Source organism: Bicyclus anynana, chromosome 19, assembly GCF_947172395.1.
Source record: "Bicyclus anynana chromosome 19, ilBicAnyn1.1, whole genome shotgun sequence".
NCBI lineage: Eukaryota > Metazoa > Arthropoda > Insecta > Lepidoptera > Nymphalidae > Bicyclus > Bicyclus anynana.
The window spans coordinates 9,803,093-9,947,271 of record NC_069101.1 but is presented as its reverse complement, the minus strand read 5'-3'; the positions used below and the strand labels follow the sequence as shown (position 1 = coordinate 9,947,271).

General features: G+C 36.5%; 10 protein-coding genes across 14 annotated transcripts in view; 2 read left to right on the top strand and 8 right to left on the bottom strand.

The window, feature by feature from the left end:
• The window catches only part of LOC112046521 (probable G-protein coupled receptor CG31760), a 112,080-nt gene extending 72,571 nt beyond the window's left edge, over positions 1 to 39,509 (bottom strand). The window contains exons 1-2 of the mRNA XM_024083176.2: positions 39,267 to 39,509; positions 8,592 to 8,617 (exon numbers count right to left, since the gene is read on the bottom strand). The gene's annotated coding sequence lies outside the window, so the exon portion shown is untranslated. The remainder of the gene's footprint in view (positions 1 to 8,591; positions 8,618 to 39,266) is intronic.
• LOC112046523 (3-oxoacyl-[acyl-carrier-protein] reductase FabG-like) lies at positions 15,971 to 17,154 on the bottom strand. The gene has a single exon (XM_024083181.2). It carries the CDS (start codon positions 16,877 to 16,879, stop codon positions 16,112 to 16,114), a length of 768 nt encoding a protein of 255 aa, XP_023938949.2. The 5' UTR covers positions 16,880 to 17,154; the 3' UTR covers positions 15,971 to 16,111.
• Positions 18,044 to 18,815, bottom strand: LOC112046524 (3-oxoacyl-[acyl-carrier-protein] reductase FabG-like). The gene has a single exon (XM_052887329.1). It carries the CDS (start codon positions 18,810 to 18,812, stop codon positions 18,081 to 18,083), a length of 732 nt encoding a protein of 243 aa, XP_052743289.1. The 5' UTR covers positions 18,813 to 18,815; the 3' UTR covers positions 18,044 to 18,080.
• Positions 39,510 to 44,758: 5,249 nt separating the features above from the next.
• Positions 44,759 to 49,069, bottom strand: LOC112046531 (uncharacterized). The gene is made up of 3 exons (XM_024083196.2): positions 48,840 to 49,069; positions 48,552 to 48,731; positions 44,759 to 46,824 (listed from the first exon to the last, which is right to left on the bottom strand). The coding sequence occupies exons 1-3, from the start codon at positions 48,886 to 48,888 to the stop codon at positions 46,610 to 46,612; spliced, it is 444 nt and encodes a 147-aa protein (XP_023938964.1). The 5' UTR covers positions 48,889 to 49,069; the 3' UTR covers positions 44,759 to 46,609.
• A 381-nt stretch (positions 49,070 to 49,450) lies between these two features.
• On the top strand, positions 49,451 to 68,667 carry LOC112045019 (probable RNA-directed DNA polymerase from transposon BS). 5 transcript variants are annotated; one of them, XM_052887510.1, is made up of 5 exons: positions 49,451 to 50,361; positions 54,109 to 54,198; positions 55,747 to 55,863; positions 56,260 to 57,549; positions 61,989 to 68,667. In XM_052887510.1, the coding sequence occupies exons 1-5, from the start codon at positions 50,070 to 50,072 to the stop codon at positions 62,015 to 62,017; spliced, it is 1,818 nt and encodes a 605-aa protein (XP_052743470.1). In that variant the 5' UTR covers positions 49,451 to 50,069; the 3' UTR covers positions 62,018 to 68,667. The 5 variants fall into 5 exon arrangements, with proteins under 5 accessions (XP_052743470.1, XP_052743471.1, XP_052743472.1 ...); XM_052887511.1 differs by lacking the exon at positions 54,109 to 54,198 and having other exon boundaries at positions 49,454 to 50,361; XM_052887512.1 differs by lacking the exons at positions 54,109 to 54,198; positions 55,747 to 55,863 and having other exon boundaries at positions 49,459 to 50,361.
• Positions 68,668 to 73,093: 4,426 nt separating this feature from the next.
• On the top strand, positions 73,094 to 75,258 carry LOC112045002 (uncharacterized). Its single transcript, XM_024081027.2, has 3 exons — positions 73,094 to 73,282; positions 73,392 to 73,553; positions 74,362 to 75,258. Exons 1-3 carry the CDS (start codon positions 73,222 to 73,224, stop codon positions 74,580 to 74,582), a joined length of 444 nt encoding a protein of 147 aa, XP_023936795.2. The 5' UTR covers positions 73,094 to 73,221; the 3' UTR covers positions 74,583 to 75,258.
• A 1,820-nt stretch (positions 75,259 to 77,078) lies between these two features.
• On the bottom strand, positions 77,079 to 107,991 carry LOC112044998 (uncharacterized). Its single transcript, XM_024081023.2, has 3 exons — positions 107,778 to 107,991; positions 85,995 to 86,177; positions 77,079 to 80,373 (listed from the first exon to the last, which is right to left on the bottom strand). Exons 1-3 carry the CDS (start codon positions 107,833 to 107,835, stop codon positions 80,168 to 80,170), a joined length of 447 nt encoding a protein of 148 aa, XP_023936791.1. The 5' UTR covers positions 107,836 to 107,991; the 3' UTR covers positions 77,079 to 80,167.
• Positions 107,992 to 111,983: 3,992 nt separating this feature from the next.
• LOC112045009 (uncharacterized) lies at positions 111,984 to 117,059 on the bottom strand. Its single transcript, XM_052887356.1, has 3 exons — positions 116,919 to 117,059; positions 115,202 to 115,498; positions 111,984 to 113,800 (listed from the first exon to the last, which is right to left on the bottom strand). Exons 1-3 carry the CDS (start codon positions 116,986 to 116,988, stop codon positions 113,571 to 113,573), a joined length of 597 nt encoding a protein of 198 aa, XP_052743316.1. The 5' UTR covers positions 116,989 to 117,059; the 3' UTR covers positions 111,984 to 113,570.
• An 874-nt stretch (positions 117,060 to 117,933) lies between these two features.
• LOC112045006 (integumentary mucin C.1-like) lies at positions 117,934 to 130,087 on the bottom strand. Its single transcript, XM_024081039.2, has 4 exons — positions 129,967 to 130,087; positions 122,479 to 122,882; positions 121,460 to 121,532; positions 117,934 to 120,205 (listed from the first exon to the last, which is right to left on the bottom strand). The coding sequence occupies exons 1-4, from the start codon at positions 130,064 to 130,066 to the stop codon at positions 120,000 to 120,002; spliced, it is 783 nt and encodes a 260-aa protein (XP_023936807.2). The 5' UTR covers positions 130,067 to 130,087; the 3' UTR covers positions 117,934 to 119,999.
• A 12,296-nt stretch (positions 130,088 to 142,383) lies between these two features.
• LOC112045011 (uncharacterized) overlaps positions 142,384 to 144,179 on the bottom strand; it is an 11,616-nt gene continuing 9,820 nt past the window's right edge. The window contains exon 3 of the mRNA XM_052887435.1: positions 142,384 to 144,179. This exon is cut by the window's right edge and continues 1,609 nt beyond it. Coding sequence (XP_052743395.1) covers positions 142,678 to 144,179 — 1,502 coding nt within the window. The 3' untranslated portion in view covers positions 142,384 to 142,677.

Here is a 144,179-nt window from a genome sequence, read left to right as displayed (position 1 = left end):
AACAGACTTCCAAAGTAGACAAACAGTACATGTCAAGCTTGCCCTGCGCACGTCAACTTGCAGCATACAAAGTCTCATGTGTCACTGATTACAGTCAGTAAGTTAGTGCCGGATTAAGGATTGAATGACAGATCTTGATCACGTGACCAATCGATAGCAAATGTCATTCCAAAGTAGACAAACAGTACATGTCAAGCTTGCCCTGCGCACGTCAACTTGTGGCATACAAAGTCTCATGTGTCACTGATTACAGTCAGTAAGTTAGTGCCGGATTAAGGATTGAATGACAGATCTTGATCACGTGACCAATCGATAGCAAATGTCATTCCAAAGTAGACAAACAGTACATGTCAAGCTTGCCCTGCGCACGTCAACTTGTGGCATACAAAGTCTCGTGTGTCACTGATTACAGTCAGTAAGTTAGTGCCGGATTAAGGATTGAATGACAGATCTTGATCTCGTGACCAATCGATAGCAAATGTCATTCCCATACATTGTTATAGTTTTCGAAGCGTTTGCGATAGTAGAAAGAGAGTCGACATGCCTCTTGGCTACAGGGGCAGTGATTTCTGAGATTAGTGCGTTCAACCAATTATGGGTATAAACTTTTCCACTTAATTGGTGAATTTTAAAGACATACCAAATACAAGACCTGAAAATAAAAAAAAAACTAATTTGATTATGTATTTGATTTGTAGGGCTGTTCTATTACGATATTTTTATAACTCGCTCTCTCTCTCTCTCTGTCTAACGCGATACTATAGAATGAGTAAGATAGAGGTGAATTCGAAACTCGCATTTGTGAGTTATACCAAACATCGTGACAGAATAGTACTAATAACTTTAAATGAAATAGAGGATATTATAATGCTATGCATACCTATTGCATATTCAATATTCAAACTATCTACACTTTATCTCTACATTGTTATTATAGTAGATATATGTAGTATAGTACAGTTACATACTATTTACTTATACTATTAACTATGTTTACAGGTTTACGGCTTGCGGGTATGGTAATTAATGTTGACAGTGAGTTTATGCAGCGTAAAATTCACATTTTCAGTGTAACAAGCTTTAAAACAAGTACTGGTTTTACGGGGACTTTTTATTTGGGAGTAATTTACTATCACAATTTTTGTTTTTAACTACTGTTATTTTGAAGGATCAGTAAACTACTTTCTCTTGAAAATTATGGGAATGTGAATACGATCGACAACTTGATCACGTGATCTGTCGATAGTGAATGTTATTCCCATAGATTTTTAAATTTTCAAATCGTTAGCGTTTGTAGAAAAAGAATCGACGTGCCATATGGCTACAGGCCGAGGACTGCAGGGCCCACAGGGGAATATTGCATAGGACATCAAATTACCTTAATCCGGCACTAACTTACTGACTGTAATCAGTGACACATGGGACTTTGTATGCTGAAACTTGACGTGCGCAGGGCAAGCTTGACATGTACTGTTCGTCTACTTTGGAATGACATTTGCTATCGATTGGTCACGTGATCAAGATCTGTCATTCAATCCTTAATTCGGCACTAACTTACTGACTGTAATCAGTGACACATGAGACTTTGTATGCTGCAAGTTGACGTGCGCAGGGCAAGCTTGACATGTACTGTTCGTCTACTTTGGAATGACATTTGCTATCGATTGATCACGTGATCAAGATCTGTCATTCAATCCTTAATTCGGCACTAACTTACTGACTGTAATCAGTGACACACGAGACTTTGTATGCCACAAGTTGACGTGCGCAGGGCAAGATTGACATGTACTGTTTGTCTACTTTGGAATGACATTTGCTATCGCTTGGTCACGTGATAAAGATCTGTCATTCCCATACATTTTTCTAGTTTTCGAAGCGTTTGCGATTGTAGAAAGAGAATCGTCGTGCCACTTGGCTACAGTTGCTCAAAAACCTCCTCGAACTTCAAGTGATAGTTTCATTTTAATCGGTTCGGCCGTTCTAAAAATTAATTTAGACAAAAATTATAAAAATCTCGTTTGTGTTTTGGTATAGTGTAACTTGAGAAAACATTGTTGTCACAAAAATACACTTTTTTTTTTATTTTATTTTTAATTTTATTCCTTTTAGTACGATAAATGCGATAGTACAATACGAGTATGTTATTAAAATAAGTACTTCCAATGTTCCATTCCCCAACCACTTAATTACAGTGGCTTCACGTAAAATCGCTAAGAGCAAGCTCTCGAGTCGCGATGTGAGATGAACTGTTGTTGAAGCGAAATGGGTCTATTATACTGAAATTTACCTTCATTTTTGAGATGAAGGGCCTTCAATGTAAAGGCCGAGTAAATGTCGCGAGCATTATTATTAACAAGTGCCTACTGGGTCAAGTTATTTTTGAAAGTGATGACGAATTACCTCTCAAAAGATTTTGTTTAAATACATTTTTCAAATAACAGTCGAAAACCTTTATCAAAATTTGCTACAGAGAAACAAGTCTTTGTAAGGGGAAATCGGGTTATATGATAGTTATCTACAAAAACTGTCTAGCTAGCCGCCATTCTCAGAGCATATCGAGAAGATATTCCAAGACCGCTTCTTTGCCTTCATCGCCCTACCCTACGTCTCCTGGGCATATCCATGACAAATAACCATTAATTTACCTTTAGTATGCGAAGCCATGAAGGCTCAAGGTAACTTCTGTGGCCATGGCACTCCATGTTTTAACATCTTCTGTATCTGTATATAACATTCATTGTTCATAACAAAATTTAAATAGAATTAGGCAAAGCGGAATATAGTATCATAAAATATGACTGTTATCATCTTCATACTTCTACGAAGGTCTTGGGTGTAGTTCCGTAAGCGAAAGCGTAACAAATAAATAGCTTCAACTTTAATTTTTTAATATATGTTAGTAGTTTTAATATGAAATTACAAATATCAAAGTATATTATGGGATCCAAAGAGTAAATGTAGGTCAATGATTCGCATTTAACGAAATGCCATTAAAACCTTTTTGCTGAGTGTTAAATTTTAAATAAGAGTTATACATTTTCAAGTTTTAACGAAAACGAATAATAAGTTGCATCTAGTATAAGCTTAAAGTTAAAACAATATGAAACACTATCACTATAGTCTATATCTATTTCAAAAGTGCTTGTAAACTAAGCATGTAACTAAGTATTTAAATTAGTTAAATAAAAGAATTGTGACTTTCACTTTAACACTTAACACATAGGCTACTTTTCATCCCGGAAAAATCCATGGTTTATTTTTATTTTTATTCTTTACAAGTTAGCCCTTGACTCTCTCACCTGATGATGATGATGATGATGATGATGCAATCTAAGATGGAATCGAGCTAACTTGTTAGGAGGATGATATCTACACCCCTTTCGGTTCCTACACGACGTCGTACCGGAACGCTAAATCGCTTAGCGGTACGTCTTTGTCGGTAGGGTGGTAACTAGCCCTGGTTCCCGAGGGATTTGTGAAAAACTAAATTCCACGCGGACGAAGTCGCAGGCGTCCGCTAGTTAGTAATAAAATAAGAAGTAGCAAGCCCTAGACGTTATAAATATACCCGTAGATACAATTTTCACAGGGAAGCTGTAGAGCTGGAGATAACCTCATTTCCTTCCGGAGCGCCGTCAAGCCTATTTCATCTTGAATAAAAGCCCGTACATAAATGAATTTCTTTCCAATTCGATAAATAAATCCTGTTTATCACCTTATTTACATGCACAGTACAGTATTTTATGAGGGCTTCTTACAGTTTTGCTCTAGTTATATCTTAAACCAGCGAATGCCCGCGACTTTGTCTGCGTAAAACAAAGTTTTTTACAAATATCGCGCGCGCGTACCATGTGTTATTGCGGGATAAAAAATATCCTTTAATATTGTGCTCGATATTAGCGTTTAGTCCGGACAAACAGACAAAATTGCCCGTACTGTGGCGCTTTCGATCACTAGCGAAAGAGCCACAGTACGTACCATTTCGTTATATATTCATTTTAACACAAAATTGCTGAACCGATTTTCATGAAAGTTAAATGCTGGGTTAAACACACTAAAAACAGAAAAGTAAAAATCTTTTTAACAAAAAAATTTAACCGACTTTAAAATCACAAAAATAAACTAAAAAGCGTAAAATAACATCGTATGTGCTACATTCTGATCACTTTGAAGGTGGTTCCAACACAGTGATGCATTAAAGCCGATTAAATCATAAACTTTTAGGATTTATAGACAGTTCTTTCACGTGGTATTTTTAGAAACGGCTTTAATTAATACGTCACTGTGTTGGCACCTTTTTAAAAAAAAAAACAATTGCATTAAAGCCGATTAAATTATAAACTTATAGGATTTGTAGACAGTTCTTTCGCGTGTTTTTTTCAGAAACGGCTTTAATTAATGCGTCACTGTAATGGCACCTTTTTTTTAAAAAAAAAAAAACAATTGTTTTTATAAACGTATTCATAACATTTATAAAAACAATTGGATTATTATGGGGTTCCGTCAAGTATTTCGCCTTCTAAAAGAGTTCCGTCACCAACGAAGTTTTAGAAACGGTGATCTACGCGAATGAAACTGCAGGGCACAACTAGTGAAAACTAAAATGTAAAGCAATTTTAAAACACCCATATACGTCGAGATACAATTTATAAATGTATTCATAACATTTATAAAAACAATTGTTTTATTATGGGGTTCCGTCAAGTATTTCGCCTTCTAAAAGGGTTCCGTCACCAAAGAAGTTTTAGAAACGGTGATCTACGCGAATGAAACTGCAGGGCACAGCTAGTGAAAACTAAAATGCAAAGCAATTTTAAAACACCCATATACGTCGAGATACGATTTATAAATGTATTCATAACATTTATAAAAACAATTGTTTTATTATGGGGTTCCGTCAAGTATTTCGCCTTCTAAAAGGGTTCCGTCACCAAAGAAGTTTTAGAAACGGTGATCTACGCGAATGAAACTGCAGGGCAGTGAAAACTAAAATGCAAAGTCATTTTAAAGCACCCATATACGTCGAGATACGATTTAATTTATAATATCAAGTCGAAGTTTAGTTCCCTCAACTAAAAGAGAAACACAAACATGTAAAGAAGTTGCAAAACTCCCCTACTTCGGGAAATAAATTAAAAATATATATGAAAACTTTGCCACTATGCTCTTAGGAGTCAACTCGAGTTGTAATTGCAGTTCGGAACTGAAAAGTCGATTACCCCTAGTGGCAAACAGTAACGTGTTTCCAACAACTGTTATTTAATTTAATAGTGAACTCCGGGGAAGTTGCTTTACTTGGCAATGGAGGAATTACTTGGGTTTTAAGGCGCAAATGATATATTAGTTTATTACACGAGTAATTCCCCAAATAGTCGTTTTTATAAAACGCTTGTAATAACTTGGTGTGAAAATCGTTTTACGATCATCATTTTTTTTTATTCTTTACAAGTTTAGCCCTTAACTAGAATCTCACCTGATGGTAAGTGATGATGTAGTCTTAGATGGAAGCGGGCTAATTTGTAAGAAGCAGGATGAAAATCCACACCCCTTTCGGTTTCTACACGGCATCGTACGGGAAAGTTAAATCGCTTGACGGTACGTCTTTGCCGATAGGGTGGTAACTAGCCACGGCCGAAGCCTCCCACCAGCCAGACCTGGACCAATTAAGAAAATCTCAATTTTGTAAATCCACCGCGCACACCACTGCGCCATGGAGGCCGTCATTATGAGGAGGGAAATTGCATTTTCGAGAATCTTCAAAGGGGATCCTACTATGAGTTTTCTAGTTTGATCCTAGAAGGTAAGATACCCACAAAAAGAAAGACAGCGGAGAATGATGATGTCAAGGAGTGGACTAAACTGGCTTAAAAATGTTTCAAAAGACTGGAAGAGTTTAGTACACCTGACACCTGACCGACAAATTTCAGTTGAAGAAGTTTGTCGGTCAGGTGTACTAAAGTCTTTCAGCCTTTTGAAACATTTTTAATACAGTTTAATTATGATGATGGTCATTAAAACTCATTATCAGCCTTTTTATTGAGGATATGGAGCTTAGACCCACCACGTTGCTCCACTTTGGGTTGGCACTCTTAGGGTGACATGTTCTGACTCTTTTATTTTAGGTACACTTTTCTTTCCAACTCCGGGCTACTACTAAGATAAGGAGGAAGAATCCTACTATCCTACTAAAACGCGAAAGTTTGTATAGATGTTTGTTGGGATGTTTATAACTCTTTAACGCCGCCACTACTAAACAGATTTGGCTTAAATTTGGAATGAAAATAGATTTTACTCTGGATTAACACATAGGCTACTTTTCATCCCGGAAAAATTCATATTTACCGAGGGATTTGTAAAAAACTAAATTTCACGCGAACGAAGTCACGGCCGTCCGCTAATACATAGGTACATCCTAGATAAATCACGACCGTTTCATTCATAAAGCTAGGCTTTTCTTTTCACTAATGATAATCGCTTTAAAAACTTTCATTCTACAGTTAGAATTCATGCAAAATTTAAAAGCGTTTAAACAAAAGATTATAAAAGCTTTGAGCTGGGTATTAAATCCCGCGCCGTGCCTTCCATTTCGCTACCGTTTTACGATGGGAAATTGTACCAAACTCTACTATCCTTTTGTTTTAATTTTTCATACCTTCTTTAACTATACCCACGTAGTTCTCATTTGTGAGGGAATACGGTAATAAATATAGCCTGTGTTACTCGCTAGTATTGTAGCTTTCCATCGGTCGAAGAATTCTTCTGAATCGGTCCGGTAGTTTCAGAGCCTATTTGTAACAAACAAACAAACAAAAAAATAAACTTACCTTCAACTTCATAATATTTTGTTTTTTCTATCATTTATTCTATTTTCATGTCCTTTTTTTGTAATTTTTAACAATGTAATACAAAACACTATTAATAATGTATAAAAAACATCAACCTCCCCGCTGCGGGAGATTTGAGTGCCCAAGCAACCGGCGGTCAGGGATCCAGATTGAGGAACCTCCTTACAATACGCGCCGTCTCAATTCAAAAATCATTTATTTCAAGTAGGCTCAGTTTACAAGCACTTTTGACACGTCAGTTGACTATTTGTAAAGATTCTACCACCGGTTCGGAAGGCAAGTTCTGCTGAGAAGAAACCGGCAAGAATCTCATCAGTTGTTCTTTTTGAAACCGTCTTCTGTATCCGACTCTTGATCCATCAGTTAAGCGAAAGCTTCTTAAGATGTTGGTCCAGGCTTTTCGCTAAAGGACCATTGACTGAAACATCTATCGGAACATAGTTGACTCAACATTCCACATGGCGGTAATCTCATGAGCAAGGTCAATTATATCAAGGCTATCTCGACTAATATAATAATTATCAATTATTATTAGCCGTGATAGTTCTGTGGATATGACCTGTGCCTTCGATTCGGAGGGCGTAGGTTTGAATCCGATCCGGGGCATGCACCTCCAACTTCAGTTATGTGCATTTTTAGAAAATAAATACCCGTGTCTCAAACGGTGAAGGAACCTGCATACCTGACAATTTTCTGTGTGAAGTCTTCTAATCCGCATTGTGCCAGCGTGCTAGACTATTGGCCTAACCAATCTCAATCTGAGATGAGCCGAAAATGGGTTGCTAATGATTATTGCAGTAGATCGAGAGCCTGTTATATCCAGACCTTCGTAAATTAAAAAAAAACAGACACCGTCATAAGAAAATATTGATTGTATCGTTGCATTTTACAAAAAAAAATTTGTTTTTCTAAAATACTGTTTAACAATCTTTAGGGACCAGAAGTGTCATCTACATACTATAAAATATACACCGTAAGTACCGTGTGACATTTGTAATTTGTATCATATTATGTGGATGACATTTTGTCAATTAATTTGTTTTTTTTTTATTTTTATGGGTTGTTAATGAAAACCAAAATAGGAAATAGGCCAGCAGAATATACTTTATTTCTTGCAAAAAAGGAAGCAACTCTAGAGCGAGGTAACGATGCATGACGTCATCTTTTTTTGAGTTTACATCTGGCTTCATCGAATTATAAGACGTTGTCACGTCAAAAGCGAAAAGTTTGTCAGCTATTGCTCCTACTGTACAGGGTGCTCGGAAGTATTTCGAATAACTTCAAGACGTTGACGAACTGCATAACTAATATTTTTTAACTAAGAACTCAAAACTTTTTATGTTTTCATACTAAGTAATTCAAATAATTCCGACTTTCATGTAACACACGCCTATATTATCTATCCTTGCATAATATATAAAATTTTTCAAATTTTAAATTCCGTCAAACTTGGCTACGTCATAATTATAAATCACGATACACTCTCTAAAACGTCGAAGTTTTACTTATTATATTAGTCTTATCTGATCTCTGCCGTCTGCTAACCCAACATATCTAGCGGTGCGTTTGACATCTGGTGAATACGATACTAATTTGGTTCAATGGCTGCCCATTAAGGGAAAAATTGCGACAGTGTTTTGGGCATCTTGTATATGGGCATGATCATTTAGATGCCATGTATTTCCGGTAAATACCTTAGTTTAATGATCTTAAAATTAAGCTAAATAATAGAGAAATTAAGCTTACCTTAAATATTCAAATCATTCTTGGACCTGGAAATAAAGAAAGAAACAATTAAAATGGTACAAAGAACATATAATAATGACAAGTGTAATCCATCCAGACAGCCTCCGTGGCGCAGTGGTATGCGCAGCGGACTTACAAGACGGAGGCCCTGGGTTCGATCCCCGGCTGGACCGATTGAGGTTTTCCTAATTGGTCCAAGTCTGGCTGGTGGGAGGCTTTGGCCGGGGATAGTTACCACCCTACCGACAAAGACGTACCGCCAAGCGATTTAGCGTTTCGGTACGACGTCGTGTAGAAACCGAAAGGGGTGTGGATTTCATCCTTCTCCTAACAAGATAGTCTGATTCCATCTTAGATTGCATCATCACTTACCATCAGGTGAGATTGTAGTCAAGGGCTAACTTGTCTATACTAATATTATATAGAAGAAAACTTTGTTTGTATGTTTGTTTGTTTGTTTGTTTGATTGTAATGAATAGGCTCAAAAACTACTGGACCGATTTTAAAAATTCTTTCACCATTCGAAAGCTACATTATCCACAAGTAACATAGGCTAAATTTTATTTTTAAATAAAATAGGGTTCCGTAAGATATTTAGGTTTTTCGGACACAAGGTGTAAAAAATCAACCAGAAAAGTAGGGTAGGGGTAGGGGTAGGCTAGGGGTAGGGTAGGGATAGGGGTAGGATAGGGGTAGTTGAAAGTTTACATCGAGTTTCACGCGGACGAAATCGCGGGCAGTAAATAATAAAAAAAAGAAACCAGTTTCAAACATAAGTAGGAATTCAGAATAAAAACGAGAAAACCTTTAACTCGGAAATAGGGAATTTATCAATATTTGCGGAATATTCGAAACAAAACGGTCACTTTTGGTCATTCTAAAATGCAAAGCGCGCATATTATTGCAATTGCGGGCACCTGTCGATTCTCTTCTGGGAATTTAATTCAATTCGCAGATGCAGTACATAGATAGCGATAAGCCAAATAGTTGGCTTTTCGCTATAACTGTAATTTTATAACATAACAGTACACTATTATACTAAGCCGTGATAGCCCAGTGGATATGACCTCTGCCTCCGATTACGGAGTGTGGAATTCGGTTCGAATCCGGTCCGTGGCATGCGCCTCCAACTTTTCAGTTGTGTGCATTTTAAGAAATTAAATATCACGTGTCTCAAATGGTGAAGGAAAAACATTGTGAGGAAACCTGCATACCAGACAATTTTCTTAACTCTTTACGTGTGTAAAGTCTGCTAATCCGCATTTTGCCAGCGTGGTGAACTCTATAGAGTCTCTATCTCTATACATTCTACACCAATGTACTCTTATATACCAATACCTAGCTGGTTCCAGTTCCTCTAAGAATATGGAAATAATATATAGCATATAGCCTTCCTCAATAAATGAGCTATCTAACAGTGAAAAAATTTTTCAAATCGGACCAGTAGTTCCTGAGATTAGCGCCTTCAAACAAACAAAGTCTTCAACTTTATAATATTAGTATAGAATACAGAATAAACGGAGTAGAAGTTTGTCGTGTTGTAGTGGGTAATCCCCGGATCTACTGAACCGAAAATTCTTTTACCACTGAAAATCCACGTTATTTGTGAGAGTCATAATAGGCTATATTTATTCTCCGTATTCTCACGGAATCGAGAACTACGTGGGTGAAACCGCGGGGCGTCGGCATCTAGTATATATTACCAGATAAAGTCGATAATAATTTGCATCACTAGTTTATTATCTAATATCTATGGTTGGTACAAGCGTAGGCGTTTATTATCCTACTAATATTATAAACGCGAAAGTTTGTATGGATGTTTGGATGTTTGATACTCTTTACCGCCGCTACTACTGAAGCGATTTGGCTGAAATTTGGAATGGAAATAGATTTTACTCTGGATTAAACACATAGGCTACTTCTTATCCCGAAAAAATCCATGGTTTCCCGAGACTTGCGAAAACTGATGATTTTGATGATATGAATGTTTGTTACTCTTTCACGCCTCAACTACTGAACCGAATTAGCTGAAATTTGGTATTGAGATATATTATGCCTGGATTAACGCATAGGCTACTTTTTATCCCGAAAAAATCCATGGTTCCCGAGGGATTTGTGAACAGGCGACCTCTAGTAATTTATCGTTTTATGATACCCGCTGTGTTTCCCAGTATTATGCAAATGAAGTACCTAACTCTACTGTCATCGATAGCTTTGGAGTTCACCGACGAAATATTCCATACTAGTGGACCCGGTCAAGCTTCGCTTTCACTTATGTGCACTTCTTCCCTACCTTACCTGTACCTTACACTATGCGTACTCTACCCGTACCCTACCGGCCTACACTAAAATCAGCACAAAAGACCAATTTTTAGCTTTATCCAACACGAACATCCACCCCCATTTTAGGGAGGTGATGATGATGATGATGATATCTCCATCCTTTCAACTATCCCTACTTAAAAAATCACGTCGATTCGTCGCTCAGTTGTGCCGTGAAAGACGGATAAACTAACAGACAGACATACACATTCACATTTATAATATTAGTATATGGATTTATTCATCAAAGGACATAATCAAAAATTTAATGGATTTCTGCACCAGAATGTCCAGAAATGATCTCTTTGTCTTTTAGTATTTTAATTAAATTGTTAAATAGGCTTGGAAAGCCTGGGGCAAATTTTAATAATGTCCTTTAACTACATATAGAAAATCGTTGAGCTGTTTCAGATTTTCATTGTTGAGAGCAGTTTTGATTTACGTTTAAAGTTATCTATATCTCTATGACTTTTGATTCCCTTGAGAGTGTCGTAATATGCGTATTTTGGTGAATAAAAGGTCGTATCTTTTTCTACTTAGACTTTACACAACACAACTTTATGGACCGGATTCCAATATTTTATCCTCGGATTAGGTACATCCTTACCTTACTTTATCAGTCGATAGACGTCCACTGCTGGACATAGGCCTCTTGCATGGTCCTCCAAGCACAACGATATCGCGCCGCCAGCTTGATATCCTCGGTCCACCTAGTGAGGGGTCGACCAACACTCCGCTTTCCGGTGCGGGGTCGCCATTCCCGTCATTGGGGCCCCAACGTCCATCGGCTCTTCGAACTATATGGCTTGCCACTTCAGCTTCGCGACTCGCTGAGCTATGTGACTTTGGTTCGTCTGCGGATCTCCTCATTCCTGATTCGATCACGCAGAGAAACTCCAAGGATAGCTCGCTCCATCGCCCCTCTGATTACATCGACAACAAGTTTTATTAGAATTTGAACTTGATTTCTATTAAATGCCAAAAATAAAATGTCACTAACAATGTAGTTGCCATGAAAATGAGCGATGTCACATCGCTGTAACTTTACAGAATGCAAGGACTGAGTGCAGGATTTGAATATCAACTCATTACTCGTACATCTACGCATTCCTGAAATATAGGAACTTTACAGACAGACAGAGTTTGAAGTTCTGCGTATTCCTTTTGAGGTACGGAACCCTAAGGTCGGTCTACTTTAAAAACTAGAAGAAGAAGAATAATTTACGGTTACCGACGTGAAGAGTTGCGCGCCGTATTTTCTTTCACATAAACAAAGTTCGCCACATCTGGATACAAGAAATAATGCGAAACAAGGACACAACTAGGTAGATATTACTTCGGAAAGCACTTTAAAAGTTTATAATGTAGCACGTCTATTGAATACTTATAGATTTTTAAATCCGCAGTAGGCAGCGTAAAACTCTGGTGAGTTTGAGGAAAGAAAACAAGTGAGAAGTTGTCAACAAAAACTAAGGCAACCCACACACCGTAGAACGAAGCCTGTCATTGTCAGACCTTCTCTTATTTTACAAAACTTAAAAGTTTGTCACCCGATCTTGGAATTCAGTTTTTCTAAATTCCGGCGGAAAGCATAGATTTTCCGGGATGAAAGTAGCCTATGTGTTAATCCAGAGTAAAATCTATTTCCATTCCAAATTTCAGCCCAATTGGTTCAGTAGCCGCAGCGTAAATGACAAATACACACTTACACATACACTTTCACACACCAGTTAGGTACTCAATTTAGCAGTAACCCTTTGAAAATCACTATAAAAGGCTTAAGAGCGCGCAGCGCGTCGGTACGATATGGATAAAATTCGAAGCGCAAACGAGACGCCGAATTATGACTTTCACGTGAGTGAAAAGCACGAAGCGATTGACGCGCGACGCAAATTTTATGACGTAGGCACCAAAACCATTTTTACCTAATTGCAAGTAAATTAAACAACATAACGAAAAACAAAATGGCCATGTTCAAGATATATACCTAATCTTCAATACAAAACAAAAATTTAAGAAAATAAGTTTGCTTTTCCTGAGATTGAAAGCAAAATGTGAGCATAACATGTATTTTTCAAAATAATAAACTATCGAGAAAAGTTTTACAAATTGTGTATTTTGTATAGTTATAACGAAGCTAACACTTTGAAATATCATTTACCCAAATATCAGGCTCGTAACTTTTCCAGAATGTGAGATCCAGAACCATTTGTAACCACCAAATTACATATTGCACACTCTTAAATATGGTAATGAAGGTAAAGGGGAATGCCCAATGCCCATCCCCGGCCCAGGCTTACCCTAACCACCCGGCAGTTTACTTATATCTAAAAAAATCTTGAGAATTCTACTTAAATAATTAAATCATTACTTTATCAAAAAAGTTTGCTACAACGTTTTACAACATTTTTAATTCGTTTATAATTTGTCTACAACGGGGACAAGCTAAGATCGTTGACCATACAGCCTGTGTTTTACGATATTTTTCAATACTTATGATTGGTTTGTTTGGTCGTTTTCTTGTTTGTTAAGCTTGTTGGTAACAGAATAAAATAATACAGCTTCACATGTTACTTCGCCACTTTGGTACACAGGCGAACATTTTGCCCTAGAACAGTGATAAAAAATGTATTTTTATTCAAGAAACATACTTTTATTATTCTAGTTATTTAACCAGATCCTTATTTATACGTCATATTATCATCTCCATATACTTGTATACCGAGGTATCCCTGGGTTCCGTGGGCCAACGTTGTATGGGCTTTCCCCTTAAATAGGGCAATATAGGCTTGCGCTTGATTACAATTAAGCATGATGGAAAACACTAATGCGGTCTACGTTGGAGCGCGCTTACCTAGAAGATGCCTATTCAGACAGATACATTAATTTTATTTATATGTATTGATGAAGGTCTAACTACAACAGGCTAGTTCACCGAGTTGGGTCCGTGATTGCGTTTTTATTACGTCAGGCGTTCTATCAAATACGCGTATGACGCGTTTGTAATGGAATCTTTTCTGGACGTCGAATTAAGGTCGGTTTATATCTACAGACATTTAGCGTGCCAGACACGTGCCGTGGCAGACAAAATAATATTCTTCTACACAGTGTTTATTATCGTATTTATATCTATCGTAACGCGGCCGCGCAGACGTTGACAGACACGGGCCGCGCCCGTCCAGTATTTGCGGAAAGAATATTTTGTCTGTGCGGTTCATGTCTGTAGAGTCCTTTACATGAAACCTGAACTAAAATTGACAGCGCCTTACTCAAATGATAATAAGACCGCCATTACCAAATGGCAATGAGCACCATTACGATATTAGCGCCGTGTCGGGGAGACTTCTGTCATGAAAAGGACTTTAAGTTTCTCTAGCTACCTGCTGGGCAGTGGGAATAGACGGTGTCTGTGGGTGTCTGCCACGCTACTTGTGTGTGACGCACTGTGTCTGAAGATATAAACGGACCTAACTTGTAAAGCTTATACTTTATAAGCGTCAGCATTATGTGGCCTTAAGATAAGATAAGATATTGTAATAATTATAACGTACTGGTCTATGCCCTGCGGTTTCAACCGTGTAGTCCCCGTTCCCGTGAGAATAAGGGGATAAAGTATACCATCACACTCACAAATAACGTGGTTTTGTAGTAGTAAAAGGATTTTCAAAATCAATTCAGTAGATCCAGAGATTACCCTCTGCAACACCATTCTTTATATTATTAGTATAGATTAGCTTCTAGCTCTGCAATTAAGTTCCAGTAAAATTCTTTTCGTCGTTATCAACCCATATACGGCTCACTGCTGAGCTCGAGTCTCCTCTCAGAATGAGAGAGGTTAGGCCAATAGTCCACCACGCTGGCCCAATGCGGATTGGCAGACTTCACACACGCAGAGAATTAAGAAATTCTCTAGTATGCAGGTTTCCTCACGATGTTTTCCTTCACCGATTGAGACTCGTGTTTATTGATATTGAAATTTAAATAATTCTCTATCTTAAGTGCCCTTTTTCAATTACGCTAACTTGCCACGGAGTAAATAAAAGCCAACGATGTAAAGTACGAGTAGATGGCATTATGAAGATGAGATTGCTCTTTCAGTGAGTACAGGTGGATTTACATAATAATGGAAATTCAATAATTCATTGAATAGTTAAAAGTTACCACTTGTTTGCGTAGGTACTTACTAATGTCTTTTCCGCCTTTTCCGTCTTCATGTCTTTTCCGACTCGGAGGAGAATGGTATACGCCGTACCGCACTTTATATAACTTACATACTTACTCAAAATTTTATTTTATGTATTTATCTTAACGAAAACGAAACGTAATATAACATGTGCACTTAATGCGCGCGAGTTATATTATTAACTGATTAGCGCGTTTAATCAAACAAACAAACAAACAAACTCTCCAGCTTTATAATATTAGTATAGATAGCCGTTTCGTATAGTTTCGTGTCTACGACTATCTGCAACAGCAGCAAATCTACGTCCAATAACACAGTAAAGTTTGTAAAGTCCTTTTTTCAAAGTATCGGCAAGGAAGTGTTTTTGTAAAATTAACCCCATTTTTTTTGTTACGTTAAATCATCTACCTTAATAAACATTTATTTATCACGAATTCCTCACTCAAACCTACAATTTACAGTCCTAAAATTACACAACAATGCCCCTCAAGCCGTGATTGACGATGAAAAAGGCAGCAAATTGCATTTCCTCCAACCACGTTCGTCCAAGGCCCCAACTAACCCCATTTTATTTTGCGGCGTTTATTTACCTCGAAGTTGGGTGCAAATGTACAAGTAGTTTTCTATACAATAGAGGTTATATATGATTTTCTCCAGGTTTACCACGTTCGTAGTAGGTACCATACATTTTTAGCGTGATGTTGTACTATAATTATTACTACTATAATGTGGTGTAACTCAAAGAAGCATGGTTATGTTTAGTAAAAAATGAGGGTACACTGTCTTTTGTTAAGTACCTATCATAGAATTTAAAGAGGTTCGCATTATTAATGAATTGCTTAATCAATAAATTATATTTTTTATTTAAACGAAATTGTCACACATAAGAATATATATTTAACATAAGTTTCATAACATAAAACATAATAATAGATAGCCCGGTAGTAATCTATTAAAACATAATATACAATTTAAAATACGACTTTATATGACTTTATATGTACACATAAACATATCAACCTTTTAGTAAAAGTCCATTATCAATGACAAATGAAGAGCCTGTAATACTTTTGGCTCTATCACTCGCGAGGTATAAAACGAAATCCGCTATTTCATCTGCTTCCGATATTCTTCCAAGAGCCGTTCGTTGTTTGATCGTCTCCCATGATTTCTCACGTTCCTTCGCATCAGAAATTAAGCCATCCATAAAATTTGTTTTTACAGGACCAGGGTTTATCGTATTTATTCGTACACCATTAGACGCTAACTCCAAAGCAACACTACGTGTGAAATGATCCAATGCTGCTTTTGACGCACAATACGCGAAGTTCTTTGGACTTAAAACACCCATGGACGCTATACTTGATATATTAATAATAGTACCGTGACTTTCAATAAGATGTGGTGCAGCAAGATGAGTTAGATGCACAGCACCTCTTAGATTAACAGCCATCACTTGATCAAATGCTTTCATAGCGTTTTGTGACAAAATACTTTCGAATCTTCCCATGCCAGCATTATTCACTAGAACATCTATTCTTCTGAAGTTATTGATAACGATATGGACGATTTTTACAACGCCCGCCTCTGTGGCTACGTCGGCCATGATCGCTTGAGCTTTACCACCGTTTTCTTCGCACTTTTTTACAACTTCAGTTAATTTTCGTTGATTCCTGCCAACTACAGCAACCGTAGCTCCTTCTTTAGCGAATTTTACAGCAACTGCGGCTCCTATTCCAGAACTGGCTCCAGTCACAATTACAACTTTGTCCATGAAATTCATGTTGGTATCAAGAAATGTAATGTGAGTGAATAACAATATTGTTGCAATTAAACTAACGCAATTGTAGATTAACAATACAATAACTGACTGTTATCGTTTCAAGTTTTATTGATATCTTATAGTTACAATCGAGATAACAGTTGTAGCAATGGAAATACTTACTTATTGGTTAACATATGTGTTGCTTCGGATTATAAAGTTCTGGGTTGTAGTTCTAGTAGATATTGAGATTCGTTTTATTGCAAGAAATTCTCAGCCCATCTTTAGGATGTTAGGATGTACACTTGTGCATTGGAGAGGATGTTCAGCTATCGATCCCGGTCCTTATCATTAACATCTGATAGTGATCGTTGCAAAGTCTAACGTTATCACCTAAGGCAGACAACCCCCATTGGAGCAGCGTGGTGGGCCTAAGCTCCATATCCTCTCTACTGTATCTGCTTTCTAAACATTTAATCTTTCGAAAAATCCTGTAACATAATAATTATAAAACTAAAAATAACATCTATAAAATAGTAGCAGTAGGTATTTATGAACGTGAAAATAATCAAGTAACTTATTATCATCAATACAACCTGTTATCGACATGCTAACTGCAAATACTCTGTAGCATCTAATTGTGTTTGCTATCCTTGATAATTCAATTAATTATCTGCTCGTAATAACTGTTGTATCGACCTAAATAAATGTTTTAATGATAATTTAATATTAAAATGTGAAAATTTTAAATGGTCTTATTTATTAATGTTCTTTATTGTGTGAATATTTAATATATGAATTGACACTCTGATAAATGGTACTTAATAGACACTTTGAAAAGATAACAAGTAGGTAAGGCTAATAAATTGTTATGCAGATAATTAATAATGAATCATTCATCACATAACTATCTATTAGTTTCACATTGAAATTACAATATTCATACATATTTTATACAGCGGACGCCCCGACTTTGTCTGCGTGAAATTTAGTTTTTCACAAATCCCTCGGGACCGTGGATTTTCCGGAATAAAAAATAGCCCATGTGTTAATCCAGATTAAAATCTATTTCCATTCCAAATTTCAGCCAAATCGGTTCAGTAGTTGCGGCGTTAAAGAGTAACAAACATCCAAACAATCATCTAAACAAACTTTCGCATTTTAGTTTATAATAGTTTTGCTAGCATTAATAGTGAAAAAACATCTTAATTACTATTTATTTTTAGCCTTTAAGCAGCATTCCACCATCTACAAGAAATGAAGATCCAGTGATACTCTTTGCTTTGTCACTCGCTATGTAAAGTATCATATTTGCTATTTCTTCAGGTTCTATAACTTTTCCAAGAGCCATCCGTTTAGCCATTGCTTCCCAAAAATCATCGTTCATTGCTTTTGTTTTCACCGGGCCTGGACTAATTGAATTCGCTCGTACACCATGTGGTGCTAAATCCAATGAAACGGCTTTTGTGAAATGATCTAAAGCTGCTTTAGAAGCACAGTAAGCAAAGTTTCCCGGGAAAAGAACAGCTCGAGCTCCAATACTAGATATATTAACAATATTTCCACGGCTTTTTATGAGATGTGGTACACTGAGGCTGGTTAAGAACACAGCAGCTCTTAAATTAATGTCAAATATTTCGTCAAACTTTTCCATAACGTCTTCCGATGCTATGTCTACAAATTCGGATTTACCAGCATTGTTCACCAGTATATTCAACTTTCCGAAATGGGATATAGTAGTGTCGATGATTTGTTTTATATTATCATCTTTGGTCAAATCCGCTACAATTATTAGAGGCTTGTTGCCAACTTCTGCACATTTTTCTGCAATTGTAGTTAAATTTTTCGCTACAATAACGACATTTGCACCTTCTTTTGCAAACTGTATAGCAGTTGCAGCACCGATACCGGAACTGGCACCCGTCACAATTACCACGTTGTCTTCGAAAGACATTGTATTCATTACTAAATGATGTAAATAGATATTAATCCCAGTTAACGTTATCGTAAGGGTATGCTCTGTTAAAGTTATCGTGTTTTGTCAATATAAGACCTAGTAATTCTAAATATTTACTCGCATATCGGTAGGGTAAAGAATTAAAAACCACAATCTTATTGGAAAGACAGTGATTAGGTAATATTAACTTTAACAATCACATTGGCCGCCTTGTTTTTAAATAAGGATTTATAGATATTCAAAGTAAACTTTAAACAGTAGTGATTAGGTCCACTTTACTTTGGAGAAAACTGAAGTTTAAAATTCAATCCATGTTGATGATTATGGGGGTTGGTGTGTTGCAATGGTATGCTAAAAAATCTAGAATAAGAGCCTGCTATACTCAGACATACCTCATGTTAGAAAGCTAAAAGTTTGTCAGCCTGTGGACCTACTATAGGTAAGTACGGTAGCCAATTACGGAGTTTGGACCATGGTTGCTTTGGAAGATAGCAGGTTTCAAGGGTCCAGACTGTCCTTAACTGTCCAAGTATAAAGCGTCATTTTTTTATAACTTAGCATAGTGTTAGAAATCATGTCCTCATGTCCTCTGATTACCAGTCACTTAACTTCGCGGCAACCTTTCGAAAAACATTATTTTTCTAAAAAATCTTATATGGGACAGTTACCCCGAAGCTAACAGTCTGACGTTTTGAGATATAATTTTTTATGACATACTGTAGAAATTAAATGAAAAAAGAAAGAAAGAAGAAAGAACATTATTTTTATTTGGTTAGTAAAACTTAAAACTAAGCTAAGTTACAAAAAAGCTAAACTGAAAAAACTTACAGACAATAAAAAAAGGTACTGACCAAATACAAGTACTTATATATTTATGTAAATATTTATAAAAAAATTACAGCTTATAAAAAATAAATACTTACGTAAATACTTATAAAAATTTATGTTTTCATAACTTATTGAGGAGCTAGAGCCTTGAAAAAATAACTTAAAACCATCACAAATTCTGATTCGAAACCTTACTTGGATATTGTACCTTCTTACCTATCTATGGTAGGACCATAGGCTGACAAAAATTCAGCCTTTCTAAAATCAGATATTAGTAGGTCTGGCTAATGCAGGCTCTTGGTCAACTTTTTAGCAAATTACTTTATATTCATAAACATGGATTGAGATTTAAACTTAAATCTTCAAAGTAAAGTTGACCTAATCACTAATATTTAAAGTTCCCTTCACTTATAAGAAATTTGAGGTTTAACCCTGATCCATGTTTATAAATAAGGCGAATAATGTTAAAGTTAGTATTAATCTTGAATTTTATAATACGTTGTACGAATATGTTTTAAATTAAAAACGTAATGGAATTTACCCGAGTAGGTACACAAGTGAACGAGACTGCTAATGAAAACCAATTGCCATCGGTAGTGGTGGAAGACGTAATGTCTACCTATATTTTTAATTACATGTCCGATGCAATTAACACGATGAAGTCATTGAAAATTCAGACTAATAAAAACATTATACAAGTTCTTATTGTACTTACGTAAACAAGAAACAAACAAATAGTTGGATATAATTACAATGCTTTTTTGATAATATTTCAAACCACATTGTTCTAACGAAGTTAGTGCGACATTCACATTAAATAAATCTATACTAATGAGAGTTTGTTCGTTTGAACGCGCTAATCTCAGGAACTACTGGTTCGATTTTAACATTATTTTATCATTTATCGTGAAAGGCTATGGTTATATATTATCCTCGTTTCCTACGGGAACGGGAACCACGCGGGTGAAACCGCGCGGCATCAGCAAGTGAATAAATAAATGGCGAGTTGGATAAATTATGAACTTGTTAAACATTTTGGTGGAGTGTTGTTTTTTCCAGACTTCGATGCGTCCCATTATAAAAATGTCTCTTAATTATACAAAAGGTTAATTATATATGTATATATGTCTTTTCCGAACGTTTTTGAAACATCAAATCCGAGGTTGTAATTTTCAATGCAAATTAATGTAATTTTTTCAATACATACTCGCATATAAATAAAATTGAAATGTCTGTCTGTGATTTAAAAATAGTACTTTCACAAAACACAAAAGCTTTTTAAAAATATGTCTTTCTGTTTTTTTTTTAAAGAATATTTACCATATGTTTTATAATATGAGCAATATTCTCATTCCCATGCAACTAGTCGGGAGAGACTGTGCTAGGAGTGGGTACGACAATAGACCACCGGGGTGAGGATTGAACCACCACCCCTCGATGATGAATCCAACCGCTCTTACCGTTGAGCTATTGAGGTTTGTCCTGGATAATCTTTGGATGTTGGCGGCGCGATACCGTTGTGTTTGGAAGTCCACAAAAGAGGCAGTAATGGCATCCATTGGCTGTTAAAGATGATGATGACGATGAATCTTTGGAACGGCTTTTGGAAGTAGAGGAGATTATTGAGCAACATATAAACTACTTTTTATCCTGGAAAAATCATTGTTATCGCGGAATTTGTGAAAAACTGAATTTCATGCGTCCGCTAGTAATCTATACTTATAATAAACCTGTAGAGAGGTCAATTCTGTACATTAAATATATTTCTAAAATAACTATCAGGCGGTGATTAGTGATCGATACTGATGCCAAAAATGCAATCGATAAAATTTTTGTCTATCTGTATTTTCGTCATAGAAACAAAAACTAATCGACGGATTTTAATGAAACTTGGTGCAATTATTCTTCATACTCCGGGGCAGGTTATAGTATACTTTTCATCACGCTACGATCAATAAGAGCAGAGCAGTTAAGGGAAATGTTGGGGAAACGGGAGAAGTTACTCCATTTTTACAGCGTTACTACTGGCTGGATTAAAGAGGTCTAAGGGCAAACGAAGGCGCGGGTGTCCGCTAGTTTAGAATATAAACCAACAACTAACCATATTTCGTTAGTATTTATCTGCCTAGCCAGGACTATCGTCACATACATCATGAATAAATATTTCCATGGGCTCAAGGATTACATACTCATATAAGAGTCTTATAACAAACAGTGCGATTGTAGGGGATTTCGTAATAAAACCTGGATTCAAATAGAATAGGGCACAAAAGATACAAGAGGGTTAAAGTGCATCCGCAATATACAGTTGTGGGCTCCAACGGCCAGATGAGATAGGATCTTACAAAGAAAACTCCCAGTTTCAACATTTGTGAGTAAACAGAAGTGTTTGATCGGAGTTGCAAATAAACGTACACTTTATTCCGTTACAAAGGTTAAACGTATATTTTATTAACCTCATAACCTTTACAAAGGTTATGGTATAATTATAATATACTTGGGCAAATAAAGTCGGCTCACAGTCTTCTCGCCCCACTGTAAGTCTACAGTAATTAATTTAGATATACTTAATAAAATGTACGCGAGTGAGATTATAAGGGTTCCGTTTTTGTACTACGTACGTTCGGAACCCTAAAAATCTTTTAGTAAACTAGAAGTTTTTCACCCCTTTTTTAATGACATTTAACTACACAAACTGGCATTTTTATTGATCTCTTTACACAACGAAAACGATTAAAACAATGAAACATCTGATTCTATAGACAGTTCAGTTTTTATATACGCGTTAGATCGTTGATTCTTGCTTTTTAACTGAGGGTTAAGTTCTAGCGAGGCGGGTCCCTATGTAATTGATCTTAGGTATTAATTATATACGTTCCGTTTCACACTAGCACACTATTTATACAAAAGTAATCTATGCTAGCACACATATGCCTCGCCACTCAAACAATCAATCAATCGAAAAGAAATTAAATATTTTTCAGTCATTTATATATAAAAACTAAGTAAGCTAACTAACTAACTAAGCTGAGCCAGTTTTGCTAATTTTTATTTCCGGAGAACGGAGAACGATCTTTTGAATGAAAAAAAAAATAAGAAAGTTGCGCAGAAAATTATAAAATTTTATTACAAAATGAAGGGTTGTGACTATTTTAAAATTAACTTTTATCAATATGAATGATAATTAGTAGCAGACACTAAAGTTTGACATGCGTTATTCGATAGTATAGTAGTGGTATAGTGGGGGTTGGGTAGAAGTATCGTATGGGTAGAATAGGGGTTGAAAATGGGTAGGGTAGTGGTATGGCAGGGCAGGTGTACGGTTTTCGATATATTTTCAAAATAATAAAAAAGTAAGTTCAAAAGTAACATTTTAGTTTTAGTTTACTACATTTATTAAACACAACGAACATTAATATTTAATACTAGCTGACGCCGCGTGGTTTTACCCGCGTGGTTCCCGTTTCCGTAGTAATACAGGGATAAAATATAGCCTATAGGCTTTCTCGATATATGGGCTATCTAACACTGAAAGAATCCAGAAGTTCCTGAGATTAGCGCGTTCAATCAACCAACCAAACAAACAAACAAACTCTTCAGCTTTTTAATATTAGTATAGACCTTTAGATTAGGATACAGTCCTTGAGAACTGATAACTATAGAAATATACCTACCTATATGTATGAAGTCACATTTCACCTGTGCCAAACCAGGTTTTCATCTAGTCAGAAAATAATCTAATGAAACATAAAACTCAAATGATTTTTCTCAGAAAACTTCATCCGCATTACGAGTTTAATATTAGTTAGGATTAAAATACTGTTGACGGTATTTTACAGATAAGATTAATATGTTTGCCTCTAATTGAATCTAGCTCAAAGTGCTTGAAATGCTCAAACCAATCATCTCCCGGAAAGTGATATTCACTGGCAATGTTCAGATACGATCGTAAATCGAGCAAGTTGTATCATTTGATGTCAGCATCTTGATACTATAAAGAGAATTGCTGCGTCTATCTACAGGGTGTCCTTTGTGGATGAAATGGAAAATTAATATTGATTTATTTGGATTGTGTTTCCTTTAGTAATAATACTGGTGAAGCTTTCGTATGATATCTATATTTAAGATATTTTTGGCATTATTGGCGATCCTTTCGATCTTATGTCTGAATTCGTAGTTAAAAAAAAGTTTAAGAACTCGTTTTTTTTTAAATATTTTAAATGTTTGCTATAATTGACCGAATAATTTCTTTTAAGCCTTACCTAAGTACATGATATTGCGAATTGAATGATTTATTCATGTAAAAATTTTAAACAGAGTCCAAAAAAAATTCGAGTATCGAACTAGTCCTACTAATGACTACCAGAAAGACTTTCTATCATGACAAAAAAACGCCAATATCTTCTATCTTCAAAATTAAGAATAATCTCAATTACATAACCAATGAAACAAAAAAAACCCTCACCAAAATTCCTTTAGCAGCTACGATGTGAGGCAGACAAACACGGGCATACGAATACACACTCAAACTTATAAAAACCCTGTTTTTTGCGTCTAGGCTGTAAAATAGGCTATTTTGTAAGCTTCCCCTCACTTCCTCCTTTTGTACCGCGTTACTTTACGTCACGATGCTCCACATCACTTTGAGGGCGGAGACGGGCGACAGGTGCCGTCAACCCTGACGGAGGGCGAATATAAATAAACGGAAGCCTTCCATAGTTTTGACCTCGTTTAATTTTAAATATTCAAAACGGGTGTGAACGTCTGTAAAAAAGATGTGTAAAATTTAAAAGCAAATCTTCGCCAGGAAAACATCAAACCGAAGTGAAAATTTTTAAACACTTTCAAAATTACAAATCGTCAGTTTCAATCAGACCTATTTTATAAGTATTCTTGAATCATCACCAATCAATTTTTCACCGATTTGAAAGGCAGAAACAACTAAGATAATTAAGAGAGAGAGAGAATAAAATAAAAATACAATTAAAGCCTGTTATAACCGTATGAAAAGGAATGAGAAATACACGCTCAAGAACATGCGGCCATGTTTTTTTGTAAATAAAATTCAAATATTTCATCAACAAGCTGTATGCGTGAATGGATGTGGATTTCATTCTACTACTAACAAGTTAGCCCGCTTCCATCTTAGATTGCTTCATTACTCACCATCAGGTGAGATTGTAACAAGGGTTAACTTGTAAAGAATAAAAAAAAAGTCACTGCTGGACACAGGCCTTTTCAAGAGCGCGCCACCACACACGATCCTCTGCCTTGCTCATAATAGGGATGATGACAGTTTTTTTTAATTGTATATAAATTAAGAGTATGCTAATAGTAAAGCAATTTTGTCAAAGTAACAGGGTATCTGCGATCATTACTTTCGGAGCTACAGGGATTTAAAGGGTTAGATTTGTGGTGCTGCCGCGGATCCCTGAAAAACGCTCCATGCAAAATGGCACGAGTTAGTGACGTCGTTGGCTCGCTGATCGTTAGATTTGTGTGGGCGTTCAAACAAAATTACTAATATCTTTGTTATTTGTGCGTTTATGTTAATAGTTCATTTATTGAAAAATGTCACATTTAATGTAAGGAAGCTAAAACTGTATGTTTTTTTATCTAATTACGATAAAAGATTTTTATTAGATTTTGAAATTTTATAATCTTATTTATTTTGCAAATATACAGTCAATCTTTGCCATTTTTGTATAAATTAGTTAAAATTATTTATTTATTTATTTATTTATTAAGAATAAATTACAAAAAATAAAAAGGTAAATAAAACGGAGAACCACAAAAATCACAAAGATTTGACCTTGGTGTCCATCTGCAACTAAGCTTAAAAATAACTTTAAGTATAATAATATTTTCTTAAAAATTGACCTTATTAATCCGAATTTATCATAAAAACCAATATATTCCAACCTAGTCATCATCCCCACTCAAATATTTCATTAAGTAAAATTAAATTAGGTAATTAAATGCATTTTTTTTCTATTCAACACCAATGTGTCTCTAATAGACGTTGGTTCATTTCACAGATTAATTTTGTCCATGGGCTTGCTTGTAGTCTATGATGTTATCTATTTTACCACAAAACTTGCTAGATGTCCGCCGAAGCATCCATTATCTAACCAAGTAAAATTAAATTAGGTAATTAAATGCATTTCTTTTTCTATTCAACACCAATGTATCTCTAATATACATTGTATAATAGGACTAAAAAGGTGATTACAAATATAAGAAAACTAATGTCGAACAAAGGTTATGATTCACAACACTTGTCAGGACAACTTAATTAACAAATCAAACTGTAACCAAAATAAGACCCTAGAATGGCAGAGAATGACCTTGAGTGGAGTCACGCACTTGTGAACGATGTATGTAGGATTAAAGGATCCTTTGACTGATATCAAACACTCCCCTTTTCCACTCAAGTCACTCTCCCCGCCTATCCCAAGTAACCCATAAATAATTACACAACAAGAGATGTGGACGGCTCGAACGCCACGAGCACACTGAAGCCAACACGAGATCGAGCGACGTCATATCCGTCACAGACTACTATTTCCAACACTAAACGGCGATAACAATTGGTTCATTTCACAGGTTAATTTTGTCCATGGGCTTGCTTGTAGTCTATAATGTTATCTATGTTGAAACAAAACTTGCTAGATGTCCGCCGAAGCATCCATTATCTAATTATAGGGTCGGTTAGATCTTCTGACCGCTGGTTTATCGCACGGTAGGAAAATAATATCGATAGAATATAACAGAGATGCTAGCAATAAATACATTCCGATTCCTTACGTGCCATTTACCGTCGTTTTGTCTATTAAGATTGTTGAAATTATAAATTGGAATGTGGGTATAGCTTGGCAACTTCGTTCCTAGCACTAGTTCCGATGAATGAAAAACCCACGACTAATGCACCTCAGTTCCCTGCACGCACGATTTCACACCCGCGTAATCTTTCGCCCCGTCGCCCGCATATCATCAATTAATTTGCCAGACTGTAGTTATTGACCGAGAACTGTGACAGTCAAACATACCTGTCACTTAGCTTCGCGGCAACCCTTCAAAAACACGGTTAAAGATCATTTTAACAGTACTTTTAAATTTTTCTAGCGAAGTGTTACGAAGCTAACGGTCTAGTAACCGAAGATATGATACTTCCTGAATTTTCGCAGATAATCTTAGATATGCCACCGTGTTTATAATGATGAAATAATATTTATTTTAACTTAATGTTCGCGCGCTTAATTCATATACGTGAACTGGTGTACGGAGAGGACACAAGAGGGCGCTGTAACTCCCAACACGTCAAATAGAATACACGTCGACTTTCAACGCGAACAAAGAAAACGGACAGTCTTTACAACGTGTACAAAATATACACCTTAAAACATATGAAGAATTAGTAAAAGTATATAGAATATTTATTATCACTTCAAAGTGTTACGAATTTAAGAAAACTAAATAAACCAGTTAAATAAAAAAGTATAGTATTTTCTTATGTGCGAACGTACACTTAACTTTAATACAATAACTAGACCAATGCTTGCTAGTATTGATTTACCTGCAAACTCAAGAGTTGTGAAAGGAAGGATGAAAGGGGGGAAGGGAAAATAATGAAATTATTTTTTTTATCAATGTCAAGTTAGCCCTTGACTGCGATCTCACCGAGCTGGGAATCGGACTTAGGACCTCTCTGTTAAGAGCCAGAGCACTATCAACTGTTGTTAATGTTACATTTGAAATACAAACTAAGAAAAAAGTTTCTATTAGCGGATGTAAAGGAGACGCGTGACGTTTGTATTTTTTTGTGTGTTTCACTGGCTGGCACCATGCTGCTTAAAAAGACTCATTCTGGATCATCTTTATTCTGTGATTGAACGTTAATATTTCAACATCGTAATTGACAACAACGTCATTCGCTGATTAAAACCTCAACGCAATATGTTTGCGGTGAATCCAATGGAATCAATCATGTGATTGTGGATAAAAATAGATTTGACCTAGGCAAGTAATTGCAATACCAACAATGCACTCCCTGTTCGACGCATTGCCTCGACTGATAACATAATAGTACCCATCTAGTATTTTCATCATTATCAACCCATGTTCGGCTCACTGCTGAGCTCGAGTCTCCTCTCAGAATGAGAGGGGATAGGCCAATAGTTCACCACACTGGCCCAATGTGGATTGGCAACTTTCACACACGCAGAGAATTAAGAAAATTCTCTGGTATGCAGGTTTCCTCAAAATGTTTCACAGTTTGAGACACGTGATAATTAATTTTTTAATATGCACACAAGACCGGATTCGAACCCACGCCCTCCGGGATCGCAGGTAGAGGTCATATCCACTGTGCTATCATGGCCCTCTAGTATCTACAGTGTAGTATTTTGCTAGTTAGTAAATCAGGAACAAATCTGCTTCTCTGTCTGTCAGTGGGATTTCTTCAGTTGTTTGTCAGTTGACCCGACCTTGTAAAGTAAGTCTAAAAATTAATGATTTTTTTTTATTTAGTTTAAACAGACGAAACCCCAGTCAACACTGCCCAGAGTTGACAAAAACCTCTCAACGTATGTTTTACTCTGAAAACTGAATGTCCTCTAGAGATTGTAGGACTCTACAGCCTACAATGTGCAATTGCTAAGTAGGTAGGGTCAATTAAATACTAATATTATAAAGATGAAGAGTTTTTTTTTGTTTGGTTGAACGCGCTAATCTCAGGAACTACTAGTCCGATTTGAAAAATTATTTCATTTATAGATAGCCCATTATATTATCCCTGTATTCTTACGGGAACGGGGAGCACGCAGGGTCATTTAGTTAAAATATATATAAGCTTATAAATATTCCAGGCAGACAGTATTTGAAAATAACACTGCAAGTTTCGGTCATGACGTCTATCTACTAAATAAATAAATAGATAATGGTAAAACATAAAACGTCCACTGTCAACTTAAAAAAAAGAGAAACATTCTAAAGATGTAATGAAATAATAAATATATATTTCCAAAAAAAAATACAATGTCAACTTTAGAATAAAAAAGCATTCTAAAGATCATGCGCTGTAGTAAGGTGCGGATGACAGTTGCCTGTATGACGTTCATAATATGTACTATTATCGTGAATTGCGGAAACTTTCAAGAGTGAAATGAACTGTCACCCGCACCATGTTACAGTACACGAACTGTAGATGCCGCGGAGACTTCAAGCATAGCAAAACGCTTTGGTGATTACATTTTCACTATTTACAAATCCACTCGTGCTTCATTCAACGCTATGAACAACTACTCTGCCAACAATGAATGGTTCCTCAGTGATTTTCATTGAATTAATGGAGATGAACATCTTTCTTTATTACTGAAAGGGATTAATTGCAGCGCTTTTATATAAGACATAGTACTTTTGTGCTCTATTGAATTGATAAATGGTGTTTTATGATTTAAAATTAAAAATAGTTTAGCTGAAATATCTATCTACCCACCCACGACAAGGCACGCTATCCTCCTTATAGGAGAGGGAGGGAGATTTGGAGCTTACACCCATCACGGTTTAACCGGCTTATGGCTAAATACAAGCTAAACTAAAATATACCAGCGTTTGTGTATTCAAAGCAGGTGGTTCAGGATCGTGATGTTTGGAAGTCCTTACTAAAGGCATATAAGGTCCTGCAGTGAACGTCCATCGGCTGATATGATGATGATGATGATTCAAAGCAGTGTGGTGGGTCTAAGCTCCATCGCCTCTCCTATAAGGCAGGAGGCCTGGTCCTTTAGTAGGCCATTTAAGTACCTAGCTAGCTGATGAATGACGTAGTAGGAAATTATAAAAAAATATATACATCGCGATGGTATCAAGGGCCTCTTTTTCGACGCTATCGATCAAGATAAATCTAAGTCACGAACTAAGGGTATAATCGATCGTGACGATGTATTGTGACTCCAAAGTTTACGTAGAAAATACTCTAGTCATCAATTAGGTACCTATTATTTTTTATTCTTTACTAGTTAGTCCTAGACTACAATCTCACCTGATTAGTAGTAAGTAAGTGATGGTGCAATCTAAGATGGAAGCGGGCGAACTTGTTAGGAGGAGGATGAAAATCCACATCCCTTTTCGGTTTCTACACGACATCGTACCGGAACGCTAATTCGCTTGGCGGTACGTTTTTGCCGGTAGAGTGGTAACTAGCCACGGCCGAACCCTCTCACCAGCCAGACCTGGACCGATTAAGAAAACCTCATTCTGCCGGGATCGAACACAGGACCTCCGTTTTGTAAATCCACCGCGCATACCACTGCGCCACGAAGGCCGTCAAAAATTATATTTTATTATAAAGATTATATTTTATCACTGTATTCCCATAAAAACGGTAACTATGCAGGTAAAACCGCAGCGCGTCTATAAACTAGTATATAATAAAAATCAATCAATCAATCGATTTATTTATTTGCAGATACATGCATTATATATACAGGTGGTCGGTAGATGTAGATGGTAAATGTATCTTGCCAATTAGGCATGCAAATTATTTATTAAGTATTTAATGATTCAAACGACAATTTCACCATTTAAAATTTACATCATTACAATAATTTTATAAGTAAACATTTTATAATTATATTACTAAAAATACTTAGTGTGTACATTTTAAATATGTTTATAAAAAAGTTTATATATATGTTTAAATTTGAATTATATTATAAATATATATCGAAGGATGAAAAAGGATATTTGATTAATCCGAATATAGCTGCTCTCGCGTTTGAACGATGTTCCGACTCATTGAATCAAGTTGAGGTACGTACTTCAGAAGATGGCAAAAGTAGGACAGATCCGGGACGAGAGGACATCCGGGCGGATGGCGGCCCTAATTTAGTTATAAGTCTGTTTATAACATGCTCAGACCAATTATTGTATAAGACCTGCCTCGCTAGGCGTTACTTTTCTGTCAAAGTATATGATCGACGATCTAATGCGATTATAAAAACTGTCTCTATAGAATCAATGTTAAATAGTTGTAATGTTCGTGTTCGTCGGTTAAAGAGCTCCGTAAAAATACCTTTTCGTGTAATTGAATTGTTTAAAAAACGGGCAAAAACTTCTAGTTTAGTATAAAATATATACCAAATCTAAGCTCGTTTTCTTCAGAAAATGACAGACAATTTTGTTCGTGACTATGAGTGCGATACAGGTCCTTCTATAATTGGTCTGAGATAACATGGCTCTTTAGACCCTTGTAATCCGATATAATAGGATATGTCGAAACAACCAGAAACATGTTGCTTGCATGTCGGGCTGAGGAGACAAGCATGTTACACAGGAATAAAGGCTAATTAGAGACTCATTGGTCTAGACCAGTGATTCCCAAAGTGATCTATATCGACCCCTAGGGTCTATGACAACCTGCAAGGGGTCTACGTCAGCGAAAAAAAAATTGGGGTCTGTGAAATGAAAATGGGGTTCCACAATAGTGGATCTTAACACATAAACTGATAGTACCTATTTACTTACATAATACTATTTTATATCTTTATTATTAAAGCATCAGGTTCATCCTTCCCACTAAAAATATTGACTTATTGCTTATGTTCTTTTATTTATAGTTTATTTAATGTTACATAACAGATACAAAATTTGATTTTGAGTAGTTTTAATTTAAATTCAATTAATAAATGTATAAATTTAGTTATAAGACTGTTTATAACATGGCTCTTTAGACCCTTGTAATCCAATATAATAGGATATGTCGAAACAACCAGCAACATGTTGCTTGCATGTCGGGCTGAGGAGATATGTTACAGAGGAATAAAGGTTAATTAGAGACTCATTGGTCTAGACCAGTGATTCCCAAAGTGGCCTATATCGACCCCTAGGGGTCTATGACAAACTGCAAGAGGCCTATGTCAGCGAAAAAAAATTTGGGGGTCCATGAAATGGAAATAGGGGTCCACGATAGTGGATCTTAACACATACACATACATATCTTTATTATTAAAGCATCAGGTACATCCTTCTCACTAAGAATATTGACTTATTGCTTATGTTATTTTATTTTATGTCTATTTAATGTTACGTATATTTTACATAACAGATAAAAAATTTGATTTTGAGTAGTTTTAATTTAAATTAAATTAATAAATGTATAAATTAACATGTGTTTTTATTTTAAGTTTTTAACACTAAATTTCACTACAGTTAGAAATTTACAGGAAATCAATATCAGGTAAGTAGGGGGTCTACACAACACGGAAAAACATGGCAAGGGGTCTACGACACAAAAAAGTTTGGGGAACTCTTGTCTAGAGCATCGTTTCCGGATCTCCAGGGGTCCGCGGTGTCATCTCTGGACCTCATGTTAATGCTAATATCTCGTAATCGAGCACATAGATGAGAGCACAGATATTAGAAATGATGCAAACTTGCTTGCATATGTTTTTCATTTTATTTACCTCTGCCTTCGCACACTACAGGTGAAGCAATATTTGAAGTATTGAACAACTTTATTTCACTCGTGAAATTACTTGTGACAATTTTGTAGCAGTTAGTACCGATTGTGCTCGGGCTATGACCGGGACACTGTTTATTTTATTAAGGGAGTCCGTGAAAACTGTGCTTGATTGTCTGGGGTCCCTGGCTGAGAACTGGCTGAAAAGGTTGGGAAACTCTGGTCTAGAGCTTAGATGTGCCTTCTATTTACGAGAACCTGCATCAGGCTATGAAATACTGACCACGGAATGCATGAATCGTTTCTGAAGGATCTGAAGTTTTTGGGTGGTGGGCAAACAGCGTTATTTTGGGTGGATGCAGCACTAATAGAGTGACCTTGCAGCTGAATAATAATTAATTGCTTTTTGTGCAAAGGGTAGGGACGAGCCATACTTTTTTTTTCATCCAAAGTATTCTTAGTATACCTTCATTCTCAAACCGGAGTGGGGAAGGTGGTTGTGTACCCCGTGCCTCGGAGAGCACGTTAAATTGTTGGGTCTGTACACAACTGACAAGTATCAGATTTTTGTAAAAATAAAAAAATAGCAACGGTTGAAGTTTTCCCTGGAACTTCCTAATACGCTATCGCGAAAAAACGCATATTTTGAAAAAAAAAAAATAAACATTCCATGTGGATGTTCTAAAACTAATCAGGGAGAAGAAAACAATCGGAATGAAAACAAGTTTTTTGTCCGGGGCATGCACCTCCAACTTTTCAGTTGTGTGCATTTTAATATCACGTCTCAAACGGTGAAGGAAAACATCGTGAGGAAACTTGCATACCAGAGAATTTTCTTAATTCTGTGCGTGTGTGAAGTCTGCCAATCCGCATCGGGCCAGCGTAATGGACTATTGGCCTAATCCCTCTCATTTTGAGAGGAGACTCGAGCTTAGCAGTGAGTCGAATATGGGTTGATAACGACGAAACTAATATTATAAAGAGGAAATCTTTGATTTTTCGTTTGTTTGCATAAATATGCTCTGAAACCAATTTGAATAATTGTTTCACTGTTAGGAATCTACACTATCCTAGAGTGCTATAGGTTATATTTTATCACTATATTCCTCCGGGAACGGGAACCACGCGAGTGAAACCGCGCGACATCTGCTAGTCATGCCGATAAAGTCATGAGCAATCTTTATACTACTAACAAAATATATAAACGCCTAAATTCCCCTCAAAGTTTAATAAGATGTAGTAATGTTCGACATAAATAATTTCCTTTTCCTGTTTGTGTCTCAGAAACGGTTATTTACATTGAGCTTAGGTATTCGTATCTACAAATTGTACTTTGTTTTATGAATAATCAAGTTACGCCTGGGTCGCGGTAAATAATGGTTTTGTTATTTTTCTTTATATTAAGTACCTACCTATCTAGTTAGTAAAAACTATATAGTTTGACTCGAGATAGAGAAATACTGAATTCAAATTCAAATTCAAAATTCATTTATTTCAAGTAGGCTCAGTTTACAATCACTTTTGATACGTGAGTTGACTATTTGTAAAGATTCTACCACCGGTCCGGAAGGCAGGTTCTGCTGAGAAGAAACGGGCAAGAAACTCAACAGTTGCTATTTAAAGAAAACATCCAGTATTATAATTACATTGTTGACAACATTACAATTTCTTATAGTTTTACTTCCTGTGTGAAGGTGGAAGCTGATCCAATGGCCTCCAAGCACCTTTATTATGAAGGAACTCATCAAATGTAGACTAAGTAAATGTTTTTTAACACATCGCTTAAAGCTATGCATTGGCAGTTCCTTCACACACTGTTATCATGGAAAGGTCCAGCGAGTAAGCATTACAGTGGTAGATCGTACTAAATATGACGATGTCGGATGTACGAAAGTAATAGGTAAAAGCCAGTTCTCTCACCCCTACACCTCCAGCTCGCGGCAGCAGATTTTTTAGCTAAGTTAGGTAATGTTTTGAAAATCGATAGATCAAAAGTGACTTACTTAACTAAGTCAGGTAATCATATTTTTTAAATAATAGCTAAGTAATGAAAATTTAGGTTTCCAAGCGTTAAAAAAAGAATTCAATACCTTAACTTTAAAAAAATTGATTGTCTGTCTGTTTGTCCAGTCTAATCTTTGGAATGGCTGGACTGATTTTAACGGGACATTCACTGGAGATACAGCAAATATAGCAACCTAAACTATACCGGAAAAAATCATTAGCAGGCACAGATTATGTATTACAGTAAATTATAATGAATGGTACTGAATTGTAAGACTAAAATAGGACAATGAATACCATTTTCCTGTTTTTGTCTCAAGAATGGCTAATTGAATAAAGCTGGATTTTATACTTTGTTATAACGAAGTTACCTAGCAACCGACGGACGGGCAAAATATTGAAGCGATTACGAAATTTAATTACAAAGGATTTGATTAGATATAAAGCTTCTCTTTAGCTATTCCTGCTGTTAAAATAAACGTCATCTGGACCTTAATTAAAAATAATAATCTTCGGTTATAATGGATTTTTATATAATTAATTTAAAGTAGCTAATTAGCTATCTATTTTAATTTCCTTCCTATAGGTAAATAATACTGTATAAGAATTGCATAAATTTGTAAATACCTTTGTAAATATGATATAACTATGTAATTTTTTTTTGGTTTTTTAATTCTAACGTTGTTATTTTTTAGTATGGTAGGTATTTTGTTTTTCCTAATATTATAAAGGCGAAAGTTACGCTTCGGCTACTGAAGCGATTTGCGAAATAGATTTCACTCTGGATTAACACATAGGCTACTTTTAATTCCGGAAAAATCCATGGTTCCCGTGGGATTTCTGAAAAAGTATTTTATAAAATCTAACTAAGAAGTATGGATTCGTTGCTTAAAACCAAACTGAACGACTTGTTTTCGTTGCTCACTTAGTTATAGAAAATTTGAATTAAGAACGAATTTACTTTTTTCAACTATTAATTTTTAACAAACATTAATTATTTTGTACAACAACAGAAAACATGGCGGACATGTTTTATTGAGGTATATTTTTTGTAGTAAATTGCTTGCAAACAGCATCCGACACATTCAAGTTACTTGAACAATATAAACGCGGCTTCAAAAAGAACTCAGTAAATGACTACCGACTGGTGATGACGTCACAGTCGATTAATGGAACAATCAGCATTTTATTTGCGAGTTCTCTTTGACATGGATATTGGATAATCAAAGAAGAAAACTATTTTTTCCTTTATCTCATAATATGCTGGAATAAAGTACCCGACTTCTGGATTATACTCGTATTATTATTATAATGTTATTGTCGTCATCAACCCATATTCGGCTCACTGCTGAGCTCGAGTCTCCTCTCAGAATGAGAGGGGTTAGGCCAATAGTCCACCACGCTGGCCCAATGCGGATTGGCAGACTTCACACACGCAGAGAATGAAGATAATTCTCTGATATGCAGGTTTCCTCACGATGTTTTCCTTCACCGATTGAGACACGTGATATTTAATTTCTTAAAATGCACACAACTGAAAAGTTGGAGGTGCATGCCCGGGACCGGATTCGAACCCACACCCTCCGGAATCGGAGGCAGAGGTCATATCCACTAGGCTATCACTGCTCATAAATATTATAATATTATTTTATGTTAAGGTGACTGATGTTCTTATAATTACTGCCACTAGTGGACGCCTGCAACTCCGTTCGCTTAAAATCCTCTACCTTAGCTTGTTCTAAAAAACTTAATAAAGTTTTCTATTTATCATATTATGAAAACTCATTCTTAAATCAAACTCTGGTTTAATAAGTTTTGCCCTTAAGTTTCACACAACTTTTCTAGTTAAGTCGATATACATATCGTCGAAATGTGTTAACTTTATGCACGGCTTGGGTGTTAGGTTTATTATCGTTACGGAATTTCTTGATTCGGTCGCCGCGCTCAAAGCCCGCGCTAAAAGCTATGCAATAGCTTAAATATAAATATCGAATATAAATACCACCCGTTCTCGAGGAACTTAACTTTTTGACGACCTCCGTGGCGCAGTGGTATGCGCGGTGGATTTTCAAAACGGAGGTCCTGGGTTCGATCCCCGGCTGGGCAGATTGAGATTTTCTTAATTTGTCCAGGTCTGGCTGGTGGGAGGCTTCGGCCGTGGCTAGTTACCACCCTACCGGCAAAGACGTACCGCCAAGCGATTTAGCGTTCCGGTACGATGCCGTGTAGAAACCGAAAGGGGTGTGGATTTTCATCCTCCTCCTAACAAGTTAGCCCGCTTCCATCTTAGACTGCATCATCACTTACCATCAGGTGAGATTGTAGTCAAGGGCTAACTTGTAAAGAATAAAAAAAAAAAAAAAAAAACTTATAACATCAGTCTATTAATAAGAGGTACGTCTAGATATCACAGACTCTATGATGCTTGGCTCTAGAAATAAGCGTAGCGATAAAACTTTCTCAAAAGAGCTCTCTCATAAAGAGCTTAACTAGTTCTATGTGAGCCTTTTAAAAGTTAGATCATTGAACTTGAAATACTGATAAGTGAATCGTCTCCCCCTCACTCATTTAAAATTTGTCACTTCAGCTGAAAAACGAGACGATGTAGCGAAAAATACGCTCAGATGTTATCAATAAATAATTTGATGGTGCTTACCTGGACTTATCTTAATAACCTTCTCCTTTATAATATGCTTACGATGTAAAGTAAAGTCCGTTTTCTAGACTGTAATAAAAGTAGTAGAGTAGGGTTCCGCAGCTGTATATAGACTGAGAATGGTGGTTTTTTATTGGTCTACTAGATAATACCCTTTAAATTTTAATCTTTATTTAGCTGTGATAGTTTTCCATTTAACCTATCTATCTATACTTATAATAAATCTGTAGAGAGGTCAATTCTGTACATGAAATATATTTCCAAAATAACTATCAGGGGGTGATTAGTGGTCGATACTGATGCCAGAAATACAATCAGTAAAATTTTTGTCTGTCTGTCTGTCTGTATGTTCTTTATAGAAACAAAAAGTACTCGACGGATTTTAACTAAACTTGGTACAATTATTCTTCATACTCCTGGGCAGGTTATAGTATACTTTTCATCACGCTATGATCAATAGGAGCAGAGCAGTGAAGGGAAATGTTGGGAAAACGGGAGAATTTACTCAATTTTTTAAGCTTCCGTCGCCATCGCATGGTAAGGTAGGGGTAGGGTAAAGGTAAGGTAAGGGTAGGGTAGGGTAGGGGCAAGGAGGGGGTAGGGTAGAGGTAGGGTAGGGGTAGGGTGGGGTAGGGTAGGGGTAGGGTAAGGGTACGGTAGGGTAAGGGTAGGGTATGGATAAAGAAGAAGTGCACATAAGTCAAAGCGAGGCTTGACCGGGTCCACTAGTTTTAATATAAATATAAGATAAATACATAATATATTATTGAGTACTTTTATTTTTATGAAGTTTCACATACATATACAAATATAACTGTTTAGCTAGCAGAGAGCGAGGATTTCACATGATTCCAAAAATTAGCACCTTAGATAATATTAAACATCCATAAATCGAAGAAGGGTTATTTTAACACAAAATCTACACTTTGTTTTAAAGACCTATTCCATGAGGCCCTACACTAAAAGATTAACGAGTAAAAAACTCAATTCCCACTTTACATATAAAGAGGAGGAGTACTCATAGACTCTGAGCTAAATCGCGGACAGACGGACATGAGATACTATAAGGGGTTAACAACGGAACCCTTATAAAAGCGAAACGGGAACAACTAAAAAAATATCACAGTCGTAAAATCTACGTACGTACTGTATAAGGCAGATGTTCTGTTTTAATGGAAAACGTTTTAAGTAAAAATTTCCACCGAGTAATAATACAACGTTACATAATATCAACTCTTATACATACGAGTATATACCAAATAGATGTATGTAGTATTGTAGATATATACTAGCTACTCGCTCCGACTTTGCTCACATAATACACAGTACTTACAGTGTATACTGTATGTACTGTGTATTATGTACTGTCTACATTTTTATTCTGTCTTTCTAGATGAAATCTTGAAAACTTATCATAATCATCGATCAATTTGTGACAGATGTCAAAGTTGGCACTTAGCTCCGTATTTATCAGTGATTAAAATTAGAAAATCAAGATTTTTCCACAATATAAAGTGATAATTCCGTTTGCGTAAAATTCTGTTAGAAATCCAGGTACCATTTTTCCGGGTTAACTATATATGTTCTGCTCCGAAGTCCAATCTAATTATAAACCAAATTTCATCTAAATCAGTTCAGTGGTGTAGCTGTGAAAAAGTAACATACAGACTTATTTTCGCATTTATAATATTAGTATGGATTTTTTTTTTATTCTTTACAAGTTTGCCCTTGACTACAATCTCACGTGATGGTAAGTGATGATGCAGTCTAAGATGGAAGCGGGCTAACTTGTTAGGAGAAGGATGAAAATCCACACCCCTTCCGGTTTCTACACGGCATCGTACCGGAACGCTAAATCGCTTGGCAGTACGTCTTTGCCGATTTCAACATTCTTCTCTAAATGCTTTTCCCGCTTTTTCCGCGTAATACCTATATCCAGTAGGTAAGTAGGTACAGTTTTCTGCCTCTCCGGAACGCGTATACGTCATGAAGTAAATATTTCTCGTGCTTTGCATACTCCCGGAAAATGTCAAAGAAGAATAAAGAAAAAATAAATAATTATTAAATTTTAATGACAAAATTTTATATACATACCTACTGTTACTTGTTACAAATTAATAATGTTTTGTGCATATTTTTTTCAATTTCAATAATTATGATAAAAAAACATTGATATTTATAGGTATTTCTTTAAATTTTTTGACCGTATTAAATTATTATCGATTTTAGGTGAACAAATCCTTACTAAGTTAAAAGTTGAATACTGGAAAATTATGTGCTTTCTGTTTACATCGAATTGAAACAAACATGTTTAGCATGAACACCTATTTATAATACACATAAATGAGACGCAATTTATTCCAGAGGCAGTTACCAGTTAGATAACGTCTCACAGGCTCCCTCTCTAAGGGTCGTAACCTTTAACCCTCCGCTATAGGTACCAAACCAAACAGCGCGTTAAATCTAATCTAACACCAATCAATAATATAATAAAAATACTTACCGCAAAAAAACACACAGCTTTCCGTTTTTGTGCAGCTTCTGAATCTTGATTTCACAGCTCGACGTTTCGAAAATGTTCGTAAACAAACACTTTTTTTTTTAAAACAATAAGAATTCACTGAGTTCTTATCTCACTATCTTAAATTTCCATCCCAACTCACACATATATAATATTAAACGCGTAAAGTGGTTACTTAATCATTCAATATCAAACGCTTAGGGGTAAAGACGCGAGTATCGTCCCCCGAAGCTTTCAGTCAACTGAAGGCTGAAGCCTACGGGAAAATATCAAGCTATCCGGGAATCGCTGTGGAAACTGCGTGTGAAGCAACTCACTCGCTCTAAACGATGCGTAATAGAGTGAGTCAGAAAAGGTCAACAGTTCATACTCGGTACAGTAGGTAATTGTTTGAGCCATGACGAGTTTTCACGATAACTAACGATGACCATATAACGTCGGAGCTTACGTACCTAACAGTTAACGATAATTTTCTACTTATTTACGCTAAGAAAAGTACTTACCTATTTTCAATGTTTGGTTTATATTGCCTTCGTTAATTCAGTTGTATTGATTTTAATTTGTTATCAACTAATTTTGCTTTAATGAGTTTATATCACCACGTAATTAAGTAGATTAATCAGTTGGGACATTAATTAGAGCCACGAGGATTTTAATTAATTTGGTAGCTGCATGGTTCTGTTAGATATTAGGCGTTGAAATGAAAACATTTTTTAGAAGACTGGACATTGGGCAATGCAATGTTTGTGTCCCACCACGCGACTAATAAAATTGGATTGGTTTGGAAAAGGTTTTGGCAATCAGGTATGTATCGATGTAAATTGGGATTTTTGACAACCACAAAAAATTTCATTATAAAGAGGTAAGTTTTGATTTTTGGTCCGTTTGTTATGAAAAAGCTCCGATCACAACAGAAAACGCTAAAATGAACGCCTTACTCCGAAACTACTGGACCAATAATTAAAAAATAATATTTAACTAATCATCATCCTCATTATCAACCCATATTCGAGGTCGGTCGAGGAGCTCGAGTCTCCTTTCAGAATGAAAGGGGTTAGGCCAATAGTCCACCACGCCAGCCCAATGCGGATTAGCAGACTTCACACACGCAGAGAATTAAAAAAGGGTTTCCTCACGATGTTTTCCTTCGGCGTTTAACTAATGCAAAATATTATTAGCAAGAAACGTGGGCTTTATCCCCATAATCTCACTGGAATAGAAACTACTGGATCGCGTAGAGACTAATGTTGTTGCAAATATCAGCATCAGCTGGTCATCAGCTTTATTTTAAACATCAGCATATTTTGTTGTAATAAGTACAGAAGCTAAAAAAATGTAAAATTTATATCATCATCATCATCATCATATCAGCCGATGGACGTCCACTGCAGGACATAGGCCTTTTGTAAGGACTTCCAAACATCACGATACTGAGCCACCTGCATCCAGCGAATCCCTGCGACTCGCTTGATGTCGTCAGTCCACCTGGTATGGGGTCGGCCAACACTGCGCTTACTAGTGCGGGGTCGCCATTCTAGCACTTTGGGGCCCCAACGTCCATCAGCTCTTCGAACTATGTGCCCCGCCCATTGCCACTTCAGCTTCACAACTCGTTGAGCTATGTCGGTGACTTTGGTTCTTCTGCGTATCTCCTCATTTCTGATTCGATCACGCAGAGATACTCCTAACATAGCTCGTTCCATCGCCCGCTGTGTGACTCTGAGCCTTCTTTTTTTTTTTTTTTTCTTTCTTATCTCCTCCTTTCCTTCCTGGTACCGCAGTTTACGTGCAGTTTCTGAGCCTTCTTATGAGGCCCATAGTTAGCGACCAAGTCTCGGAACCATAGGTCATCACTGGCAACACGCACTGTTCGAAGACTTTTGAAGACAAAAGACAAAAAACAAAATTTATATATAACATCGTAAAAATAAGCACATTGTAGGAAAATAACATAAAATCTGCATCAGCGTCAGCATCCGCTGGTGTGACAAAATTATGCATCAGCAACACCTGGTAGAGACTAGCTAGGCTAGGCTAGTCCCCACGATTTATGAAAAATCTCCTTGCGTAATTGTACCCAAGGAGTTATTTCTTTCTTAAATTGTTTGACTTTACTGAATCGAGTGAACTCAATTGAATGGACCCTTAAACCGCTGCTAAAATAAAGTACCTACACGTGGTTTGTGCAAAATATTATAAGGTTAGGTATGGTATAGCTTAGGTAGGAACCTACATAATAATATTTAGAAGCGCCGTGATAGCCCAGTGGATATGACCTCAGCCTTCGATTCGGAGGGCGTAGGTTCGAATACCGGTGCGGGTCTGCACTTCCAAACTTCTCAGTTACTTATGTGCATTCTAAGAAATCAAATATCACATGTATCAAATGGTAAAAAAAAAATTATCGTGACCCTATATACTCGAAAATTATCTTAATTATTATCTGTGTGTGAAGTCTGCCAATCCGCATTGGGCATAATTATATCCTCGTGGAGGAGACTCGTGCAATCAACTAAAAGGCGACAATGGAAGTAGATAGATACTTACGGCTCATCCTCAATTCCTCAATTAAATAAAATAGATATGACATGAGTCATCACTAAATGGTTGGGAGCAGATTGACACCAAATATTGTGTGCCCCAATTTATGGATGACCTTAAATTCGAATTCAACCATTTACGCGTACCTACTTGGAAATGACGCAGTATACATTCGTAGTATAAGTAGGTCGTCGTTATCAACCCATATACGGCTCACTGCTGAGCTCGAGTCTCCCAGAATGAGAGGGGTTAGGCCAATAGTCCACCACGCTGGCCCAATGCGGATTGGCAGACTTCACACAAGCAGAGAATTAAGAAATTCTCTGGTATGCAGGTTTCCTCACGATGTTTTCCTTCACCGTTTGAGACACGTTATTTAATTTTTTAAAATGCACACAACTGAAAAGTTGGAGGTGCATGCCCCAGACAGGATTCGAACCCACACCCTCCGGAATCGGAGACAGATGTCATATCCACTGGGCTATCACGACTCCGACACGACACGAGTTTAAGTAGGTATAGTAAGTATATAGTATGTACTAAGAGGTAGTACGAGTATATACATATAGTAAGCAATACTGCCTCTATGGACCAATGGTTAGGTTGATACTACGGGTCATGAAGTACTGGATTCAAATGGGACGGAACAGGGAATGTAAGAATTTTTCCAACAAAATTTATTTATTTACTTGAGAAATTAATGACAAAGATTTTTCGTCTTTGTACTCATAAGCGATTGTCGGTTTTTGTCAACACTGCACATTCCTCACAAGAACTACTAGCGGACGCCAGTGATTTTGACAGCCTCCGTGGCGCAGTGGTATGCGCGGTCAATTTACAAGACGGAGGTCCTGGGTTCGATCCCCAGCTGGGCCGATTGAAGTTTTCTTAATTAGGTCGAGGCTAGTTATCACCCTACCGACAAAAAGGTACCGCCAAGCGTTTTAGCGTTCCGGTGCGATGTCGTGTAGAAACCGAAAGGGGTGTGGATTTTCATCCTTCTCCTAACAAGTTAGCCCACTTCTATCTTAGATTGCATCATCACTTACCATCTAGTGAGATTGTACGAGTAGTCAAGGGCTAACTTGTAAAGAATAAAAAAAAAGGTTACGTCCCTTAAGTGATCCGGGTGATAGATACAAGGAATCTGCCGCTCACAGGAGATAAGTCCTTAAGTTGTTGGCGCTTTCAGTGTTCCCGATGCGCTTTTAACAATAACAGAGGAGAGCCTAGTGTCCGGGTGCTGGTTGGGTTGCGGTGGCTTACGAAAAGTTCCTACAGCCCAGTTATCACGCGACGAGTCGGAATAAAGAAGCGTTTTAGTCGGTTGAAGCTCGACATAACCTTCTTTTTACTCGACTGCAAGAAGGGTTATGTTTTTCGCGCGTATCTTGTATGTATGTATGTATGTATGTATGTAATATTCTTTATTACCTCATATCTTCCAAACCACTGAACGGATTTACGTAATTAGGATATCGTTAAATTTGTCTCAATAACCCAAGTGTTCTTAGATAGGTGAAACTAAAAAAAAAAATAACAAGACGACTGTGAGACGCTATAGACTCGAGGTGAAAAAATTTTTTTTTTCTAATATTGCAATATGGGTACCAAATTCAAAAGCTTTTTGTGAGGATTCTAAAATGGTATATCATGTCCATGATTGAAAAAAACTACAATTAGAAAAACATTATTTATTAGTTGTCTATACAAAATACGCGAGGCGGATGACTATAGGTGCGAGCAGGTTTGTGAAGTGAAGTTATAAAATAGACTAAATTAAATATATTGATTATAAAAATCGGCTAAGTGCGAGTCGGATTTGCCCACCGAGCGTTCCGTAGATTTATGAACATTTGCTTAACCTCGGTTGGACGTATAAATTATCGTAGGTACTTTGTCATAAACGTAATAAATAAATCCGAAATTAACCATCTATCGTAAACTAAAAAGTGTGAATCGGGATTCGGGTTTTATTTGTTTAATTAATTTATTTTAAAAGAGCAACTGTCGAGTTTCTTGCTGGTTTCTTCTCAGCAGAACCAGCCTTCCGAACCGGTGGTAGAATCTTTACAAATAGTCTACTGACTTATCAAAAGTACTTGTAAACTGAGCTTACTTGAAATAAATGAATAATTTACTGCAATTACTCGTCCCGGTATGATGCTGGTGGAAGTCGTCAGAGGTATCGGTAGAATAACACATATTATAAGTAATATGTAAATGGATTTTACAAATGACTAGCTGACGCCGCGCGGTTTCACCCGCGTGGTTCCCGTTCCCGTAGGAATACGGGGATAAAATAGAGCCTATAGCACACGAAGATAGAGTAGCTTCCAAACAGTAAAATAATTTTTCAAACCGGTAGTCCCAGAGCCTATTCAAAACATACAAACAAGCAATCAAATCTTTGTGTGATAGGAATTTGTAAAACACGTTAATCTAAATAGTACTGACTGAACCTTTAGAATGTCAGATTAAGGAAGTCCGGTAATTAATAGCTAGGTAAAACACAAGTGGTAGATACACCACCTAATTACCTAAAACTAATTTGAATAGTTTAGTAATTTATTCCATAATTTATAACAAAAAACAGATCTTTAAAACCTTAATTACAACAGCAGCAGCTACAGCATTGGAAAAACTGATTGAAGATAGAAAAATTTAAAAATCAGAAAAAAAAATAACTTCCTCATCCTAGGGATTTTGGGAAAGCTATACAAACTAGTTTTAGATAATTAAGTGGTGTATCTACAGTTTGCGTTTTATCCATTAATTACAGGACACCCTGTATATCTCTGTACCAAATTTCACCTAGAACCTTTCATCTGTATGTGTTATAGGTAGGTAAATGGTGTAAACTTTCCCGACTTCAAATATCTATGGGGCTATACCTATCTAGCTATGTAAAAATAATGAATTAACCACAGTAATTAAAATAAAAAATATTTATTAACTTATTTTTAATACATCGATACTATTGCCTACCTACTGGTAAATTAATTTAATTAAAACAGGTAAAATTCAATATAATTAATATGTAAATGTAATTAACTTGGTACATAGTACATTTGGCGCATAGTGGAGTCTAGCACTCGCAGCGTGATTTTGCTTTAGCTTAGCAACTTCTTTCGTAATACTCCCGATGTTGCGCGCGGGGCGGAGGGCGTGTAGCGATGAACGAAAAACCCACGACTGATGCACGTCACTTCCCCGCACGCACGATTTCACACCCGCGCAGTCTTTCCCCCCGTCGCCCGCATATCATTGGGAGTGTTATCCACGAACTTGCCAGATCATAAGTTCACAATCTTCACAAATACATAAAAATAAATTGTATAAAATAGCTATGAATAATTATATAAATTATAAGTCTAGCTGCAAATTATTATTAGTCCAATTCAATAGGCAAAATATTGGATCATCATAATCATCATCATATCAGCCGATGGACGTCCACTGCAGGACATAGGCTTTTGTAGGGACTTCCAAACATCACGATACTGAGCCGCCTGCATCCAACAAATCCCTGAGACTCGCTTGATGTCGTCAGTCCACCTGGTGGGGGGGGGGGGGGGATAAAATATTGGATAGAATATCATAATACTAATAATAATCATTAGTTGCGCATAATTTATATGCTTACTAAAATCGAATGAAGGATAGGCCAGTTTATTAAATATAAACATACAAAAACGGACCATTATACTAAAATGATTAGATAGTACAAAAAAAGTTGGAGATTCAAGTAAATTTTTATCTATAAAGACATTAAAGAATCTAAAATCTGTAGTATCTAATAGATTGTAGATTACAGTTAAAATATTTAACCTCTATGAGTAAAAAGTTTCAAGAGTTATACAAGAGAGAGTTAAGAGTGCAATAATAAAAACATAATATACTATATAATATAACAAATAATAATTAGCAACAAAAGTGGGTAATCAAAGAGCCCACAGATTTAGATGCATTATTAAAGTATAAATAAAACTATGAATAAGAACCTTTCTCATATTATTACTTAACTTACAGTTTTTACAAACTTATAGCTTGTATGAAATGTCAAAGTCAATGAAATAACAAGCTTTAAAGAGAGATAATTTTAACCTCAGCTTTTTAAAATAGAATCAGTTGCATGGACAAAATACTAAACAAACACATAGATGTATGACAGATCTTTATCACAATCTAAAGCTTGATACAAATATTATTTACCCCTTTGTACCCTCTTAGACTTACTTATAATACTTAAAGTAAAAAAAATAAGTAAATATTTGTACATAAAGTTATCTGGACGGATTTGATACAAATTTAAGTTACTTTTACATTTAACTGTGTAAACATGTTTATTTTAAGGCACAAGTGGGTAAAATATTATCACCTTTTCTTCATTTCTTGTCATATCATTAGAATAATAAGAATGCTTAAAATTATGGTTTTTAGTCACAATGTCAACACATTATATTTAAGAATATTGAGATTCTATTTTCAATTATGTATATAAAAAAAATTATAATAATATATTTATAACAGATTTTTTGATGATATATTAAGGTTATTGTAATTTGTAGTCAGTTTCCATATGTGATTGCTAAGTTTCTTAGCAACACTATCATATTATCAGTTCCAAATTATGTGTTGGCAAGATAGTCTATAGAATATAATCTAGATTCTAGATTAACCACTGTTCAAATTATGTCCTTTAGCTCCTAGACTATATAATATGACTGCCCATATTGGAATTTGGAAATATAGAATATGATTTTTCATGATACCTGTAAAAACTACAATAACTGTCTGCAAATGGAGAATATTAAGGCACACACAATCAAGGTAACAGATGTATGTACATAAGAAGAGTGATTGCATTCATCTGACGAACAGTAACACTCTTCCCAGTATACGCCATTATCGAAAACCCCCCAGTTACATACACCAGTGACTCCAGTTTCTGCTACTGATGCACAGCGTCGGACGACCTGCCTCCATCTGCCATCCCCTGAAATATGATTAATATTTAATTAGTAATTTAAGAGACTTGGTTGCTAACTATGGGCCTCATAAGAAGGCGCAGTCACACAGCGGGCGATGGAACGCTATGTTAGGAGTATCTCTACATGATCGAATCAGAAATGAGGAGATCCGCAGAAGAACCAAAGTCACCAACATAGCTCAACGAGTTGTGAAGCTGAAGTGGCAATGGGTGGGGCACATAGTTCGAAGAGCTGATGGACGTTGGGATCCCAAAGTGCTGGAATGGCGACCCCGCACTAGTAAGCGCAGTGTTGGCCGATCGCCCACCAGGTGGACTGACGACATCAAGCAAGTCGCAGGGATTCGCTGGATGCAGGTGGCTCAGTATTGTGACGTTTGGAAGTCTCTACAAAAGGCCTATGTCCTGCAGTGGATGCCCAGAGGCTGATATGATCATGATGATGATGAATTTTAGAATTTCAACTTCAGGTAAATGTGTAAGTATTTTTTTTGAAGAACTCTCTGATTAAATAAATATCTATAAGCCCTATTCCCCCAAACTAGTCAGATTGTGTACGATAATAGTCACAAAACAGACAGCACTAAAAGCTAAAGCTTTTAGCAATACAAGCAAGGCGCCGTGGCTTGCTTACACCGGCGAGTGTGAAACTTCTCAAGTATTTCCACACATGTACTAGCAGTCTTGTTTTTTTTACTGACATTGTATTTTGTTCTGTGATAAAAGGAATAAATAATATTCAACTCAAAGTAAGGGTGACATATTTCTTTTTTCACTAATATTAAACTGCCAATTATGTGAAGAGTTTATCAGTGTGATAAGTATTATTACACTATATTTGTGTTTGTTAAGGACACACCTCCAGGTACGCTGGTTTCAATACAAAGAACGAACCACCGCCCCTCGGTGATGAGTCCGACCACTCTAACCGTTGAGCTATTGAGGCTCAATTACTTTATAATTACTCTAAAAAATTAAATTTCAGTGTTATATAGGAAGCAATGTGGAACTAGGAACTTCTACTACAGGAATTCATACATGAGCGAGCATAAGTGAAATTAGGAACTATAGCGATTAATTTGAAATCTACACTTACTGTGTTAAAAAATAAGGAAATGGTACTTTTTTGAATGGAGTGGATAGCCATACAGACAAGCTTAGCATGATGCCACAGCATGAAAAAACTTGTTGCCTAATGCTGCAATGCTGTTAGTAACAGAAGTACAGGGTTGGATTGGGTTTAAATGATTTTATATGTTCTAAATTGTCTCAGATCTGGTCTGTCTGTGGGTATGGTGGTAGGCATTCACCATTGGCAGTTACTAGCCCATCAAGAAGACATACTATGAGTGGTACTAACATGCAACAGATGAGATAATCTTCTGAAGTGTCACCGGAAATACTGCTAACTCTGAAATTCCTTTGGTAAGAAAGAGGGGACTAGGACAAAATTTTGTCTGTATTTCTCTTCACAGGTTACATGTTAACACCAACATTTGGCATTTCGGTACACCCAGTAGAAACTAAAATCATAGGCCAGGCCTGCGCCCTGCTCACATTTTATGTCACTTGTCATCAGGTGAAATAGCAATTACAGCAGACAGGATATTATTTTTTATCATCCCTATTAACAGGCATTTCCAACGATGTGATCCATCATTGATTTTCATCAGGTCTAATTATTGATGATTGATGTTGATCTAAATCAAGGTATGAAATAAAAACAAACTCACATATAAATCCTTTAGGGCCTTGTTGTGTGAGTTTCATACAGAATGACCCCGGCATATGAGATTCATCGCTGTTACATTCTACGGCTATGTGACTATCTGTATCGAACTTTTTGTAGGCGCCGCAGACGTCTTCTTCTAAACTTTGTGACGATGCACATTGGTAACATCTCACACAAAAAACTGCAACATCATATAATATGAGTTTATTATTTTAAGTAATTAAGTCAAAAACATTTGTAAAGAGTTCTAATTTTAAAAAATGCAAACTTATATATTAACTTTGTTTACCTGTCGGCAGAGTACACAAGACGAATAAAAATGATGCTTTGATTATCATTTTGATTTATCAAATCTACTATAGGCTTTACTACTATGTCTTGGAGTTGGGAAATATGTTTATTATACTTTGAAATTAATGTTTAAATTAAAACAGATTCAGTCAGTCACGCCCTCCTTTTGAAATATAAGTTTTTTGAATCAATCATAAACACATTCAAACATAGAAACGGACGTCAAGTGTCAACGTCAAAGTCAAACGATCACTCACCTAACGACATAGCCACAGAGTAAATTTTGACTTTGCTCAACCGTCAACGACAAGGAACCAAGGATTATAGAACTATAGTCACAGATACTACAGTTCATCTTTGTCAGGTTTGTAGTCTATGGATATGAAGTTTATGAAGTAAGAACCAAAGAACTATGAAATAAAGGCCTGAGACAGATTTTAGTTCCACCCGCTTCCACTTTGGCTCTGAACGCTAGTGTCGCAACTCTTCTGTCATTGGTCGAAACGAACAGCCTATCAGTGAGCCATATTTTGTTTGTTAAGTAAAGCTGTCAAAATTTCAAAAACAAAAACAAAGATGTCGTTCAGTTCACTGCGTTATTTGAAGCAGGGTTCCCAACTTAGGGGTTTTCCCCCCAGATTTAGGGGGCAAATAAGTGAAATGGGATTTTTTTAGGGGTCTGAAATTTTTAGGGGTTTTTTCAGGGATTTTATGACTCTTTAATATTTTTAAATTGATGATAATTTTAATATTTCTTTCTTGGCCTAGCGACTTATAACGACATATAATACGTTATTCTACAACCACTCTGAGGCAATTGGAGGCAATTTTTATCGAATAAAAAAAATTCGTAAATTTATTCATTGTCAACATGTATGATTTCAAAAAATCTGAATCTTCAGATAAAGACGTAGTATTTTGTCTGTATTAAATATAGACTTTTGAAACATATGACAGCATATTATTTCTAAATTATTATGAATTTATATTTTTTATGGGGACAACTCAATAATTAAGGCGATTTTAGGGGTTTTTGACACCAACTTTAGGGATAAATATTTTGGAGAGTTGGTAACACTGATTTGAAGTGCATTGGGGAGTAAATATGTTCCTTGGCATTGGGTTATTTAGTTTTCTCCTCGGTTTTTGCTTTGAGTCGAGATCCTGAATAATCTACTTGCCTCCTTGCTACCAGTGACTGTTTCTGTGAGAAACTTAACGTATTATCATGTCTCAAGTGAGAAAGTGTTGTGTTGTCGCTTGCAATGCTACCAGCGAGACTCATCGTCTTTTTTACTTGCCAAAGAACGATAAATTACGAGAATTGTGGTTGACTTTCTTGATTCCTGTGAATGTAAAGCTCAGTGGTTTGTCGAAGGCACAATTAGTGACTAAACAAGTATGCCAAAAGCACTTCGACAGACATCAGTTTGACAATAAGGGCAACCGGCTTGCGCATGGTTATCCATGCTTGTTTACTGAAGATGAAATACTTCACGGAGTTCCTTTGAGCACATTAGGTAAGTTAATTTCATGTCATAAGTGTTAAAAACTGAGTAACCTGTGGTGTAGAGGTTATATGTTACACAGTTTTCTATCGTTTGAAAGTCCCTACTAACTCAGAATGACTGACATTATTCTCGATTTTTCCGATCGATATGGTTATATGGAGATAACTTCTTAAACGCGTACAGTTAATGTAAAATTAATTATCCTCAAAATTAGTTATGTGAAATTTTCATTATCCAAAGTATAATGGCCAACACATCAGTCAATTACAACTGTCAAACCTTACCAAGCACATAATATACAACATTACAATATGATAACAATTATACAGTACACTGTATGTGTACTGTATAATTGTTATCATATTCATTCATATCACTTATGAATGTGATAGCTACCTTTACATTTGATTTTATTAAAGCTAAAAGCTCTGCGTGATCGAATCAGAAATGAGGAGATCCGCAGACGAACTAAAGTCACTGATATAGCTCAGCGAGTCGCGAAGCTAAAATGGCAGTGGGCAGGCCACCTAGTTCGAAGAGCCGATGGACGTTGGGGTATCATTATTGAATAAAGTATTTTATTGTGCCTTAGCATCTAAAAAGTATTTTCATGCTTTGGACCAAGGACTTTGATTGTATTGTTGTCTCAGGGAAGGACTTTTGACTACTGTTACTATCATAAATTATCATCATCATCATCATTATTACGAGTATTAGCTTATATTAACGACCTACTTCAGGCCACCCCTGCCTTTATCCTTACACTTCCGTCCTGTAATAAGACTAATAATAATATTTGTATCTACATACCCATGCGAGGGTCGATAGTATATTATATAGGAGTGGATATAAAGCTTAGATTCACCATGCTGCTCCAATGCAGGATGATGGGCTACATTTAATTACCTAAATTAAAGCCAAACAAAAATAGTACTCACCGTTAGAAGACGAGGTGTTGTCTAAATCTATCCTGCGTTCGGTTTCATCAGGTTTATCTGTTTCAATATCTATATTGCTATCTTCTTGCATAGGTGTCTTGTCTGTTGTCGTGGAACCTGTATCAGATTGTTTTTTATTATTATTTTATAATATAATAATTATTAATAATTAATTACGTTCCTACAAAATCACCGCAAAAAGAGTACACATGCACAATTTTGTCTTTAATTCCAATATATATTTATGTATATATAGTTTTTTCACTTCCTGAACACACACAACTCTACATTGTAGATAATATTTAGATATTATTTGTTGAAATAAAGTTCGTTGTTTAATAAGCGACTAAATGAAATGAAGTAAATTTTCCACATTTGTCCATCTCAGTTTTGATGCGCTAAAAAGGAAAAACTTATAAAAAACTAGTGTGCTTTAGGCCACACAACTTATGTAAAACTTTTTTATATCTCCCTCTCAACGTCTGTTCACCTCCCTCGATTACACTTTTCGTAACGCACTCACCACCTCACTCCTCCAAGTCAAGCGTGACTACAGAAGTTTTACTTCAATAGTTATTAGAATAAACAGATGGCTTACCATTAGACATCAAATTACATGATGTCAAACTATGCACTGAAAAAGGGCGAAAAATATGCGCGAAATATGCACAATTAAAAAAACCATTTATTATTGGAATTTACGTTTATTTTAACAAATTAACAAATAATATAGTAGTAAAGCAAAGCGAGTCAGTTGGTGATAGTCCAGTTGGTATGACCCCTGCCTTCGATTTGTTTGATTTTAATCCAGTTCAGGGCATGCACCTCAAACTTTTCAGTTATTTGCATTTTAAGAAATTAAATATCAAGTCTTAAACGTTGAAAGTAAACATCGTGAGGAAACCTGCATACCTGAGAATTTTCTTAGTTATCCACGTTTGTGAAGTCTGCCAATCCGCATTGGGCCAGCGTGGTGGACTTATTAGCCTACCTTAAGAAAGGTTAACGAAGGAGATTTTATGATATATTTATAAACTACATAAATACATACAAATGATTATACAGTGTCTAAACACACCCAGACATTGAAAAACATTAATGCTCATCACAAATATTTTCCAATTGTGGGAATCGAACCCACAGCCATGGATGCAGAAAGCAGGGTCACTACCCACTACACCTTGTGGCCGTCTTGCATGTTCTGATGAAAAAGTAAGAGAAATGACGACTTTTAAAACGATACAATGATTAAATTTTTAAAAATTGTAATAAGTGTTTCTCTTTTGTTAAGTTTTGTAACTGACGGTAAGTGTTTTTAAGTTTTAAAAATATGTTAATGTTTAAAGTCTTGTCCACGCCCAAAAGCGCCTGACCTTAATAAGTAATAATAAAAATATATTTTAATGTTTTTCAGTATTCTGTATAAAATGTTGGAGCTGCAGATCGAGTAATGATCCGAAAAGTGCTGACCCATTTGATAACAGCACAGTTCCCATAACTGATTGTAACGAAGAGAAAGGACTGAGCAATTTACCAGGCGTACGACCCTCCATGTGCAGAAAGATAAGGCAAAAAGGCATTTTAAAAGTTCCCATGTAGACGGCTCTGAAGGTGTCTCGATATTCTACAAGTTTTTGAGTCCAGCACAAATAATTTAGTACTTACCAATAACAATGGTACTTTCAGTGAAAACGGTTGTAGCTTCCAAGTTGGTTGGTGGTAAAGCATAGTTATGATCCCTCAAGTCATGTTCAGCTAGAAAAAAATACATGCTATTAATATGTGTCATAACACTGTTTCTCAAGGGATTTGGCATCAAATGGCTGGCAACAAGGGACAACAATTCTTGAAAGCGACATAGACAGACTGACAAACTTCATAATTGTCTACAAAACCTACCTACGGTAGGAACATGGGGTGCCAAACTTTTAGCTTTCATCATTCATCATCATTGTCAGCCGATGGACGTCCACTGCTGGACATAGGCCTCTTGCATGGACTTCCAAACAAAACGGTCTCGAGCCGCCAGCATCCAGTGGCTCCCTGCAACCCGCTTGATGCCTTCGGTCCACCTAGTGGGGGGTCGACCAACACTGCACTTTCCGGTGCGGGGTCGCCAATCCAGCACCTTGGGACCCCAACGTCCATCGGCTCTTCGAACTAGGTGGCCTGCCCACTGCCATATGAATGAATATGATAACAATTATACAGTACACATACAGTGTACTGTATAATTGTTATCATATTCATTCATATCACTTATGAATGTGATAGCTACCTTTACATTTGATTTTATTAAAGCTAAAAGCTCTGCGTGATCGAATCAGAAATGAGGAGATCCGCAGACGAACTAAAGTCACTGATATAGCTCAGCGAGTCGCGAAGCTAAAATGGCAGTGGGCAGGCCACCTAGTTCGAAGAGCCGATGGACGTTGGGGTCCCAAGGTGCTGGATTGGCGACCCCGCACCGGAAAGTGCAGTGTTGGTCGACCCCCCACTAGGTGGACCGAAGGCATCAAGCGGGTTGCAGGGAGCCACTGGATGCTGGCGGCTCGAGACCGTTTTGTTTGGAAGTCCATGCAAGAGGCCTATGTCCAGCAGTGGACGTCCATCGGCTGACAATGATGATGAATGATGAAAGCTAAAAGTTTGGCACCCCATGTTCCTACCGTAGGTAGGTTTTGTAGACAATTATGAAGTTTGTCAGTCTGTCTATGTCGCTTTCAAGAATTGTTGTCCCTTGTTGCCAGCCATTTGATGCCAAATCCCTTGAGAAACAGTGTTATGACACATATTAATAGCATGTATTTTTTTCTAGCTGAACATGACTTGAGGGATCATAACTATGCTTTACCACCAACCAACTTGGAAGCTACAACCGTTTTCACTGAAAGTACCATTGTTATTGGTAAGTACTAAATTATTTGTGCTGGACTCAAAAACTTGTAGAATATCGAGACACCTTCAGAGCCGTCTACATGGGAACTTTTAAAATGCCTTTTTGCCTTATCTTTCTGCACATGGAGGGTCGTACGCCTGGTAAATTGCTCAGTCCTTTCTCTTCGTTACAATCAGTTATGGGAACTGTGCTGTTATCAAATGGGTCAGCACTTTTCGGATCATTACTCGATCTGCAGCTCCAACATTTTATACAGAATACTGAAAAACATTAAAATATATTTTTATTATTACTTATTAAGGTCAGGCGCTTTTGGGCGTGGACAAGACTTTAAACATTAACATATTTTTAAAACTTAAAAACACTTACCGTCAGTTACAAAACTTAACAAAAGAGAAACACTTATTACAATTTTTAAAAATTTAATCATTGTATCGTTTTAAAAGTCGTCATTTCTCTTACTTTTTCATCAGAACATGCAAGACGGCCACAAGGTGTAGTGGGTAGTGACCCTGCTTTCTGCATCCATGGCTGTGGGTTCGATTCCCACAATTGGAAAATATTTGTGATGAGCATTAATGTTTTTCAATGTCTGGGTGTGTTTAGACACTGTATAATCATTTGTATGTATTTATGTAGTTTATAAATATATCATAAAATCTCCTTCGTTAACCTTTCTTAAGGTAGGCTAATAAGTCCACCACGCTGGCCCAATGCGGATTGGCAGACTTCACAAACGTGGATAACTAAGAAAATTCTCAGGTATGCAGGTTTCCTCACGATGTTTACTTTCAACGTTTAAGACTTGATATTTAATTTCTTAAAATGCAAATAACTGAAAAGTTTGAGGTGCATGCCCTGAACTGGATTAAAATCAAACAAATCGAAGGCAGGGGTCATACCAACTGGACTATCACCAACTGACTCGCTTTGCTTTACTACTATATTATTTGTTAATTTGTTAAAATAAACGTAAATTCCAATAATAAATGGTTTTTTTAATTGTGCATATTTCGCGCATATTTTTCGCCCTTTTTCAGTGCATAGTTTGACATCATGTAATTTGATGTCTAATGGTAAGCCATCTGTTTATTCTAATAACTATTGAAGTAAAACTTCTGTAGTCACGCTTGACTTGGAGGAGTGAGGTGGTGAGTGCGTTACGAAAAGTGTAATCGAGGGAGGTGAACAGACGTTGAGAGGGAGATATAAAAAAGTTTTACATAAGTTGTGTGGCCTAAAGCACACTAGTTTTTTATAAGTTTTTCCTTTTTAGCGCATCAAAACTGAGATGGACAAATGTGGAAAATTTACTTCATTTCATTTAGTCGCTTATTAAACAACGAACTTTATTTCAACAAATAATATCTAAATATTATCTACAATGTAGAGTTGTGTGTGTTCAGGAAGTGAAAAAACTATATATACATAAATATATATTGGAATTAAAGACAAAATTGTGCATGTGTACTCTTTTTGCGGTGATTTTGTAGGAACGTAATTAATTATTAATAATTATTATATTATAAAATAATAATAAAAAACAATCTGATACAGGTTCCACGACAACAGACAAGACACCTATGCAAGAAGATAGCAATATAGATATTGAAACAGATAAACCTGATGAAACCGAACGCAGGATAGATTTAGACAACACCTCGTCTTCTAACGGTGAGTACTATTTTTGTTTGGCTTTAATTTAGGTAATTAAATGTAGCCCATCATCCTGCATTGGAGCAGCATGGTGAATCTAAGCTTTATATCCACTCCTATATAATATACTATCGACCCTCGCATGGGTATGTAGATACAAATATTATTATTAGTCTTATTACAGGACGGAAGTGTAAGGATAAAGGCAGGGGTGGCCTGAAGTAGGTCGTTAATATAAGCTAATACTCGTAATAATGATGATGATGATGATAATTTATGATAGTAACAGTAGTCAAAAGTCCTTCCCTGAGACAACAATACAATCAAAGTCCTTGGTCCAAAGCATGAAAATACTTTTTAGATGCTAAGGCACAATAAAATACTTTATTCAATAATGATATTTTTATTTTTCAGGTTGTAATATTACTGAGCCTTATCCTGAATTTTTGGAAACCGAATTCCTTGATGATATAGATATTGATGAGGACCCATTGGCATTAGTCCCAGAATCAGAATCAGAAGAAATGGAGATCCTCTACGACCTTGAGCCATCCATAGATCTAAAAATGCAGGACACACTAAATCTACATGCGCAAATATTAAAAAAAGGACTGAAGAAAGATACCAAAGAAGCACTTTTCAAACAGTACATTATACCAGAAAAGTTTTCATTATTGCATGCTCCAAAATTAAATCCAGAATTATCAGAGGCAGTAACAGAGAGAATCCGTGCGATAGATGCAAGAGTAGTGGTGGCACAAGAACAGTTGGGTCAAGGAATTGCCGCCCTCTATGAAGGTTTAGAATTGCTGATAAATGATTCCAAGGAGAATCTTGCAATAAAAGCTTTAAGTGACAGTTGTCAGATATTATGCGATCTACATCACATGCAAACACAATCGAGGAGGAATCTAATAGAGACAAATGTAGACAAAGAATTATTAAATGTATTACAAGATCTAGAACGTGACGCTTTTCTTTTCGGAAACCATCTTTCAGAAACAATAAAAGAATGTAAAGAAAAAGAGAAGACCCAAAAGTTAGTATTAGTAAAGAGTAATCTAGACACTGAAATCTTGAATTTTATACAAGATGAGAATCAAGAGTTTTCTTTAGAAAATGAAGTTATAGCTGACACAAATGCAAGTAAAGACAATACAATAAGAGGCCCGCGGAAGATTGTATTTGTTGACATTAATGTAGACAATAAAGGAAAAGATGTAAAGCAAGATTTACGTTTAGAAAAAGAATTTGAAACAACAAAACTGGGTACCCAAAAGGTGATCAATCATAATATAGGTCAAAAATACTCTAATGTCTTACAAGATTTGCCATTCAGATATGAACTTTTAGAAAATTCAAACACAAGTAAAAACATTGATGAACAGAACTTAGAAGAAACAGAAATTTTAGACATACAGTTCCCAAATGTCATAAACGCCGAAAAAGGTTTACTTGGAAATAATCGTGCTCGAAAAATTAAAGCAAGTGAAGACGCTGTGAAACAATTGCATATTCTTTCTCCATCAAAAAGGCCGTCAACATCTGCTCGACAAGCTGTTCTCCAGTCGATAAATTCAACTTTGTCGTCTAACAAACAGGGTGGGTTGAAGAGGAATATAGTTCGGAAAGTGAAATTCTTGCGTCCAGTGAAGAGAGCTACTCCTACCAGAGTAGACAGTGTGCAACCAACTAGCGATGAAGGTACATTTCTTTTATTTTAATATAATGCTAGGCAACATGCCGTCCATCTGATGACGTTGTATGATTGAGCATATTATGCTCAATAACCTCCTCTATTTTACAGTAAAAGTCTCACTGAAATCCAGCTGTTCCAAAGATTAGGCCGGATAAACTGGCAGACAGACAAAATTTTTAAACAAGTTTGTTTGTGAAAAAACACATTTTTAATTGATCAAATCAAATCAACTCAAATCATTATTTATTTGCTAGATGTTTTATTTGATCTTTAAATTATTAAATTACATTCAACTCATGTAGAAGGAATTCAAATATTTTCTAATATCATCAAAATAATAGTTAATAATAATAATAATAATAATATGACACCTGCCATCCGTCTGGAGTGACATATTTTTTTCAAACAAATAAATAAAATTAAAATAATTTAAATATATACGCTACAAATAAGCCAAATCAAATAGAAACAGTAAAATGAATTTGAAGAACATTATAAACCATAGAAAATATGCGACGAGTTGGCGGCCAGAGCACCAGCGCACGAAATAACATCTTCATATCGTCGTCGACGTCGCCGTCGTCGTCTGAGGAATTTAAGACCCCGCCAACATCTGCGGGGGATGAGACACCCGTGCGGACGACTCATCGGGGTGTCACCACACGACGACGGCAACAGCAACAACAACAGCAACAACACCAGCAGGACGTCGACGAAGTACCACTACCGGAGAGCTTGGATCAAGAGGGGCTGCGGGCTCCTGTGAGTGCTCCCGCTACCGGTGGTGTAGTGCGTCGCATGAGATGGTCTCGTCCACTCAATGAGAGCGTCATGCGAGCGTACTATGGGGCGACAGAGGGGGGAACTAACCTTGCTGCGTACCGGTCAAGGATGTTGTCTATGTTTCAGACTCTTGAGCCAACAGTGACCGTGACTGCGCAGCGACTATCGGATCAGGTGCGAGCAATCCAGCGACGTCATCTGCTAGATGAAGCTCACCTTGAACGACTGCGCTCTACTTCAGTACAAATCGATACCATCCGTAGCTTACCTCAGCAAACATTGCAAACCAACATCCCAGAGGTGCTACAGGATGGTATCGATATGCAAGTAAGTAGCCAGAATTATGAGCAATTGAGGAGAACTTTGGAGGATTCTATTGTGACATACAGGTACATGCCTCTTAATTTAAGACCAAAATTGCCTCGTTTGCCTGTACATAGACGAAATATGGCGTTAGTGGGGGTTCTAGATCAGATTTTAGGTGAATATCTCGTAACATCTGAGGACCTAAGTGATACGCATTCGATTCTATTCTGTGGAGCCGTTGCGGCGTGTCGTATTGCGGGTGTCAAATTCCCTGAACCACGCACGGTTCCGCAGAGAACGGGTCAAGCACCAGCTTGGCGGACCAGAATCGAAAGGCGTATCACACTGACTAGAACTCTCATAGCTAAGCTAATCTGTTTCAAGGAGGGCAACAATCGCCCTAGAGTTATGCGATTTGTGAATCAGGCTTTTGCTGGGACTGACACACGTCCGTTCCAGTACTTGGCTTGTGTCACCGAACGCATTGACTTCTTGAAGCAGAAAGTCTATGCATGGGCACAACGCATTAGGCGTTATAAAGAGCGCATAGACCGGTATAATCAGAATAGAATCTTCCAAAGTGACCAACGGAAAGTGTACAGGAACTGGGAACGATCCAGTGCCTGTGTGACAGATGGGGAACCTCCGTCTTCTGATGCTATGTCAGATTTCTGGCGTAGCATCTGGTCGGGCCCCGTAGGCCACACTGAAGGCGATTGGATGAGTACTGTCAAGGAAGAGTGTGCAATGGTGGAACAAATGATTCCGATATCCATTACTACAGAAAATGTAAGTTGTGCAATTCGTCCGGCGTCAAACTGGAAATGCCCAGGACCGGACGGATTGCACAACTTCTGGTTAAAATGGTTTCGTAGCGCCCATTCTATCTTGGCAGTGCAATTTCAAAATGCCATTGACACTGGATCGCTACCGGCATTTTTAACAACTGGTGTCACGTTCCTGCTACACAAATCCGGAAGTACCACAGACCCCAAAAACTACCGACCGATAACATGCTTACCCACCATCTATAAGCTCCTTACATCCATTCTGTCATCAAAATTAACGATGCATATAAATGCAAATAATATTTTGGCCCCAACACAGAATGGATGTAAGGCCCGGTCTCGTGGTACAAAGGAACTTGACACTGCTATTTGCCAACAGGTTCGGCGAAACAGAAAAAATCTCACGGCTGCTTGGATAGACTACAAGAAGGCCTATGATTCGGTGACTCATTCATGGCTCATGGAGGTCATGCGGTTGTACAAGGTCGATACAACACTATGCTCTTTTCTTGAGTCATGTATGAGACAGTGGATGACAGTTCTTCGTCACCCAGGCGCTTCTGAGTGTTCTGAATCGAATGAACTGATAGGGATTAGGCGAGGTATTTTCCAGGGCGATAGTTTGAGCCCTTTATGGTTTTGTCTAGCCCTTAATCCTCTCAGTACTTTACTGCGGGATTCAGGGCTAGGCTTTCGCCTTCGCAGGGGTGGTGAGCTTATATCTCACTTGCTTTACATGGATGACCTCAAGCTGTATGCATCAAAGCGTACAGACCTAGTGTCATTGCTGAAGATTACTCAAACCTTTAGCAATGACATAAGGATGGAATTTGGTGTAGACAAGTGTGCGGTCATCAATGTAGAGCGAGGAAGGATAGTGAGCTCCGAGAATATAGTTATTTCAGAAACTATCATTCTCAGATCACTCCTTGAAGGCGAGACCTATAAATACCTTGGAATGACAGAAGCACTTGGTATTGAGACAGGGAATATGAAACAGGTAGTGAAGGAACGCTTCTTTGGCCGCCTGAAAAAAGTCCTAAAAAGTCTTTTATCAGGCGGTAACAAGGTGCGTGCCTTCAATAGCTGGGTCATGCCCTTACTCATATACACTTTTGGCATTCTAAAGTGGACTCAAACCGAACTGGATTCCCTGGACTGTAAAGTCCGCAAACTGCTGACGTCATACCGGATGCATCACCCCCGTTCATCTGTAATGAGATTGTACATCCCACGCAAGTGTGGAGGACGTGGCTTCTTAAACGCCAAGAACCTCCATAATCGTGAGGTGTGCAATCTCAGAGATCATTTTCTCAAGATGAATGTGAGTATGTTTCAGGATGTCGTTGCAGTGGATAAGGGACTTACCCCGCTATCCCTAGGCAAAGAGAACTGGCGCAAGCCTATAGTAATTAGTAACTCAGATCGTGTGGCAATATGGAAGAGCAAGGAGTTGCATGGACGATTCTACAAGGCCCTTACTGGGCCGGATGTAGATCAAATAACATCTGTATCTTGGTTGCAATTCGGTGACCTCTTTGGGGAAACCGAGGGTTTTGTCTGTGCAATTATGGACGAAGTTATAAAGACGAGAAACTACCGGAAACACATTATGAAAGATGGCACTCTAGACATCTGTCGAGCGTGTCATCGTCCTGGGGAGTCCCTCAGGCATATTGTGTCCGGGTGTTCTCACCTTGCTAACGGCGAATACTTGCACAGACATAATCAAGTAGCCAAGATAATCCACCAACAGCTTGCTCTTCAATATGACCTTATCGATTTTGAGATGCCTTACTATAGGTACGACCCAGCGTCAATTCTTGAAAATAGCAGTGCATTGCTCTACTGGGACCGAACGATTATCACTGACAGGTATATTGTAGCCAATAGACCTGATATAGTGCTAGTCGATCGGTCAGTGCGTCGTGCAATAATTGTTGATATTACAGTTCCACATGACGATAATCTGGTTAAAGCCGAAAAGGAAAAAGTATCAAAATACTTGGACCTTGCTCACGAGATTACCGCCATGTGGAATGTTGAGTCAACTATTATTGTTCCGATAGTTGTTTCAGTCAATGGTCTTATAGCGAAAAGCTTCGACCAACACCTTAAGAAGCTTTCGCTTAACTGTTGGATCAAGAGTCGGATACAAAAGGCAGTGATTCTTGAGACGGCGCGGTATTGTGAGGAGGTTCCTCACTCTGGAGCCCTGACCACCGGTTGCTTGGGCACTCAAATGTCCCGCAGCGGGAGGGTGAATTTTTTTTATAAATTTTTAATAATGTTTTGTATTTTATACTTATATTGTTAAAAATTTTAAAAAAAAGAAGTAATAAATAAATGAGAGAATAATAATAAAATCTTTATTGACCAAAAATAGATTAAAAAAACCATAACATTGCCTGTGGTCTCCTCACTAGATTGATCTGTATCATGGAGACCAGGTAGGATTTTCTAATGTTTTCCGTTTGTACTGGGACTAATTACAAAAATGAAAAATAAATATGACTACATTACAAAAAGAAATACATATTTTTATAAAACTATTATTTTATTTCCAGATTCACCTGCATGGATGTACAAGACATGACGAAACGAATAACCATATGCACAGTATAAAGAAGAACAGCACATAAAAGTGTTTTCCATTTAGGAAAAGAGGATTACAGAGGACTCCACCGACTACTATGAAGAAAACACAGAAGACCATCCAAAGAAGCATTAATCAAAACAACTGCACCAAGGAGTCGGCTCCTAAGAAAATGACGCAACAAATTTTTCACCCTAGCCTTTTTCACAAATATTCTATTAATGACTCCAACAACAACCAACAAAGAAAAAACAGACATAAATGAATGGCAAAAGGATAACACACCCTTTAGGAGGACAAAAAGGAAAGAGACAAGCCCAATACAAAACGATATGACCAAAAAGCTTAAAAACACCTCAACTTTCCAATTTCCCACACACAACAGTTTTGATCTTCTTGATGAAGAAACACCAAATGAAATCAAAACCAAAGGCAAAGAATATATACCAAAACCAGAACCTATTTTTGTAACAGGAGTTCTCGACATAGGATCCCTAAAGAGTAAACTAAACGAACTTATTCAAACAGACCAGTATACCATGACTACTCTAAGATCCGGACATGTAATAAAAATAATGCCAAAAGACATTCAAACCTATAAAATCATTAGAGAAAACTTTATCTCCACCAATATATCACACTATACATATCAGTTAAAGAGTGAAAGAGCATACAGAGCAGTTTTACGTGGTCTTCACGCTTCAGAAGACATATCTCAAATATCAAAAGAACTTGAGCGTAATGGACATCAAGTAAGGCAAATAGTCAACATAAGGCACAGAGTAACAAAGGATCCATTGCCCATATTTTATGTGGACCTTGAACCAAGGCCGAATAATAAAGAAATATTTAATATTCAATACCTAAACCAGATGAAAATTGCTTTTGAAGCTCCCTACAGAAAGAAAGAAATTCCTCAATGTAAAAGATGCCAAAGATTTGGACACACGAAAAACCAATGCTACAGACCTTTTCGCTGTGTCAAATGCGGCGAAGATCATCCTACAACACAATGTACTAAAAAACCTGATACTGAGGCAACCTGTGCAAACTGTGACGAAAAACACCCAGCCAGCTACAAAGGTTGCAAAATCTACAAACAATACAAAGAAAAAATCACAAAGACTGCTCCTAAATATAAAGTAAATCAACCAAAACGCACTGAAGAGACCAATAAAACAGCCAACCTGACTCTTGGAATATCAGACTTTAATAAAACATATGCCCAAGCTGCTAGGACCAAATCAACAACTCCTACAACACAGAGAAGAAATGACGTTAATGACATGAGAGATATAATGGGGACAATGTTAGAAAAACTGCAAAACACAATGCTGACAATGATGGAAAAAATGATCGACAAAATGATGGACCGTATGGTTCTACTAGTCAACAGCCTAGTGAAAAAATGACTCGCAACCTCCGAGTTGTTACTTGGAACGCCAATGGCTTGACGGAACGACGTCAAGAACTTGAAACCTTCCTACTTATTGAAAATATTGACATTGCTTTAATATCCGAAACGAGGTTCACACCAAAAACTCACATAACATTAAAAAATTACACCATCTATACGACAAATCACCCTACAGGAAACAACCACGGGGGTACTGCAGTCATTATTAAAACCAGTATTAAACACTACGTCTTGGCGGAATATCGCATAGAAAAAATACAAGCAACATCTATTGCCCTACAAGATAACAAATTTGAAACGGTATTTGCTGCTGTCTACTGTCCTCCTAAACACACAATAACTGCTCAAGACTACAAAGATTACTTCTCTACTCTTAGTAATAGATTTATCAGTGGGGGTGACTGGAATTCAAAACATCTACACTGGGGATCTAGGTTGACCAACACAAGAGAAAGGCAACTCTTCAAATCAACACAAGAAATGAAACTGGAATGCTTATCAGGTGGAGAGCCTACCTATTGGCCAACTGACAGAAATAAGATTCCGGATCTCTTAGATTTCTTCATTACAAAAAATATTGACAGCAATTATATCACAGTGGATTCATGCATAGACCTAACTTCAGATCATACCCCAGTTATCTTAAATATGAATACAACAGTAACTCTAGTTAACCCACTACTCAAAATATACAACTCCAGAACTACTAACTGGGAAACGTTTAAGTTTGTAATAACAACAGAAACAAATCTTAAAAATAAAATTGGCTCAAAAGAAGAGTTAGAAGATGAAATAGAGAAATTAAATAAGACTATTCACAAGGCATCTAATATTGCTACCCCTAAAGGAAGAAATGAAGGGTACCCACCAAAGCATTACTCAAATCTGAAAGATATAAAACAAAAAAATCAGAAACGTCGGAAACTGAGAAAGATTTGGCACACAACTGGATATCCATCAGATAAAGCAGCGTTTAATAAATTTTCTGATGAACTTAAACAGTATATAAATACTTTGGAAAATGACAATATTCATCGCATGCTTTCAAATCTTGACCCAACAAAAGAAACTAACTACTCACTGTGGAAAGTCACCAAAAACTTAAAGCGTCCTAAACCCCATATACCACCTATCGACAATAATAAAGGCGGATGGGCTAGAACTGATTTAGAGAAGGCTATAACATTCGCTGAACATTTATTCACTGTTTTTCAACCGCTCACTGAGGGTTGCCATGAACATGACATAAAAATCAGAGAATACCTAGGAACAGCGAATCAAATGTGTATGCCCTTAAAAAATATAAGCCCTAAAGAAGTATTCGAAGAAATGAAGTTACTTCAGGAGGGTAAAGCACCTGGATATGATCAAATTGACGCCACACTTCTGAAGAAACTTCCATTCAAAGGAATAATGAAACTGGTACACATTTTTAATGCCTGCATAAGATTTGAACACCTTCCTGGTCAATGGAAGATAGCTCAGGTAATAATGATAGCTAAACCTGGGAAACCACCACAAAAGGCATCCTCGTATAGACCTATCAGCCTATTGCCAGTTATTGGAAAGCTTTTCGAGCGAATACTCCTTAATCGAATGAAGGAACATTTGAGTACAGTGTTGCCAAACCATCAGTTCGGATTCCGCGAAAAGCATGGCACTGTGGAACAAGTTCACCGAATCGTTGATATCATTAGCAGAAGCTTAGAAAATAAACTATACTGCTCCGCTGTCTTTCTAGATATTAGCCAAGCATTTGATAAGGTATGGCACGAAGGCCTCATCTTTAAGCTAAAAAGATGCTACCACACAGTTTTCTTGCCATATTAAAATCATACCTGGATAAAAGGAGTTATCAAGTTAAATTTAATAACGACTGCTCTAACCTTTATGAAATCAATTCCGGAGTTCCCCAAGGTAGCATACTGGGCCCTGTATTATATCTAATCTTCACTGCCGATGTCCCAACAAACGATTCCACATCAATAGCGACATACGCTGATGACACGGCCTTGTTATGCTCACATTCAAACTCTTCTACAGCTTCGTTTTTGCTACAGAATCACCTAAGGGAAATAGAAAAGTGGTTCAAACAGTGGAAAATAAAAGCTAATGAAAATAAATCTGTCCACGTCACATTCACACTCTGAAGAGAATCCTGCCCCCCTGTTAAACTAAACGACAAAATGATACCTCAGGAAGACGATGCTAAGTATCTAGGATTACATTTGGATAGAAGACTGACATGGCTAAAACATATTTGGACAAAGAGAAAACAATTGGATGGCAAGCTACGTTCTTACAGCTGGCTACTAGGACGACACTCGCAACTTACTGACACAAACAAAATGCTAATATATAAAGCAGTGCTAAAACCGATCTGGACGTACGGCATACAGCTGTGGGGAACGTTCAGTAATTCAAATATTGAAATACTGGAAAGATTCCAAAATAAAGCACTAAGAACAATGTTTGGCATCCCGCGATGTATCAGCAATAAATACATGGCCGACAGGCGTTTTGGCATGTATTGTCAAAAAAAAATATTTAATAAATTTAATTTTCATGTGTTAATTTTCACAACTCAAAAATATGAAAAAAAAAATTGTCATTGTAGTACAATGATAATGAACTATTTAAGACCTTTTAAAAAAAGTGTCAACTAGCTAATATAATAAGTAAGAAGTATGTATATTGACTAGAGCAGTCTCTAGGCATTATGACATACTACATATAATTATTTTCACAAATGCCTTGATTTAGAAAGTTAACTGAAATAAACATATTTAGAATTTTGGAAAGCGGAATGGCGGAAAAATTTCATACATTACTGGTTCTAGCAGGCTTATTCACTATCTTTGACGTATGCTAGTTGACACTCGAGTTACGAAATTGTGACTATGTAATAAATGTAAACCGGTGCCTGCTAGATATCATACAGTAGGTCGATGACATTTTGTCAATTGATTTGATGTTTATTTTAATAGGTTGATAAAAAGACTAAGAGGCCAGCTGATTTGTCAAATTATGTGTCATTTATTATTAAATAATAATATCAGTTTTAGAATGTTTTAATTTCAGTTTGATTGACAGTAGCAGAAATGCGACTTCAACGAAAAATATACAATAACTGTGAATTTTAATTATTACTTTGATGATTTTGATTTATTGTAAAAGAATTTTTGTCATTTATTTTTTTCTGTATTGTGTTGAGCCTAATAGTTGATATTCATTTTTATAAAATTGAACAGTTTGTAATGCTCAGAATACAGAAAAACACCAGAAGCCACGTTTAGATGTCATTATATAGCGTGCAGTGTGTCCAAAAATTGTAGCAACATCCCGCACTCTTCGCACTTCTAATGTTGCTAGTACATGACGCTGTTAAATTTTTCCCTATTTTGTGGTAAAAGTTTATAATGTTAGAAGGAAAACAATAAGTGTACAGTTCATCACATTAAATGTTAACTTATATGGTAAATAAAAAAAACAGTGGGACCGGTTTTCTATACTACTATCGTTAACAACTGAGTCTTAGGGCCATAAATCATTTCTCTATATCTATCTCGCTTGCACTTATGGGTCTTATGGAGCCGTCTAGTGAAGGGTGTAACAATGAAAGACATATTATCGATAAGTAAAGTTTATTATCGTATCTTGTTCACAAAATTAAAAAAATTAACAATATTTGATTTAATATAATACATATTTCATATTATATAATTATTAACTAAATAAAATTAATCTTCATCTGAGTCTTCATCATCAGAATCTTCGTCTTCTGCCAAATTTATTATAAGCGGCGCGTGATCTCTAATTAGAGCTTTTTGTAAATCTTTGTTTTGAAGTTCTTCGGCATGCCTAACACATTTGGCCCAGTCTTCTCGTGATCAGAATCGTCCAAATCATTATTGACTCATCATTAGCACGTGCGCAGGTAGCCGTTTATCGATAATTAGGGTGCGCAGGTAGGCGCGCTGCACATTCCTATCTTTTTTGACTTTTATGACCGGACGACTCAGATGATAACGCGCATACTATAGTGATTGCTAAGAGTCAGCAAGAAAATGAACTCTTGCTTGGAAAATTAATATAATTATTATTTATCTATACCTTATTTGCAAAATTGAATGACAATAGCTTAATTTTACTGCCCAAATTTAAAAATGGACGCAATTTTGATTTTATTTAGGTATTATAGGACCGATTTTTTTTTAAATAGATATTTTAGTATCGCTTATTAATCATAAAATAAAATATGCAGTAGAAATTTAATAATTAAGTGGAACCCTGACCACTGGTTGCTTGGGCACTCTGATGTCCCGCAGCGGGAGATTTTTTTTTTATAAATTTTTAATAGTATTTTGTATTTTTTTAACGTTTAAAAAAAATTTAAGACAAGGACAAATAAATAATAGATATAATATGACGGTTATTATAATACTTATCAACTAACAAAGTAAAGAAATACATATTTACAATAATAATTTTATATATTCCATATAATTATATGAAATTATTATTATAAATATGTATTTCAATCGCGTGCACAGTTATTATTATCTCGTCTTATTTCTCTTAAAATTCAAGTATAAATAAGCAATTTTATTTCAACTTACTTGCCGGAACCTATGCCTACCTATTTAGTTGATTAATATTTTACTTAAATAATAAATCCTTGAATAGAAATTAAAAGTAGGGAAAATCAAAACCATTACATTGGCAACACTTACAAAATGAAGGCATCGGTTTCTATGACAACGAAATTTACGTAAAAATTATTCATTATTATATCATAAGAATATTAATTTGTGCTACTTACACGTGAAATGTGATACTATCCAGTTTCTTTTTTTTTTACCAACGGCATTTTTACACGAAGGAATAGCACAAGACGGCTTAATTTAATTAAATTTGTCACCTGTATAGCACGTCAAATAACACGACAAACACAGAGTGAGTAATCGCTTGGTGGTGTACTAACCCATAAAATGAGTAGTTTAAATGGCTTCACTTCTTTGCGCTATCACCCCTTCTAGTGTTATTCTGTATTCTGAGTTGTAATGGTTACTTACCGCCTCGGCGATGTCCATCCAAACCATGGATTTGGCTAAGTTGTCGTTGCTTGAAGGTGTCTTGTCCCAATTCCAATAAGTGAGTTCCTTGAAACCGCCGATTACCTATAATACCAAAACTTATTTATAAAAACAATAAATAAATTATGTTTTTATTATGTTTGTCATTTTATTTTGCCCTTATTAAACGTTGGAAGCTTAACTTTTGAATTTTATTAGTATCTTTGGCGACATTGTAATCATGTATCCATCTAAGTATAAATATAAAATTTGACTATTTAACTACTCCAGTCATTATCATAACCAGCTGATATGTTAATGATATGACTGGAATACATATGTTAATGATAATGGCTGGAGTACAACTGATATGTTAATGATCATAATTCGAGTTCAAATTATATGTTAACTAGCGGACGCCCGCGACTTCGTCCGCCTAAAATTCGATGTCAACTTTACTACTACCCCTACCCTTCCACTACCCTTCCACTACTTCAAACCTACCCCTACCCTACCCCAAACCTACCCCTACCCTATCCCTATCTTACCTACACCTTACCCCCATCCTACCCCTACCCTCCCCGTACCCTATCCCTTTCCTACCCTTATACCACCCGTACCCCTATCTCACGCCTATCCTACCCCTCCCCTACCACTTCCCTATCTTACCTGTACCTCTACCCTACCCCTACCCTTACCCTACCCCGGCCCTACTCCTACACTACCCCTACGCTTCCCTACCCGTACCCTACCCTACTCTATAAATTCTCTATCTTACTCCTACCCTTAGCAAAATCGGTCCAGCCCTTCGAGAGTGGTGCGATGACCAAGGGAAATAGAGACTTCTATGCTAATAATATAAAGAGGTAAAGTTTGTGTGGTTGTAGGAGGTAATCTCTGGATCTACTGGACCGATTTGGAAAATTGTTTTACCAATAGAAAGCTACGTTATTTGCGAGTGTCATAGGCTACGTCTGATCCCCATATTCACACGGGAACGGGAACTACGTAAATGAAAGCGCGGGGCGTCATATAGCGGAATTTCTGCGGCTTTTAGAAATTTTATATTATCTCCGAGGCAAGGGCAAATCTTATCTCCATAATATCCTTTTGATTATTAAATAATTTATTTCAATAAGGATTCAAGTTTAGTTGTATAAATAATGACGTAAACCAAAGTATATAAAATTAATAATTTTTAAAACACAAAAGGTACTATATCTGCTAATATATAGAAGATAGATATATGGTGTCGCGGACTTTTTTGTAGAACTTTTAAAGATACATAAAGCCTCCATACATTAATTTCAATTTTACACAATGGTTAAGACAGCGCATGCGAATAAGTCTGCTTAAGAGGATTTTCGGTCCGACCTGTATGACAAAAACTGTGTTAACTCGGCGAATATATATATATATATCATACTAATATAAAATATAGCCTATAGCACTCCCCGATGATGTAGCATTCTACTGGTGAAAGAATTTTTGAAATCGGACCAGTAGTTCCGAAGATTACCCCATTTCAAAAATGTGACCAACTTACAAACTTACAAACTTTACCTCTTTATAATATTAGTATAGATATAGATGTGACTGTTACTGTTAGTGTGACTGTAATAAAACTGATATGTTAATGATAATGACTGGAATACAACTGATATGTTAATGATAATGACTGGAGTACAACTGATATGTTAATGATCATGACTGGAATACATGATGATGACTGGAGTTGTTAAATAGTCAATTATTTTTATCAACCCACTAGCGGACGCCCGCGACTTCAGTTTTTCAAAATTCCCGCGGGAACCATGGATTTTACGGGATGAAAAGTAGCCTATGTGTTAATCCAGAGTAAACTCTATTTCCATTCCAAATTTCAGCCAAATCGCTTCAGTAGCCGCAGCGTAAAAGAGGAACCAACATACTTACACACTTACACACAAACTTTCGCCTTTATAATATTAGTGTGAAGTGTGATGAAAATGATTGGGACTGATGGCTTAACATGCTCTCTGAGGCACAGGTATAACACCAACAACTTCCCAACTGCAGGCTGAGAAGTTTTTAGATGATAAAGAAGCTCAGTATATCAATAGACCCAGGATTCAAACCCAGAACCTTGTTATCTACAGCTACTCTATTACCACTAGACTTATGTATCAGGGTGTATATCATATTCAATTTAATTCTTCAATCTATACTAATATTATAAAGAGGTAAAGTTTGTAAGTTTGTCACATTTTTTAAATGGGGTAATCTTCGGAACTACTGGTCCGATTTCAAAAATTCTTTCACCAGTAGAATGCTACATTATCGGGGAGTGCTATAGGCTATATTTTATATTAGTATGGTATATATTCGCCGAGTTAACACAGTTTTTGTCATACAGACAGGTCGGACCGAAAATCCTCTTAAGCAGACTTATTCGCATGCGCTGCCTTAACCATTGTTTAAAATTTAAATTAATGTATGGAGGCTTTATGTATCTTTAAAAGTTCTACAAAAAAGTCCGCGACGCCATATATCTATCTTCTATATATTAGCAGATATAGTACCTTTTGTGTTTTAAAAATTATTAATTTTATATACTTAGGTTTGCGTCATTATTTATGCTACTTAACTTAAATCCTTATCAAAATAAATTATTTAATAATCACAAGGATATTATGGAGATAAGATTTGCCCTTTATAGTATGCTAATTAGTTTAATAGTTTCGGAGATAATACAAAATTTCTAAAAGACGCAGAAATTCCGCTACATGACGCCCCGCGCTCTCAATTACGTAGTTCCCGTTCCCGTGTGAATATGGGGATCAAGCGTAGCCTATGACACTCGCAAATAACGTAGCTTACTACTGGTAAAGAATTTTCTAAATCGGTCCAGTAGATCCAGAGATTACCCCTCTTTAGTTTCTTAGGAAATAGTCCTTTGGTCATCGCACCACGCTCAAAGAGCAGGACCGATTTTGCTAAAGGTAGGGGAATAGGTTAAGCAATCAAAATGTATATATTTTTATATGTATCAACATGTAACTTTTTACTGAGTAGTCCGATTTTGATAATTTTTTCAATTAGAAGGGTTGGATTTTCTTTTCCAAATTTACATAGCACCTCATATACGCTATGTTTCGAATAAGGTCCCATATAAATTTGGAGAAGAAAATCCAACCATAAGGGTAGGAAAACAGGAGATGATTGATTGTATACATATTAATTGTAAAGTAAAACCGAACATAACTTCTCATAATGTTATCCAATTTTAATAGTAGATTGTTATACAAGGGGCTAAAAAGACCCATTATATACGAGGTATTTTTAGGGCCCGAGACGAAGGCGAGGGCCGCCTAAATAGAAACCGAGTTTATAATGGGTTTAGCCCCACGTGCTCTGCTTTTCACTACGATTGCTAGAAAATAAAATAGTTTAGTACAATATTCAATGATTTATATTAATTGAAAATTAAATGTACAAAGTCTACAATTTTGGATATTAAGGGAGATGCTTTTACCCGGCAACATAATTTCCGACTCCTGTGAAGATGAATAATGACTATTTGAGGTAAACGTGGGAGATAATAGTTTAAAAAACTCCTTTCGTAAGTGAATCCATTCGTTGTTGTTTTCTCCACTTTACCTAGGTAGGTATTTAAGTAAATGCGTCTAGACTTTGATGGTAACAGATTGAAAATTTCATCCATCTCCAAATTAGGATCACCATTATCACTAGATGAAGACAACAATAACAAAAAAGAAATATAAAAATTAAAAATATAAAATCAAGCAGTTTTATTTTAAACCCCTTGTGTATCTAAAATTAAATTAAATTGGAGCGGTATCGTACCTAACCCCATTTCAACGTTTTCATGGGACATCACTAACGCAATCGATATCGATATGGTGAGGTATTCCCATCACTGCTTGCGACACTAGCGCTGTGCGGCAACAGTAGAACTAGCCGTCACTTTAGGCACTTTCCTATCTGTTTCTAGTCTATAGTGATCTGTGGTCTATAGTGATCTGCATGCCGTGGGAACTTAGAAGAACGTGAAATCTTTATGAATCAGCGCCATCTACATCCTAGATTTAAGATTCCAGGATAGTAAATTCAATTACTTATGGTGTGTATGTATTATAATGTTTTTAGAGATTTAAACCGTGTAAGTAAGAAAAAAAAAACAAAAAAAAGAATTATTTATCCTTTTAATTTTGACTTGCAATAGGAAGAATGTGTTTATATTTCTAAAGCAAAGGGATTATTAAAGAAAGACAGTAACTGCACATTAATTTTAACGATGTTCCATATAGTCATTTGGCCTAGTGGTGCATAACAAAGAAACGATTTAATAATTCTGAGTTCGAGCCCGGACAATGGAAAACTTTATGTCTTTATTTTTTTTTTCAATTGGTTTCTTCAACTATTACAAAATTTAAAAATTTCTCATTTACAAAAAATATGCATTATTATTTTTATAACATAATGGATACTATACTAAAAATACTGTAGCTAGTCACTAGATGGCGCTATCAAAAGCGTTCCGAAAAAAGTTAGAGTAGCCTATCTATCTCCAATAATACATTGTACTCTTTGGTGATCTGTGACTGGAACTGGAAACTGGAAATATGAGAACTGTTTTCTTTAATTCTTGTTGAATTTTAGTTTTGTTGTGCTTTTCGTTCAAAATAAACGACGACTTTTAAAACGATACAATGATTAAATTTTTAAAAATTGTAATAAGCGTTTCTCTTTTGTTAAGTTTTGTAACTGACGGTAAGTGTTTTTAAGTTTTAAAAATATGTTAATGTTTAAAGTCACGTCCACGCCCAAAAGCGCCTGACCTTAATAAGTAATAATAAAAATATATTTTAATGTTTTTCAGTATTCTGTATAAAATGTTGGAGCTGCAGATCGAGTAATGATCCGAAATGTGCTGACCCATTTGATAACAGCACAGTTCCCATAACTGATTGTAACGAAGAGAAAGGACTGAGCAATTTACCAGGCGTACGACCCTCCATGTGCAGAAAGATAAGGCAAAAAGGTATTTTAAAAGTTCCCATGTAGAGGGCTCCGAAGGTTGCCTCTGAAGGTGTCTCGATATTCTACAAGGTATTTTTCGGGATCTACTGAACTGTTTGATCTTGTTTATATTTCAACATTCTGTAAAAGGACTACCAGGCATTACAGAGCACAATCTAATATACCTTGGAGGCAAACTATGCTCAGAGGAACAATTATCCGCCCATTTTAATATACTCGCGTATAATTTGTTAAGAGGAGAATGAAAATCGGTCGGAACGCTAAATTGCTAATCATTATGTAAATATTTTTAAATAAAGGATCTCCTTTACATAAAAGTATTTATTAAAAATATTTATTTATGATTAGGCTATCTGGCCTACTCATTGTTTCATTGTATGTTGTTTGCCTCAAAACAACACATTATGTTTCATAATGACATATTTGTACCTGATGATAATATGATAATAAATTTGTCAAGAACTTAAAATTTAAGTTACGAAGGTTTTAAACACACCTTGATCCGAGAAGAGCCCACAACAAACTCTGCCAGGTTTTCTTCTTTAGTTTATCACCATTTAACAATAGCTATTTTACTAGCCAGTCAATAACACATTTCTTTTCCAATTTCTCACAAAAAACTTATCTAGAATGCAAAAATTAAAATGATTTTACATATAAAACTCAGCTATCTCCTGGATTTCTGTTTATATCTTTTTAAATAATAACTGTATTGGGGCAATTTTGGGCTATTTCCTTTGATTTGGTATTATTTATTGGCACTTTCATTAGGAACATAAAATTTATAACTTTTGAAACTTCTTTTCCAGTTAATGGTGAATGGCGTTACTTTAGGGGCTGTGCATATCTAGGCGAAGCCGGGATTCAGGGCGATGAAAGATTTTGTTTGATGAGAACAGGAACGTATAACATATTCATGGAATACTGTACTTGTGACAGTAAAGATGGATGCAATGCTTCAGGAATTATCGGTCCTATGCCTTTCATGATATTCATTTCTGGCATGGGCTTGTATTTTAAATTTTTTTAGGTTAGTCTTTTTCTTTATTGCATGACACTGTTGTTGTCTGTCCTTTTTATTATTATTTTAAGATTATCTCATTTCAAGTGGATCTGAAATTAATATCAATCATGTATTTAGCATAGAATAATGTACTTTTTAAATTGTGAAACAAGTTATCATGTTTTTACACACATAGGACACACAAACTCACAAAATCTTATTTATAATATTACTATTGTTGATTTATAATATTAATTCACAATCTTTTGTAAGATTACTTTGATCTGTTAACAAAATATTGTTTTAATTAGATTAGCATGTATTATGTACTGAATATGAAGCCATGGATATTGAGATACCTCTGTATTGATATTAAGAATTAAGAATGTTATATGGGCAACTATTATTAATACTAGCATTATAGTAGTGCTGAATAGATTTAAGCTAAAAATTATTTAGATACAAATACAGTTTTCGTATATGTGGAAGACTGAAAATTCCGTCCAGTTTTTTATACTTACATTTAAGGAGAATATAAAAATTAGATTAGTATGCATTAAGTATAAGCACCACTGTAAAGATTTAAGCTTCTAAAATGCTTATATTTTTTGTAGATGAAAATGCAGTTTTTATATAGCCATGACTGAAAATTCCGCCCAATTTTTATACCTACATTTAAGGAAAATTATAACAATTTTTAAAACATGCTTGTTTTTATTGTAATTTAAAATCTTTGATATGAATCTGACTTTGGTGATTGTGAGAAGACATATTTTAATGGATAAACAGTACTTTTTAGCATCTCTATAGTGGAAATTTACAATTAAATCTAGAAAGATTAACTTTAAATATAATAGATGAAGTTATATTCTTGATATAATTATTTTATTTTTAACTGACTTAAAAAGGAGGAGGTTCTCAACTAGATTGGTATTTTTCTTATGTATGTACCTACACTGATTACTCGAAGACACCTACGGATCTACTTACTAGTTTGATATTTATTAACCAGGTATTAAAGTTCGAATCAACTGAGAAATGTCACGTACCTTCTGTATGATATCCACGACACGAAAGATTGTCAGGAGGCACCAGATGACATTTGTTACATGGAATCTCAATTTTGTTTATGTAACAGTAAAAGTTAGACAATTAGCCTGCTGGACCGATTTAGAAAATTCTTTTTTTATAGACAGTTCGACTTTAGTAACGCCAGTTTTTTCTGTCTGTAGAGATATAGGAGCAAAAGTTATTGAAAAAAAATTATTATAAAAAAAAGACGTCGAACCTCCTCCTTTTTTTGAAGTCGGTTAAAAATTGGAAATTGGAATGGCGCCCCGCACTGGAAAGCGCAGTGTTGGTCGACCCTCCACTAGGTGAGAACAGCGGGTTGCAGGGAGCCGCTGGATGCTGGCGGCTCGAGACATCGGCTGTTAATGATGATGATGATGGATGATGATAATATCTATACTTATAATAAATCTGTAGAGAGGTCAATTCTGTACATGAAATATATTTCCAAAAAACCTATCAGGGGGTGATTAGTGATCGATACAGTAAAATTTTTGTCTGTCTGTCTGTCTGACTGTATGTTCTTTATAGAAACAAAAACTACTGGACGGATTTTAACGAAACTTGGTACAATTATTCTACATACTCCTGGGCAGGTTATAGTATACTTTTCATTACGCTACGATCAATAGGAGCAAAGCAGAGAGGGGGGGGGAATAAATAAAGAAGTGCAGCCTTAATGAGTAGGTTAGGGGTAGGGTAGGGTAGCGTAGGGGTAGGGTAGGGGTAGTATAGGGTAGGGCAGGGGTAGGATAGGGTAGATAAAAGTTTACAACGACTTACACGCGGACGAAGTCGCGGGCGTCCGCTAGTTATTAAATAAATTAGCTTATTTTGATGTAGTCGAAAATTGGTTCCCCAAGTTAATTTTACATTACAAAATCGCTATCGAAAAAATTAATCTGTTTTACTTACCTACTTTTTTCGTCTGGATATCTTAACGAAGCTCTGACCAGTAGTGTAACTGGTGGTGGTGCGTGGTGACAGGGCTGGCAATAATGTATCGACTCGAGGGGACCCCAGCTCTGTGGTTAAGGGCTCGGAAGTACCTACTTTATAAAACATTAAACATTTTCTGTGGTCTCATCCAGTGAATTCGCCACTAGCCTCAAATGGTATAGGTACCTAGTTACGCCATTAAATGTTATCTTGGATCGGAGATAACCTCCAGTTTTAAGCGGACGTGAAAATTAAAAATCAAACGCCAGTCGAAAGAAACCTGCATACCAGAGAATTTTTTTAATTTTCGTGTGTGAAGCCTGCCAATTCGCATTGGGCCAGCGTGGTGGACTATTGGCTTAACCCCTCTCATTCTGAGAGGAGACTCGAGCTCAGCAGTGAGCCGAATATGGGTTGATAATGATGATGACAGTACGTACCTATATCAAAAGGATATGCCGAATTTGGTAGGTATATGTAGATATTTATGAGGTTTAGAAATAAAAGGCAATGTTTTTATAAGACTTAGAAATATTTCAAACATTTTATTTAAAGATCATTTATGAAGACAAAACAGTCACAAAATTTACAAATCAACAAATGAACGGTGATAATGATTAGTGATTTAGTAATGAAATAGCAAAGGTTAATCATAAAAATACGTTTAATTACTTATTTAGGCTGGTTTTACAGTCACGCGTTTCGGCAGCGCCGTCGGAGCGCGCGCGCTCGGATATGTATTGGGGTATTAGTAGCGTTTCAAATTCGCGCGCTTGAGCAGCGCCGTTCGTTGAACGCGTCCTATTCGCGCGACGCGGTCGAAGCGCGCGCCGCTCGTGCGCTTCTACGGCCATTGTGCGTTTTAGTCTCACGCCGTTGAGACGTGCCGTTAGGTACTGTTGTGTACAAAATGAATCACATCGATACGGGTCGAGTAATTGACGAAGTGCGAATTAGAAGATGTTTATGGGACCCGGCCGATGATTTTTATAAGAATAAGGACGCAAAAAATAAAGCCTGGGAAGAAATTGGAAAGGAATTGTGTTGTGAAAATTTCAATACAGACTTAGGTAAGAAACATTTATTAATAAGATTATGATTAAAATAAGACTGTGATTTAAAATAAGTCAATGATTATAATAACACTGTGATTTAAAATAATGCCCTTATTCATTAAAAACGAGTGAGATTAATATAGGTTTTACAAGTGTTTTGTTTCTTTTCTACATTTGCAAAATGAAAGAGAAGATTCCGATTTTAAGACCATTTTAACTAAAATAGGTTTAATCAGCATTTATGAATAAGTGTGTTAGGTTGTAATTAAAATACGACTGTGATTAAAATAAACCAAACAAATATTATCATTTATTACAAACCCTACTCTTTTATTTCACTTACCTTAGAGTAATCGCCAATTTTTCCACTGGAGCTATGGGGATGCGACGTATGCTGGATCTTCGTAAAGAAAACTCTAACTTGCACAGTAATTCGTCGAAACTGCTGGTTGATAGGCGAAAATATTTATAAAATTTATAACTATTTTCTCGTAAATCAGAGAAAGATGTTACGTGTTCGCCTCTCAGTAACCTTGTAGCGTTATAAGGATCAACACCTACTGTTCTTCGACGTTTTTGTTGCCTTTTTTTCCATAAAAAGTAAATAGCCAGTACTCTAACCGCATTGCCGTTCATTTTGTATCTGTTTGTACACGACTGTCTCACAGCAGCGAAACGCGCCGTACTAATTGAGGAGCGCCGTACTAGTTGGTGCACCGCTGTTCAAACGCGCGCTGTCCAACAGCGCGCTGTCCAACGGCGCGTCTAGCGGCGTGACTGTAAAACCAGCCTTACAAATATATATTTATTACTTTAAATAAACACTTTAAATATATTCATAACAGATGATAAACATTAGCTACAATAGGAAATATGCATATATTTTCTTTAAAAAAGTAAAATCTCGAAATAAAACATTATTTTCTACAAGATAAACTCGTTAAGTGTCTCACATATTTGAAACATTTAAAACGCCTTGCTACAGTCATTTGGTCCAAAAAGTGAAGGATAACTATAGTAATGATTTCCGGAAGTTTTGAAAAAGGCTAAATTTATAGATTTTGAGGTGCTCTTTTCAAATTTTCATTTTGTCACCTCGTATTTAAGCTGCTCGTGGCGCCACTATCACAAAATGGCGTCTAAAACACTTTCTGTTACTTTGAATTTGTCGGGTGAGTATGAACATGCACAGCTCAAAGGAATACAAATAAAATCACATACATATTCCCTATTATTAAGGTTTATAAAATTTAATGTTAGTTAAAGAGAAAAATAGTCTTACTGGTGCGTTTATGAAAATCGTGTTTTGTTTTACTTAAAGTACGTTATTTTAAAAATTTGTACGTGTAGTACCTACCTAAATTGAAAATATTCTCTTTTGGATGCCGATTATGTGAAGTTAACAAAGTAGTTATAATTTTACTTTATTAGATACTTATTTACCTACTGCACCTACTTAGTATTCAGTGGCGTAATTGTAACATCAGACCAGCGTGCAAATTCATCGATGAGGCCCATGGGTTATAGTGACATTTTTTTTGTTTATTCTTTCCCATAGGGAAAAGACAAAAGTGACGTTTTGATTTTAATTGTTAGTTCAGAACTCATGGCTTCGAAGTCTGGGGGCTGTGAGCCAGAAGCATTTAACCAGTCCTAATTACACCACTGTTAGAAATTCATTAATTATCTATATATTTGTTATTCATTGATTCAACAGAATTACACGTATTTTTAGTAGGTAGGTACTTAGTAGGTACAAAGATTTTTTTTTAAATCATGCCTTCCTATTTATGAAGATTAAAAAAAATGATATCAATAAATCCAGCATAATATAGTATGGTATTTATTATAAATTATTATTATGAGAAGTTCCTTAAGTATAAAATAATTATGTAATTCTTTTGTAACGTAATGCTGTAATATGTAACCTTATTCAGCACTGGGTAGCACATAATTAAATGTCTAGTATTTCTTTAAATTCTATAAAGGTACGCACTGAATGTACCTAAAACTAGTAAAATCTCGGGGATGATTAAAAAAATATACTCAAATTATAAGACTTCTTTAGACATAGAGATCTTTGTCCACAAAAGTATTCGTCTGTAATTGTTCAAATGTTAGACCATTAAAGAGACGGCTTAAGGTTTAAATATATTGAACCACAAAAATATTAAATGCAACAGGATTAGCGCAATAAAGATATTATATTACAGATAGAACTTACGTCTTTCTTTTGTCATTCGATAATAATTAATGACATACATTTGTGATTGAATGGGAAGTTTGTGGGAAAAGTTGCAAACTCAAGCTACATTGAGATTCATTTATTTTTTGTTAACAAAGCAATTTATTGTTAACTAAAGTTTTAAAAGTGCCTACATACTTAAATTAACACATATATTTTCACAGGCTACGTTAAAATTTGCTGAAAAATGGTCGAATGTTGTTACTTTCAGTACTTCTGTGCTAAACCTGCTGCAGATTTATACGGTGGGCACTGTAGGTACTATTGGCATGGTCCCCAACAATAAATTATTGTACATATTGTTACTTAAACAGTAAAAGGCCCAAAGGAGCCATAATTAGGGCCATAGTTATGCCCATGGTCGAAGCACCGTTGCAACCGTCGTGTTCACAGGTTTCGCAGTACAGTGTGACTTCGTTCGCACCGGTCGACGAAGCTGCGCAGGCGGTTGAGTAGTCATCTTGACGTTTCCACGTGCAGCCACGAGATATCACTAGGTTACCCGCAACTGGAATAAGAAAAATATATGTGAGCTAAAAGTATGATTATACAAATATGTCCCACGACTCCGTGTGGAATTCAGTTTTTCGCAATTCTCGCTAAATCCATAGATTTTTTCGGGATAAAAGGTAGGGTATGTGTTAATCCCGGGTATTATGTATCTTCGTTTAAAATTTCAAACATATCGGTTCAGTAGTTGCGGCGTTAAACAGTAACAAACATCCATACAAACTTTGGCGTTTACAATATTAGTAGGATTACACCACATGATCGTTTAAATACGTCCGTAGTTACAACATATCTACGTCACTTAGGGTGTAACTACGTGCGACTGAGGACATTTATGCGATGTATATTTTGTATGACGTGGCATGTAATATTTCGATTGACAGAAAATTCGAGTTGATTATGTTTAGAACCTCAGGGATACATCAAATAGGATATTCGTTGATACCTTCACAAAATATATTCGTTGATACACCATACACCTAGAGGATATTTGATTGCAGCTTACTGTTAATAGGTACCTACAGGACTACTGTTTGGCAATTAAAATTTTTAATATTTGTTATCGCCGCGTTGCAACGACTTGCGGTACGGACGGCTTCAGTATGCTCGTGGCGTTCAAGCTGTCCACATCTCTTGTTGTGTAATTCTTTATGGGTTACTTGGAGTAGGCGGAGAGAGTGACTTGAGTGGAAAATGGGAGTGTTTGTTAACAGTCAAAGGATCCTTTAACACTACACACATCGTTCACAAGTGCGTGACTCCACTCAAGGTCATTCTCTGCCACTCAGGGTTTATTGGTAACATTCTTGGTGGGAATTGTTAGACCTGACAGACTTTCATTCAATAATTGTGTTTTGTAGACAACAGCTTCTGATTTGAACTCCTTATACTCCGACATATTGAAGACCAACACAAAAATATTGGATCTTTTCATATAATTTTGAATTTAAAAATACCGATTTCGTTTAACTAACATTTTTAAACGGCTACTATGAGAGTTATAATGTGGGTTACCTACACATAACGACTACAACGTTAATGCTCCAGTAATTATGGAAGGACGGCATTATCTTTGGCTACATAAAACTACGGAAATGAGGTCAGATTACACCACACGACATATATACCTATTTTCGTGTACCGGGTAGGTACATTTACGTCAATATGCTAATTATAAAATTGCCATCCGAATGAAGACGAGTGAAGCAAACAAGCAGTGAGTAATACCAAACAGCAAACAGTGTTCTGATGTAAGACTTGGCTCAGTGTAGGTAGGTAGGTACGAAAGCGTAGGTTGTAACATCTGGGTAACTAGATACATGCATAATGCAGTTGATAGACAAAATGCTAGAACACTGTTGTCATTATCTTCATTCTAGACTTCCTCCGAAGCTGAAATTTCAGATTTATTGCTGTTCCGTCACCATTATTAGCCTTTTTGACCTAGCAGGTTTGGTCTGGTTAAGCCAACCACGCTGAATCAGTTTTGATGTGGATCTATGGGCGCATGGAGATAATAGTGTCTAAATGGGTGTGGCGTAGCGTGCTTTGTAGGGGCCCTGTATTAATAATAATTGCGGGGGGGCGGGGGTTGGATTATTATGGCTATATTATTATGGCTTCTCTATCAATACTTATTAAAGAAGAAACTTGATATTAGCGGCACAACTACCTAAACAACTGTTTCAATGTCTTTCATATTCGATTACAAGTTACGAACACCTTTAGTTGTATAACCTTCCCCTGTAGCATTTATTATCGACAGGTCACGTGATCAAGATCTGTCATTCCCAGACATACATTTTTCTAGATTTCGAAGCGTTTGCGATCGTAGAAAGAGAATCGACGTGCCACTTGGTTACAGGGGCTTGCCCCTTAGTAGCACAACACAAGTAGTAGGTACCTACGTAGTAGATCATACATGTTATATTCTCGCGGGCTTATACAGTAGGTAGGTACTATAAATAAGTAGAATGTCGGAATGCTCGGCATTAATTTTTGCACGAGTTTGTCATGCCGTTTGCGTTGACCCTTAGGCTAAATAAATACTTATGTAAAACTTCACGAGGCGTGAGTAACTACTTAGCAGATGTCTGATAATTTTCTCGAAAGACGCGCAAAACAAGAGCATATTTGTGTTTTTTTTTCAAGGATCTTTAAGCGGTAATGGGCTAATGGCTAATTATGAAGAACAATAGAATTGGTAGAACAACGTCGCTTGCGTGGTAATACACCATTTACAGATGTAAGATGACTGGCAGATTATATGTCTCTTCAGAAGTATTATTTCAGAGATTTACTTACATAATAGATAGAATAAAGAAGCCCAAGTAATCAGATATTATGTTATCTACGTATACTGGATAAAAATCTTTAGTATGACTAGGTTAACTAGGTATGTCCCACTGGTATGGTCCCAACATAGCCTCAATAGCTCAACAGTAAGATCGGTCGGACTCATCACCGAAGGGTGGTGGTTCGATCCTCGCCCCGTTGGTCTATTGTCGTACCCACTCCTAGCACAGTCTTTCCCAACTAGTTGGAGGGGAATGGGAATATTGGTCATATTATAAAAGATATGGCAAATATTCTTTTTAAGAAAAAAAAACTGGCAAACATTCCTGTTTCTTCCAGCTTCGGATCTACTGTTAGGTACAATATCTATGATGGGATGCCCTAAGCCAGCCATACTCAAAGTGTGTTCCGCGGAACCCTGGGATTCCGCAAAGCCCCTGTAGGTGTTCCGCGAGAGTTTTTTGTGTCTCAGGTCGCACGTTATTACGCGTCGAATCATGAAGCAAAGAACAGTTTCATACCTCCCATTAGTTGTTTTTTTCTTTTTTAATATCTTCTATTAATGTTAGTAAACTTGTTTAGGAAATTGGGAATTTCCTAAAGGCACCTCTACCATCTACCAAGACTTATTAGAGAAGAAACTTGACATTAATGGCTTCACTCATCAATAACTGTTGAAAGGTTTAAAAAGGAATATTATGCTGCTTTCCTGGCATTCCCTGAACCTGCTAACTGGGACTATAGCTTGGCAACTTCGTACGTAACACTCCCGATGGTCAGCGCGGGCCATGGGGCGTATAGCGATGAATGAAAGACCCACGACTGATGCACCCCGCTTCCCCGCACGATTTCACCGGCGCAGTCTTTCCACCCGTCGCCCGCATATCATGGAATCAACGAACTTCCCAGACCTTAATACCTATTTCGGTTTGCAACCCTATATTTTTTATATAAACTTGTATCCGATATGATTCAACTACACTATTGGAACCGGTAGATGGCGTTGCATACAAGTTCATGTTTTTTTTTCTATTTTTGGAGTGTAATGGAAAAGATGGTAATTTAATTCATTATCAAGAACAATAGAATTAATAAAACAACGTGGCATCGCGTGGGAATACGCCGCTTATACATATAGATGATAGTTAATTAATAATTGATTTCGTCTCTTGATCTCGAGGCGCTACTATCAATGGTGTTGGTTCGATCCCTACCCGCTGGACTAATATCGTATTGACTCCTATAGCTTAGCAAGTTCGGTGCTGACACTCCCATAATATTCGGGCGACGGGGGGAACAGACTTCGCGGATATGAAGTCGAGCGCGTGGGTCAGAGAGAATGACTGCGCGGGTATCATACCCGCACGACTACATAATCGTGCGAGCAAGGCATCGCCAGCCCCTCCCGACCCGCTTGCACTATCGGGAGTGCTACGAACGAATTTGCCAAGTTGTAACAAAGCCTTTCCAACTAATTGGAAGAGGAATTTTGCTCATATTTAAAAGATTTGCCAAACATTCTGTTGTAAAATAATAATAATAATAATAATAATCATCATCATCATATCAGCCGATGAACGTCCACTGCAGGACCTAGGCCTTCGAACTATGTGCCCCGCCCATTGCCACTTCAGCTTCGCAACTCGGTGAGCTACGTCGGTGACTTTGGTTCTTCTGCGGATCTCCTCATTTCTGATTCGATCACGCAGAGATACTCCTAACATAGCTCGTTCCATCGCCCGCTGTGTGACTCTGAGCCTTCTTATGAGGCCCATAGTTAGCGACCAAGTCCCGGAACTATAGGTCATCACTGGCAACACGCACTGTTCGAAGACTTTGTCTTCAGGCACTGAGGAATTTCGTACGAAAAGTCGCGAAGTTTCCCGAATGCAGCCCAGCCGAGTTGATTCGGCGGTTCACCTCTTTCTCGAAATTGGACCTACCTAACTGGATCATATGTCCTAGGTATATGTATTTGTCTACAATTTCGAGTGCAGCGTTCTCAACTATAACTGGGTGGTTAAAATAATACATAATTATTAAAAAGACAACGTCTCTCGGGTTTCCTGGTTGATAGATAAAAAGTATTTAATGTTTTATGGATTTCATTAGCTCATTTCATAACATGTAGGCATCCGTATTACTCAGATAACCACTGGCTCACGGCTGGATGCAAGTAGTTCGTGCGGATATGAACTATCTAATGTGTTGTAATCTGGTTATTATTACATTACTACTCATTATTGGCACAGCTGTAATAGCCCAGTGGATATGACCTCTGCCTCCGATTCCGGAGGGTATGAGTTCGAATCCGGTCTGGGGCTTGCACCACCAACTTTTCAGTTGTGTGCATTTTAAGAAATTAAATATCACGTGTCTCAAACGGTGAAGGAAAACATCGTGAGTAAACCTGCGTACCAGAGTATTTTCTTAATTCTCTGCGTGTGTGAAGTCTGCCAATCCGCATTGGGTCGCGTGGTGGACTATTGGTCTAACCCCTCACATTTTGAGAGGAGACTCGAGCTCAGCAGTGAACCGAATATGGGTTGATAATGATGATGATGACCCTAAGCCCGCAAATCCGCAATGGAACAGCATGATGAGCTTAAGTTCCATACTCCTACATCCTTTCCTACATCCTACATCCTTGTACTAGAAGGAGTATGGAACTTATTACCTTTGTTCTTCGTTGAGACCAGTTTTTCATAGATGGAAAAATGGGGAAACATAACTGTACTACAAAAGGAATTTTCCATTTAGTACAAATTGTCCAAGTTAAAAACCTTAAATGGGGAGTACATGAAACAATGTGATAATCTCCCTTCTTTTTACGGGTTTAATCTATTACGGTGATTCCCAAAGTGGTCTATATCGACCCCTAGGGGTCTATGACAAACTGCAAGGGGTTTACGTCACCGAAAAAAAAATTGGGGTTCATTAACTGAAAATGGGATTTCACACATATACTGATAGTACCTATTTACTTACATCATACTATCTTATAATATCAAAACATACACATTATTTATAGAAGTACCTATGAAGTAAAAAAAATATTATATATGTTTATAAAATTGTGTAAGTTGTAGGATTTTGATTGTTGGTATTCGCTTTTTTTTGTCGCAATACATTTTAAACTTGTAAAAACCTGAGAAAAGAAAAACTTTACTTTAAGTTTTTAACACTAAACTTCACTACAGTTAGAAATTTACAAGAAATTATCAACATCAGGCAAGTAGGGGGTCTACCCAACACGGAAAAACATGGCAAGGGGTCTACGACACAAAAAAGTTTGGGAAACTCTGCTCTAGTAGGTTTACTTACTGTATTTCTTCTGCTTTTTGCACGCTGACTTCGATGTGGTGAGGTAGGGGTAGGTGGCGCCAGTGTTGGCGTCGCAGTATTCGAGGCGGAACAGACCCGATGTGTCGGCTAGACTGGGCACGAACGGGTCGTTGCAGTACGGGTTAAGGTCCGACGAACATGTCCAGCATCGGACTGCCTCACCTGAAATTGAAAACATAGATTGTTACACAGATTAATCAATAAAATACAGATGGAGCGGAACACGACGGTGTCGTAGACGCTCTAAATTTTTTTTTTTATTCTTTACAAGTTTGCCCTTGACTACAATCTCACCTGATGGTAAGTGATGATGCAGTCTTAAGATGGAAGCGGGCTAACTTGTTAGGAGGAGGATGAAAATCCACACCCCTTTCGATTTCTACACGCCATCGTACCGGAACGCTAAATCGCTTGGCGGTACGTCTTTGTCGGTAGGGTGTTAACTAGCCACGGCCGAAGCCTCCAGCCAGAACTGGACAAATTAAGAAAATATCAATCTGAACAGCTATCTAGCAGCTATCCCCGATCGAACCCAGAACCTCCGTTTTGTAAATCCACCGCGCATACCACTGCGCCATGGAGGCCGTCGAACAAATTCAAAATTCAAAAAGTAATACATAATGCTAGCCACAGAGGTCAATTATTCTCACGTTTCTGTAGCACCCACTACTTTAATTGATCGTGTGTTGGTCACTGCGTACATGACTTCTAATAGTATTCCGTGGGTATCGTTTGCTTTTCAGAAACGTGTGAATAATTGACCGTCAATGGCGACCTTTATCGAGTCAGTACGTCACGAACCGTCGCATCAGTAATTTTCAATATTATTCAAGAAAAATGGTGTCTTATGTTTTTAAATGTTTTAAAAACTGTTCACAAAAACTAAAGAAATGAGATGGAGTATTTTTTCATTTTTTCATTTGCAGCTGTTTAATGGATCACGAATTTTTTACTCGTTGTTTTTCTAATGAGTTTTATTTTGATTTGGGTTTTCCAATTGTTTTTTATTTTAATCAAGACTAAAATACTGTAGTATCATCATATAGATAAACCATGACATAGCAACGTGGACGTGGACATTAAAAGTATTTTAAAATAATTCAAGGCTACTGGTACGTAATAACCTCGCTTCTGTACCCGGAATGGCGAACAATAAAAATTGTTAAAAGATTTTTTAATAATTAAAAATAAATTAATTGTTAATGCCTGGGAATTGCAGATTATTCAATTCAAAGGTATTGTAATGTGCAAGTTTTTATAGCATAAAATATGATTGTGCCTGGGTACTTATTTCTAGAAGGCGACATCCGTCGGTCGGTTACCTACCACTTGTTAAGAACAATAGCTTGACAAAAACTACATAGGTACGTACGTATATCATATTATAATCATTCTCACATATACAAAGCGTAAAATGTTAAATATTCAGTCATTATGAATCAAGCAAGGCGACTAAAATCATTCCATTAGTCATCCGCGATTTCATAAACAAATTTGTTTAAAAGTTAGTGATAATAATTTCATATTTCGTTCGATTATGATCACAGAACATGAAAACGCTAAGCTAACGCTAAGTATTTATTAACTTCAACCCATATTGGGCTCATTGCTGAGCTCAAGTCTCTTCTCAGAATTAGAGGTGTTAGGCCAATACCACGCCGTCTCAATTGGCAGAATTCTCTGGTATACAGGTTTCCTCACGATGTTTTCTTTCACCGTTTGGGACACGTGATATTTAATTTCTTAAAATGCACATTACTGAAAAGTTGGAAGTGCATGACTCGGACCGGATATGGACCACACCCTCCGGAAACAGAGGCAGAGGTATCACCTCTAATCTAATAAATAACGTATCCACGACTATCTCTCTCTAAGTATGTATTAATGTGTAAGATTGCTTCCTAAAATTGTTTACTTATACCTAGGTACTTATGTTTAGTTGTATTGTCAATTTTAAGTGTGAAAAATCGGTAACCTTCGCGCTTAACAGTTTTGCATAACCTTCGTTTTTATAATACTTCTAACTTCTGCAGTTATACTCAAGGTTCCTACTTTGATTATTGTGAATTGGAATCGTTTTTCCACGATATGTAGGTACGGTTTCGTGTCGACACTGGGACGTTTTGTTCGGATAATTTCCTTTGTTATGCCAAGAATCTAGAACTGTTTCGTCTGTTTCCTATCTCACTGAAAATTAGGATATTTTATTCTCTAGAATGGCTCAATTCGGGTTTGGTCTGATCTTAGGCTTCGTGGCTATAGCTAATAACCTAATGGAAAAATTGTTCTGCATAAATTTTGCCAGTGGCGTAAGTATAGGTAGGTAGGTAATTCATCGGATGGACCTCAGAGAAATCGTGACTTATTTTTTTTTCATGTTAAAGGTCCTTGCGAATCAGGCGCCTTGGGCCCGTGGCATTTTGCCAGCCCTGCCACCCTAGTTACGCCACTTAATGGAAAATGACCGTTTCTCATACATTGCTGGACTCGAAACTTGATGAACCGTTACAATGTCCAAATTAGTGAACATTATTGTCACTAAACAATAATATCATTTAATTTATTGAGTCGAGATATGGGCAAATACATTATTAAATGCATGATTTCAACAAAAACATCATACCATAAACATTTTTGTAAAATTAACAACTGTGTTTACTTATTTTGTTTTTTGGTAATTTTGATTTACAACAAAATAAAAGATTTTTCATATTTTTTTACTATAACGAGCTCAACAGGTCCAAAATAGTGGGTTTCATTTGCATTTCAATGCTAAACCGATACTATTTATCACATACCTACGATTCGAACTACGAAATGCGAGTACCATAGAGCTTTGATCACGTATTGCTCATATTGTATGTTGCGGTATTGTGGCGCCGGAAGAATACATTGATTGATGATATCTGCACGACTTCAATAGCTACCTACTGTGTGTAAGTCGAGATACTAGTCTATACAAAAACTGAAATGGAAATTGAACTCATGCCTCTGTGATTCTGAAAATCGAAACGGTTCTAAGGAAAAGACTAGGTATTCAGATTAGCTACTGATATATCTAATGAAATTCTGAACCGTGTTGTCTGTGGGTATTGAATTGTGACTTGCCGACTGCTTCAAAAACCAATGGTGTGATTCTCACAATCGAAAAATCTAAGCATGTCAAAATGGTGGTTTCTATTGTCAAGTATCTACTTACGAAAAATCTAAAAAAGTTCATTATTGTTAATGATTTTGACTGTTCTAAACTTCATCACCGCCGTTCATTAACAGTGATGATGAACCTTTTTTATATTTCGAGACTTGTAAAAAAATTAAATTATAAAATCATTATTTTGACTGTTCAAACTTTTTCGTGATAAAGACGTGATATCCCAGTGAATATGCCCTCTGCCTTCAATTCGGAGGGCGTAGGTTCGAATCCGGTCCGAGGCACCTCCAACTTTTCAGTTGTGTGCATTTAAATGTCACGTGTCGCAAACGGCGAAGGAAAACATCGTGAGGAAAGTAATATGCATACCCGAGATTTTTCTTTATTATCTAGGTGTGTGAAGTCTGCCAATCCGCATTAGGCCAGCGTGGTGGACTAAGGCCTCTCATCCTGAGAGGAGACTCGTGCTCAATAGTAAGCCAAATATGGGTTGTTAATCATGATGATGAAACTTTTTTGTTGGTCACTCGTTAAACCTTGTAACGACTAACCAACTATGTGGTTATACGAGTAGCTACTTATACGCCCTGATACTGGGAATTTAAGCGGCATTACGAAATGTTGAACCGAAGCCAAAGAAATGCACGCCTTTGCGTTAGTGTCGATGTCAATCTTATATCTACCCAAAAGCTGTAGCCCTGTAGGTATGTTTTCCTATCGGATAGATACAGTTTGGAATGTTTTAGAATTCAAACTATCGTGAGTGTTATTCATATTAATTGACTAAAGGCCCCGTATGGGTTCGAAACTAGTTGGGCATACTTCGGAATATTTTTGCTTTACGTAAATAGAACATTGTAAGGAGGTATAATATAAAAATATTACAATGAAATAACGAAACAATCTAATAAATGTTAATAAAAATGGGCGATTGAGGTATGTTTTCCTTCCAGTTAATGAATATTTAACAAAGATGTAGGTTTTTTTTGTAACTTTATTATTAGCGGTCACTAACGACTCGAAATCGCGGGAATCATGGATTTTTCTACTAGATAAAAAGTATATCTGTTCTAAAAAAGTTTACTTATATTATGTTGCTCAATAAACTCTTATATTTTTTAGTCAAAGTCCCGTTTAAATCGGTTCAGCGGCTAGGCATAAATAGACATACAGAAAAACCCGATAAACAGACACACAGAATGTTAAAAATTGTTTCTTTGTGTTTATGTAATGAACAAGCAAACAATTGATTGAGTTCAACCACAACCTCTTAAAGTCCTTACAGATCTAGGTAATAAGTATATTAATTTTGATTTAATATATTATTATCTAAGTGTAATGTGTACACTGTACACCCGTCATTATTCATTATTCCTTATATTTATTTTCTCTTTTTCGATTGGTTGTCTAGAAGAGATCGCTCATTAGCGATAAGGCCGCCAATTGTACATTAGTTTTTAAGTTAATTTCTTGCCTGTTATTATTATTTTTGGTGTGCAATAAAGTATATTTCATTCATTCATTCATTCATTAAGTAAATAGTTATCTACTTGAAAGTAGTATATTTGATGAAACTTTAACGTAGTAAGTATACATAATATTTAAATGGTTGTGTTATCACAGCCGGTGCAGTGTGCTTATAGGTAAAACCTTTCAAGATAAAGGTAAAACGAGGACGTACGTTGCGAAATACACTACAAACGAACTGTATTCGTTTTATTCCAATAAAAATTCAAAACACGGGAAAGACTATCGCCAAACGCCATGCCTAATAGGCTATTTGACACTTCTTTTTAAATGTTCTTAAATTCTTCATTATCATTCTACTAGATTTAAAAAAAGTTATCATATTTTTTTGAGACGTGATTACATAAAAATTGTATTTATTTAAAATATTTTTTTGACTATACGATCCAAAACGCCTGTCGGCCATGATGGTCTTTAGGTATTTCAACTATTTTATGACGTCACGTTATTAAATTCCTTACAAACGGAAAAAACTTAGGTAAGCAATTCGTTTGACATGTGATGTCACAAAATGGATGACAGCGTTTTTAACTTTTGGAAAATTTTAAAATAGATGATTTTAAATTAAGCTTTATAAGACATCCTTAACTTTTATTAATTTATAACGATATACATCTTAAGACTACGAGTCATCTAACCTATTCTACCGCCAAACAGCATTAGTGTTTTCGGTCAGTTGCAGGTAATTACAGGCACATGATGCTTTGCGCTTACGTATCATCATCATCATCATCATAATCATCATCATATCAGCCGATGGACGTCCTCTGCAGGACATGTGGTAAGTCGATTAACAAAGTGTCAAGAATGTAATCGCAGGTTTAGATTCTTAACACCCCTTGCCCTGCCGTAACCGTAATTGCTGCCAGAGCCAGGAATAGCCGGATGCCGGGGACTAGGGTCTCTGTGTTTTGTTTCTTTGATCCATGTACAAAGTTACGTTTGTAGATGATGGTTTTCCACTCAACATAGTTGAGCCCAATGATTGTTCCAAATTTTTAAAATTTACTTTAAACATAAATAAAAAATAGTAAATAGTAAACAAAAATGTTGACAACCTCTTCCTAATGATGTAAGGCCAGCGACCAAAATATAGTTACATAATACCACATACGTAATAGTCCGATAGTATTCGTAACTAAACTTTTATAAATTTGACAGACGGGAAACACTATTTTATTTTTTTTATTTTAGGGCTTTTTAAGCCTTGTATGCTCAAAACAAAAGGTAATAATAAATGTATGCAGTTTTTTAGTTACTCTGTTATACGAGTAGTTTATTATTACAATAAACCATCTTATAATGGCAAACACTAAACACTTCAAAGTTCACTGAATAAATAAAATAAAGGTTGCTTGGCTTTTCAATAAAATTATAGTTTTTCTTAAATTATGAAAATGTTTACAATATCTGCTCTATCTTTGTGCTAAATCTCTTTAGAGAAATGCAACTAATTTTATAACAAGGCCGGGCGACGACTTTTCGTTAACCTATTTAGTTATTTATAGCCAATATTTATAGACTTTTAATGATACTTGGGCATGCTATCCCGGGAACAATGTGTTAGTCAAGAGAATATTTTTATATGAATCTATACTAATTTTGGAACGATTAGGAAATTCGACCGAATCGCTATTATAAAATCTGGTATTAATTTTTTCATTTACAAACAGGAACACATTAAACATGTATTAATGAATAAGTTTGCTGACAGATATATAATTAAATATGTTTCTACTTGTTAATTTTATACATGTTACTAGCGGACGCCCGCGATTTCGTCCGCGTGGAATACAGCTTATCACAAATCCCGTGTGAACCATTGATTTTCCCGGGATTAAAGTATGTGTTACTCTGTTTATGAGTAAAATCTATTTCCGTTGCAATTTTCAGCCAAATCGCTTCAGTAGCAGCTCAAAAGAGGAACAAACAAACATTTACACACAAACTTTCGCCTTATTAATATCACGGTTACGAGTATAGTCGTAGACATAGAATTTTAACAAATATTATAAATGCAAATTCAAATAGGTATGTTTCTTTGCTATATGTATGCCCAAACCACTTTATCGATTTTAAAATTATTTCACGAATGGGAAGTTACATTATCTGCGAGTAACACATGCTATGTATTACCCCCGTATTCTTGCGAGAATGAGAACTACGCGGGTGAAACCGCGGAGCGTCTGGTAATATATTACAGAGAGGTAAAGTTTGTGAGATTGTTGGAAGTAATTTTTGGATCTACAGAACCGATTTTGAAAATTCTTTTACCATTAGAAAGCCATGTTATTTGCGAGTGTCACAGGCTATGTAATATCCCCGTATTCCAACGGGAACGGGAATTACGTGGGTGAAACCGGAAGGCGTCTGCTAGTTTAGATTAAACTCGAAAGTATTCCGCGTTTATTGTTATTCAGCTCATCACCTGTGGCGCGCCTGCGGCAGCACGTCCTAGATCTATTTAAATACAATAAACTCCATCCATTCGTACCTACCTACATTATAACGTTATTACACTATACATACCTACTAAAGGTTCGTAATACTCATTACAGGTTCGTAATACTCATTACGGACCTGTATAGGAGAAAGAATTTTCAATTTTGTGGTTTGTAGGTTTAATGCCTTCCCTGGTTAAATACCATATGCACGACATTGGTTATACGAGTACGTACGTGCAATATTAGCCACTCACTATACAATAAGTCCATGTACCTGCAACGCTAACGGCCGATAAAACTGATCGTGTGTTGGTCGCGATGTGTATGACATCATGCAGATTGCGACCAACACACGATCAGTTTTATCGAGTTCAATAGCCCTCAAGCTCAGCCCTCGAAACCAGAAAATCGCTATCGAACTGATCTTGTAGAAATTGAGAGCTGATGATAAAGTAGCTTATGTATTTGTATATCTTCTTAATATATAAAACTCAAAGGTGACTGACTGACATAGTGATCTATCAACTCACAGCCCAAACCACTGAACGGATCGGGCTGTTTGGTATGCAGGTAGATGTTATGACGTAGGCATCCGCTAAAAAAGGATTTTGATCAATTCTACCCCCAAGGGGATAAAATTGTATAGATAACACAAAATAATTAAAGTACCTACATATCGTAAAATTTGTGACATGACTATAGTCTAAGATGTAAAAATTTTTTTTTTAAATTTTTATGTTAAAAAATATGTTACAAGTAGCCTCAAAAACTCCTGGCCAAACTATTAACGACAGTTAATAATGGTTGATAATAATTTGTAAAGAAGATTTTTAGGCAACCTACTCCCAATGTATTTTTTAACGTACTAAATTTGATCATTACGAGTATAAACCACTTTTCATCCATTGAACAGATTGGTGAAGGTCGTTTCTAATTTGGATGTTCTACTACTAGTTTCATTTGAGAAAAACATTTCAAGATCGGGAAAAATATATTTTCAATTATCGTTTGATTTGTAAAAACGGGACTTTATCAGCCTCGCTAGGGACTGCTCGCTGGGGCCACCTGCCTGAAAGCGGGACTGTCCCGCCCGCAGCAGAACGTGTGGTCACGTTATGCATGCAGTGGTAGTACAAAATACTCGATAACAAGCTTTAACTACAAATCCAATGTACCAATACTTAGGGGACATTATTTAATAGAGGGTCGCAGACATCGTTAATTAGGTACGTTTAACTGCTTATAAAAGAGCAATTTGTTCTCTTCCGGCTGTATAACCCTCAATGCATACTCGATGTCATTTCGTTTTTATCTAAGACTAGCGGATGCCCGCGACTTTGTCCGCGTGAATTTTTGTTTTTCACAATTAATACCGCGGGAAATGTCGCGGACTTTTTTTCAGAACTTTTAAAGGAGAACAAATCTGTCATACCTACATGATTTTTGCCTTACCGTTTACGCAGCGCACGCAGCGTAAGCTCTCAATAGGAAAAAAAAACCCTCCTTGGTCCTCCGCTCCTATTGTTCTTAGCGTGATAATATAGCCTATAGCTTTCCTCTATAAATGGGCTATCTAACACTGAAAGAATTTTTCAAATCGGACAAGAAGTTCCTGAGATTAGCGCGTTCAACTAAACAAACTCTTCATCTTTTTAATATTCGTATAGATACGAACTAACTCAAACGATTGCATGTCTTAATTTTATGTAAATTAACTTTAAATTTTTACTCTTATAAAATAATTAACAAAGTAACAATTTAAAGTTAATTTATGTTTATGAATGTCACTGTAAACTTGTTTAATGTAAAAACTAAAAATGTAAGGAATAATAAAGTATTTTAAAATGAAATTTATAAAGTAAATTCTTATGACGTCAGTCATTAATACAAACATACTTCTAATTCAATTTAGTGAAACAAAGATTTTTGAAAATAGTAAAAAATTTGATTTTTTAAAGCTTTTGAATATCATTAAAATAACATCACAACAGATGTAGCCTACAAAAGCTTTACTGCTACGTGGTCATACTAATTTAATTTATATTAATAATTTGGTCATTGTATCATGGTCGTTAGAGTCATAAACGGTGAGTAAGTTGACCCCTGACCTGCTTGGCCTCAACGCACGGACAGACCACGGCTGTATAATGAGTAGTTTCACTAACCTAATTAAAGATCATCATCTATTATTGTCGGTTAGTGTTTCTGAATGGGCCACGACCCGTGAGCTACTTGCTGGATACTGGATATCCGCTAGTTTTCTTTGTTTTTCTTGGGTTCCGTACTTACATTAATATACCTTATACATTTTGTTGTCCGTCAATCTGTGTAAAGACCTTCTGATAATTGAAATCAGTTCCAGTTTTTCATATCTCTAAGACCTGAAATATAAAAGTACCAAGCCGTTTAAGCCGTATATTTTGGTACTTTAAAATTTAGAATCGTGTGGCATTTGGCAATAAACAATCGCATATATAAAGGAAAATATCAAAAAATCGCGAATAAATTTACAATTTCTTGTATTTCTTTTTTCGTCAGGCGTTTTTTCAGTTCATAGTATATGAACTCAGACTTGAGTTTCACCCGTTTAGTTCCCGTTCCCGTGGGTATACGGCGATAAAATATAGCCTATATTAAATAGGGCATTATTCCTAGAATTGTAATGGTCATCTAGTTTTGGAGCCAAATTTGTTTCTTTGTTAAAAACATAAAAACAAATCTTACCTCTATAATCAGTTCAAATTTATTTTTTTGCAATGCCAAAAAAATCTCCGAAGTATTTCATCGCGGCTAGTTGGGAAAGGATCAGCCTGGCTCACAACGCGGAAAAGCAGTCAATATTCACCTTTCCACGTGGGCAACATTTGTACATATAGTTATTAGAATAAGTTGCTTTAAGTTTCCTATTGTATTTTTTCTCAAAAAAAAAAAATCAGATTAAACTCGAATTAGAGATCGAACTGCGAGCCCTCCGTTTTGAGCCATAGTAGATATTGTAAATCACTTACTTTCACATCGTTTCGTATAAGTACAAATTAATGTTTCCTTTGTATAATACAAAAACGCCGATATTGCCGATAGCGTGAGTTGACGCTATTAGACTAACAAAAGACATTAATGTAGTCACAGAGTGGAGGGTAGAGCTTTTTATTAAATTCGATTGGGAATTATGCGGGCTTGATAAAGAAACGATGTACTCCTACCTATTACTAGCTATTAAGTACCTTATTATGGTATGAGGAAAGCGAAATTTTGTATGTGATATAAATTGATGAACAATATTGAAACTGCTAGATAATGCCCCTAACTATATGTATAATTGGACTTACCTAAAACCACATTTTCATTTCTATTATTTGATAACAAGCCTAGCTCTTTGGTGCAGTGCTCATAGTTTTATTCTCAGTAAATAAAAAAATATTAAATTACCGGCCAAGTGCGAGTTGTTCCGTATCTATAAAACGGCAAAAAAATACGTTTTTTGTATGGGAGCCCCGTTAATATATTTCTTATTCTGTTTTTATAGTATTTGTTGTTATGGCGGCAAAAGAAATACATCATATGTGAAAAGTTTTACTGCCTGTACACAGCCTGGTGGCAGATGGATGGACAGCGGAGTCTTAGTAATCCCGTTTTACATTTGGGCACGGAATCCTAAAAAATGCTATGACAATTTTAAGTAACAAACATCACGAGTCAGTAAGACCGTCCGTAGCATTATTTTTGTATTAAACATCCTACTAATATAATATTATAAACGCAAAAGTTTGTTTGGATGTGTGGATGTATGTTTGGATGTTTGTTACTCTTTAACGCCGCTACTACTGAAGCGATTTGGCTAAAATTTGGAATGGAAATGGATTTTACTCTAGATTAACACATAGGCTACTTTTTATCCCGAAAAAATCCATGGTTTCCCGAGATTTGCGAAAACTGATGATTTTAATGATATGAATGTGTGTTACTCTTTCACGCCTCGACTACTTAACTGAACTAGCTGAAATTTGGTATTAAGATATATTATAGCCTGGATTAACTCATATACTACTTTTTATCCCGAAAAAATCCATGGTTTCCGAGGGATTTGTGAAAAACTAAATTCCACGCGGACGAAGTCGCGGGCGTCCGCTAGTAACAAATATATTTTTTGCGAGTCGAGCCGTCATGGACGCAGTGACCAACACACGATCAAATAGTCGTGGGTGCTACAGAAACGTGAGAATAATTGACCGTTTGTGGCTAGCGTTACGTTATTCCGAAGTCAAACGTACTTCCCGGTATGGATTGAATATAGGTAGGCATTTATCCTATATACTGGTAATTATACTTTACGCTCAGTTTAAACACAATCAAAGGGTGAATATTAATTAAAATGTATTGTAATAGGTACATTTTGCCTACGAACGCAATATCTGTTATAATTTAATTGCTCTAACATTCGTGACACGTTATGAAAACCGTTATAAAATAGTGACGTTGTAACTTACAAATTAAAAAAAAATTATATATTTTTAAATTATCAGTTTTCATATGAAGCTATAAAGGCTGTCCCGTGAATAGTACGATATGCTTTACAGATGTTAGTTAGGATTAATCTGTGGTTAACGGTGTAGGTTAACGATTTAGTTTTAATGTCAGTAATTTTTTTTGAATTGTAATCTTATCGTTTACTGTTTGTTAACCCAAATAAAAAAAAAATAAAAAAAAAAATGTCAGCTGACATCATATTATCGTCTACTAAAATAACGCAATATACGTTAGCCGAAATTTTACGGTTTTTAAGTTCAGTACTAAGCACTACATTCAGTGCGATTAGGTTTTGAATAGTTGTTTCAAGTAATGAAATTTTAAATTTTTCAAATTAAATGTTTATTTTTAAAAAAGCATTAAATTTTTAGTAGTAACTATTTTTAAAGTTTGTTGTCTGTCAGTCTGTTTGTTGCGGCTAATTTCTGAAACGAGAATTTTCTTTTCGATTTTGACGAAATTTGCACTAACAGACAACTTATGTTATAAGGAATAACTAAGGCTATATTTTAGGCGATATTTAGACGGAAAGGGGATCTACGCGGATTAAACCGCGGATATATTTTATTTTATATTTTTGATTATAAATTGATTGGATTATAAACGTATTCTATACATGCATAATATACAGATATGCATTCTATACATAAACAATCGTTATATCAACTTGCCTTGAAGGTAAACAGCTCGAGTGATAAACTGAATGCAAATATAATTGCCTTTGCTGAGATGAAGACCTTGGAAATAATCAAACACCATCGATAAGGATTGTATGTTCCGATACGATGCATTACAAATTGTTTATTTTCTTTTTACCATTAATTTAAGCCGTTTAAATCATAAAGATTTTAACTGGATTTTCAGTGATCTAAAACCAAGTTAGCTGATCAGAAGTTTGCAAGTACGATGTAATTTTTCCCTTTATAGTGAAAACAAAGTCTAAAAAACATGTTATAAGTTGTAGTTTAGTTCTGTGCGCTCTATTTGTTTAATCTGTGCCTGTAGTATAGACTAATGCTTATATTAGTATCTAAAAGAAGCGAAGCTGGGTCAGGTCGCTAGTAGTGTTCCATGAGGATTTCCTCACGTAAAAAAAAAAATTCGCTAGTAGTGTATATAAATGAAACCTTGACAATCAAAACGTATTTGTGAAGATAAAATCTAATTTTGGACATTATGAGGTAATTTTACAATACAAGGTTAAGCGTAATAGCACACATATTACTTATGTATATTATTATTTAATTATAATGGGGATGATGACTAGGTTTGAATATATTGATTTTTATGATACATTCGGGTAAATACGGTCAATGTTAACTAATTTATACATAAAAAGCAAAGATTGTCTGGATATTTGCAAAATAAATGAGATTATAAAATTTCAAAAACTACTAAAATTTTTTTATCGTAATTAGATGAAAATTCATACAGTTTTAGCTTCCTTACATTAAATGTGACATTTTTTAATATATGAACTATAAAGATAAACGCACAAATAACAAAGATATTAGTAATTTTGTTTGAACGCGCATACAAATCTAACGATCATTACATTGCCTATGACGTCATTTTTTCGAGCCATTTTGTATGGGGCGTTTTTCAGGGATCCGTGGCAGCGCCGCAAATCTGACCCTTTAAATCCCTGTAGCTCCGAAAGTAATGATCGCAGATACCCTGTTACTTTTACAAAATTGCTTTACTATTAGTATACTCTTAATTTATATACAATTTAAAAAACTGTCATCATCCCTATTCTCTTTATATCATAAATCATTGTCTACGTCTAACATTACGACTCACTTGGGATTTTTATTATGTAAATTCACAATGTGTAGCTAGGGAGTTGTTGACAAATTCAGTAAAGGTATCGGTACTAAACATAATGCTAGCCACTCACCATCCGATGAGCCCACATGCCTGCAGCGCTAACTGCTTCACGTCCGATAAAACTGATCGTGTGTTGGTCGCGATCGGGATGATGTCATGTTTATCAGACGTCAGGGCGTTAGCGCTGGAGGCATGTGATATTACTTGATCGTTCGATCGTAGTGTTAGGCGTGTGTTTTTTTCAATATCGTATAAAATAATCTCAACTAATATGTGTGTATTCATCATCATCGTCAGCAACTTATATTTTGCTCACTGTTGAGCACGAGTCTCCTCTCAGAATAAGAGGGATTAGGCTAATAGTCCACCACGCTGGCCCAATGCGGGTTGGCAATTATGTACCTACCTATTGTAAATGCCTACTTATTAGTTTCATAGTAAGAGGACCAAACCTATCTCCGAGAAATCACAGGTTGGATTATTCTCTCTGGCCTATTTTCATACCCACTCCTAACACAGAATAATTGGATTGGAGGTATTAAATATTGGTGAGAATATCTGTCATATTAATTAAAATATATAGTGCAAATATTCTTAAACGATCAACTAAACAATGGGGATGATGACTAGGTTTGAATAAATTGATTTTTATGATACATTCGGGTAAATAAGGTCAATGTTAAGTAATTTATACAAAAAAAGCAAAGAATGTTTGGATATTTGCAAAATAAATAAGATTATAAAATTTCAAAATTTATCAATTTTTTTTATCTTAATTAGATGAAAATTCATACAGTTTTAGCTTCCTTACATTAAATGTGACATTTTTCAATAAATTAACTATAAAAATAAACGCACAAATAACAAAGATATTAGTGATTTTGTTTCAACGCCCATACAAATCTAACGATCAGCGAGCCAACGACGTCACTAGTGCGTGCAATTTGGTTTGGAGCGTTATTCAGGGATCCGCGGCAGCGCCGCAAATCTGATTCTTTAAATCCCAGTAGCTCCGAAAGTAAGGATCGCAGATATCCTTTTACTTTTAGAAAATTGCTTTACTATTAGCATATTCTTAATTTATATACAATTTAAAAAACTGTCATCATCCCTATTGTCGCAATACATACCTATTCTTTTGTCGGAAAACAAACACCATAACATGAAAACTTTAGCCAAACTGTCCAAAACTAGGCTATCTATATTCTATATCTACTTTCTTTGCGTTGTAATCGAGTTCCATGGATATCGCACTTCCTGCTAAGGCCATATACGGTTATAGTACGCCAACAACCGTGACAAGATTATATCAAGTAATGAAGTGAAAGTGGTTTGTCACTTGCAATTTGCCGCAAACATTTTTAACCGACTTCAAAATAGGGGTTTTGTATTCGACGCGTATTATGTACGTATGTCGACAATTTTATCAAACTACTGATCCGATTTGGATGGGGTTTTCATTGCTTAAATTCATGTATTTTAACAATAGTTTTAAAGGTATAAGAAAGCGGATAACTTTTCCAAGAAAAACCTCATTATAATAATAATTGTTACCAGTTGTTGTGTGTGGAAATCCTTAGTTTATAACGTAGTAAATAATGTTCAGATAATTATATCTGTAATTGAATTAAAATAAATTAAGACTACAAATTGAAAGAATAATAAAATCTAAATTTTAAATACAGCAACATAAAATTCCATTGTTTGTCTTATTACAACTACTTATTTAAGACTATGTTGCTCATATTTCTTTAAATATTCGAAGTATTCTAATATTTAAGGAAATACTCGATCTACACTCGATCGATCACATGGAATGTGATCGATCGAGTGATCTATATATAACGAATGTTATTGTCATACACTATAATATGTCTATTGGGTAATAGTAGGTAGCCATGATAGCCCAGTGGATATGACCTCTACCTCCCATTCCGGAGATTTTGCGTTCGAATCCGGTCCATCCGGAAAAACATCGTGAGGGAAACTGCATACCAGAGCATTTTCTTAATTCACTGCGTGTGTGAAGTCTGCCAATCTGCATTGGGCCAGCGTGGTGGACTATTGGCCTAGCCTCTCTCATTCTGAGAGGAGACTCGACCGCAGCAGAATATGGGTTGAAAATGAATGAATGAATGAATTATCAAAGCTATTAAATAATCATATAGTATTAAATAATCAATTTATTAGAAAATTTTAAACAAAATAATAACTTAATAAATTTTAAGAAACGAAATCGATGAGCCAATACAAATGTAAATAGTTTTTACCAAAAACATATTCAGTGGTCTTACGCAACTGTCAAATAAAAAAAAACACTTGGCCGCGCCTGCAAAGTGTAGGTACCTGTCAGCCATAATTATGTGGGTCAACACATATTACATAATACATCTTATATCACTCTGTGCTATCACTAGCTTGCATACCTACTAATGGATGTTTTATTGATCGTGTTTTAAATTTAAAAAATTTTTTTCATAATATTTATTTACAGTTCTTTTATTTCTTAAAAATGCTTATAAAATGCAAAATACTATTAAAAATTCATGAATAAATTACATCCCTCTTAGAAAACCGGAACTATGTTTAATTAATTAAAGTACTCGTATTTTTAACCGACTTCAAAAATGAGGTTCTCAATTTGATCGGTTTTTTTAATACATACAAAGCTAACTCGCGTACTACATATTATGTAACCAAGATAAATTAAATATTTCTTTTAATTATTTAAAAATTATGAGCAATCGTGTTCTTCATACAAATTTCGCAGGAACTTCGGTTTCTGTCAATCAGGGACTTATTCGTTATAAAAAGTACTTGTTTTGGTAGGTTTCATTCATCACAGTATCAAAATCCATCTAAATTTCGCATTTGTAAATGTACAATTATAATACAACCAATTACCAAATTTAGGAAAACCTCCACAAATACAATTAACTTTAATGATTTGTATAGCTATTAGGATAGGTTAGCTTAAGTTCCTTATTGTATTCTTTCTCAATAAAAAAAACAAACTTGCATTTATATGTATATATATATAATATATGTATTATAAAATCTCAACCCACTTTCTTACAGGAAATCGCTTGTGTTTCCGCGCAACAATACCAGTTTGCGACATAACTTTGCCAAATTAATAGGAACAATCATATGAACCGTATCGAGGTCAGCGGATGATATAATGTTTATTTGATCATTGCGATTATATAATTACTAGCTGACGCCACGCGGTTTCACCCGCGTGGTTCTCATTCCCGTTGGAATACGAGTATAATATAACCTATAGCCTTCCTCGATAAATGGGCTATCTAACACTGTAAGAATTTTTCAAATCTATGTACCTAGTACCTGAGATTAGCGCGTTCAATCAAATAAACAAACAAACTCTTTAGCTTTATATATTAGTATAGATATAGAAAGAGCTGTGATAGCCCAGTGGATATGACCTCTGCCTCCGATTCCGGAGGGTGTGGGTTCGAATCCGGTCCGGGGCATTTTACTTTTCAGGTGTGTGCATTTTAAGAAATTAAATATCACGTGCCTCAATCGGTGAAGGAAAACATCGTGAGGAAACCTGCATACCAGAGAATTATCTTAATTCTCTGCGTGTGTGAAGTCTGCCAATCCGCATTGGGCCAGCGTGGTGGACTATTGGCCTAACCCATCTAATTCTGAGAGGAGACTCGAGTTCAGAAGTGAGCCGAATATGGGTTGATGACGAATAGATATAGATTTGGGTGGGAGAAAGAAATCAATTATTTTTTCTATATACGGTTGTAGTAGTCGTTTCCACCGTTTAACCCAAATTTTACCCTACGGGTAAGACTAAAGGAAGAGTGATGATTTTGGCAGTTGATGTATGTATGTATTTGTATGCGTGTATCCACCGTAGCGCCTAAACTACTTAACCGATTTTAATAAGTGTTTGATTCAAACAATTCGTAATAATGACCCGGGTAAAAAAATATATGACGCAATTAATTACTAACAACTGATTGTGGACGAAACCTCCATAACTGTACTAGAAGACGCCGCGCGGTTTTACCCGCGTGGTACCCGTTCCCGTAGGAATAAGGGAATAATATATGGCCTATAACCTTCCTCGATAAATGGGCTATCTAACACTGAATGAATTTTTTAAATCGGACCGGTAATTCCTAAGATTAGCGCGTTTAATCAAACAAGCAAACAAACAAACTTCTCAGCTTTAGTACAAAATGTCAACTTGAAAACGAGTATAAATCTAAAATTAGTTGATCGATATTTCATGAAGATATAAAATAGATTATTATGGTAAAACTATCTACATTTTTCATAGAGCCACATCCCGAAAACATCGTAAAAACTAGAACTTTAGGGTCTTTGGCGAAGGGTTGGCGCGATGCCAAATGTCTGGCGACTAGAGACACGATTTCTCATTAATGTCCCGAAATTCAGTTAACTTTGTTCATTGCTATCTCTAAAACCAAACTTCATTAAGAATGATGACAGTTTTTAAATTGTAATAAAGTACCAATGCTAATAGTAAAGCAATTTTGTAGAAGTAACAGTGTGTGTCTGTTTGTCCCTCTATTACGCTGCGCGCTACTGAAACGATTTGGCTGAAATTTGAAATGGAAATAGATTTTACTCTATATTAACACGTACGCTACTTTTCATTCCGGAAAAAATCCTTTGATCCAACGGGATTTGTGAAAAACTGAATTCCACGCGGTCCGCTAGTACCTACATAAATCAAACATACATATAAAAACAGATTATAAATGATAAATAATGATGTACCAATATGTACCAGTACACAGTTCTATGAAATGCGTGACACGAGATGCAATTACTGCTAGGGATAATAGAGAAAAATTATAGCAAAGTAGTTAGTCATTTTACCTACCTACGCTATGTGGTCAGTATGCTACGACAATAAATTACTGACTACGTACCTAAGTAAGACATCAGATAAATATTACTGTCACATACTATGTTAGCAAATACAAGTGAATATGTAAGTAAACTTAGTTTATCTACCTATCCTTACTTACTATGATAATACTAAAGCTTGTTTGTTTGTTTATTTGTCATGATTACAGAACAGACATCGCTAAAAGCTAACCCTTTTAGATCATCAAAATTTTGTATTTTGTAGTAGGTAAGTAACTCTCTTTTAATTCTGAAATAAATAATTATTCAAGGGTGTAGAAAAGAGCAAGGGAAATAGTAGTAGAATAGGAGATAGAGATAGATGGAGAATAGTCTGCTCAAGATAGAGGTTGGTAGGTAAAAAACAGTCGGAAGAGTTGTTTAGAGTTTTGGAAAGGACATATCCCAATTTAGTATGGAGGCTGGGCCTTTATTCCGAGTTTTGACTAAGCAGAACAAATTATTTTCATCTTAAAATAACATAAAATAAAACACGAAATAAAAAAAAATTAAACCCGCTTTTTAAATTAATTAAATAAAATGTATTGTTTTCATTAGCTGACAACATTAAGAAAAGAATTTTCAAAATTGCTTAGTACATGACGAACTTATGAGGTACCAAACATTATAAAAAAAACATATGCGTCAAATTGAGAACCTCCTCCTTTTTTTCGGTCGGTCAATAATTTACCCTAACATGACGTAGAGCTATAGGAGTTATACGTTTTAGGTAGTGCCTTTATCTTCTTAAAGATCCCTTCCTTAATCCTTTCAGGTACTCTTGTGCAGAGTTCATCATAATTGGCAAAACAAATCAAATCAAATCAAAAATCATTTATTTCAAGTAGGCTCAGTTTACAAGCACTTTTGACACGTCAGTTGACTATTTGTAAAGATTCTACCACCGGTTCGGAAGGCAGGTTCTGCTGAGAAGATACCGACAAGAAACTCAACAGTTGCTCTTTTGAAAAAGTCATAGAGTATTATAATTTACAATTGATAACAATTACAATTTCATATACATAGATTTATTTCCTGTGTGAAGGTGGAAGCTGATCCAATGGCCTCCAAGCGCTTTTATCTTTAAGGAACTCATCAATGTTGTAGTAACCTCGACTAAGTAAATGTTTTTTAACACATTGCTTAAAGCTATGCATTGGCAGGTCCATCACAGTCTTGGGATCTTGTTATAGAAGAGTACACCCAAACCTACAAAAGATTTTTTTACTCTTTGGAGACGATATGCAGAAATAACTAACTTATGCCCGTGTCTAGAAACGTGGGTTTAAATCTCCTTTTCGTTTTACAAATTAATATTTTGTCTTACATAGACTATACAGTTATATATATATTGACAGGCTACTGTTAGTATACCTATTTCTTTAAACTTTTGACGAAGGGACTCGCGTGATTTACATAGTTAATATTACAGGTATTAAGACTTTTAATAAAGGGCTTAATACCGTAGATTTACGTGTATCTAAGATTTGACGAGGTAATTTTAAACGAACGTAATTTATCTGAGGAACGTACCATTGAGCTGTTATACAGGTACATGACGTCATTCTGTTTGTCTTTTGTCATACAAATTAGATAATGTTATTTGTGCTTCCAAAATACGGCATCTATTTGTCGTTTTACTCAGTTTCCATTACTTTATTATTGAGGAATTCATTTAACTTTTATGAAGGTCTGCTGAGGATATTCGCAAACTCGCTCGTTTTCAGAAAGAGGCTCATTTGAGTTTGTTTTCCATAGAAGACTTGCTAAATTAAATATTTTCCGTATAACCGCAGCTGGGTGTTGAATTATTTTTTTTTTAGTGTTTTGTGTTATCTGTATGTATTAGCGGACGCCCGCGACTTCGTCCGCGTGGAATTAAGTTTTTCACAAATCTTGCGGGAGCCATGGATTTTTCTGGGATGAAAAGTAGCCTAAGTGTTAATTCACAGTAAAATCTATTTCCATTTCAAATTTCAGCCAAATCGCTTCAGTAGTAGCGGCGATATAGACTAAAAACATCTATAAAAACTTTCGCGTTTATAATATTAGTAGGTATGATATGATTTTATTAACATTGTTAGCAATTAAAAAAAGGACTAATAAATGAGAGAGAAAAGATATATATCGTTTAAGTTCTTCGATCTTTAAATGCGAAGAAACTTTTGGAGCGAACAAAACGCGCGCCATTTTTATGTCGAAAGATTCGCTAGTTTCTAAACAGGTTCCACAAGTTCCGCTCAAGGCTTTGGAGCGTTTATACAAGTAGGTATCCACACGGGTTTACGCAACCATGCCTTTCGTAACCATGGTATAAACACCATCGTAATAATACAAGTCAATAGCATTCAAACAACATTGGAAGTTATGAGAAATCGTGCGTGTAGAACTAGGTTTATGTAAGACTGTTGGAAGAAGTTATGTTATGAATTACCTTTATAGAATTAGACTTTATAGAATAGTTCAAGGGGCTTTATATCAAATTTTCTATATTTATACGGAGAAGTTTAAAAATTAAGTAGCAATTAAAAAAAAATATTCATGAATAAGTAGGTATATTACCGATTATTACATAGAACAAAATTTTACATACATAATATGTAGCTGCATAATTGATTTACTACTGCCACAGTTTCTTTTTTATTTCCTTCTTTATATTACGGAAATAGTTGCTATATAAATACCTACAGATAATTAATATTATTTTTCAAATATTTTACTTATTGAACAAAATACCAAACCATTGTTCTTGTAGATACAATAAAATTAATAAGAACATTCCATTACTACTTCGTGATTTCATCTACTTATTTCTATGAATTAACGTTCTAAACAACTAATAGGTAAGTACTTATATAGTTAAGTTACGGTACGTAGCTAGGTAGTAATACACAAGCAATAAAAATCCGAAATAATGAATCTATTGAATGATTCCGTTAACTGACTCAGTAAAAGGGTCATGAATAATAAACATTTTCTCTAACGGGGAAAAACGCGGTCGTAAGTACTACCTATTAAATATCGGTTAATATTTGAACTTCAGCGTAAATTAATCTATAAATCTTTAGCATATTGTAATATACATTAATATTAAAAATTACTGAGTTTACATGTGTATTATGAGTTCAGAAATAAACGAACTATAATAAATTTCAAAGAACGAAATGAATCTTGTTAATTTATTAATGGAAAATTAATCAATTAATTTTCCGAATAAATATTACGTCTTACTTTGAAAAACTTTTCGATATACCTATAAAAAGAAGGTCGGTCGTAAAATAAAAACATTATGACGAAGTAAACATAAAATACAAAATGTGACTCAAATAAAATGAAATTTAATAAAAATAAATAAAATATGAAACTTACCGTACGCAACAAACGAAGCCACTAATAAAACAGGCACAAAAATGGATAACTTTGCCATTTTTCTAATATGAACACTTGTTTCGATACAAAAATAACAACACACGCGATCGTTTTGACTCAGTCGAGACTGGCGAATGCCGAGGCGAACGATCAACAACGAACCTTCGAACGAAACAAAACGTTGCGTGCTGCGTTATTCAATGTTCGTAAAACCGCTATGGTTGTCACACCATGAGTTTCTGCTATTAATCTATCTCGGTTTTTGTAGAAATTTTGAAAAAAAATATTCATGTTTTGAATCACATGACTTTATATTTTTTTTATATTTCTTTGCAATAAATACATTTAACCAGTTATCAAGCAATAGTTTTATGAAATAATTAGCCCTATTAGGGCGAAAGTGGTCAAATATGCCCATAATCTGATGTTGGCTGTTAGTCCTATTTGAATAAAGCAAAAGGAACCTTAATAAAACTTTCTACAGTCCACTGAGAAAATCTAATTAATCACTTAAAACCCTCTTGTTTAACCTCCACTTCACTTGTGTAACTTTCATCATTATCAACCCATATATTCACTGCTGAGCTCGAGTCTACTCTCAGAATGAGAGGGGTTAGGCCAATAGTCCACCACGCTGGCCCGATGCGGATTGGTAGACTTAACACACGCAGAGAATTAAGAAAATTCTCTGGTATGCAGGTTTCCTCGCGATGGTTTCCTTCACCTTTTGAGACACGTAAATAAAATAAATAATAAATAACCCACACCATCCGTAATCGGAGGCATATGTCATATCCACTGGGCTATCACGGAGATATGGGAGCGTGTGTACCGTTATAGAACTATATTAAATACATTTTTTAAAACACATTCTACTTTATGTAGTAAATCAATGGAAATAAAATGAGAGCTACTTGTGAGTTTCCTACGATTTTCCCGCCAAACTCGACATGAGGTTGGATAGGTCTCATACCTAGTAGGGCTGACACGCTGAGAGTAAATTCGTCTAAGTCGGAAACTCGACGCCAGCTTTTTCTCACTTCATCCTCGAGTTTCGAGTGTCAACGTTTCTCATCGTATTTTCTTTTTTACGATTAAACATGATTATTTCAATGAAATTACTTTACTTAACGATTTCTTTTAAAATAACATTGCTGCTTGCTGCTACAACTAATGCCACTTTACTGTTATAATTATGTCGATATTAGTGTTATTTTGTTGAAAAAACAATGTTTAATGATCACAAAAACGAAAAAACCATGTGTGACTCATGTTGACAAGCTGAATAGTACAACTGATGGAATAAAGTTTGACGTCAGACGAATCTACTCTCAGCGTGTCAGCCCTAATAGTTATGCGACCTATCCAACCTCCTAACCCTAACTTTTGAAACAAAGTTCTTTTATGCAGCGTACTGTGTAGTAGAACGGTGAACTGAAGGAAAATATCGTCACGTAATGCAAAAGGGTCAAACAAAGTACCCAATTATCGAAAGCGCAAAAACAGTTGTTTGAGTATCCTTTACTGATTTACAATGAAGTTTCAGAGTTTGTCAGTTATTATAATCAACTAGCGGACCCGGTCAAGATTCGCTTTGATTTATAAGCACTAACTTCTTCCCTACCAGTACCCTCTCCTATCGTACCCTACCCCTACCTTACCCTTCAATAGTTCCCGGGGGATGTATAAAAAACTGAATTTCTTGAAAACGAAGTTGTTATACAATTGTTTAATTGGCGTTGTTATACATAAAAATAATAAATAATAAACATGGATTGTAAGTAATATATATTATAAATTAAATATTTAGTATGTTTAATATCCGTCATATGACCTAATGCTGCAAAAAATAACTCTTCTCTAGAGACCTAGTAGAACAAATTAAAACACGAATACCTGCTTAGTACTTATTTTAATATACATATAGTCCTACAATCCTACATATAAAATAGTCTCTGTTATTGAGGTTCATAAGGTTGTATTTTCTTTACCGAGCCTCCTACATACTGCATGAGTCACATACATACCTTCGTCCATATAATTATAATTTAAAATGTAAATATAATTTACAGACCTATTCATAAACATAACCTTGAAGGCTCTAGTAAATAATGGAATCAACGAATAAGAACGGAGTGGAATTTTCTTTATTTTAAGTTAAGTCTAACATGTATCTCTGCCAGATCCGGATGGAGCATCAATTATATAGGTTATCATCATTATAATTAGGACTTAGGCCTGCTGGACATAGGCCTCTTGCATGGACTTCTAAATACAACGGTCTCGAGCCGCCAGCATCCAGCGGCCCCTTGAATGAATGAAATGAATGAATGAATGATATTTTATTCATGAAAATGTAGGTTTAACATGATGGTACATTTATAGAATTGAGCCTTTATACATTTTACCATAACTGGTGTATGAATTATCATAAATAATTAAATAAATTTGAACGAAAAAATAAAACTAAATTAATACAGCCCGCTTGATGTCTTCGGTCAATCTAGTGGGGGGGTACTACACTTGCAATTATATAGGTAATGCTATGTTATTCAAATAAATACCAATGCAATGGTATAAGAAACACAAGGGTACGTATAAAATAAGTGTTCGGAAGATCTAGAACTACTATGAAAGAACTATGAATAGATACAAACGTTTTACAAAAAAAGTAATTTTGGGTCTGCATCCAGAGTGAGATTATTGAATTCAGAGAGCGAAACATTTATTGTCTCGAGGATTTAGAGTTTCCCAATTTAGAAGCTTACCGTATTAATGTTATTGGTTTTTCTATCGGTATGGGGTCGCTATTATAGCACCTTGGGACCCCAAATTCCATCGCCCTGCCATTTCAACTTCACAACTCGCTGAGCTATTTCGGTGACTTTGTTTCTACACTCGCACTGAGCATCTATCTATCGCTCTATCGCCCGCTGTGTAACTCTGAGCCTTCTTACAAGTCCTGTAGTTAGCGTCCAAGTGGTATATCATATTATAGTAGTAGGCATGTAGTACGTACCTATACTACGTTGATCATTAAGTAAAAAATCAAAAAAATCAAAATCAAAAATCATTTATTTCAAGTAGGCTCAGTTTACAAGCACTTTTGACACGTCAGTTGACTATTTGTAAAGATTCTACCACCGGTTCGGAAAGCAGGTTCTGCTGAGAAGATACCGGCAAGAAACTCAACAGTTGCTCTTTTGAAAAAGTCATACAGTATTATAATTTACAATTGATAACAATTACAATTTCTTATAGTTTTATTTCCTGTGTGAAGGTGGAAGCTGATCCAATGGCCTCCAAGCGCTTTTATCTTTAAGGAACTCATCAATGTTGTAGTAACCTCGACTAAGTAAATGTTTTTTAACACATTGCTTAAAGCTATGCATTGGCAGGTCCATCACAGTCTTGGGGATCTTGTTATAGAAGAGTACACCCAAACCTACAAAAGATTTTTTTACTCTTTGGAGACGATATGCAGAAATAACTAACTTATGCCCGTGTCTAGTAAGACGTGGGTTTAAATCTCCTTTTCGTTTGTACAAATTAATATTTTGTCTTACATAGACTATACTGTTATATATATATTGACAGGCTACTGTTAGTATACCTATTTCTTTAAACTTTTGACGAAGGGACTCGCGTGATTTTAATTGATATATTGCTCGAATTGCTCTTTTTTGAAGTACAAATATAGATTGTATATCGGCAGCCTTGCCCCACAATAAAATACCGTAAGACATTACGCTGTGAAAGTACGCAAAATAAACTAGCCTAGCTGTATCAATATCAGTGAACTGTCTTATTTTTCTCACTGCAAATGCCGCTGAGCTGAGTTTACCAGACAGTTTTTCTATATGAGCACCCCACTGAAGTTTACAATCCAAGGTCAGGTCCAAGTAGTGAGAATGACCAAGATGCTATATTATATTTTATTATATATTAACTTCTAATAAATCCGTGAAACAGAGTTAAATATTGGATTTATAAAATAATTTCATTTTTTTATAGACCGATACAATCTCACAAATTAAAAATATTCAAATAGTTCCTTAGAATCAAAGAAAAAAATAAAGCTATCAAGCATTAATCAGGTGTACCCACTTGGACACGGCGGGCGTTATTGGGTTAAGTACTGAGAATGACTAAAATGTTATTTATCTTTTATTAAATCTTATTAATCTCTTTTATTATATCTTATCTTCTAATAAATGCTATTTTATTTTCATATAAACTAGGATAATAACATAGAAATTAGTCAATTTTACTACGTTCGCGTTCTTAAGAATAATGAAACAACAATAATGTAGGAAATCGTTTATTTATAAATACATTTAGTAACAATCTATGAGACTCTTGAAAAGATTAACACTAAAATCAGTCGAGCAGCTATTAGCTGAGGTCAAATCAGATATATTATAACTTGGCCATGTTTGATACAGTTCAGTGGATTTTGACATTTCAAGAATATTTTGATTCCGTGCTTCATTCTGATGGTTTAGGACGCAGAAGGAAGACTTCAACACCGACGTACACAGATATAAAAATCTAAACTAACGTCTTTAAAAATCCACCTAAAACGTGACATTTGACGTAAGCGATGAGTCATAACTCTTAAAACGTAACTGAATATGTAGCTTGGAAAACAAATCTTCGAGATATTGTATAGTCCAGTGGCGTAGCATGGGGTTTTATCGCTCGGGGCCCGAAGGGAAATTTGACACCCATACAATTTAATTATTTTTTTCAAGTAAAATGTTTTATTTAACCGACGTCATTTACATTGTCAATACTTATTGAATATCAAGAAAACTATCACTGCTTCGGAAGGAGCAATAAAAAATTTAAAATATATTATGAAGAAATAACCAACCGAGCCAATCTAATACTACTGCAAGCATGGAAGAGGCATTAATGTCTGTCTTAAACTTTGCTGCTTAATCGATCGTGAACTACTACTAGCTACTAGCTACTCGTCTAACGAGATTTATGAGGCGTGCATGTTTTTATTGTTACAATTTTTTTTTAAATTGGCAAATTAAAAAAAAAATCGAAGAGCTCTTGCCCCCCTGTTAGTACGCCTCTGGTACAGCCGTAGGTACCTTCGAGAATTCAAGGCTATCGTGTCCAGTCGTGCCATCTGAGCTGTCATTACCTCAACAACTTTAACGCGCAGTTACAATGTTTGTTACATACATGTACCTAAGCAAGAAAAACAAATTGGCACTATTAAGTCAGCCATTAACGGTCAATTATTCTCACGTTTCTGCAGCACAAACGGCAGCGAAGACGTTTTATAAGTCAAGCCGTCATGCGATAAATACACGATCAGTTATAGTCGTGGGTGCTGCAGAAACGTGAGAATTATTGATCGTCAATGGCGTGCATTAACAAAACAAGGACACTTTTTGTTATTTGCTATTCACGATGGTAAACAAAACATATCTGATATAACATGAAAATTTAGGTTCATATTATGTAATTTTTTGGTCAGCTGCGTTTTAAAATTACTTTCGTTTTTTTGGGAAACAAAAGATCTGGGAATATCAATTTCAAGTACCTAGGTAGTTATTAGATCTCTGAAAGAGCAGTTCAAAATGTTGCTTTGTGATAGTTTCTGTAAAAATTAAATAGATGATGTGAATGAAAACCTGCGATTATACAGATGGTTGTCTTTTATACTTAATTTAAAACGTAGTAGGCGGTCGAACATGACGGTTATAGATCAATGCTATACATTTTTTAAATTAAAATCAATTTTCCGAGACCTTTTCTTTGATCGTTTGTACTTTAGGAGAGCGTGTATTTCGCAATCAATGGCGTGACCACCATAGCAAAGAATACCATGGTGATGTCGGTTATAGATCGTGCCGCACCGCTCGTATTGCATCTATCTCCCTCACACTCGTAACATAGTAGTAAAGTGACGATGTCTGCGTGAGACGCATGGGCCTTCCTGATGTCAGCACAGGTTCCCCTTTCTGAAGCACAGCCTCGTATATACCATGGTCTCCTCATATCTGAAACATAATAATATACGGTTATAAGGAAGATCCTGAAGCAGTGGCTCAATATTGTGATTTGGAAGTCTTTACAAAAGGCGTCCTGCAGTGGGTGTCCATCGGCTGATATGATGATGATGATGAAGGAAGTTTCTGTAACTAAATGTATAAGAGATCATTGTATTTCTGTATAAAGGAATCCAGAATCCAGCGATTCATGCTGGGTGCAGGTGGCTCAGTATCATGATGTTTGGAAGTCCCTACAAAAGGCCTATGTCCAGCAGTGGACGTCCATGGGCTGATATAATGATGATGATGATAAAAGAATATTTGCTATAAGTTTATTATGTATTTTAAATATGACCAATGTTATCGTATCCGTATCGTATATATATCGTATCGATTAGTTGGAAAGACTATATTACGAGTTACGACATTTAACAGGTCACTGACTCTGAGGGATCGAACCCTCCCTTTGTGTCAAATCCAGCTTTTTTAATGTAGCGTTTTTAAGGTTTCACTTTAACTATGGCATAACGTGTCAACAACATCACTTTGTGGAAGATTATTTAGAATTCGGAAAAGCTTTTCAAACGACCTCTATAACACAATTGGTTTGGTTTACAAAAAAGTTGGTTCGATTGACAACACAATTTAGCATTTTATATTTTGTTATTAAAAACATTCCACTAATACAATACCTACCATCACTTGTTAATATTGTTAATCGTAAATTATAAAAAAATTATAAACATTTCTGTAACCAGAAGGAAATTGAATTAGGTACGGCATAATCGGTAATGCCTTTAACTTTTGTTTTGTGTTATATTTCCTTTAGCGTTCAGTTAAATTTGCTATTTGTTTTAATCAGGATTTTTTTTTTATTAATAACCTATTAAAAGTACAATTTATTATTATTTACGTTAACATTCGGAGTCATAGATCAGTTTTCGCGTCGCCAAAAAATCAGGAGTTAAAATTCTGTTGTACCTCTGTTGTTGTTAATTGAGCCATTCATTTAAATACTTGAGTTTGGCATTTTCTTTTATGAATGTTATTTAAACGGGTACATACCACGATAAAACGACGAGATTTTTATTATCGATATTTCGACCCAGTTGCATGGATCGTGGTCACGACGGGACTGAAGTTGCGAGATGAGAAGTGAAGTCAGCTGTTAGGGGCAAAATCGATCTACCCTCTTCACTTCAGTCCCGTCGTGACCACGATCCATGCAACTGGGTCGAAATATCGACAATAAAAATCTCGTCGTTTTATCGTGGTATGTACCCGTTTAAATAACATTCATAATGAACAACCACGAAATAAGTTTAAAATCATTTTCTTTTAGTTGTGCAACTTTATCAATCAACGTGTTATTTATTTAAAATACAGCGATTATTGGGAGTAAATACGTACGTTTATACTGTTCAGCGTAGGTGACACACTTGCCTCGCTTGGCTGGATCAAGGGTTATGGGGCATACTTTGGAAGTGGTGTTTGGGAGGATGTGAGGACAATCGGTGCATACGTAGCACTCTGTAAAAAACCCAGGGCTCGGAGTCGGGCCAGGCAAAGCACTGGGTCTCGGTCCATGTATTCCACTAGCGAAGGCAACCGCGCTCGCTCTAGCTCCGCCTCTGTCTTCTTCTTGATTGTCTTCGTGTTCCGGGGTTTCTGCTATCCGTAAATCTGCTTCTTCTACGTGTGGCGGAACTTTAAATGTTAATTATTTGTTATTTTCTTTGTCTCTGGTTATTCCATTGGTTAGCCTATGTGGTTTCGGATTACAAGATCCTGGTCCTGGATTATTTTCTTCTACGAAACTTTCAGTTACAATAGGCTAGTTGACACTTTTTCAAATGGTCTCATATTGATCATTACAGTTCTATTATATTGAAAATAATTATTTTTTTTTTGAGACTGTATTGCGCTTACATAAAAATTTAAAATTTTTAATATTTTTTTGACAATACGAACCAAAACGCTGTCGGCCATGATGGTCAATATTTTAATTGTTTTATGACGTCACGTTAACTAATCCTTTACCAAACGGAGCGTTCGACAAACATATTAGTTAATAATAGTTTGACGTTCAGTACATTAAGTATATTGTGACGTCACAAAATGGACGACAGCGTTTTTGACGTTTAGAAAATTTTAAAAATACATGATTTTAAAATTTAATTAAGTCTGCTAAGAAAGGCTTAACTTTTATAATAGAATATCGATATATTGTGGCCCCTTATTCCATGTACTATACAAAATTAATATTGTTTATATTAAATTGATATGAGTCCAGTACCCTATTCTCAGCCCGGAGTTGTGAAGTTGGCTGTGCCTCGGAGAGCGTGTTAAGTCGTTGGTCTCGCTCATTATCACTAACTAGCCGACGCCCGCGACTTCGTCCGCGTGAAACTCGATGTAAACTTTCAACTACCCCTATCCTACCCCTACCCCTACCCTTCCCCTAGCCTACCTTACCCTACTCCTACCTACCCCTACCCTACTTTTCTGGTTGATTTTTTACACCTTGTGTCCGAAAAACATAAATATCTTACGGAACCCTATTTTTTTCCGAAATAAAATTTTGCCTATGTTACTTGTGGATAATATAGCTTTCGAATGGTGAAAGAATTTTTAAAATCAGTCCAGTAGTTTTTGATCCTATTCATTACAATCAAACAAACAAACAAACAAGCAAACAAACATACAAACAAAGTTTTCCTCTTTATAATATTAGTATAGCCACCTGATAGTGGTCGCTAATGAATTTAACATTATCACTCTAAGTCCGCCACCTCATTAGAGCAGCGTGGTGGGTCTAAGCTCCATTATTCCCTCTTTTACAAGGACGGAGGCCTGGCCCTGTAACCCCAGCGGGTTGTTAAAAATGAACCAGAAAAGTATGGTAGGGGTGGGTAGGAGTAGGGTAGGGGTAGGGGTAGGCTAGGGGTAGGCTATTGGTAGGCTAGGGGTAGGATAGGGGTAGTTGAAAGTTTACATCGAGTTTCACACGGACGAAGTCGCGGGCGTCGGCTAGTAGACTATAATTTGACATAAGAATACGCTAAAGGGAACTACGCGGGTGAAACCACTGGGCGTCGACATGTAAAGTAGAAAAACAATTTTTTACCTGAAACCACCAATTTGAGTAATCCAAAAAAGACGCACCCTCCCAAAACAATCAGCGCAACCTTCGCCATCCTGCTTTCCTCAAATGACGTTGACCTGAAGGTCTGTTCTTTTATATTTGACGATAGCTTATCATAGCAATCAAAGAATAGGCCATGCTTAGTCGACCATTATAGGACGCCATTGACAAATCGAGCGAATCGTTCAAGACCAACAAGCCAAGCGCAAAACTTTTTTTAGCCATATTCCAAAAAAAATACCTAAAGGCTTAACATAGTCTTCAAGCCTCAATAGCTCAACGGTAAAAGCGGTCGGACTCATCACCGAGGGGTGGTGGTTCGATCCCCGGCCCGTTGTTCTATTGTCGTACCCACTCCTAGCACAGTCTGTCCCGACTAGTTGGAGGGGTATGGGAATATTGGTCATATTATACAAAAAAATATGGCAAATATTAAAAAAAAAAAAAAACATGCGACCAACGAGACAACTATTTCGGGAAGAGAAATAGATAAATGTCGACCAATAACGGCAGAGTGGGGATGATGACTAGGTTTGAATTTATTGATTTTTATGATATATTCGGGTACATAAGGTCAATGTTAACTAATTTATACATAAAAAGCAAAGTTTGTCTGTATATTTGCAAAATAAATAAGATTATAAATTTTCAAAATCTATTTTGAATGGATGTTTGTTACTCGTTAAAGAGTAACAAACATCCATTCAAAATATCCGCAACTACTCAACCGATTTGGCTGAAAGTTGAACTGGAAATAGATTTTACTCTGGATTAACACATAGGCTACTTTTCATCCCAGAAAATCCATGGTTCCCAAAGGATTAGTGAAAAACTAAATTTCACGAGGACGAAGTCGCGGGCGTCCGCTAGTTGGGAAATAAGAAAAGCAAAATTTATATGAATAATTTAGTTTATTATTTATTTAAAATAATGTTTACAGCTTGTAGGTGTTTTATATAATTTAAAAAGACGAGCTACAAATTGAAACATTACTTCAGTTAGGCGTTTAGCGTGGCCTTTCTGGACGTCAGCGATATCATCTTTGAAGGGTTCAATTTAATGTCTAGAATTAAGAGCTATTTTTTTTTTATTCTTTACAAGTTAGCCCTTGACTACAATCTCACCTGATGGTAAGTGATGATGCAATCTAAGATGGAAGCGGGCTAGCTTGTTAGGAGGAGGATGAAAATCCACACCCCTTTTCGGTTTCTACACGACATCGTACCCGAACGCTAAATCGCTTGGCGGTACGTCTTTGCCGGTAGGGTGGTGACTAGCCACGGCCGAAGCCTCCCACCAGCCGAAAGCTAAACGTGAAATTAAATATGAGGTACATTAAAAAATACGCAGCTATATACAAATTAAAACAGACGAAAGTAATGAAGTAATCTTAGAGCAACGCCTCATTATTACGCTGCATTCCGTTGCGACCAGTCGTTTTCGATATATTTTAGACTAGCCTTCACCCCACGGTTTTACCGGTTAGTTTCTGTTCCCATGAGAATACCGAATATTATAGAATGTATTGTAGAAAAGAATTTTCAAATTCTTTTACCACTTTAAGAAATAATTTATGGTTAATAATATTTACAAAATGAAAATTGTGTGAAATTTTAAGGCAAGGTATTCGCTGGCGTCCCATAATGGCTGACGCCTAACGCCTTCTTAAATTGTTACATTAATTATTATTTAAAACAATAAAGTAGGTGTAGATACAAAGAAAAAAACAAAAATTTAAAGTCATTTTTAGCCTATTAAAAACATGCCACTTTAAAATGGGACTATAAAGCTTATACTATATTAAATAATATTCTACATATTTGTATACCATAATAGTTTCTTACTTTAAAATATTAAAGCTTAGCTGCCAACTTTAATTTACGATATTTATATAACTATGTAGATTATTTTTAATCCCAAAATAACACACTGTTTTTAAGCGGTTCGATTCCCAGCAATCAATGTAAGATTTTATATTTTCTACATTACTTACACAATTATATTACGTAGTATACCTATATGGGATTTAAATGTTATATTACTCCTGCGACAATGATATGGATGCTACTCAGTTCCCCTTAACCTAAGGCATAAATGTTAACCCTGATGTGCCTGTACTGCTGCCTAGTGGCATGCATATGAACTCTGACTGGGGTAACTACACCGGATGACATAAAATTAAGAAATCCTGCACTAATTTGCACAGTTACACATTTTCAAAAGTAAGCACTGTAGGTATATTTGCATCTAAAGTGGACACTGTCTCTACACCCTGCTGAACTGAACTCTTTACAAATCGATTATATCACGTCTAGTTTTTGAGCTTGTCCTTGCCAATAAAACAATAAAACTACGAAATAACCCTTTTATCTTTATAGCTTTTTAAATATTATGTAAAAACTGTTTTTAAATTAGTAAGCTACTGCCATATTATAAGTCAGCACTGCGCTCGCGTTTATACTTAGTGGTAATATACCTCTGTCTACATAATACACAGAGATAAATACAAGACCATTTGTTCACAAATGTCACTGTCAGTATCGAAATGTAAACAATTTTAATGAAAACAAATATCAGCAAAACTAGACGTGATAGAGAAATTCTGCGTATTTATTTAGATTTAGCCCATCGATATGTATCAATTCCACATATACATTGTTTTGCTATTATTTTTGTGCCTAGTGAATTAAAAGTTATTATACAATTATGTGAGCCGTGATAGCCCAGTGGATATGACCTCTGCCTCCGATTCCGGAGGGTGTGGGTTCGAATCCGGTCCGGGGCATGCACCTCCAACTTTTCAGTTGTGTGCATTTTAAGAAAAATTTATATCACGTGTCTCAATCGGTGACGGAAAACATCGTGAGGAAACCTGCATACCAGAGAATTTCTTAATTCTCTGCGTGTGTGAAGTCTGCCAATCCGCATTGGGCCAGCGTGGTGGACTAATGGCCTAACCCCTCTCATTCTGAGAGGAGACTCGAGCTCAGCAGTGAGCCGTATATGGGTTGATAACGACGACGACGATACAATTATGTTACAATTTATACACTACAGAATAGCTTACAAAGAATGAATAAAAATGCCGATTAATAATGGAACGAACGCTATTGCCGCTTTGGTTCCAGAGTTGCATCTGTCGGTCTCGCACACGTTGCATCGACCCAGTGTTCCTGTAAAGTTGCTACCAATCACATTCCTGCATCTCGCGTCATCTGTCAGCCCATCTCCGAATGAGCATCCTCGATGAATTTGATCAGTGCCATTTACTGAAAAAAAAAGTTTAATTTATTACCACTTTATAAAAATAATTATGAAAATTACTAAATACGGCCTCCGTGGTGCAGTGGTATGCGCGGTGGATTTACAAGACGGAGGTCCTGGGTTCGATCCCCGGCTGGGCAGGTTGAGATTTTCTTAATTTGTCCAGGTCTGGCTGGTGGGAGGCTTCGGCCATGGCTAGTTACCACCCTACCGGCAAAGACATACCGCCAAGCGATTTAGCGTTCCGGTACGATGCCGTGTAGTAACCGAAAGGGGTGTGGATTTTCATCCTCCTCCTAATAAGGTAGCCCGCTTCCATCTTAGACTGCATAATCACTTACCATCAGGTGAGATTGTAAGTCAAGGGCTAACTTGTAAAGAATAAAAAAAAAATATAGTTTGACGTAACAAATGATCTATAAATTTGATTAGTTTATATACCAGCAAAATTTCTCTATAACTTGTTTGAATATCTAGATCTCGTTAGAAGTGGACCAAGTAACAACGAGTATCCAAGGCTGTTCTTAGGATCATACCAAATTTGGCTGGGCACGGAGAAAAGCACGAGCGGAGAAGGGGAGTGTTAATCGGTTTTGAAGGAATTCCTTAACCGTACATCTACCACAAGACCCGAGATCTACTCGGAGTTTTTATCCCATGATTTACGGATTCTCTCTCTCTTTTCTTAAGGATTCATATTTTTTAAAACTACCAAGGTAAAAAGAGGGTCACTTAAGTAGTCCCTTAAGTAATTTAGCTTATTTAGCCTTAATTAATAGACTGACTGTGACACGGTGTTTTGTTTAAAACATTACGTGATTAAGATGGTTCTTAAAATAGGTAAACGATGATAATCTGATTAGCCAATTGATATAGAATGTCTACGAGTGGTGGTGGTGTAAACAATTCAAATATTTAACTTGTCTTTGAATTAATATTTTTGTTGGACAAATGGCCTAACCTAACATAACTTAACCTCAATCTTAACCTGGTGGTTGTGAGTTCTGGTACAAGTCGTAACTAAAACTTTATGGCTTGCCACATTAAAACGTTGCGTCGTTACTGCGAGATTTCAATGAAGCTCTGTTGCAAAGACGGACAGTGTTTCATTTGCTTTAATCCATTGTCAAGACTCTTCGCAGGTGTGGCATACAATGCGTTCATTCGTTGCGACGAACAACGCAATGCACTAATGAGACATCTCTCTTAGGGCTAGCTTAAATTTAAAATGATTTGAAATATAATAAAATTCTAATTACCTTGAAAAGAAGTAACAACGCACACTACTGTTGCATTAGCCCTGAACTGCCGCGCTGATCTCCGGACTCTTGACTTTAAAAAAAAATCCATGTATGAGTTAAGTTAGTAATAAGTTGTTTGTGTGTTTGTCCGGGCTAATCTTTGGAACCGCTGAGATGACTTTCTCTGAGAGATAAAGGAGATTGAGCAACATATACTTTTTGCTGTTTTACGCTGTTTTCTTTCATATATAGCCGCACGTAAAACCGATTTCTGGCGTGGTGACGCGTCGCCATGCGCAATCGACTGTGCCATTCTCTCCCACTGTTCTTCGATGATTTTTTTTTTCATTTTTTATTATGCTGTTTTCTTTCTTTTTTTGTTTTTTTGTTAATGTTTGTTACCTCATAACTTCGTCAGTTATTAGCTAATTTTAAAAATGTTTTTTTTTTGTTAGAAAGAGTATATTTTCAGATTTGTCCCATTTCATTTTCATTAAAATCGGCTTAGTAATTTTGTATTAAAGTCAAAATAAATGAAATACGTTTTTGAAGTCGGTTCCATTGTTATGTAAAAAAAAGATTATTTATCCCCGGAAAACCCATATTTTCCATGGGATTTGTGAAAAATTTAATTTCACGCACACAAAATCGCGGACGTCCGTTAGTCTATCTTCTATAATATAAAAATGAATCGCAAAATGCGTTGGTAAGCGCATAACTCAACAACGCCTGGACCAATTTGGCCAATTCTTTTTTTTTAAATGTTCGTTCAAGTTCAAGGATGGTTTTTACGGCGAGAAAAATTCGAATAATTGCCGGAAAAACCATGAAAATAGCCCTTTTCTTTTTCCCATACAAATGTTTTCTAACTAAAACGTAGTCAATGTGAGCTTTATTGTTATTGTATAAAGTTCATATTAATAATAATTAGAAAACGGGGTAGGGGTAGGGTAGGGGTAGTTAAAAGTTTACATCGTGTTTTACGCGGACGAAGTCGCGGGCATTCGCTAGTAATAATAATAAAAATTAATACTCACCTGAGCTTCAACTACAATTGGATCGCTTTGCTGTTGCGTAGGAGGTTGGGTTACAACGTTATTGTCTTCATCTGTGTTGGTAGGTTCAGTTGTGATAGCAGTAGTCGTCTCTGCTGGGCCAGTGGTAGTAGTTTCTGCTGGGCCAGTGGTAGTAGTTTCTGCTGGGTTAGTGGTAGTAGTTTCTGCTGGGCCAGTAGTAGTAGTTTCTGCTGGGCCAGTGGTAGTAGTTTCTGCTGGGCCAGTGGTAGTAGTTTCTGCTGGGCTACTGGTAGTAGTTTCTGCTGGGCTTGTGGTCACAGGTGGTACGGTGCTGCTACCGCCGTTATCAGGGGCTTGACATGTTTTTGCTGAAGTTTCATAGTCACTTGCGCAGTCAGGGCATTGGTAGCATTCTAACGCTTGAGCTGTTGGTAAAAAATAGACAAAAGCAATGATATTAAATACTGTTAGATAACACATCTAGCGCATGAAAAATGAGGCGCTCAGAAGAGGAAAGGAGATCATTCACGCTCCATACATTTTTGGGCTCTTTTTGAAAGTCGTGCCGGCCAACAAAAAAATATGGAGTTCTCTCTCTCTCTCTTGTTAGAACTAGCTATTTAGAGCAATAGCTAATACGGCATAAAAGTTGTCAAAAAATCGATTTGACAAATCATCGAAACTGTATAACTTGACTCAGAGCAACAACGTTTATGCCATAGTAATTATCGCTGCAAATGGCAAGTTATATATAATAAAATTTATTTTGTTGGTCAGCACTTACGAAACTCAATAAAATGTATAGAAGTGACGAGTCATCAAACCTCCGTAACTTGGCTCAGACCAATCCTACAACATTTGTGCCATACTATTTCTCTAAATGAGCAGTTCTAACGATACGTACCAGTTTTTATTCTTAGCGGGCACTTTTGAAAATCAACAAAATGTATGGAAATAACGAATCGTCGAACCTGTATAACTTGGTCCAGAGCCCTTCTATAACTTTTATACTTTATTATGCTATTACTCCAAATGGCAAATTCTAACAATTTGTGCCATTTTTCTTTGTTGGCCGGCACTTTCAAAAAGGGCTCACAATGTATGATCTCCTTTATACACAACTCAATGTTAGTTGTGGTCAATAAAGAACGTTATTTAAACAAATACCTAAAGATCGTCTACAATATCAAGATGTGTGTTCAGGCATTGTAAAAACTATGTATACTGGAATATAAGACAAAATTGTGCAAGTGTGCGCTCAGTGTTGTAGCCTATTATTCGGATCACTTTTTGCGGTGATTTTGTAGTGACGTAACCGATCTATAGTATAAAATTATCATTGGATAAAACATACTAATTTGTAAACCACACAATCTTATTAAACCAAATACGTAAGAGGTCCATTTTAAGACTTTTAATAAAAAATTTAAAAAAAAAATTCTCTCTTGTAAAATGTTAATTTATAGATAGCAATATCGTTTACCGTACGTCTGTAGGTACTATAATATATAATATACATATATTTATTTCGTAAAACGTACGTAATGTCAATACAAGTGTTTTTGTTACCAGTACAAATACAATTACGCAATGAATTTCAATGTAATCATAATCAAATATCAAATATATATATAAAAAGTGTGATGGACTTGCCAATGCACAACTATAAGCAATGTTTTAAAAAACATTTACTTAGTCGAGGTTACTACACTATTGATGAGTTCCTTAACGATAAAGGTGCTTGAAGGCCATTGGATCAGCTTCCACCTTCACACAGGAAATAAAACTATAAGAAATTGTAATTGTTATCAATTGTAAATTATGATTCTGTATGACTTTTTCAAAAGAGCAACTGTTGAGTTTCTTGCCGGTATCTTCTCAGCAGAACCTGCCTTCCGAACCGGTGCTAGAAACTTTACAAATAGTCAACTGACGTGTCAAAAGTACTTGTAAGCTGAGGCTGCTTGAAATAAATGAATTTTGAATTTTGAAAGTATGTGTGTATGTTTGTTACTCGTCTACGCCGTAGCTATTGTAGAGATCTGGCCGAAGTTTGAATTGGAACTAGATTTTACGCTGGTTTAATACTACATATATGCTACTTTTATCCTGGAAAAATCGATTGTCCTCGCGGGATTTGTGAAAACTGATTTTCACGCGCATAAAGTCGAGGGCGTAGTTTAGTTTTAAAATATATACCCAAGGCATAAAAATTCGTGCATTAATATCGTAGAGTTTGACAGGCTCCGTGGCGAAGTGGTATGCGCGGTGGATTTGCAAGAGGTCCTGGGTTCGATCTTCGGCTGAGCCAATTAAGATTTTCTTAATTGGTACAGGTCTAGCTGGTTTCGGCAGTGGCTAGTTACCACCCTACCGACAAAGACGTACCGCCATGCGATTTAGCGTTCCGGTACGATGACGTGTTGAAATCGATAAGGAGTGTGGATTTTCATTCACCTCATAATAAATTAGCCCGCTTCCATCTTGGACCGCATCATCACTTACCATCATACCAACTGTGCCAACACTATGATGCATTAACTAAAGCCGATTAGATCATAAACTTTTAGGATTAAAAGACATTTCTTTCCCGTGGTTCTTTCAGAAACGGCTTTAATTAATACGTCTTTGGCTTGGCACCGCCTTCAAACTGATCAAAAGGTAGCCCTTACAATGATATATGATGAACAAAGTCGTTTCAATTTTATTTTGTTAAAAATAAATTGTTGAGTGCTGCCGTATTTAAGAATAAGATCAAAGAATTATTGCTCAAGAAATGTTATTATTCTATTAAAGATTATTTATTTGACATTTTTTAATAAACTTTGACACAATTGATTGACACTTTAGAGAATAAGACATTTGAAATTATATAAATAAATATAGTGCGTATATAATATTGTAAAAAACGAATTTAATTTTGTATTTATTTTGACTAGTGATTTTTAGATAGTGTTTTAAGAAATTTGCATGCCAGTACATGGCGAATTGTATAATGTACCTACATGTACCTTCAACATTTATTGTATACCAGCTAATGTAACTGTACAATTGCAAATAAATAAATTGAATTGAATTGTTGTCACACGTTAAAGTACTATATTTATGTATTTGTCAGTTTGTTGTGATAATAATAAACGAAAATCAACGATATAATTTCGGGCCACGATGTTCATTAGGTACGTATGACGATAATAAATTAATTTCAACACTTTGTTCAACATTGACGGTAAGCGTAATTCCCTGAACAAGATACCAGCCTCAACATTTTAATCAATAGTGCCAATGAGAGCTTGTAATCTGATAAAAGGACAAACTGCCGATAATGTACTGGAAATTACCACGCAATTTCGTATAAACACTCGTCGTCCATATTCGGCTCACTGCTGAGCTCGAGTCTCTTCTCAGAATGAGAGGGTTTAGGCCAATAGTCCACCACGCTGGCCCAATGCGGATTGGCAGACTTCACACACGCAGAGAATTAAGATAATTCTCTGGTATGCAGGTTTCCTCACGATGTTTTCCTTCACCGTTTGAGACACGTGATATTTAATTTCTTAAAATGCACACAACTGTAAAGTTGGAGGTGCATGCCCCGGACCGGATTCGAACCCACACTCTCTAGAATCGGAGGCAGAGGTCATATCCACTGGGTTATCACGGCTCTCACATAAAAACACTACATGTTGCAAAACTTCGCAAAAGGTTGAAATAAAAATCTATAAAGTCATTATATTATTGAGGTTGTTGTCAGTCTTAAAGCCACTCAGCGGGCGATGGAGCGAGCTATGCTTGGAGTTTCTCTGCGTGATCGAATCAGAAATTACGAGATCCGCAGACGAACTAAAGTCACTGACATAGCTCAGCGAGTCGCGAAGCTGAAGTGGCAATGGGCAGGCCACATAGTTCAAATAGGAATAAGGAAGCTAAAACTGTATGAATTTTCATCTAATTACGATAAAAAAAATTTAATAGATTTTGAAATTTAATAATCTTATTTATTTTGCAAATATCCAGACAATCTTTGCTTTTTTTGTATAAATAAGTTAACATTGACCTTATTTACCCGAATGTATCATAAAAATCAATATATTCAAACCTAGTCATCATCCCCATTGCTATTTAAAGATTAATAGTCGACCAATTAAAAAAAAATGTAATTGGAATTCGCAAATTGCATAGGTACTGATTCCGTTGTTAATAAAATAGATAAAGTTGTCAGTAAGATAACTCAATCTGTTATAACTTGAAAGCTGACTAGAAATTTGGTATGGTTAATCAGTGGCGTGCATAAGGTTGTCGATCAGGGTATGCTATGCACTAGTAATAAAATTAAGCAAAGTAGAAAAATCTGTATTTAATAACCACTAAGAAGACAACTCTTAGGGTATGCAGTACTTTAATGTATGAAGTGCACGCCACTGATATTTATTACTTAAGTCTATAAAGTGGTAAAAAGTATACAATATTATACTTTTTATGGGCGGACAAACAAAATTACAAATTGGTCCGTGGATATAGTGAAGAAGAAGAAATATTTTAATGCACACAATATAAAATTAACAAAGAATAAATTCAAACTAATAAAAATTTGCATGCACTTCACACACTGTCATTCATAATTCTATGGATGCGTATATTATGAATGACAGTGTGTGAAGTGCATGCAAATTTTTATTAGTTTGAATTTATTCTTTGTTAATTTTATATTGTGTGCATTAAAATATTTCTTCTTCTTCACTATATCCACGGACCAATTTGTAATTTTGTTTGTCCGCCCATAAAAAGTATAATATTGTATACTTTTTACCACTTTATAGACTTAAGTAATAAATATCAGTGGCGTGCACTTCACACACTTCACATTTTAACATCTATTTAAAAAAGAAATATTCTTTACCCCGAAAACATTAATTGTAGTAATACAGTTATTTTTTTTCGGTAAAGAATATAGCCCCAGAGTTATGGGAAATACTCCCTAGTAGGCAGATCTATACAAATATTATAAAGCTGAACGTTTGTTTGAACGCGCTAATCTCAAGAACTACAAGTCCGATTTGAAAAATTCTTTCACTGTTAAATAACCCATTTATCGAGGAAGGCTATAGGCTATATATTATCTCCGTATTCTTACGGGAACGGGAACCACGCGGGTGAAACCACGCGGCGTCAGCTAGTATTATAATACATTTTGAAGATAAATTTGGAATGTGCACACTTTAATATAATTATTGCATTCAAAGCTTCTTCCACAAATCAAATAAAACATTATTTACAAAATTAGTGTTAAAATATCCATTGATAATTTAATCTGCAATGTTTAACAAAAATCAGATTTTGAAAATCCTAATTACAACAGCTACATCATTGATAAAACTGATTCAAGAAAGAAAAATTTGGTCACTAATTTTTGGAAAACTGTTCAAATTAGTTTTAGATAATTAGGTGGTAATTTCGAGAAAGAGACTGGTCGAATCCAACTCGGCTGGGCTGCATTCGGGAAACTTTGCGACATCTTTTCGTCCGAAATTCCTCAGTGCCTGAAGACAAAAGTCTTCGAACAGTGCGTATTGCCAGTGATGACCTATGGTTCCGACTTGGTCGCTAACTCATAAGAAGGCTCAGAGTCACAAAGCGGGCGATGGAACGAGCTATGTTAGGAGTATCTCTGCGTTATTGAATCGGAAGTGAGGAGATCCGCAGACGAACCAAAGTCACCGACATAGCTCAACGAGTTGCGAAGCTGAAGTGGCAATGGGCGGGGCACATAGTTCGAAGAGCCGATGGACGTTGGGGTCCCAAAGTGCTGGAATGGCGACCCCGCACTAGTAAGCGCAGTATTGGCCGACCCCACCAGGTGGACTGACGACATTAAGCGAGTCGCAGGGTGGATGCAGGTGGCTCAGTATCGTGATGTTTGGAAGTCCCTACAAAAGGCCTATGTCCGGCAGTGGACGTCCATCGGCTGATATGATGATGATGATGAATTAGGTGGTATATTTACTATTTGCGTATTATCCGTTAATTACAGGACACCCTGTATAAATATATAACTAATATAATATAATACTTATTGACTCATGTATTCAAATAGTCTTTCCTAAAGGATATTAAACATTACAAGTAAGATCATAAAATTGATAGGATATTTTACAATCTACTTTATATATTAAACCGTGATAGCCCAGTGGATATGACCTCTGCCTCCGATTCCGGAGGGTGTGGGTTCGAATCCGGTCCGGGGCATGCACCTCCAACTTTTCAGTTGTGTGCATTTTAAGAAATTAAATATCACGTGTCTCAAACGGTGAAGGAAAACATCGTGAGGAAACCTGCACACCAGAAAATTTCTTAATTCTCTGCGTGTGTGAAGTCTGCCAATCCGCATTGGGCCAGCGTGGTGGACTATTGGCCTAAAACCCTCTCATTCTGAGAGGAGACTCGAGCTCAGCAGTGAGCCGTATATGGGTTGATAACGACGATAACGACGACTTTATATATTATATCGAGAAGTATACCACTTGTTATAATTAGCGTTAAGTCAATAGCTTCATATAGTACGTTGGCGATACAATAACTGGATTCCTTAAACCACTTCAAATAGGTACAATGTTATCGAACTTATTAATATAGTTAAGTATTGTTTTCTATGAACAGTGATAAAAGATAAGTGTAGTTACATGAATCATCTGTTTCATCAAATAATAAAAAAAAAAAATCGGCTCACTGTTGAGCACGAGTCTCCTCTCAAAATGAGATCTGAAAATGAGAGGGGTTAGTCCTTAGTCCACCACGCTGGCGCAATGCGATTTAGCGCAGATTTCACATTAAAAAAAAATTATGCCGCACATCACAATATCTCCAGTACACCATGACATCCAGGACGATACCCTGCGATGTGTGGCATAACCCAGAAAATGGCCCCAGCTCAGCATAATGCTACGTGACCATTTGAATTTGGACACGTAGCGCTGATTTAGGGATAGTTAATAAAGGGACCTAGTTCCAAAATGCTTTAGTAGAAAGTTCACAAAAATCAGCTTAAATTATTGAAGAATGATGATTGAAACAAGTAGGTATGTATATCTTAGGTAACCTTTGCGTATTTTTACTTTTAGTAAGTAGTAACCTTCTTTCATCATCATCATCATCATCACCATCATCATCATCTGCGTAGTGAAGTGATTCTCGGATAATTATGAAAAAATATATTTTGAAAAGAAAGTTCGACCGACATAACACACAATAATATAAAACCAGTTGATTTTTTTTCAAGTATTAATTTTTCGAAAAAATATATTTAAATCGAAAAGGTTTGGCGCATTGAAGTAATAATGAAAATCCTTTACATTTTAATTCATTGAAAATTTTCATTTTTGATTTAAGAGTCATGAAAATCATTGAATTTGCATATGTTTTTTCATGGAATGATTTACATTTTAAAACATATAAATACTACAGAACGACATATGATATCGTAGAAAATAATTTAAACAATTGATTATTTACCTTGAATTACTGCAGACAGCATACACAGCAGGGGTAGAAAGAAAAGCCTTAGCGAAACCATTTTCGCGTGTTGTTTGCTGCGTTTTTGAAACACTATCATCAAATACAACTAATAATGAGGCCGTACCTTGTGATAACAGTACTAATATACCTTTATTTAACTATACAGCGTGTTCAAATAAATTCAATTAACATATATAAGACGATCACCTCTTGAAGTTACTGCTTGAAGATTGGTTCTAGTTTTAAAATTTTTCATGGTTCTTTGGCGACCTCCAAGCCTGATTGATTTAATCGCAAAAACGGTGCTCTCAGTGCCAATATGAACCGAATCTCCTGATTTGACAGCTTCGTTATGCTATACAGATGACTAGAACGAGAGTAACACATTGATGGCCTCCGTGGCGCAGTGGTATGCGCGGTGGATTTACAAAACGGAGGTCCTGGGTTCGATCCCTGGCTGGGTCGATTGTTATTTTCTTAATTGGTCCAGGTATGGCAGGTGGGAGGCTTCGGCCGTGGTTAGTTACCCTACCGAGGTACTTAGCCCGTTTCCATCTTAGACTGCATTATCACTTACCATCAGGTGAGATTATAGTCAAGGGCTAACTTGTAAATAATAAAAAAAAAACATTATCGGTGGCGTGTAAAAGGTTTTTAATTAGGGTACGTACTATAGGTAAAAATTTTACAAAATGAAACTTTCCTCCTCCAATACAGGTATGTAATGAATGCCTATGCATTGCATTTATGCAACTATAAAGTGCACGCACTGCACATCGTAACAAATATTTATAACCTTCGACAACTACAAGAAATGAAGAAAATTGATACTATAATTTACAGTTTTGAATCATCATGACTTTTCGTATAGGTACCTCGGGTATATTTGAAGTTATTCAATTTTTCATTACCCACTTTCATCATCCACATCTTGTAAACGGCTGTACCTATTTGAATGAAACGTGCAATTGCACGTTGTAGAGTCAACATCTCCTGAGGATGCTCCGGTTTCGGGGTGAAACGTACGTAGAGAGTATTTTGTCGGACCTGGGTGACGTTGTCGCATGGGTTCGTTGACTTTTCGCGGATGATAGCAAAATAAATAAATCATTATATAAGAACCGATTCGGCTGAAATTTGGAATGGAAATAGATTTTACTCTGGATTAAAACATAGGCTACTTTTCATCCCGGCAAAATCCATTGTTCCCGCGGGATCAGTGAAAAACTGAATCGCGGAGTCGCGAGCGTCCGCTTAGTTTTACCTTCTTCTTTTTAGGGTTCCGAACGTACGTAGTACAAAAACGGAACCCTTATAATCTCACTCGCACATTTTAATGTCTGTGTGTTTTCTCGGAATGTACTGGACCAATCCAGTTGAAACTTGGTACACATATAAATTTTAGTGACCCAAATACAGAGATGTATCGTGGATAGGTAAACTTTGAATATGTGGGGCACTTATGGGGGGTAAGATGGAAAGTTGACAATAAAACATTTACAAATTTCATCGTGTGATAAATCAAATGAAAGGTCTTGATAAGAGGATTTTAAAAATATTTTTTTCTGCTTCTTCTTCTTTCCTGGGCCTTTTCCGTGGGTAAACGTGAGTTGAGCCTATAGCCTCTTTGGTGTATTTGCAGTCTTGTTAGTCCATATCTCTGCATGTGGCAGCAGTGTCTTCTTGCGAAGCCATGTTTTGTATTCACTGTAGGGTATTGGTGCCATTGGAAGTGGTCCAATTTGAGCCGTGATAGCCCAGTGGATATGACCGTATTGGTCCGCATTGGGCCAGCGTGGTGGACTAAGGCTGAACCCCTTACATTTTATTAGCGTTGTCAGGATTCGGTTAATAAAAACTCTTGAATGTTTCGCCATTTTGTTTATTTCAAATACTTTCTGTTAATGATGATCTGGGAGCACTTCTTTTTTTTTTTTAAAAAAGAAAAGTGGCTCTGATTTGGTCACTGTAAGATGTTGTTAGGTTAGTTAATAACGTAATAACTTGAAACAGAAGATCCCTTAATTACGGACAGAATAAAGTAATCGATACATGGATCTCACAACTTTTTGCGGTGGAATAACTGATTGCGAGAATTACTACATTTTACAAGTGTTGTTTTTTATGGTATACTACTTTCAATTCGGAAAAGCGGACTTTGCAGAGAAGAATCGATAAGGTACTCTACAGAAGCTCTTTTCAAAAAATGTTAGTTACGAATTGTTTTCTTCCACTAACGACTTAACTCGTGATTAGCTCAAAAGTGAATGATCGATTGCATAAGTACCCACGTTTTTACGAAGGAAAAATACTACGCAATAATAATACGCAATTGACATTTCGTTATAATTGCCAGTAGTCAACATTGAACTATTCACAGTAAAAATAATAAACTAGAATTTAGAAATCTTTTCAAAATACATAATATTAAAATACGAATGTTTTATAAATAACATAAATAATACTATTTTGTGCAAACTTTTGAAGTTATTGAGATATCTATTATAGGACTAAATTTATACCGTCAATACTTAAAACTTGAAATCACGATTCACACACTATTGATATTCGACTTTAACTTTACCGTAATGTAAAACTCATCGGTGTACTTTACTCACTTAATTTGTTACCCTCCTTTTATGAAAAATGATCTCTCATACCAGATTTAACAATTAAATGAAAAACGATTGGCCTGATTTAGGGTAGTTTAAAACTTCGTCGTTATCTTTGTTTACTTTGTGAGCACAAGTTCTTTATCCCACTTCTGATATTATAGGACTCAAAAGTGATTACAAATATAAGAAAACTAATGTCGAACTAAGGTTATGGTTCACAACACTTGTCAGGACAACTTAATTAGCAAATCAAACTGTAACCAAAAAAGAGCCTAGAATGGCAGAGAATGATTGGAGAAAATGAGTGGAGTCACGTACTTGTGAACGATGTGTGTAGGGTTTAAGGATCCTTTGACTGTATACAAACACTCCCCTTTTCCACTCAAGTCACTCTCCCCGCCTATCCCAAGTAACCCATAAAGAATTACACAACAAGAGATGTGGACGGCTCGAACGCCACGAGTACACTGAAGTCGACACTAGATTGAGCGACGTCACTGTCACAGACTACTATTTCCTACACTATTTAATAACAACATGTAAATTTAAAAGGGGCAAACGCGACTGGATTTCAAAACACAACAATACATAGTAAACATAACTTAAGAGTGTGCAATATATAATTTGGTGGTTACAAATGGATCTCAGATTCTGGAAAAGTTAGAAGCCTGATATTTGGGTAAATATATCAAAGTGTTAGCTTCGTTATGACTATACAAAATACACAATTTGTAAAACTTTTCTCGATAGTTTATTTTTTTGAAAAATACATGTTTTGCTCACATTTTGCTTTCAATCTTAGGAAAAGCAAACTTATTTTCTTAAATTTTTGTTTTGTATAGAAAATTAGGTATATATCTTGAACATGGCCATTTTGTTTTGCGTTATGTTGTTTAATTTACTTGCAATTAGGTAAAAATGGTTTTGGCGCTCACGTCATAAAATTTGCGTCGCGCATCAATCGCTCCGTGCTTTTCACTCACGTGAAAGTCATAATTCGGCGTCTCGTTTGCGCTTCGAATTTTATCCATATCATACCGACGCGCTGCAAGCTCTTAATTCTTCCAAAATATAGCATGCATTTTTGACAAGCTAACAATTCTGAGAGGAGACTCGTGCTCAACAGGACCGAGCTAACATAGTATGTTAGTAACATTATAACACCCTGTATGTCTGCGTCGGTACTTACCCACTTGATCATTATCCGACGTAAAAGCACACCTCTCGAAAGATTATAGAAATGAGTTGCATAGGTACCTCAGGTGGGGAAAGCCACCTACATCATAATATTAGTACCTAAACCAGTATACTAATTACTTATTTATAGAAATTCTACTTAAGATTATTCAGTTTATCATACCTATTAAAGAAAGTAATAAAAAACTTAACGTGATATACATAACGAAACTGCGAATGTACCTATGTGTTTAAATGATTTGTACACAAAGAATTATTACCATTGCCGTAATAGCCCAGTAGATGAATAACCTCTGCCTTCCATTCGGAGAGCGTAGATTCGAATCCGGTTCGGTTCATGCACCTCCAACTTTTCAGTCAGATATATGAATTTAAGAAATTAAATATTACGTATCTCAAACGGCGAAGGAAAAACATCGTGAGGAAACCTGTCTTTCGTTTGACCGGACTAATTTCTGGAACGGCTGAACTGATTTTAATGATACTTTCACTGGAAAATGGAGAAGGTTATAAAGCGATATACAGGTTATTTTTTATCCCTACAATTTATATGGTTCCCCCGGAATTTGTGAAAAACATAATTCCACGCGTACGACTTCTGCTAATATTTCTATATTCAGGCACTCTGTTAAATAAAATAGTTTTCAAAAAAGGAGCAGGTCCCCAATTTGACTGATTGTTAACTTGAATGTTTGTTGCCTCATGACTTGGTCATTTAATAACCAATTTTTAAAATTCTCGTTTTGTTTGAAAAAGTATACTTCCAGATATGAAAATGAAATGGGACCCCCATTTCATTTTCATGAAAATCGGTCAAGTAATTTTGTGTTAGAATCAAAATAACTGACATAAGTCTTTGAAGTCGGTACCATTTTTATGTTAGGTAAAAAAAATATAATTTAACACATCTGTAGGCTTGTTCACTATCTTAGACGTATGCTAATTGATATAAATACGAAATTGAGATGTTATGTTACGTACAAATGGCATGCGGTGCCTACTGATAGAAATCATACAGTAAGTTAATGACATTTTGTCATATTGTTTATTTTTAACCGACTTGAAAAAAAGGAGGAGGTTATCAATTCAAAACAAAGAAATTCACAAAGAGTATAAGGTTGGTCCCGATAAGAACTCGTCCTGTCCCGAACAGAAAATAAAATATTTTTAACAAATAAATTAAACCGACTTCAAAATCACAAAAATAAACTAAAAGTCGGTTAAATTTTTTTGTTAAAAATATTTTATAAGAGGTTGATAATGAAAATCGAAATAGCGAATAGGCCAGCTCTGGTATGCCTACCTATCAGCAAAATTGTTATCTTTTCACGGTCAAAAACCAAAGGCCAAGAAATATTGAATTTAAATTGATAAGTTTTTTTTTTTTTTTTTTTTTTTTTTCAGACCGTATTTTTTTTTATTGAGAAAGAATACAATAAGGAGCTTAAGCTAACTTATCCTAATAACTATACAAATCATGCCCACGTGGAATGGTGGCAAGAATACTGGCTGCATTTCCGCGCTGGACAGCCAGGCTGATCCTTTGCGCAAAAAATGAGCCAGCCCTTCTGTCACCAGTCGAGGCAACAAGCCGCGGTGAAATAGTACGGAAAAATTTTTTGGCACTGCGACTCCATGGCCCAAGGGTCTCCACGGCAAAAGGTACAAATATGTAACTCTCTGTCAGAGAGGCATATTTGAGCCACTTACCGGTTTCAGCTTTTTCTGCTGCGGCTCCCGGTCTTGATTCTGTCTCCCTGATATGACACGGTGCTAATGTGTCGACGCATGTAGCGTCCCACATTAGGGCCCGCCCCATTTCCCAGGGAACCAGCGTCAATCCATCAGGTCTCTTACCATCATCCCGACTGATTCCTAACGGCTCGATTAGCGCAGGAATATTTATGGTGGCAAGAGCCCTTTTTATTATGTCATTAAGAGAGCCATGCCGAAATAGCCTACCGCCACTCCTTTGGCATGAAAGCCCGTGGATTCCAAATTTACTCACCTCTTTCCCACATGGACATTTGTGCTCTAAACACAATGGTGTACCCAATCTGAGTCCTAGAGCCACACGAAAACTTTCGTTGTCTAATAAAGTGTCAAGATTTTTCGATGGCAAGGCATGGAGCCAATACCCAGATTCCTTTTCGGATAATGCTAGAAGCCTGGCTCTATCTACAGCACTTGTAAGATTTTGAACTAAATTTTCATGTGTCAGCTGAACCAATGGAGCATCCCAAAGTTTTTGTGTAGTACGTTCCTTTGGGATGTCTACGTTGGGACATCTGACCTTCCAACTCTCTAGAGCCTCTGTGGCATAGGTTATGCAAACTGAATTAGAATTAAGAATACGAGAACTGAGCTCTTTTATACTATGCACAGAGGAAAGAAAAGCCGGAAGAGCAACACTAGAAATTTTTCGCACGCCGATGCCACCGTATTTGACCGGTAAAGTAGCTTGGTTCCAAGACTGATCATCAAAATGTAAATTTAGAATTTTTTCAAGTGTGATTCGTAAGGTGGCATCCATATTTTCGAGTTGACCAGGAAATTTCCAAATTGGGCTAGAACGTAGAACGTACATTAATTTAGGTACAAAAAGGCAATGTTTTAGAATCGAAAAAGCTATGTGAGAATTTAGAGAGCCCAATTTGTCTGTATAAGCCGAAAATGTTTTGAGTTTTTGATCCAAATTGGGTTGAATGGCTTCGTCATAAAGAGGAGCACCAAGTAGGCAAAGTGATTGCTTGTTAACTATTTTAATATTGGGAGCAATTCTATTAAATAATTCAAAAGCCAGTAATTGTCGTTCTTGCGACAGTCTTTCCGTGAAAAATAATTCACATTTCGAGTAATTTAATTCTAAACCAATTTGACTAAATTTTTGCTTAACTTCGTTAAGATCTTTTAAGACATCAATCACGTTGCCTCCAATAGTTCCATCATCAAGATACCATATGTTAAATTTAGATGTTAAATTTGAGATATGGCTATGTATCCCTAAGCTGAAAAGGGCTGGACCTAAAGGATCCCCCTGCTGAACGCCTACACTAGATTTAATACCGTTATTTCCAAAAAACAATTTGGTATCTGAGCTGTAACATTGCCAAACATATGGGTAAATTTCAGGAAGATGCGTTGAAACTTCGTTCAGCAAAGTTGCCCTATCCAAAGAATTGAAAGCATTTTTCACGTCTACTTTCAGCAGTACTTCAACCTCGCCATTCTTTAAGAATGTACGAGCCGAATGTACTGCTGCCTCACAACCACCTTTACTACCAAACCCTACTTGAATAGGTTGAAACTTTTCCTTTAGGGTAGTGACAATGTGTCTACACGCTAATTTTGCCGCCAAACGGCGAAAAGTACAACCAACAGCGATGGGGCGGATCCCACCGTCCTTTTTATTAAAAGCACAAAGCCTTGCACCGTAAAGGAATGGTAAAAAGGATGAATTTACCTCGCCAGATAACATGAGATTACAAAGTCTGGTAATGTCACTCAATAGCGCTCTGCCGGCGTCCCCAGCAGTAACTGCCACAAGATCCTTTAGATGTTGTGGAGTTATGCCGTCCATGCCACCAGCAGAGCCACTAGAAAATGACATTATCGCAGCGTAAGTCTCCTCATCCTTTATCTGCAAAAACGAACGCTTAAGTGGTGGGTCTGGAAGCAAAGTGTTGGTATTTGGTGAAGGATGCTTTTCGTTTAAGGCTTCCAGAGTTACCTCATTGAAAGGAGCTAAAGTATCATTAGAGAACAATATGCGGGCGGTGTTTTTAAGATCCCCATCCATAACCTTGTTTTCCACAATTTTCTTCAAATTGTAATTTTGTGTCCGAAATGAATAATCAGGAATTGAAAAAACGCGATCATCCAAACTATTTTTTTTTAATTTTGCACATAACGACCCGCTTTCTGTTTTATTGACATAGAAATGTTTATAGGAAAAAAGAAAGAGATTTTGCCAAGCCGAAAGTGAATTTGATAATACATTTTGGATGGTCTGTGATAAGGATCTAGCTAATGATATCCTAGCTCCCCGCGGAATGCGTTTTACTAATGGAATATTTTGACTGTACTTACATAATAAGATTTCGAATGGAACCTGATTATCGCTGCTTGTTTCATCGCTTGTAAAATTTGGGCAAGTCAAAGATTGCGTTGGTGGTCCGTGGCAGCGTGCGATATGAATATTCAGGCCTCTGCGGCCTTTAAACAGCCTGCCATCGTTACAGTGTGGGCATTCTAGGCAATCAACTTGAGAAGCACTGGGATTCATACTTCACAACACGTATTTAACAAAATGAAAAAATATTAAAACTATGCACAATAAAGTCTTTATGCGAGCGAAGCCCCGGCAGCGGCAGCGGCAGCGAGGAGGCCTGCAGAGCAGGCGGCCCGGCGACCGCACCGCCGCGCAGCGTAGCCCCGCTCTGAAACAAAAACAACTGTTAATATCACATTTCGAGATGAAAATAATACCACGGGGTATTTCGCGATAAAGAATCACTTTGATGCCAATTTTAATCCAAAAAACCGAGCCAAATACTATAAATTACTAATTGATAAGTATGATAAAATATATAAGTGGTTAAAAATTAATTATACATTGTATATAAAAAAACGTTAGGTTATTATGACAACAAACATTAAATACAAGTTAGATATCATTACGTTTTGCTTGAATGTTTTTTTTTCTTGAATCGCGAAATAATAATAATAATTGTTGATATGACTGTTCCACATGACGATAATCTGGTTAAAGCTGAAAAGGAAAAAGTATCAAAATACTTGGACCTTGCTCACGAGATTACCGCCATGTGGAATGTTGAGTCAACTATTATTGTTCCGATAGTTGTTTCAGTCAATGGTCTTATGGCGAAAAGCTTCGACCAACAACATCTTAAGAAGCTTTCGCTTAACTGTTGGATTAAGAGTCGGATACAGAAGGCAGACATTCTTGAGACGGCGCGTATTGTGAGGAGGTTCCTCACTCTGGAGCCTTGACCACCGGTTGCTTGGGCACTCAAATGTTGCACAGCGGGAGGGTTGATTTTTTTTATAAATTTTTAATAGTTTTTTGTATTTTATATTCATATTAACATTGTTAAAAATTAAAAAAAGGAGAAATAAATAAATGAGAGTTTAAATAATAATAATAATAAATAATCTTTATTACCATACTTATTACTAGGCATACATAAATTCAATTCAATTTCAATACACAAAGTTGTAGCAGTATGACCATCAATGAATATCATCATTATTACCAAACCATAATACATAATTAGAATTATTGTTAGGAATGGTTTTTTCTCTAAAATATACTATGTAATTAATGTATATAAATACCTACTAATTAATTAATTACTTTTCTAATAATATGTGTGAATTGATTATTGTAAATTATAATGTTGGGTGTTTTTACAAGCTATCAATTGTTTATTCCGTCATATATGTTAGAGAGTACTTTTGTCTTTTATATATATTAGAGCCGTGATAGCCCAGTGGAAATAGACAGCCCGGAATAGTAGGCAGAGCTCATACTCTGCCTACTATTCCGGAGGGTGTGGGATCGACTGCACCTCCAATTTTTCAGATGTGTGCATTTTAAGTAATTAAATATCACGTGTCTCAAACGGTGAAGAAAAACATCGTAAGGAAACCTGCATATTAGAGAATTTTCTTAATTGTATGCGTGTGTGTCTGCGAATCCGCATTGGGCCAGCGTGGTGGACTATTGGCTTAACCCCTCTCATTCTGAGAGGAGACCTGAGCTCAACAGTGAGCCGAATATGGGTTGATAACGACTTATATAAATGTATATCATAAAATTAGGTATCGTAGTGACATAGTGCCCATACTTGTAAGCTATACGCTTATATAGGTACTTTGGGGCTAACGCTAGCGGACGACCGCGACTTCGTCCACGTGGAATTTAGTTTTTCACAAATCCCGCGGGAACCATCTCCGGAATTTGTCGGGATGAAAATTAACTTATGTGTTAATCGATCTTCCTTTTTAAATTTCAGCCAAATCGGTTCATAAGTTGCAAACAAACATCCATACGAACTTCCATCATCATCATATCAGCCTATGGACGTCCACTGCAGGACATAGGCCTTTTGTAGGGACTTCCAAACGTCACGATACTGAGCCACCTGCATCCAGCGAATCCTTGCGATTCGCTTGATGTCGTCAGTCCACCTGGTGGGGGAGAGACCAACACTACGAACTTTCGCGTTTATAATATTAGTAGGAAGATTTGAGGTTCATAAACATTTAAACAAGTTTGACAGTTTGTGAAAGCCTTGGCTGCAATGATCATTAAGTTCCGCTTCCTATACCACCAAGTAAAGTACATTATCCCTTTTTTATTCGACCACTACGGCATCGCTTGACTGCATTCTCACTCAAAGACAAGCGGAAAGGTTAACTTAATGTACCTACTGATAGTAGTTAGTAATGCAAGGTTTTTTTTTCAATTAATTATTTAATTCCTATTAGATTTTTAGGACAAAGTCAATTTAAAAATCGGCCAAGTGCATGTGGGAAAATGTCCAGTGTAGGGTTTCGCGTTTATACATCACCATCACTAATGCCGATTTTTGGTGGATTAACTATAAATGAATACATTTATCAACCAAAAAGGACCATGAATAAATTATCGCTGTTTTTATGTATGTACTAGCCCGCGACTTCGTCCGCGTGAAAATCGATGTACACTTTGACCCCTTCGCCCCTTCTATTTATATTTTCGTATGTTTTTTTAAATAATAAATACAAAATCACAAGGGCCAGTGTACAATAAAGTGCGCGTTTTTTGTGCTTGGGTGTTTTTATTTTATTTTATTCTTTACAAGTTAGTTTAGTTAGCCCTTGACTACAATCTCACCTGATGGTAAGTGATGATGCAGTCTAAGATGGAAGCGGGCTAACTTGTTAGGAGGAGGATGAAAATCCACACCCCTTTTCGGTTTCTACACGACATCGTACCGGAACGCTAAATCGCTTGGCGGTACGTCTTTGTCGGTAGGGTGGTAACTAGCCACAACTGAAGCCTCCCACCAGCCAGACCTGGACCAATTCAGAAAATCTCAATCGGCCCAGCTGGGGATCGAACCCAGTACCTCCGTTTTGTAAATCCATCGCGCATACCACTGCGCCACGGAGGCCGTCAAAAACAAGTTTTATTGGGCCGGAGGCCACGCACTTTATTGTACACCGGCCTTTGGTTGGGGGTTTGTGATAGGGCTTCCGACCGTGGCTACGGCTGGATATTTCATCTAAACCCAATAAAACTTGACTGCTGTAGCTACAGAGGTGGAATTAAGAAGTAGTCCGAACTTAGGCTTCACACGGGTTTTTTGTTTGAAAAGAAGTCAGAAAAAATATTCTGTCACTTTGAAGCGCGTCTCACAAAAATCTATTTCATCTACCAATCTATACTAATATTATAAAGAGGTAAAGTTTGTAAGTTTGTAAGTTTGTAACAATTCTTTGAAATGGGGTAATCTTTGGAACTACTCATCCGATTTTAAAAATTCTTTCACCAGTAGAATGCTACGTTATCGGGGAGTGTTATAGGCTATATTTTATATTTCTATCATATATAACTACTGAGTTATCGCGGGTTTTCTCTTACAGGTCGGACCGTAAAACTTACTTATTCGCATGCGCTGCCTCAACCATTGCGTATAACTGAAATAAATGTATGGAGGCTTTTTGAACCTTTAAAAGTTCTATAAAAAAGTCTGCGACACCATATATCTATCTTTTATATTTTAGCAGATATAGTACCTTTAGTACTTTGATAAATTATTTAAATTTTAAACTAAAGTTTACATCATTATTTACACAACTAAACTTAAATCCTTATCAAAATAAATTATTTAATAATCACAAGGATATTATAGAGATAAGATTTGCCCTTTACAGTATGTTAATTAGTTATATAGTTTCGGAGATAATACAAAATTTCTGAAAGTCGCAGAAATGCCGCTATATGACGCCCCGCCGTTTCAATTACGTGGTTCCCGTTCCCGTGTGAATATGAGTACCAAGCATAGCCTATGATACTTGCAAATAATGTAGCTTTCTATTGGTAAAAGAATTTTCCAAATCGGTCCAGTAGATCCAGAGATTACCCCCGACAACCACACAAACTTTACCTCTTCATAGTATTAGCATAGAAGTCGCTTGGGAAATTATAGTCTTTTGGTCATTGCACCACGCACAAAAGGCTGGACCAATTTTGCTGAGGGTACGGATAGGATAGGGGTAGGGAAGGGGTAGGATAGAGGTAGGGTAGGGGTAATTTAGGGAAAGTGTAGGGTAGGGTCCGGATAAGGTAGGGGTAGTGTAGGGTAGGGGCAAGGTAGAGGATGGATATGGAACGTATAGTGTAGGGGAGGAGTAGGATAGGGGTAGGGTTGGGTAAGGTAGGGTAGGGGTAGGGTAGGAGTAAGGTAGGGTTAGGGTAGGGGTAAGGTAGGGGTAGGGAAGGGTTAGGGTTAGCGGTAGGGTAGGAGTAAGGTAGGTGTAGGGTAGGGGTAGATTAGGGGTAGGGTAGGATAGGGTATGGACAGGTTACGGGTAGGGTTAAGGTGGGGGGAGGGTAGGGTTAGCGTTAGCGGTAGGGTAGGAGTAAGGTAGGGGTAGGGTAGGGTAGAGAAGTTTACATAAATTTTTACGCGGACGAAGTCGCGGGCGTCCGCTAGTATAATATAAGGTGGATCAGATTATTGCTTTCATTGCCAATAACTTCCACTACAGTTCAGCGGAAAATAGTTATATAAAAATTTAAAAAAAATATTTCGCAACACGGTCCTAATTTGACGAAAAATAGTCCCAACTTAGGAGATTTTTAATTTAAATTTTATAGAAATCCTTAACTTTTATTAATTGACATCGATAAATTTGGGAACCATATTCCATAAATGCCCAATATTTCATAAAGTTGCTGCGGGAGCTGCTTTGGCTGCTGCGGAGGATTATTGGATTGCTGCGGGTGCCAATCGGGTTGCTGCGGGGGACGATCGGGTTGCTGCGGGGCCCAAGCGGGTTGCTTTGGGGGCCAGTCGGATGGCTGCGGTGGCTGAGCGGGTCGCTGCGGCGGCTGAACGGATTGCTGCGAGGGTAGATTGGGTGTCAGCGGGTGCGGATTGGTTTTCTGGGGGGGCTTATCGGGCTGTTGCGGGGCCCGATCGGGTTGTTGCGGCGGCTGAACGGATTGTTGCGGGCGCGGATCGGGTTGCTGCGCAGGCCAATCGCGTTGCTGTGGGGGCCAGTTGGATGGCTGCGGGGGCTGAACGAATTGTTGCTGATTGGGTGTCTGCAGGCGCGTATCAAGTTGCTGCGCAGGCCAATCGCGTTGCTGTGGGGGCCAGTCAGATGGCTGTGGTGGCTGAGCGGGTCGCTGAGGCGGCTGAACGGATTGTTGTGGGGGTAGATTGGGTGTCAGCGGGCGCGGATCGGTTTGCTGTGGGGGCTTATCGGGCTGTTGCGGGGGCCGATCGGGTTGCTGCAGGGGCCGAGCGTGTGGCTGCGGGGGCTGAACGAATTGTTGCTGATTGGGTGTCTGCAGGCGCGTATAGAGTTGCTGCGCAGGCCAATCGCGTTGCTGTGGGGGCCAGTCAGATGGCTGTGGTGGCTGAGCGGGTCGCTGAGGTGGCTGAACGGATTGTTGTGGGGGTAGATTGGGTGTCAGCGGGTGCGGATCGGTTTGCTGTGGGGGCTTATCGGGCTGTTGCGGGGGCCGATCGGGTTGCGGGGGCCGATCGGGTTGCTGCGGGGCCCGATCGGGTTGCTGCGGCGGCTGAACGGATTGTTGCGGGCGCGGATCGGGTTGCGGGGGCCGATCGGGTTGCGGGGGCCGATCGGGTTGCGGGGGCCGATCGGGTTGCGGGGGCCTATCGGGTTGCGGGGGCCGATCGGGTTGCTGCGGGGCCCGATCGGGTTGCTGCGGCGGCTGAACGGATTGTTGCGGGCGCGGATCGGGTTGCGGGGGCCGATCGGGTTGCGGGGGCCGATCGGGTTGCGGGGGTCGATCGGGTTGCGGGGGCCTATCGGGTTGCGGGGGCCGATCGGGTTGCTGCGGCGGCTGAACGGATTGTTGCGGGCGCGGATCGGGTTGCGGGGGCCGATCGGGTTGCGGGGGCCGATCGGGTTGCGGGGGACGATCGGGTTGCGGGGGCCGATCGGGTTGCTGCGGCGGCTGAACGGATTGTTGCGGGCGCGGATCGGGTTGCGGGGGCCGATCGGGTTGCGGGGGCCAATTGGGTTGCGGGGGCCGATCGGGTTGCGGGGTCCGATCGGGTTGCGGGGGCCGATCGGGTTGCGGGGGCCGATCGGGTTGCGGGGGCCGATCGGGTTGCTGCGGGGCCCGATCGG

Bases quoted from the DNA above. Each gene is read 5' to 3' on its own strand.
- LOC112046523 (XM_024083181.2), bottom strand. From the start codon at position 16,879: ATGAATTTCATGGACAAAGTTGTAATTGTGACTGGAGCCAGTTCTGGA.
- LOC112046524 (XM_052887329.1), bottom strand. From the start codon at position 18,812: ATGTCTTTCGAAGACAACGTGGTAATTGTGACGGGTGCCAGTTCCGGT.
- LOC112046531 (XM_024083196.2), bottom strand. From the start codon at position 48,888: ATGATAATCAAAGCATCATTTTTATTCGTCTTGTGTACTCTGCCGACA. The intron at 48,732-48,839 runs GTAAACAAAGTT...ATGATGTTGCAG, and splicing joins CTTGTGTACTCTGCCGACAG to TTTTTTGTGTGAGATGTTAC. The intron at 46,825-48,551 runs GTGAGTTTGTTT...ATCATATTTCAG, and splicing joins AGGCCCTAAAGGATTTATAT to GGGATGGCAGATGGAGGCAG.
- LOC112045019 (XM_052887509.1), top strand. From the start codon at position 63,426: ATGACTCGCAACCTCCGAGTTGTTACTTGGAACGCCAATGGCTTGACG.
- LOC112045002 (XM_024081027.2), top strand. From the start codon at position 73,222: ATGATTAAATTTTTAAAAATTGTAATAAGCGTTTCTCTTTTGTTAAGT. The intron at 73,283-73,391 runs GTAAGTGTTTTT...AATGTTTTTCAG, and splicing joins GTTAAGTTTTGTAACTGACG to TATTCTGTATAAAATGTTGG. The intron at 73,554-74,361 runs GTATTTTAAAAG...CTTCTTTTCCAG, and splicing joins CAGAAAGATAAGGCAAAAAG to TTAATGGTGAATGGCGTTAC.
- LOC112044998 (XM_024081023.2), bottom strand. From the start codon at position 107,835: ATGGCAAAGTTATCCATTTTTGTGCCTGTTTTATTAGTGGCTTCGTTT. The intron at 86,178-107,777 runs GTAAGTTTCATA...TTTCAATTTCAG, and splicing joins GGCTTCGTTTGTTGCGTACG to GTGAGGCAGTCCGATGCTGG. The intron at 80,374-85,994 runs GTAAGTAAACCT...TTCTTATTCCAG, and splicing joins CAAAAAGCAGAAGAAATACA to TTGCGGGTAACCTAGTGATA.
- LOC112045009 (XM_052887356.1), bottom strand. From the start codon at position 116,988: ATGGCGAAGGTTGCGCTGATTGTTTTGGGAGGGTGCGTCTTTTTTGGA. The intron at 115,499-116,918 runs GTAAAAAATTGT...TAACATTTAAAG, and splicing joins ACTCAAATTGGTGGTTTCAG to TTCCGCCACACGTAGAAGAA. The intron at 113,801-115,201 runs GTACGTATTTAC...ATTATGTTTCAG, and splicing joins CTACGCTGAACAGTATAAAC to ATATGAGGAGACCATGGTAT.
- LOC112045006 (XM_024081039.2), bottom strand. From the start codon at position 130,066: ATGATAGTGTTTCAAAAACGCAGCAAACAACACGCGAAAATGGTTTCG. The intron at 122,883-129,966 runs GTAAATAATCAA...TTTTACCAACAG, and splicing joins GCTGTCTGCAGTAATTCAAG to CTCAAGCGTTAGAATGCTAC. The intron at 120,206-121,459 runs GTAATTAGAATT...TTTTTTTTTCAG, and splicing joins CGTTGTTACTTCTTTTCAAG to TAAATGGCACTGATCAAATT.